The sequence below is a fragment of the Schistocerca piceifrons genome, chromosome 2 (genome assembly GCF_021461385.2).
Source record: "Schistocerca piceifrons isolate TAMUIC-IGC-003096 chromosome 2, iqSchPice1.1, whole genome shotgun sequence".
Lineage (NCBI taxonomy): Eukaryota > Metazoa > Arthropoda > Insecta > Orthoptera > Acrididae > Schistocerca > Schistocerca piceifrons.
In genome coordinates this window covers 656,017,453-656,161,631 of record NC_060139.1, presented here as the reverse complement: position 1 = coordinate 656,161,631, position 144,179 = coordinate 656,017,453, and the positions used below count along the sequence as shown (strand labels likewise).

The 144,179-nt window shown below is 40.6% G+C and overlaps 2 protein-coding genes and 1 non-coding gene across 5 annotated transcripts; 2 read left to right on the top strand and 1 right to left on the bottom strand.

Annotated features, from left to right (window-relative positions):
- Positions 1-20,984: 20,984 nt before the first annotated feature.
- LOC124775708 (piggyBac transposable element-derived protein 4-like) lies at positions 20,985-21,830 on the bottom strand. The gene has a single exon (XM_047250536.1). It carries the CDS (start codon positions 21,828-21,830, stop codon positions 20,985-20,987), a length of 846 nt encoding a protein of 281 aa, XP_047106492.1.
- A 10,959-nt stretch (positions 21,831-32,789) lies between these two features.
- On the top strand, positions 32,790-142,918 carry LOC124777909 (transcription initiation protein SPT3 homolog). 3 transcript variants are annotated; one of them, XM_047253462.1, is made up of 6 exons: positions 32,790-32,912; positions 40,598-40,816; positions 76,175-76,388; positions 116,777-116,922; positions 133,452-133,606; positions 142,600-142,918. In XM_047253462.1, the coding sequence occupies exons 1-6, from the start codon at positions 32,858-32,860 to the stop codon at positions 142,732-142,734; spliced, it is 924 nt and encodes a 307-aa protein (XP_047109418.1). In that variant the 5' UTR covers positions 32,790-32,857; the 3' UTR covers positions 142,735-142,918. The 3 variants fall into 3 exon arrangements, with proteins under 3 accessions (XP_047109418.1, XP_047109417.1, XP_047109419.1); XM_047253461.1 differs by lacking the exon at positions 32,790-32,912 and adding an exon at positions 33,648-33,780; XM_047253463.1 differs by lacking the exon at positions 32,790-32,912 and adding an exon at positions 35,568-35,697.
- Trnas-cga lies at positions 93,112-93,186 on the top strand. Its single transcript has one exon. It is a non-coding gene; the product is annotated as a tRNA-Ser (tRNA).
- Positions 142,919-144,179: the final 1,261 nt, after the last annotated feature.

The window sequence follows — 144,179 nt, the reverse complement described above, 5'->3', positions numbered from 1 at the left end:
CTTATTTACAATGAACACATTACTGCACTGAAATGGTGCAGAAGTTAGACTGTACTTACACACACACACACACACACACACACACACACACACACACACACACAAACACACACACGCATGCATGCACACACACACACACACACACACACACACACATATATATATATATATATATATATATATATATATATATATATATATATACAATGAACACATTACTGCACTGAAATTGTGCAGAAGTTATATTGTAATAAATTACTTTTTCTAAAATTTTTGAGAATGCTGGCAACATTGAAATTGGACGGAAATTTGATGCTATTTCATTAGCTCCCTTCTTAAACAGTGGCTTAACTTCAGCATATTTCAACCATTCAGGAAATATTCCACTGATAAACGACTGGTTACACAGATAGCTTAATATGTTACTTAGCTCAGAATCTCATTCTTTAATTTACAATGTTGATATTTCATCATACCCACTAGATGTTTTTGATTTTAAAGATTTTATGATGGACATTATTTCTGCTGGGATAGTGAGGTTCAAATTCATATCATGGAAGTTACTTGCAATGTCTGGTCTGAGGTATTCCATAGCAGCATCTACCGAACCTGACAACCCCATTTTTTTAGTAACAGTTATAAAATGTTTGTTAAAAAGTTCTGCAACACTATACACGTCTGTCACCAATGTATCACTTACTCTTAATGCTGTTTGTTCCTCTTCATGTCGGGTTCTACTGGTCTCTTCCTTCACTATATGACATATTGTCTTTATTTTGTCATCTTATATGACTATCTAGTTCTTGTAATATATTTGCTTTGATGTCCGTATTACAGTCTTTAATAGTTAACAGTACTTCTTGTAATGTGCTATAGCATCAACATCGTAACTGTTTCGGATTGACAGATACAGTTTTCTTTTTGTTTTACAAGGTACCCCTATTCCTTGAGTAATCCATGGCTTCTTTGTACGCTTTGCTCTTACCTTCGTAAGTTTTTGGGGGTAAACAGTGTTCGAATAAGGTAAGCACTTTATTAGCAAAAGTGTTATATTTTTCATTCATGCCATGAGCACTGTAAACATCAGTCCAGTGAATGTCTCTGAGGAGTGTCCAAAAATAATCAATTTTTAGCTTATTGATTACCCTCTTGAGCTCAGATTTAACAGATTTTATATCCTGTTCAGTATTAACATTTAACAGAAGGTACTGCATGTCATGGTCTGAGAGGCCATTGACTATTGGTTTTATAATATAATTTTGTTCATTGGACTTTTCTATTAAGATATTATCAATGGCTGTTTGTGAGCAACTGGCTACCCTAGTGGGGAACTTTACAGTGGGAGTTAAGTTGATAACTCAATTAAGTTCTTATTCGGAGAGTCTTTAAGGAAATCTACATTGAAATCACCAACAACCACTATTTCTTTGTTTTTGGTTGTTAAATGGGCCAGTACAGCTTCAAGGTGGTTTATGAACAGATTAAAGTTACCTGCAGGTGCTCGATATACACTTAATATTATGTAGGATTTTTGTGAAATTCTACTTCTGTTGCACGTGCTTCCATATGCTGTTAGAGGCAAAATTTATGAATATCTATGTTCTTAAATTTATGACAGTTCCTGATGAATGTGGCAACTCCTACTTTCTCCATTTCTGATCTACAAAAGTGAGATGCTAACCTAAACCCTGTAACATTTAAAAGTTCTATACCAGTGGCCACATGATGTTCAGAGAGGAAGATTATGACAGCTGGTTTTGAAGACTCTAATTCATCTATGCGGGTAGTTAATTCATTAGTTTTATTTCTCAGTCCTCGAATATTTTGATGCAATAAAGATAGCTGACATTTCACATTGACTGAGTTAAAATTGGGTACAGTTAAAATATCAGCTGACTGTTGAAAATTATTAACCAATAGCTGTTTATGCTGATGTAATAAGCTAGAATGTTTTTTTGGTTTCTTTCTCAAACTGGAGGTTTTCTCAGTTCTAACCTCTCTTAAAATTTGGTTTCTTTCTGTCCTCCCTACCATAAAAAGATCGTTTCTGAACCCTATAACCACTGGTATTTTACCAGTCGTGACAGTTCCTCCCCCCTTTAACTTTCCTGCTATTTTCCCAGCCAGTTTACCCTTCCCCTTCCTGTTGAGGTGAAGGCCATGCCTAGTATAATCCCTCCTATTGAGAGAATCAACAGGAACCACACCAATGTGTGACCCTGCATCTGACATAAGCAGCCATTCTAACTCCAAATTAACTCTCTTGACAGAAGAGTTCAAATGAGGTCGGTCATGGCGCCCAAGAACAGATACAAACTCAACACTAGTATGCTTCGATGCTGATGCAATCTTTGCCAGGTCACACTCAATACTGTACCCAGGATCTCTGTCAATACTGTTACCTGCCTCACCCATTATAACCACGGTGTCTTCCTTAGTGAAATCTTTGCAAAGTGATCCTAAAACCTCCATCACCTGCTCCAGACCAGCACTAGGTTTAAAAAAATTTGTGACCTGGTATTCTGCTCCTAGTTCATCCTGCAAAAGTTGGCCAACACCTCTCCCATGGGAACTACCTAACAACAACATTTTCTTTCTCTTTACTGATTTCCCTACATTCTTACTTTTCAGTTTGGTGCTGAAAGTTTGTTTTGCCCTGTCTACACCTGCAACTGCTTGAGGCTCACCAGTTTCTAACTGAAGCAGCAGGTCAAATCTGTTTTCCACATTCATCATGATACTGTCAGATAAAGTTCTAGGCCTGTTCCACCTACTGCCTGTTGCCACTTCCCACCTGTCTTTACCCTTCTCCCTCCTTGACCTGTCAAGATCTTCCCTGGCCTTGTCTAACTCAGCCTGAAGGGCGGCAATTTTCCCCTCCTGTTCTAGTATCTTCCTATCTCCACTACAAATCCTACAAAACTGCTGATCAATCTCATTTACTTCCCCTATTCCCAAGCAAATGTAGTCACCCACATGGAAAGAACTACAGTACCCATCGCACCAAAGCCCCGACCTCACAATTCTACAGTCAGGGAAGCACTTTTCACTCATGATAAACGTAATAGTCTATTAAGGATAAGTCAGTTAAATTACAGATAAAAACGAAAATATGGTTCCACAAATTTGGCCTATACGCAACTGTGTGTAAACAAAAACAACAGTGCAAAGTTTCTGAAACAACAACTTTACGCTACTTTCCGGAAGTGCTACTTAAATAATGAATAGGTACGCTAAGTTAAATTGCTGGAGAGAGCAAAGAATAACTAAACGAAATTCTATAGATTTGCTGCAGCAAAACGTAAGCAGAAAATACGACTGAATGATCTTCTGGCGTTTTCTACTATATTACGTAAAGAAAAATGAAACCTTTAATGGTACACTTTTAAAGGCACACTAATACACCTATTTACCACGTAATAGGTACCAAACTATATGTTTTATAATCTAAAATGACTTATCTTTACGAGAACACCAAAAGTCGCGCTAGTCGCCTGGCTGCAGGGGCATTACTAAATATGTTTGATGTATATGAAAGTACTTCACATAATGTGAACATTGTAATACTTTGATGATCTGCCCAGTGAGGCAGTTGACTTTGTTTACTTTTTTTATATGAGATATGCTGTATTCTATGCATTTGGCTACCTTATTTCTATATTGTTATGTTTATATAATAATTTATGTTTGAGCAGCAACAGATAACAGACACAGTAATTCTGTACCTTGCTTTAGTAATTTTGATGTATATGTCTTAGATATGTCACAGGTTTCAATATTATATGTTTACTAATTATTTATGATTCATTTATCGTGTATTTACATCCAAGTGGTGTATATGGACCTGTATATAAGGGTCAACCACATAGTTGTCGGTGCTGTTTCAATTACTTATAAAACACAACCAATATGATGTACCGGGTGACCAAAAAGTCAGTATAAATTTGAAAACCGAATAAATCATGGAATAATGTAGATAGAGAGGTACAAATTAACACGTATGCTTGGAATGACATGGGTTTTATTAGAACCAAAAAAATACAAAAGTTCAAAAATGTCCGACAGATGGCGCTTCATCTGATCAGATTACCAATAATTAACATAACAAAGTAAGACAAAGCAAAGATGATGTTCTTTGTAGAAAATGCTCAAGATGTCCATCATCATTCGTCAAGAATAGCTGTAGTCGAGGAATAATGTTGTGAACAGCTCAGTAAAGCATGACCAGAGTTATGGTGAGGCATTGGCGTCGGATGTTGTCTTTCAGCATCCTTAGAGATGTCGGTCGATCAGGTAACCCCAAAGCCAATTATCGCATGGCCTGAGGTCTGGGGACCTGCGAGGCCAAGCATGACGAAAGCGGTGGTTGAGCACACGATCATTACCATACGACACACGCAAGAGTCTTTCACGCATCCAGCAATATGGAGTGGAGCGCCATCCTGCATAGACATCGTACATTCCAGCAGGTGTTAATCAACTAGGCTGGGGATGATGCGATTCTGTAACATATCAGTGTACCTCTCACCCGTCATGGTAGCTGTCCAGCGCCATCTGTTAGACATTTTGTGAATGTTGTTTTCCTTTTTTGGTTCTAATAAAACCCCATGTCATTCCAAGCATATGTGTCAATTTTTACCTCTACATTATTCCATGGTTTATTAAGTTTTTAAAGTTTATACTGACTTTTTGATCACACAGTATTATATAAGTGAACTCTTACATATAATGTTTGAATTATTGTTAAGGTGGGAAAGTGGCGTTGGAGGTGTCTTGACAAATGAAAAATGGTAAGATTAGTCATTGGTCTGACATTTAATCCCAAACAGCAGTCTGTGTACTGTATAGTTTAAAATTCAGTGACGAGCAGTCTGCGAACTGCAGATATCAAGACTATTTACATTTATCTAAAGTACAGAGATTAGTACATTTACAATTAAGGAATATTGTACTAGTTTGAAACTCTAAGTTGCATATTAGCTCATACAGTTAAGAAATAACTTGTTTTTTTAATCAAACCTAGTAATTATTCATACAATAAGTAAAATTCTTGTTCCTCCAGTTTATTGTAAAATGAGGACTGTTACGTAGATCTGTCAGAAAAGGATTGTTCAACCTCCAGTTGCACAAATCCTTTTGTGGGTGTTGATACGTAACAGCCCATTAACACCATTTAAAACGAACATTTCATAGTCTAATTCACAATCGCGCATGTAAACAAAATATGTAACTCGCCTAGAAAAACTTACAACAAAAATAACTGTTTAATTTATTTCAGTTCAAGGTGTAGAAGATCTGTAAATGAAGGGAATAATTTCCATGAAGAGAGTCTCTAATAATTAATAAAAAATATAAATTCATTATTGTAATTTCTTATATGAGAGTTTATTCTCGAAAGAAATAACAGAGATGTACTAATATCATAGTGTTGTTACTGTACTGAGCAGACATGCGTTTATATATGTATCTTCAGTTTTTGTATAAATTTTAATTGTTAATTAATCAAATATTCATTTTAAACAATGCCGAGGATTGTTCAGGATGTTTTAGAACATATATATAGGGGTAGCCATATTGGTATAGGGGAGTCAGTACATTGTGTGATTTTAGACAGAAAGAATGTAGCTTATTGTGATAAAGATTTGTAAAGATGTTTTTAATTAATTAGAGATTACAATAAATCTTCAGTGGAAACAAAAAACAGGACTAATTATTTAAAAAATAAATTTGTAGTTTTTTTTACTGTAACTGTCTCCAGGAGTTATGCTGCGACAGATTACCAGATACAATGAGTAAAACTAACCCCTAAGAATGTTATATTTTGGAGTAACAACAGTAACAGGAAGCTACTGCAGATGAAGATGTTGAATTTGATGATGAACAAGAGGAAGAAATGGAAGATGAAAAGTAGTGGGACATTGTTCTGCTATTTTTGGCTGTACATGATGTAATTAAAGCAGCTGGTGAATTTGACATTTCAGCTTTTTTAATCTGCAGTTATTTTATGACTTTTGTATCAATTTATACACTCATCTTGTAATACAAATAAATATTTCTCTAAGAAGCTGTCTTTCTCATGGGCCTTGTGGTTTGAAATAACCTTTATTAATCTACATGTGAAATGTTTAGTACATTTTAATTAAATATTCTCTATTAACAGATGAAGTGTTTTAAGGCCATTAGTGGAAATGAAACAGTTATGCAATAGGTTGAAAGAATAGAAAGTAAGATCCTGTGGAACAGCTGCAACTTTTGCATGTAACCTACAGATGTATATAGTCCAGTGAATTCTTAAAGTGATACAGCTTATATGCTTTGTATAGATACTCTTTAGCTTCAGAAAATAGTTTAACATATTTCTCCAAAATTCAGGTAAAAAATATAATTATTTGAGAAAGATGCACCTAGGGAAATGGATTATAAATGAATCTTGTACATCAGTTGAAAATTTGTACTACCTTCCATGAGTTTCAAGAAAAACTAGACAAACTGTTGGTAAAGCAATACAGAGAGAGGTTAGCAACATGGACTGTAACAGATCTACCATTGCTCAGGCGTCTTTGCCAGAATGGTTTCTACCAAATCTTCCTCTTTTGTGAAACACAAGGTTTGTGGCATTCAGTTAAAATTGAAAGTATCAGTGATTCTTTGGACAAGTCCTAATTGATTGGTTGTGAAGTATCATCTATGCTAGCTTAATTGAGAGGTCTGCGATACAGGTTTGTTTGTAATTGTGAAACTTTGATACACATAGCAGTTTGTTGTTTAGACCACAATTTTTGCTTGTCTGTTTCCTAACTTTGTGCAAAAGATTAAGAGATTCATTATCCTTTCTGCTACCACAATTATGGTTCTTATGTTTGAATTCTCAGAACTTGCTTCAGAAACTGACTAAAAATGTTACTGTGGTTAAGATTCTCACTGTACTTAAATTTCTTTTGGTTGCAGAAGCTGTAGCACTTCCAATAATCAAACTTCACCTTGTTGTAGGCTGATTATATTATCATACTTACAGGTTTTGGACCCTGAACTTCCCATAAAAATGTGCAAATTATCACAACATTGGAACAGCTGGAAGAATAGGGCCTAGTAAGACAATGCCACACTTGTGTTCAATATTAGAAATTTTGCCTCTTATTCATATAATCATGCAGTGTATTAGTTACTATTGTTCTTTCTTAAGGAAATGTGAAAGTTAGGCGTTTACTCTCTTCAAATTTTCTGGAAAAGCTTCATACATAACATTTATTTTTATGGGTAAAAGTAATGAACGTTGTTAAGGAACTGTTCCCGTAAGTTTGAGATTTGTGAATGAAATTATAGTTGTCAGACAGAAAGATTTGGAAGATGCATAGAGTTTAAGAAGTCTTGAAAAGCAGGTCTAAGTGAACATAAAAAAAGTATGAGTGTATACTTAGACTAAATTACTCTGTGATAGATTGCAGTGGCAGCAGCAGGGGGATGGAGTGAACATTGTTGCCATTGTGCAGGCAGCCATGTATCACAAGAAGTGCATCTAATAAACAAAACATAGCAATTACCTCCAGAGGCGTAAAAGGAAATATCTGTGAGTGGGGAGGGGAGAGAGAACAGAAAGGGTTCATTCAGGATTGTCATGAAAGCAAATTGTTTTAAAAAGTCAACTTCCTTACACTAATAATTTTTGGGAAGGTTACTTAATAATTCTAAAATTGTCAACTATGGGCTTTCATGTGTGAAGTGGCAGAGAACATTATTATATGAAATGTGCCTGCAGTCAGCAATGACAACTAGCTGCAATGAGGCACTTGTTTTGTGGGGTGCGTCATTGACTCAGCTACTCTTCGTTCTTCCTTTGGTAGCCAGCAGTTACTTTGCCAACCAAGTCGACAGACATAGGAAGTGAATACATTGTTGCTGCCTAAGATTTCAATGCCTTGTCAACTTACTCAGGATTGAGAGACAAGAAACATAGCAGGTGAGTGAAATTTTGGTGTTAAAGTGCCATCTATTGGGTAAGATGTCACTGACTTACAGCCCAGCCTTTCATTTAGTATTGCACATAAGTGGAATTAATAAGGTCTAAGTGGGTAAGATTATTTTTTCCACTGAGCAGTAATCATAAAACAGTCATCTGACACAGTCACGCAGTAAAGATAGAACTGTGTTTAGCATGTGCTTTATCCGGCTTTTTCACTGCAGAATAAAAGTTGGACACAAAGGTCTAAGTTTTCATATAGGGCCATAATCGTAGTTGTAGTCTTGAGAGGTAGTGGTGGTACAATGAAGAAAAGCCTGTAAAAATCTGAACTTTTGTACAGTATGATCATTAACATAAAAAGAAAGATATTGAGAATCATCACAGTGCAGTGAGTGACTTTGCTTGCGATTGAATGTACAACAAATATAAATCTTGTCATGCTTCCCATAAAAATGTGCAAATAATCACAACATTGGAACAGCTGGAAGAATAGGGCCTAGTAAGGTAATGTCACATTTGTGTTCACTATTAGAAATTTTGCCTCTTATTCGTATAATTTTGCTGTCTATTTGTTGCTGCGGTTCTTTCTTATGGAAGTGTGAAAGTTCGGTGTTTACTCTTTTTAAATTTTCTGAAAAAGCTTCATACATAACATTTATTTTTATGGGTTCAAGTAATGAACGTTGTTAAGGAACTGTTCCCATAAGTTTTGAGATTTGCGAATGAAATTATAGTTGTCAGACAGAAAGATGTGGAAGATGAATACAGTTTAAGAAGACTTGAAAACCAGGTCTAAGTGAACATAAAAAAGCATGAGTGAGTGTATACTTAGGCTAAATTACTTTGTGATAGATTGCAGTGGCAGCAGCAGGGGGATGGGGTGAACATTGTTGCCATTGTGCAGGCACCCACATATCACAGGATGTGCATGTAATGAACAAAACAAAGCACAGAAATTACCTCCATAGGATTAAAAGGAAATACCTGCATGTGGGGAGGGGAGAGAGAACAGAAAGGGTTTACACAGCACTGTCATGAAAGCAAATTGTTTTAAAAAGTCAACTTCCTTACACACCATTAATTTTTGGGTAGGTTACTTAATAATTTTAAAATTTTCAATTATGAATGCAAAGTGTGATTGCTAGTCTGAGAGTGCATAAATTGTGTGTGTGTTTTTCCCCCCAAAATGCATACCTCATCCATCTCTTAAAAGTACTTCCAAAGCTTCTGTAGTGACTGGAGATTGCTTTGATTTGGCTGTACCTATTCATAATAAAGTATCAGTGATTCTTTGGACAAGCCCTAATTGATTGGTTGTGAAGTATCATCTATGCTAGCTTAATTGAGAGGTCTGTGATACAGGTTTGTTTGTAATTGTGAAACTTTGATATGCATAGCAGTTAGTTGTTTGGACCACAATTTTTGCTTGTCTGTTTCCTAACTACAGCTTTACTGTGTGGTTAAATGATGATGGCGTCCTCTTGGGTAAAATATTCCGGAGGTAAAATAGACCCCCATTCGGATTTCCGGGCAGGGACTACTCAAGAGGACGTCGTTATCAGGAGAAAGAAAACTGGCGTTCTACGGATCAGAGGGTGGAATGTCAGATCCCTTACTCGAGCAGGTAGGTTAGAAAATTTAAAAAGGGAAATGGGTAGTTTAAAATTAGATATAGTGGGAATTAGTGAAGTTTGGTGGCAGGAGGAACAAGGCTTTTGGTCAGGTGAATACAGGGTTATAAATACAAAATAAAATAGGGGCAGTGCAGGAGTAGGTTTAATAATGAATAAAAAAATAGGAGTGCCGGTAAGCTACTACAAACAGCATGGTGAACGCATTATTGTGGCCAAGATAGACACAAAGCCCACACCTACTACAGTAGTGCAAGTTTATATGCCAACTAGCTCTGCAGATGATAAATAAATTGATGAAATGTATGATGAGATAAAAGAAATTATTCAGGTAGTGAAGGGAGACAAAAATTTAATAGTTATGGGTGACTGGAATTCGATAGTAGGAAAAGGGAGAGAAGGAAACATAGCAGGTGAATATGGATTGGGGAACAGAAATGAAAGAGGAAGCCATCTGGTAGAATTTTGCACAGAGCATAACTTAATCATAGCTAACACTTATTTCAAGAATCATAAAGGAAGGTTGTACACCTGGAAGAATCCTGGAAATACTAGAAGATATCAGATAGATTATATAATGGTAAGACAGAGATTTAGGAACCAGGTATTAAATTGTAAGACATATCCAGGGGCAGATGTGGACTCTGACCACAATCTATTGGATATGAACTGTAGGTTAAAAATGAAGAAACTGCAGAAAGATAGGAATTTAAGGAGATGGGACCTGGACAAACCAGAGGTTGTACAGAGCTTCAGGGAGAGCATAACGGAACAATTGTCACAAATGGGGGAAAGAAATACGGTAGAAGAAGTATGGGTAGCTCTGAGGGATGAAGTAGTGAAGGGAGCAGAGGATCAAGTAGGTAAAAGGACGAGGGCTAGTAGAAATCCTTGGGTGACAGAAGAAATACTGAATTTAATTGATGAAAGGAGAAAATATAAAAATGCAGTAAATGAAGCAGGCAAAAAGGAATACAAACGTCTCAAAAATGAGATCAACAGGAAGTGCAAAATGGCTAAGCAGGAATGGCTAGAGGACAAATGTAAGGATGTAGAGGCTTATATCGCTAGGGGTAGGATAGATACTGCCTACAGGAAAATTAAAGAGACCTTTGGAGAAAAGAGAACCACTAGTATTAATATCAAGACCTCAGATGGAAACCCAGTTCTAAGCAAAGAAGGGAAAGCAGAAAGGTGGAAGGAGTATATAGAGGGTCTATACAACCGCGACGTACTAGCGGACAATATTCTGGAAATGGAAGAGAATGTAGATGTAGACGAAACTGGAGATACAATACTGCGTGAAGAGTTTGACAGAGCACTGAAAGACCTGAGTCGAGACAAGGCCCCAGGAGTAGACAACATTCCATTAGAACTACTGACGGCCTTGGGAGAGCCAGTCCTGACAAAACTCTACCATCTGGTGAGCAAGATGTACGAGACAGGCGAAATACCCTCAGACTTCAAGAAGAATATAATAATTCCAATCCCAAAGAAAGCAGGAGTTGACAGATGTGAAAATTACCGAACTATCAGATTAATAATCCACAACTGCAAAATAATAACGCGAATTCTTTATAGACGAATGGAAAAACTAATAGAAGCCGACGTCGGGGAAGATCAGTTTGGATTCCGTAGAAATATTGGAACACGTAAGGCAATACTGACCTTACGACTTATCTTAGAAGAAAGATTAAGGAAAGGCAAACCTACGTTTCTAGCATTTGTAGACTTAGAGAAAGCTTTTGACAATGTTGACTGGAATACTCTCTTTCAAATTCTAAAGGTGGCAGGGGTAAAATACAGCGAGCGAAAGGGTATTTACAATTTGTACAGAAACCAGATGGCAGTTATAAGAGTCGAGGGATATGAGAGAGAAGCAGCGGTTCTGAAGGGAGTGGTGCTACAGAAGAATGCTGAAGATTAGATGGGTAGATCACATAACTAATGAGGAGGTATTGAATACAATTGGGGAGAAGAGGAGTTTGTGGCACAACTTGACAAGAAGAAGGGACCGGTTGGTAGGACAGGTTCTGAGGCATCAGGGGATCACAAATTTAGCATTGGAGGGCAGCGTGGAGGGTAAAAATCGTAGAGGGAGACCAAGGGATGAATACACTAAGCAGATTCAGAAGGATGTAGGTTGCAATAAGTACTGGGAGATGAAGAAGCTTGCACAGGATAGAGTAGCATGGAGAGCTGCATCAAACCAGTCTCAGGACTGAAGACCACAAAACAACAACATTCATGATATCCAAAATACATCACAGATCGTCATCAGTTTACTTAGCCAAGATCAGGCAGGACCCATTGTCAAGCATTATTTCATTTTTTTTGATTATTATTGGCCTTAGGGTCTCACACCTGCTTTTATCTGTAGGGATCTAAAAGTTCGGTTTCCTTGTGATTCCACTTCGGACTTAACATCACAGTAGAAATGATGGCAATAGTCACCAGGTCACCAAATCTTTGAAGAGATATAGGTTTATGGGATGTTGTGAATTATCATGCTGCATTCTGCATAGCAGCTTAGTGCGATAGTCCCTTGTCACTGTCTCACATCACACTAGCAATACTCCACAACATAGAGTTGGAGAATCCTGTTTCGAATAGTATCCAAAACGAAACTTCCTGGGAGATTAAACCTGTGTGCTGGACTGAGACTTGAACTTAAGACCTTTGCCATTTGTGAAAAAGTGCTGTACCGACTAAGCTACCCAAGCATGTCTCATGAGCCGTCCTTACAACTTTAATTCTGCTAGTACCCCATCTTCCAGGTTCCAAAGGTCACAGAAGGTTTGTGAAACTTATATACTATCATACACCCACGAGATTTAAGATGCAATCTGACACTCATTAGAGTTGCAGTCCAGGCGCACTTGTAAGACAGTGAGTCAGTTGTGCATGTTATGGCATATTAGGCTTAATACATTCTATTGTAATGTTCTGATAGGTTCCATATACAGATTCACATAGATTCATCACACAATATATAGGAACTGAAATACATTTACCCCTAGCCTCTTTTCCCAAATATGGGATGCCCTCATAAAAGTAATACGTCTTCGCTTCAGATAATGTAATTATCTGTCGTCCATATTTGTCCAACTTGCTTGGCAGATTCGTATTAATGGGCATCTGCCTCAGAAGCTGAGTATCTCGTCAGTGGTTAGAAGTGCAGAGGAAGTGTACTGTTCTTGACTATGCTTGACAAACATTCGCCATAAATCACAGAATGCAGCAAACTTGTCTGCCGTTCTAGTTTCCAATCTTGTATTTTGGTCATCAAATCTCAGATTACTGATCAAAAAGTCGAATACGGTTTCTTGCCATAAGTCATCGGAAAAATTTGGACCCATATACTACAGACCATGCATCAGTACAATGTTTTTAAAGATCCGCTCAAAAAAAGTATATCAAATAATGCTTTTATTTCGTTTTGGTTGGTATCTCAAATACACCATTGCGGCAGTATGAATTTTACCCTTGAAATCAGCAATTTTTTGGATTGTGTACAACAGCTCAAATAATTTCAGGGGATACATTTCGTTTGTTCCCTCGCCTATTGCACCTATTACTTTTATCACTATATTCTTTACTGGCACTCTTGACCCATTTTTATGAAGGGGGTGTGTGTTCCAACAATACCCATTTTTCCTACATAATATTTTCCTTACTTGGCTACCACCTTCATCTCATGAATCAACCTCAAATGGTGTTACATCGAATTCGTCATCCTCCTTGTCATCTGTGATATTACAGTCTTCAGGCTCACTCACTTCTTTGTGTGAGTCACTGAAATACACATTTTCAGCCTCTTGACGCTGAAATTCCCTTATTATTTCTTCTGGAGTTCTTAATATTTTGTCAGATTTCATTTTCTATGTTTCAAAAAAAGGTACCAACTATTTTGTAAACAAAAAATTTAATGTAAATAACAAGGCAGGGTGATTTTTTACCCTGACAGATAAATTTGACAATTTACCTAATACTGGATGATGGAGAATGAAACCAGAGAGATTATAAGCTCCTCAACATGAACAACAAAACTACCTGGAAAGGTAAACAATGTCTGCCTCCTGGCAATCTATAGGACAAGCCTCCTGACAGACATAGGATAAAATATTATATGGACTGAGGTAATTTTCTACCCTTCCTTGTCATTCTAGGGTTAACACACTTACTTGCATTTTCGGTCCCCATCACCACATACCTGTCACTGTCTGCTACTTCTTCTATGCCAATAATGAGGTGCTTTGCTCCACTAGTAGTTTAATTATATGTGGAAGTGAATAAAAGTAGTGCACAGGGAGCTACTGGTATCTTCATATCCAGACTTTGTCCTTGCACCACCCTTGGTACACTTCTGCGAGTCAGGTGCCGGTTGGGTGTCTCCATTATCACATACATTGATGAAAGGTGCTCCAGCATGCCCACAAAGTCCACATGTGCTGGAGGTCATTGAAACCTGTGCCAGTCCCAAGACGTTGGAGTTCTCTCAGCCAGTATCCGCCAATAGGAAGAAAGGAAAAAATCCAGAAAGGGCAGTAGTAGAGTTTGGAAGCTAGAAGATTGGGGATCACATCCCATTTCAGAACAAATATACCATTCCTAGTATCCACCAATAGGATGCAATGAAAAAATCCAGGAGGGGGATCTGCAGAATTTGGAAAGCATGTTGTTGCTTGATCGAATCCCAAACAGACCCAAAAATTTCCACCAAATATGCTTCCCTAGTATTCGCCAATAGGACGATAGGCAAAAAATCCAGGAAGTGGGAGAGTAGGGTTTGGAAAAGGGTAGTTGCAGGATCGAATCCCAAACAGCCCCACACAAAAGGATATTGATTTCACGAGTCAATCAGTTTGACAGAGTAGGCAGGGGAGTATTCGAATAACTCAGGCCTCAGTTGAAGCAGCTCGTGTTCAACAACAGAATATCGAAGTGGCACAATACATTATGGGGAGGTACCCCAGTTGAGCTATTTATCGCCAATTTTTTCGTTCATATAATCACAATTATCCTTGAAGAAATCTAATGGCAACATAAAATACCTCATATAATTCCTAAGACATAATCATACTCATATCATCTTATAATAAATCCTAATGCTTCACTATCACAACATAATTAAATCTCACATAATTTCAATACTATAAATGCAACAAAACAATGCTCACTTGATAATTGCAATGTAAACAACATTCTAAACCCCATTAGTCAATACTGTTTTCATTCAGTCAGGACAAGAGGCGATATTACTACACTAACTCTTTTCCTTAGAAGGTTTTCACAGGATTTCAAAGTCTGACTTCTTACACAGTTATTCTTTTCTACTAGTCAACAAATATCATAAAACATACATAGAACAAGCAAATATAGCTGCTACAGGCAACAAATATTTTCGTTTGCCTCTGTGTTCCCAATACAATATTTATTCTGTCCTCTCCCATTATTCATTAATTCTCATTCCATGACAGCAGAAATCATGAAACTAAATCTCCCTCTCTTCATGGTTTCATCTGTAACAAATTGAATTTTGCAAATATTTCATTATAATCACAATTTTGCAACACAATCGAAATGTAACCAAAATTTATGACAAAATGAAGTGGTAAATCCATATAAAGATCAGTTACACTGCACAAGGTTCTTCACTTGGGGTAACGATAGTTAAGAAAGCACAATTAAATGGAAGTGTTAAAAAATTACTCAACCATCCACTCACAGTTAAGTTTTCATATATTGTTACCATTGCTAAAGTAAATCTGAGCCAGTGACTAGCCTATGTATGGCAACAGTAAATAACACTCTCATGTAAACACCTAAAACCCACAAAAGAATTAAAAATGCAACTATGTACAAAACTTCATTAATTTACTGTTTAGTAACATTGATGTTAACTATTGGCTTCCCTTCTTGTTACCCTATTCTGCAGTGTTTCTCATCCAACAGAACAAGAAAGCAACAATAAAGCAAGAAATATTGAAAATGCAAGTATTTGTAAAAATGTCCAGAAATTCACTTCAAGTGTAATTTTCTTACGTCCTACAATTAATAATTATGAATAATTGACATTGCATGTTATCTAATTACATTGATTCTACCATTTTTCTGTTAATGACAGTTTAATTAATGATCAGTCACCTTAATGAAATGTTATTTCTCGAGTCAGTTACTGCAGGCAAGCTATAGCAGGTCAGTTAATAATACAATTCAGAAATCTGAATAAAATGGTACATAATTAGAAAATATGTTAATTAAAATTAAATGCAAGACAGAACTGACTCATCACACAATAGACAAAATCAGCAATAATTATTGCAGATCATAATATTGTATAAATTTTGCATTAACCAACTCAAAAGTTCTGAAATATTTCTAGTACTTTATTTTCACAAAATGCATGACACAGCTATAATCCTCCCAACAGCCACATTCTCTCACAAATAATATTTCTACTAGTGACTTCTACCACAATACTCCCTCACAAATCACAGATATCAGTTAACTCTGACATATCCTAATATTTCTACTTGACCATTCTTTCGGAAAGATACTTCTCTTAATTACATCAGCTCTAAGATGTTCTCATAAATCCTTAAAAACAGTATACCACAAAGTATCATTACTATTAGTAATTCCTGCATATGGTCAGCATAAAGCAAAGCGCATTATCACTACATGTAATAACATTCATACAGTCATGTTTGCATAAAGGTACTAATAATGTACAACATTAGTTTTAATTACACACATTGTACTTTGCACTCCCAAATCATAGTGAATTTAACAGAAAGCATGAAATGGAACCTAACTTACAGCTCGCTACTGACTACGGGCTTACACAGCACCAACAGATAGAAACATCAAGTGCAGTAGTACCAGTAAAATGGAAATTAATTGACTTCTAACTACATGCTAATCAAGTACTAAAAATAAACTTGCAAGTATCCTAACTGCAACCTGATCAGATTAACAACAACAAAAACTTCCAGTAGAACTTTGACAAAACTTCCTATACCAGCTATTTCACACGATAGTTAGTAGTACCTCAACACAAGGTTCAGTATACCACATCATATGTCCTAGAATAACTTATTCTAGACTGTAGTTAACACATCTCCCAGTATATATCATAAGGATAGCAAACAGTAAAATCATTTTGGAACAAGATTCACAAAGAGAAATAAAAACACTAAATATTCTGAACATGATCTTAATTCTACCACAGAATCACTGGAACAATAAAATGAGAGATTTCCAACTTAGTCCTCAGTACTTAAATTACACTGTATCTTCTAATGCAATATAGTCATGAGCATCAAATAGTGATCAAGTTATATAAGTCCAACATAAGTTGCAAATATAAATGTTATCAGTATCCAGAGTTCCCATACAAACGAAAAACACGATAAAAAATGCACTTCTGTGCATCATTAATGACCTTCTGTTACATTTCATCCACCAGGCGCTCTCCTTGGCACATCTCTTAGTACAATTTGTGGAATCTTTCCTGCAATAATGGACATTCTTCTGCTTCTACATTTTACTGTTAATTTTCCTTTGTGTCTGCTTTTATATCTGGACTGCATGTCTTGGGACAAGCAAACACGTTTCTGCATTTACAAAACACTATTATTCCTTCACTTAAAGCACATGATACCTCAAAACCAATGAATTTTGCGCCTGTAGCCGAAGTCAGTGACATCATCAACTGTAGAGAAGTGGTGAATGCAGGTCACAGGAATATATTACCTGTTAAATACTCCATACTGAAGATTAATGGTTTTCCATTGTGCACAATGTCAGCCAAATTACATGTCTTGGACATGACAATTGGTCTATAAGATCAGAATATATTTTTTCGCCACTAGCCTCCACAGACGGGTCAGACATATTTTAACATTTCAACATGCATTTGAGAACAGCTATGAAGCCAAAATCGGAATCATATCAGATAAATGAACAATTAACAATGAAGAGTGGAAATTTCTTTTTAAAAATGTCATTCATTATATTTGGTGCATTCCTATTTTCCACACAAGTCAGAGTAATTTGTTCATTTTCTAAAACTTTATCTGCCTTTTCATATAATTGCTTCACCTCAGATTTGACAATTATGTGATGAACTTTATTTCCACACTGCTTGTTCTACCACTTTTTTTTGCTAACCAAAAGTTAGTGAGTTTCTGAATTAACTTCTGCAAGTTGAATGCTGATTATATTGACAGTTTTCATATCGTCTTCTGCCTGCAAAATTTGATTCTTCATTTCACTACTTAACTATTTACTATTTAATTCTCAAATTTTTTTCAAATGATCTTTAGAAGTGGCATTCCATACGACTCTTCTTTGTCTGTAATTATCTACCAATTCAAGAGTGCTTTCTTCAGAGTCAACAGATAATGCTGCACATAAATTTCCACACAGCATAACCTCAATACACTAGATATGAACTGCAGCTGTCTGTTGTCTGCTAAAGGGCGCAAAACGTGTATGTATAGTTGCACTGTTGGAAATTTATGCACATCAGCAAAGTTGAACACAAAAGGGACATAATGGGGATGCACATTAAAGGTGCAACTACACGATGCCTCTTTCTGTTCAACTTTACACATATGCATAAATTTGCAACAGTGCAAGTATACATACATGTTTGAGCATGAGTAATTTCCTGGAAATGGAGGCCGTGCGTTAAGATCATTGCTTCCCGCCTTCAGTGGGAATGATTCTGCTTTTTGGCAGATGACAGGCAGGTGGGGCCCATGTGTGTTTCATTGTGCAGTGTGTTGAGGTTATGTTGTCAAGCAATTTATGTGCAATAATGTCTTTTGATTCCAAAGGATGTCTCATAAAATTTATGAATGATTACAAACAAATCCCATTTGAATAAATATTTGAGATGTGATGCTTGAACGTCAAGTATTAGATGACAAGTCTCTGATCACATTAATGTAAGGAATAAATGTCTTAAGTTTCGAAGTAGGAAAAGGGAAGAATAAGGCCAACATTTTAGAAAAATTAGTATGAAAAGTGTAATTAAATATTCATGTCATTATGACTTATAGTACAACAACTGTGGAGCTGGACTCCTGAAGAAGAGAAATGATGGGATATGTGTAGCTACTTAACAAACTACTAGAAACAGCAAAGAAGGGCACTGATGATTTCAAAAATAACGAATATGGAAACACAACCTTCTCTCTAGTGGATTTTGGCGTCTATGAAATTTCCAAATTTTTCGATTGCGAGGGTGTTAATCTACAAATAGTTTTTCATGATGACAGATGTGTAAATAGCTTTATTATAAAATCAAATGCAAATGATGCTTACAAAGGTAATTAAACTTCACATGACGACTAATACTATCCCTTAAGTATTTCACAGTTTCAGTATTGGTCACTAAAATGTTTTGGTTTGAAATACGAAATAAGTAGTTCAGTTGGTTGAAAAATCTCGCTATTACTTCCTGAAATTTGCGAACAAAATGTTGTCTTCACTTTGTATTTCTCATACTTCTGTTATTTACATACTTCTTTACCTACTGTCGCTTTTGCATTTTCTTTCCTGTCATCTTGTCAACACAATAAATGCAGCACAAGACGAAAAGTAAAGAATGGGATCCATAGCAGAATGCTTGTGCAGTGATGCAATGTGTAGAAACGATAACGCCCATGTCTACATGCAACCTTTCCACAAATGTTTGTGCATACCCTTTACTTTCCTTGTGGCTGTGATTGTGCCGAAGGAAAGAGGCATCATGTGGAAATGTTTGTGCATACCCTTTAATTTCCTTGTGGCTGTGATTGTGCCCAAGGAAAGAGGCATCATGTGGACATATCTTAAGAGATCCATGCCTCTGGAAACCCAGCATCGCAACCAAACAGACCAATTTCAGGTGAACGCTAGTTTTACTCTTAGCAGCGACTCCTTTGTCTCTGACATGTGAAGTCACGGTAGCGACCTCACTTAACTGTGACTGTGTTATAGAAGGTTAATTAATTTTTGTTTTTAAAGCTTTTACTACTTTTTCATGAAATAGTCATTATATTTTTACAACACAGCTGTTAGTAAAAGAGGAACAGGACTCAATAATCGTAAAATAAATGCAATCACCAAACATAAAAGATCATTAATGGAATGACATAAGCTACAATGTTTTCATGAAGAAATACACGCAAAACTGCTGGCAATTGCAGCTTATACCATTCAGAATTGGAACACTGTATTTCACTCATAAGAAGCTCATATTTCGTATTTTTTTTTTTTTTTGCTGTTGTTATAACTGGCACATTCTGTGACACACAACAATTTTGCAAGAAGTCTAAAGATTTGCTCATTGTTGTATTTCTTTTGACTTACTAATACACAGAAAGTGTGGTTCAAATATTCCAATTTGTGTGGCTCTGGCGTAGGAACAGCAGAGGAATTCATCTCTCTTGGACCAGAAAACAATTTTATCGTTTTATGTCACTTTATTGTCACTCCTTTGAGTTAGACTGTTGTATAAAGCAGGTGCAAGTGCAAGGATGTTGTAAAGTAGCGGAATAGATTGAGTCTTGAAGAAAACTTCAATTCTCAGGTAACTGAACTTTACGATATCACATTGTGATGTGTACACAGCATAGTGTGTCTTAATAAGCACATGCTGTGCCGTTATTAAGAGACAAAATTGACGGAATTATGGTACTCTGAGCACAGTTTATGATGAGTTATATGAAACTTCTAAGGAATATACTTTTTATTCAGATATATACTCAATGAATATGAACAATAGTAAAACCCACAGCTATAAAATTCTTGCAGTAAAACCTATTTGTTTCAGTTAATTGAAAAGACCCAGGAAACATGTTAGTACTAAAATCAATTCTGTAATTAAGGATTTATTTAGTTCTGTAAATTATATTTTGCTGTAAAAGTACATTATCTATAATTAAGCAATGTTGACGATATTATTTCGATCTGTTTGTTATTCTGGAGTGTTTGCAATAACTTATTAATCTAAATTCGGTAACTCACCCCCGAAAAGTATACCACATTTAATTAAAACCATCAAAAATATTACAGTATGTTAATCCTTTCAGGTACATAAGAAAACTAAAGTGCTAATGATTAAAATTATTGTATCTCTGTGGTAACTGCAGGTTTTATAAACAAAGTATGTTATTATTTCAAACACTTTTATTTGTACTGCTCAAAAAAAAGCTGGGACATATTTGTCCCTGTGGTCCTTAAAGGACAGTTACAGAACACATTACACTTAATTTATCGAAAAATTACAGAGGCTGTGTATATGTTGTCTATTTGACGTGAAATTCTGCAAAACAGTTTCTGCTTGAAGTAAAGCATAAATACACCGTTCACAAATGTTGCAAGTGCGATTTTCAACACTATTTGAAGCACAATGAACTCATCTCTTCCTTAAGTCTGATTTTATCATTCTTTGGATTGCAACTGGTCTGTGACCTTCTTGATGTTTTCAGTACTGTTGATAAATTCTTTTGCCGACTTGAATAATTTCCAATTAGATTTCTCACAATGCATTGTCTGAACTCTAGGGATGATAGTGTTGATTTTAATCCTGATTCTTCTGCCAATTCTGAATATATTACATACGCATTGTTTACACCAATGTCAAGAAGATCAAAGAAAATTCTCATATAATACTTAATCTTTGCCTTCCTGTCGATCTCATAAGTCACTTTCTTCTGGTCCGTAAGGTCCACCCCTCCCATCCACTTGTACTTTCTTATCATAAGGGCACACTGAACATTGATCTTTTCAGAAGAACCAGACTGACGCCTCTTCACTGTCGTACATGGTATTGGGGAAATAAAATTAGTCATTAGAAAAACTGGTTTGTTATCCATCCATTTGATGATTGTCAGACCATTGCTACTGAGACTGTATGAATCACCTCTTTTCATTTCCTTGTCTGGAGGGAATGTCATTGGGATGTTTTTACGATTGGTGTGCACTGTTCCACATGATCTGATATTTTGTAAACCAAGGTAATACTGCAAAGCTGGAGAGTTAAAAAAGTTATCTATGTAAATTTCACATCCCAGTCCAGATAGTGATTTTGTCAGTTGCAGAACTACTGACTCACCAAGCCCTACTTCAGGACCTGAGTTTTTTTTTGCCAGTGTATAAATCACACTCAGATAGGTAGCCAGTTTCCGAATCACATCTGCACCACATTTTGAAACCCCATTTGACTGGCTTATTTTTGACATACTGTCGCACAATATTATGCTCTTTGAATCTGATCATATGCTCATCTACATATTGAACCATAGTAGCACTAAAAGATTCCTGGAAGGTTTTGTTCAAATGGGTAATTACAGGTCTCACTTTGTATGTGTGGTCTTCCTTTATTGAATGATCTACATTTTTAGAAAAATGTAAGTACTTTCGATTCTCTTCAAACCATTGTAGTGGCATAATCTGAGCTATATAAGGAACATCTAAATCAGGTTCAGTTGCCCAGTAGCTTCAAAATGTAGGCAAAATATAGTACCACATTACCAGCTTCATACCAAAAAATGCCTTGATTTCATCTTCATTTGTGCTGAATGCGTTGCCTGATTGTTTTGCTTACCGAATACTTTCAGGAATTAATATATCATGCACCAAATCTTTTAGGTCAATAGTGGAAGAAAAAATTTTAGATGGCTGTGGCATTTCACGATTTTCACTGACACTAAACAAAACCACTTTCCCAAATTCATGACTCATGTTATCACTGAACTGTCTTGGTTGGTAAGTTCTGGACCATTTAAATTCTTGTAAATCTGGAAGGGAATTAGGTACCTCAGCATTTGGTTCTGATGTTTAGTCTGTATGCCTTCTTTTGCTAGGTGGGCTACGTATTTCTTTTTCAGGATTTTCTATAATAGCATGTTCTCTTTCATCTTCCATATCTCCTTCAAGAAAAATTTTATCATCTTCATCCAGTAATAGATTATCTTCGTCATCACTACTGCAAGCCTCCAAAATCTGCATAACACTTTCATCAGTGATGAAAAATTCTCTTTTTCTGGAGCATATGACCTAAAAGCAGATTTGAAATTATACCAGTACAAGCTCGTTTTTTTACATAATAGTAACGATTTCATGACATTCAAAAACAAGTACACAAATTACCATTGTGGTACATTGGGACAACTATGTCCCAAAGAATGATAATAAAGATTTCCACTGATGAAACACAGTTATTTTCTAAATGAATGATCTAAAGTAAAACAGAAACTTACTTTAATATACTTTCAAGCTTTGACAGTAAGGCAGAGAATACAATACGCACACAATAAGTGAATAAATTTGTCTGTCTGCTCGAAGTGAGAACCACCAACAATAACCGATGACTAATGGTAGTTATAGTAATTGTTGCCACCAAAGATGTACGATATTAAAGAAAACAAATATCTCTGCTTCAAGTAGAGCATCTGCAGCACATCAACTGTGATTACAGTCCAATTAGTAAGGTGGTTTATATGTGGGACAAATGTGTCCCACGTATGTGAAACGGCTAAGTGATGTAAATAGCTATATTCCGACTGTTAGAATCTATACTAACCTCGGCGAGAACAGCTGAAGAGAGGAGGTTTTCGTTATGATTTTGTGGCAGTCATTTTTATAAGTGGAATCTTTGGGTTTTACTACTCAGTTGTGTGTGATGTAATCTTGTCATGCCATATAATTGTTATAAAACAGATTTGTATGTTTTGGCTCCCTCATTCAATAGAAGAAAACTAACTGTGATCTAAACTGCCCGAAATCCAGGAGCTAATTTTCAGGTGGAGCATACTGCAGTGAAGAGATATGCCACATCTATCAACATTGACAACAAAATCTGACTATTTTGAGTTGGAATCCTAAAAAATTAAACAGTTACATTACAACATAGCGGAGGAGCTGGAATCTATTGAAATGCTGAGGGTCAACAAGGACAGAACATGATGCGAAACTGGATAATGAATTTGTAAGGAAAGAAGTTTGCTGCTCACTTTATCAAAATTCGTTTCAAGGGAAACCAGTGTCCCACTTGACCAAAATTTAAAATGGAAATGCGGAATGGGAAGAAGAGCAGCAGTTATGGAATTGGAACTTTGAATTAGATGAGTACAAACTACTACTTTATTTCTTTTGGGTACTATGCAAACAGATTGCATGTGATGAACCATTTGGGGAAAATTAGAAATAGATTTGGCCCTGTTTTCTTTAGAAGGATGTACAAACTTCACTTTAGCAATTCGTTCTATATGTTTCCATATGACATTTGTCAGTAAAGGCCTGTATGTCCATATGTAAAAATTAAGGCCCCCTAGAATCAAGGAGAATCTAGGGGCCTTAACTTTTAATTATGGTCATACAGACCATTGCCGACAGACGTCATGTGGAGTCAGCTTTTACTGAGTGAGTTGCTAGTGTGACGCTTGTATGTCCTTCTGAAGAAGACAGGTTTTAATCTGTCGCAACCATGGTCAAGGTTATTTGAAAACCATCATTTACTGTAATTGGGTGGCTGCCTTTTATTCCTGCTGTTCTATAGCCATTGCTGTAGTGCAACCTTGTTCAAAATATTGAACTGAAAAGTTATTCACTATCAGGGTTTAATCAGTTATTTTAAGAATTTATAGAATGGCTTAAGGCACAAGTGGGTAACAACGTAAAGGGAAGAGTAACAAAAGAGATAGAAAATGTGATCGACTGCACCATAAATTGTCAGTAACGAATAAACAACTGAGTTAAATAGTGAAACGAAGAATCAAATTTTTCAGGCAGGAGACGATATGAAAACTACCAATATAAGCAGCATTCAACTTGCGGAAGTTAATTCAGGAACACATGAACTTTTAGTTATCAAAAAATAAGTGGTAGAGCAAGCAAGTGATCAGGTGAATCTAGACTTTGAGAATGAACTAATTGATGGAATTACTGCAAAAAATACTTATATACCCAACACAGTTAGTGATGACAATGTATTTAACTCATGTGATGACGGTGTAGAACTCGACGGTTTAAGTTCTGTAGATGACAATGATGACAAGATTATATGTTTTCTAGTATTAAAAGAGATTAATTAACCAAAGATCTGGAACAGGTGATATTTAAAAGTTCAGGACTGGAGAGTTTTGCATCTTTAAGTGATGCTCAGCTTGTGGAAATTAAGTCTGAAGTTCATCAGTTAATTGTCAAATCTGAGCTGAAGCAGTCGTATGAACAGGCAGATCCAGTTTTTGAAAATGAACAAATCACTGTGACTTGTGTGGAAAATAGGCATGCACCACACATAATTAACTGCATTTTTAAAAAGACATTCCCATTGTTCATTGTTAATTTTTAATTTATCTTACACAATTCTGATTTTGGCTTCATAGCTGTTCTCAAATGCATCAAGTATTAAATAAATATTATTGTAAGGAATAAGATAGAGTAAGTTTCAAAGTAGGAAAACAGGATAGAGTAAGCCCGAAATTTATGAAAGGTGTATGTGAAAGCTGTGGATGCATATTTATGCTATGGCAACTTAATAGCACAAAAAGAGAAGATCCTGGCATCTGAACAAAAGAAATGTTACAGGTGTGTGTAATGCCCCATTAGACAATGAGAAACAAAAATGAATCACATTCATGATGTAAAAAATACAAAATGGGAAATAAAGCCTCCATTCTAATGGATTCTGGTGTCTACGAAATTCCCACATTTCTCGAGTCCAAGGATGTTAATCTGTATGTAATCTTTCATTATTCAATTTGTGTAAACAATTTTTTTGTAAAATAAAATTGCAAATGATGCATTGAAAGTTAATTAAGCTTCATATAACGACTAAGAACCCTCCTTAAGTATTTCTCAGTTTCAGAAATAAGCATTGTAATGCTTTGTTTTGAAGTGGAAAATAAACAGTTCAAACTGATAAACAAGTCAGCAGTTTCTAGCTAACGAAATGTTATTGCCAGCCTTATCACTGTAGTTCCCCAAGCAAAAAACCTAAAATCTTGCTGTAACCTTCTGAAATCTACAAAAAAAAGTCCCTTAGTATTTCTCATAACTCTCTAATTTAGATACATCTTTACTTACATTCGCTTTCGCGTTTTCTTTTTCTGTCGCCTTCTCATCGCAATAAACATGGCACAAGCTCAATCAAATAGGGGAATCCATAGCAAACAGTGTGTGTAATAGGGCAGCGAACATGTGTTCTTTCCATAAATTTTTGAAATGCATTTTATTCCTGTGCATCTGCGATTGTGCATGAGGTATGGGGCATCGTGTGCAGATACCTTTATATGTGCAACCCCCTCAGCCACTCTCCTTATATGCATGTTAGCGTTTCTACACGCCGATGCTAGAAACGCTACTTCTTACTTACGTGACTTTCAAGATGGTGGTAAGTGAAACACGGGAGTTGCACAGCGTTTAGCAGAAGAGCATACAGTGACGTTAACGAAAAAAAAAAAACCGCAAATGTTGGGTTGGGAAATGGTCATCTCATAGGAACTGTTTGGGAAAATCCAAAATGCTAATTACGGAGTTATCTGTCGAGGACGTCGTTTCGTTCGAAAATGAATGAATGAATAAAATCGATTTAGAAATCTTTTTGATCCATATTTCTCTTTGTATGCAGAAGTCTAATAAATGTAAGCAAAATGACGAGCCAGTTCGCACTAAATTACAAGTAATATTAAAATAACTGTTACTGGCCCTATTGTCAATCAGGTTTTGCATTCCGAAGTGCACTGTACAATACAATGAAGATGTACCAGAGAGTAAAATTTTTGTCTCAACAGTTCAGCTCTGTTTTCATTTTCAGTGTTAGACAAGATCATAGATGTTGTAATTGTACGTTTGTTTCACTGGTATGGTACTTATCTTTATAACCAAACTCTGTACTGTTGTGCATAACAGTAATTATTCAATGATAGGCCCATTATGAACACTTATATTTACACAGGAATACTGTGAAGGTAAAAAATTCTAAATATCTAAAGCCACAAACGAATTTCTGTTTTACCATAATATTTGCATTCAATGCGAAGAATGTGTGAAGTCTGATTTGTAAACACCTTAAACACATTTCTGTTGTAATCATCATGAGCCAGAAATGGATTTTCAGAAGCATTTCCAAATTATGTGCGCTGTGCTATTTTTTAAAAGTGGATTTTTTACACATACCAATATTTAATAGTTTACAATAAAATGGACTGCAATACGCTTGCAAATTGAAGTAAAAGTGTACTGTGGGTAGAACCAAATTGATTTGTAACTGGAATTTATTTGTATGTTGTCAGGCATTTGTAATGTCTGATAATGAAGTAGACTGAAACCTTCAGACACTGGAACAGTGACAAAATGCTTTTCTTGTCAAGTGTGCATCAAATAATGTAGTAGAGTTGTTTGTTTAAATGTGTGTTTGTGACATGCTTATTTATTGTTAATTAGCTCTGTGGGTTGTGTGTGAAACAGTTTTGGAAGCGTAAGTGCTCAATATGGTTTCACTGATTCACCCCTGTACAAATAAGCCATTTGAACCATTAAAAGTCAAGTACAAGATCTGAAGAATACCTATAAATTGTGAAGGAAAAGGTAATGAGGGAGATATTACTAATGCACAAAAATTTGCACTGGTCCAGCAACTATACTTAACCTTAAACAAACGAGTCGTCATGCGATCCCGATGTCACATCAAGTTAAATCGCAAATATTATTATCACCTGGGGGGGGGGGGGTGATGTGGTGGATGTGTAGTGGCTGTGGATCAAGGTGTAGAAGTGCACAAATTGTACAGTGATTGCATTGTTCATTCCTTGTTTTGTATAATGTTCTGTTACTGATTCTTCACACTGATGTACTATCAGATTGCATTGTATGAGCAGGCTATGCAATAAATAGTGCCTTAATTTCTCATGCGCCACAGCATATTCATTGGACATAGCGTAAACGATCTGCTGCTTCAATTCACCTACTAGAAAGGCTACACACCTCTAAAAAATTGCAAACCAATCCCTGAAACTAGTTTCCATAATTTCTAAAAATAAACTTATTTTGTTGAGACACCTTTATGAGACTTGAATATATATATTATTGAATTCGGTGCTGTCTGGGTTCAGCTTTTTGCCTTGTAATACAGTAAGTACTCTCACTTTCAGTGTTGATGAGGGAGTATTAGGAAAAATAGTATAAATTGTTCACTAAGTTTCCGAGTTAATGCCTTCCAACACTTTAATTTCTTTCGTATCCACTGGACAGTCCACATGACTGCAGGACTTTACACATTTATAAACAACGTAACTTTGTGGCTAATGTATGTTACAATAAAGACAAAGATAACCTCACATTCTCTCTATTTGACATGAATGTTATTGTTTTGAACTTCCTGTTCTCCTCTAGTTTTGTGAACTGAACGATCACGAAAGTCGATAGACAGTTCTTTGCCCCTTAGATACAGCGTGTGACGTCAAAATGACGTCATGTGTACACAAAGTCTTGTGAATTGTAGGTTACCATGTTTAGCCACAGTCTAATATATCAGTTGTAACACTCTGTCTCGTTTTTATCACCCCAAGACGCAGCAGCACCCGAAGTGACCAGCAAGCGACATTTCTGAATACGATATCAGATGAATACGAACACATCTCATAGGGGGGGGGGGGGAGGGGGCGCAGTAAGCAATGCACAGAAAGGAAAGTAATGCGTGTTCTCGGTTGTGCGTATGATGTCAGAGTAGAAGTAACCGCACCAAATAGAGCACTAGTTCGCATTGTGTGCAATAGTTTTTCCTTTATTCCATGGAATACTTTGATTTAGTTCTTCCCTTGGAAGTATACAGTCAATAGTGAAACGAGTTCAGGAGTGTTGCGATTTTTGCTGTAATTGCATAGAGTTTTCTTTCGGAACTTAAATAGTTAGAAAACAATGGAGAGTTGGATCAACATTGCGTTAACCAGCTTTGTGGTTTATCCTGTAAAGTAACTACCTACTGTGTGAATGATGGATTTAATGAAAGCAGATGTAAGTATCAAACCTGTAAATATAAGAAGTTTAATCTTAATTCATGTACATAATTTTACTGTTTATAGACTGAGGATCATTAAAATTAATGAAACTCAAGTTTTTCTAATTACATTTTTGTAATGTGTTTATCTGACATGTTCCACACCCAAGAGGACCCCTCTTTTGTGGGTCTATGGAATGAATAAATAATCTAATCTAATCTGATCCACTCGGTGCAGAATTTACATGTGAGTGTGAAAATTTATTTTTACATTGGCAGGTTCTGTTGTTAAGGCCTGTTTTTCCTACAACTGGAACGCATAGGGAACTGGCATAATGTATCACAATTTCCCGTGTAATGAAACATCACAAGAACTATGACTGTCCAAATGTCATAGGAAAGACACGATTATGCTCTCACCATATCGCGTAAGCAGAGTACATGAGGGATTTACAGTCTGAATTGGTCAGTTTGCCGCCAAAAAAAGTACACAACTCAGACCCAGTTCCATTGTGCGATTTGCCGTGTAGCAGTGCGATTTTCAATGTGTCACCTGCAACAGAAGGCGGAAGCAAACGGAATAAGAAACGAGAACTACATAAAGGATCTCTTGAGACTCTGGAAAAGCTGTCACCAAATAAGAAACACCTTAATAAGGGCATGTTTATGGGTGCCAGTCTTTCTTCTGGCACAGATTTAGTTGCTTTGATTAATGCTATAGCGGTGATAGAAAGAAGGAATGCTGGTCTTACAAACAAGTATGTAACTTAAAGCATGTAATAAGGATATATGGAGTCAGCTATGAAGAACACAACTACTTCTGGATGAGGAAGAAATTACAAGGTGGTTCTTGTGTCTAATAAAATTCCTCGTGTGTTGCGAAAATATTTTCACCCAATCAAATTGAAAGTTTATTAAATGACTGAAAAAGAGTTCGAGGGAGCAATTAAGACATTTGTAAAGCATTAGTCTGCATGCTATATTGCGGAAATGTGATATTTTCTGAGGATAAAAATCGAGTATCCCCTATTGGCAGTGTCGACGTTGAGGACCTCGATAAGCCGCCCTTTTAGTTGCAGTCCTTGCATTTTGAAAGATGTTTTGATTATGAGGGAAATGTAGGATAAAAATTTCACCGACAGAGAAAGTGTGTGTTTTCGCTAGGGGACTAACTTTTAGAACTCCACAGTAATGTTTTAGTTGTTATAGTGTGTGGACTGTTTGCAAAGTGGGAACAACCTGTTCGTTTTGATTTTGATATTCGCGTGACAGCTGACCTCTTGAATGAAATTTTTGTCACCTTAGCCAGTAATTCATATAAGCTTGTAGTCTGTGTTGCAGACATCAGTATAATATACAAGCTTTGCGTGATGCATGTAATGTTGTTTCCCTTTTCCTAGCGACATACGGAAACGTGGATGAGTGTTCGTTGATGCCCCACATTTGCTGATGCTCTTACGGTATCATTTGCTGGACGAAGGCATTATTATAGAAAATAAGGCAGTGACGAAATTCGTGTTCGAGGGGCTTTTGACTTTAGACTGTGGCGAGATGAAAGTGTGTCCAAAGTTAACACAGCAGCACATCACCTTTAAGGGCAGAGAGTAACAGAGGGTGCGTTTAGCAGCTGAGTTGCTGTCTTACACAACTTCTCAGGTCGTTCTGTATTTAATGCCAGGAGGAGACACTAGTGAGTTCATACAACGGTCGATGGTACTTTAGATGTCCTCAATTCAAGGACCTTCGAAAGAAGGAAACCTCTGGTGTGTGGCTTTGGAACTCATTTCGATGTAAGTGAAGAATGTCTGCACAAGTTCTGCAAATACTGAATTCTGAGAGCATGCGCATTCGTCATCAAGACAATTGTTACCTTTTCTGAAGGGATTCGTGAAATGTATTCAATCATTTATAGGTATATACAGTGACTTAGGAGAATACAGTATCAAGTATATATTCATTACCAGGCTGAATCAGTACCATCTGAAAACTTCTTTTCTCTTGTAAGGGGTCTGGGACATTTTCATGACTATCCAACTCTAGTAGATGTAAAAACTAGAATGACACAATCATCGTTAAGTGCCAATACTTTGGATATTCCTCTATCTAATGCTTCTTTTGTAGAACCTGATGAAGAAGGAACATTTGTGACTGCAACAGTGTTCAGCGACATTCTTTCTAATATGTCTGAAGCACTATCAGCGCTTGAGGGACAGAAAAAAACTGAGGGGATAAAACTGACTGCAGAAATTTGTGAGAGTTCCTCAGCATCTGTGGGTTCGCACTGTAGTACAGAGGCATTTCAAGACTTTATTGGATATTTAGGTCATTGGTGCTGGCAGCACAACAGAACACTGGGCACACCTTTTGAAGAGCTAATGTGAGAGAAACCCATCAGCTGGCTGTGCATGATTCCTAGCAGGAAGTTTAGTTGTGTATTCAGAAACACGTTTCGAGACAATGAGCCAGTTCAAGCTGTCTTTTGCTCAGTTTCATGGCAATGACTGTTTGTCTAGAGGAAAGTAAGTTGCATGCAACACTTGGTGTCCGGGTCCCCAATTAGAATTTACACTAGAACTCGCACCTTTATTAATTTTCGCCATCGAAAAAAAGGGAGAAAATGGCATGTTTCATCGCAATAATAATTTCAGTACATAGTCTAACTGTTTTGTAAATAACAGTTGTGTATATAGGTATGTACAATTTTGACTGAACCGTTGTGAATAGAGGGTATTGTGTGTGATAATGTGTTTGAAAATATCTCACGAATTTGGTCACAGCTTACAAGACTGACGTAACGAATGTTAATACTAATTTACAGCACTGCTTAATAACTTCACTGCAGAGGATAAATGGTAGTAACAGTGTTTTTTATTTATGTGGTCGTAATGAGCAGCAATTATGCTCTTAAGTAAATTTATTTCAACGTATTATATTAATAGTTTCTCATTAAATTTTGGGGCAACGTTTCAGATTTCAAGTGTGTGTCAGTGTGATTGTAATCTGATATTTTAACTATGCGTAAGGAATAAGCTCATCAGTTTTAACTGTAATGTTTTAGCAGCAGAAAAGCAGTTTAGACATCTAAATTCCGGTATTCTGGCACTAAGAACATTTTCGCCAAGAACCTCGCATAAACGTGCTGCTTGTGATTGCCTGTTTCCATGCTGACACCACAGTGTCAGCCAATAGCAGAGCAGAGCGTTTACTGCGCAGCTTTATTATTTATATCTTTGACTGGCATTTATATTGATTTGTAAAATAGTTTTTACAATAAGGAGGGTACATAGTGCTGTAAAAATTGACAATAACTGAAAGATTACAACATGTTTGTGATTATTTAGTTTCCTATGAGCCATGGGAGATACGAAATTACAGGACAGTTTACTTACGATTCTCTTGCAACATACAGACAATTTACTAAGAAAAAGTTGCTAGTAAACACCAGAAGACCTAACCTTTTACAGAAAGACGTCCTGTGTCTATCCAAATCAATGAATATGCAACGTAGTAAACCTAAATTGAATGTAATACCTACATTATATAATGTATCAAGTAATGAGTCGCCATAACTGTAGCTTAAGAGAAAACCTCACAGACGTGATAATAAATCGTCAATAGCCATAAAACCGTTTCGCAACACAGGAGAAACCAGTTCCGCAATTGTTGCTAAATCTGAACCAGAAACGGCAAGACTGTTCAACACATTCGCTTTTGAAGCAAATAATTACATTTACAGAAATATTCGCGCATTAGCAAGTCGAGCGATGTGTAAGAAAGGACTTCATTGGATAATTTTAAGTATCAAAGAAAGTGCCTGTGATAATAACAACAGAATTTTCACGGAAATAAGCTGCACATTTTGAAATATTCGATAGTATTTCTCCATGAATTATTTGTAGCTTATGTCATTGACTCAGAGTGATTCGGCTGTTTTAAATGTATTTCACGATAATTCATGTCTCTTGGTAACTTACTAACACAGGGAACGCATTAATATGACAACCATTTCGTTCATTCAGTAGAGAATAATGAAAACCAAACATTATCCCTATGACCGCAGTGACTGTCTGGTTCCTGAACACTTGGAGCGCTGGTGTAACTCCAGCTGTCGAACGGTAAAAATCTCGCACCAGAGGGTGTAGTGAGGTGAGTCGTGACTGTGGTTTAGCTCTCGAGCTGTTTATAGATATAAATAGGATGTTTGGGATGTTTTGTAGTCTCTGGTCGATTGCGTTGTAGCGCGGTGAATTTGTTTATTAGTTAACGAAGATGAATGGTTCGTTGTCGAAGTTATGTGACGGCGAAGATCAGTCGTATATACAAGGTTGGTAGTGCGAATTTTATTGGAAGTTGCTGTATTGTCTTCTATATTCTACAACTATGTAGACTGATGAAAACTCTTGGCTCTCGACAGTGTTTGGAAATGACAGAGAAAGGATTCTGAGTGTTTGATCTGTCAGCTGTGACGACTTTTGAGAAACTGTTTTCTTTTTATTATTAACGACAAGTTATTGTATATTTTTTTATTCCAGAAAATATGTGCCGTTGATTTGGTCATGTAGAAATGAAATATTAGGTCTCATTGCTGTGGGCTGAAATAAAACAAATGCTGAGTTAAATCGGAAATTGTGCTGTATATACACTGTGTACATATATAACGCCTTATAAAGAAAGTTAGGGAACAGATTTAATAACGCTTGGACATCAATTTTTGTGAAAACATCGTTACTTGGTTAAATTTTATAGGATTTCGTGAAGTAAAGTCAACACACGCGTAGATGTAATCCATTGAAAATTGTACTGAACTGCTTTTGTTCTTTTTGAGCTTACCAAACTATTCTCTAACCCATTAACAGGAATACGTTGGAATCTGAAATGGGTTGTGATAGCTCGGCCCTCCCCTTAGAATTCTGGTTGTGATTATAGTGTGGTCTGTATTGTAGCCAGAGATTTCTTTTAAGTAGGAAGGTGGTAGTTATTTCTGTTCAAGAATTCGACGGTGGTTTCGAGGGAGTCATTAAGGAGAAACATCGTTACTATTCTCCACATTTCTCCATGACAAAGATAGACGTAGGATAATGTTGATAATTTTTTTCTTCCAATGTGGGATCCTTCCCCCACCCCCCATCACCCTTGGAATATTTGTTGTCATGACAGACTGATCCCTCGCGTAATCAGAGGTCTAGCTAAAAGTAAGTGATTTCTTTGAGTTAACAAAGTGAAATAAATTTTGTAGAAACACTTTGATCTGTAGTGAACCTTCACGTCATCTTTATCGCACTTTTCATTATAAAAACAAAATTCAGAAACCGCATATAGCAAAAAAGTTAAATCCCAAGTAATTTAATGAATTTTGTGTGTGCGCGTTTACAGTGCTTGAGTTCTGTGCTTGCCAGGGGTGTTTTTGAAATTTAGACTTCCTAAAACTTCATTTTAACACTTTTCTGGGCATTTTAAAAGTGTGAATTCAACATTTGTTTTACATAGGCCTAGCTTCTAGTGCGTCAAAAGTTCTGTCGTGTCCGTACCATATCTCAAAACCTGCGGTTCTCGTCAAAGTTACCAGTACGGTGTACAGGCTCAAATCAAGTCTTGCTTATCTGACAAAAACTACAAAAAATGGAATGAGGTTTCACTATGTAACTTCGACTACAGGCTTCATAAGTGAACAAATTTAATGTGAAGCTATTGTTGTTATTCCTGTCTGCTTAAAGAGGTGCATACAAGATGTATTTGTGTAACCCCACACACAATTATAATACCTCTTCCCCCCTCTCCCTCCCAAGAAATTCATGTTTCTTATGTTTACATGTGGCCGAAGAGAGGAGTTGTCGCAGAACATGATTCCATAAGACAACAGTGAATGAAAATATTCAAAATGTGTTAGTTACCTCTTTTCTATAACCCTAAAGTTGATATTATTCTTATGGTAAATGTAGGCAAACTATATGGTATTTTGGTGAACAGGAATATTTGATAAGAGTAATCATCTTTGTTTACTAACATAATGTTAATGGCTGCTGTGACACCGCGTTTTGGTGCTTGTATTCACCATTTTCTTGTTGATAAAGGCATCAAATTTGAAAGGAAAAAGACCTACTTGTAGTGACAAATTGGTCTGTAGCCCACCCCAAAGTCTAGTGTAAGTTGGAGGGTGACAGTTTGGTTGTGAGTTGGTGAAGCCAATGAATGTGAAACTAAAAAATCTGGTTGTGGTGACAGACCGATCTGTAGCTTAACCCATTTGGAAAAAATTGCCACTAATATTACATTGTAGTCACCATGTTGTTTACAACATTTGTCATGCTTCCTAAGTCACTGGTCAAAGTCGGTGACTCATGTTGAATGTTGCTCTTTATCCAGTTTTTCAATTTAAAATTTTAATCACTATACAGACCTAAGAACTTTGAACATCTGAGGCAGTACAATAGTGGATGAGCAATTATTTTTCAAAGTTTCAAGAGTAGCAAATTTGTACAAAACCAGTCAGTAATTTCTGCAAAGTGTCATTAACTATTTTCTCTGACACTTCTTTACTCGGTGCCATCTGCAAGCAGGACTAATTCTGTGTCTTGATTTCAATAAAATGGCAGGTTATTAACTTAAAAGTGAGAACAGCAGTGGGGCAATGCCAAATCGTGCAGGAATTCTGTTGTACTTTCTCCTCATCCAAATGGTGTAGCAGTTCTCTTTCTATTACTTGAACAGTCTAGGATAATTTTCTGCCTTTCTGTTTCTTAAATAAAAATAAAACAATGCATGTGCTGAATTATGTATTCCATAAAACTTAAGTTCTCTAATAGAGTATTACGGCTGACAGTCAAACGCCTTTGATAGTCGCAGAAGATCCCAACTGTTGATAGTGCTTCATTTAAAGATTTTGTTATGGGCTCAGTTACTATATAAGTAGCTGGCTCAGTGGAGAGGGCATTTTGGAATCCAAACTGTGATTGGCCAACCACCCCATATATACATATTTTTGAAAATGATGTATGGAGTGAACTGGGTGGTAATAAATGACATCGTGTAGTCACCCTTCTTGTAGAGATGCCTAACAATGGCATATTTCAGCCAGTCTGGATAAACACGCGTACTTAATTATGATTTACGTAAGTGACTAAGAATATGTTGTAGTGTATGCCATGTTTTTTAGTGTTCATTCCATGTGAACTTAGAATGAGGCCTCATCTTTATTTTAAGTAAGGGTGTGAGATTAATATTTGTTTCACTAAATTCCATGTACTGGTTTGCTGTTTCTTATTAACTATTTACACCAATTTAAAAAAAAAAATTAATTATTAAAAATTCTACTGCACATGAACTGTCTTTTACAATGCTCCTGTTCTCTTTAACAGCAAGGATATCATCTACAGCTTCTTTCACTGTCTGTTTCTTAACAGTATTTTATTTTATTGTCTGATCTGTCAATTTCAGACAAGATGTACATGTTCTGGGATTCTTTTAAAAATTTTCGGTATTACGGGAGTGTCAGATTCCACCCGTCTGCTTTGACCCATGGTGTCATCAATATGGTGGAAATGGCTATTCTAAGCATTCCAATATGGCGCCTATGGTGTCACTACATACACACGGCAACAAGCACAAAAATACGTATAAATAAGACAGTAACATCTCCTTCCAAATATACAATCAAACTAACGGGACAACCATGGGAAATTTGGTGTTTTAGGGAGGGAACAAGCTGAACATAATAGTAAAAAAATAAAAAATCCCAAAGCACACAAAATGAAAAAAAATACAGAATCTACAGAAATTGGACACTTCCATTGAACTATATAGGTCAACCGCAGCTGACAGTACAAAAACAAACGCCTGCAGCAAAAACTATGATTATTGGAATCACATTTCCCTTGACCACAGCTGATGATACCAAAGCACCAATACCTACATATAAAACTATGAAAATTGCAATCAGTGATTTCCATTGACCTATATAGGTCAACCATAACTATTGACATGAAAAAACCACCCCCTACATCTATGAAAACCAAAACCACAATACCTGAAAAATTTAAAAGTCAAACATCCCTATGTAAATTAAAAAAACATTCAGTACACAGTAAATACAGAAAACATTACAATTTGAGAAAAATAGACCCAAAAAAACAATTGCTTACCACCAACAAATGTCGGCACTGCAAAGTATTATCCAACATCCATTTACCACAAAGTTTACCTTGTATTAAAATATGACAAAATTAAGGGTACTACTATCTTGAGCAAATTGGATAGGGAAATTTGTCACTGATGCCATGTTCTTCAACATGGCTAATGGCACCTCTAGATCACTTTCTCTGCTGTATTCAGTCTAGAAGTTGATCATGGGATCAGGTCCTGCTAGGACTATGGATTTTCACTCTTTGTTATAACCAGCCGTCATCTCTCAATGATATGAGAAGTAAACAGAAATGACATGTGGTTTGGATTTCACATTAAACTGTAGGTTACCTTTCCCTCGTTGGATAATGTACGTAGTTTAGGGACATGCAAGTCACCAAAATGTCATTCAATTGAAAGACTTTCACCAGGCAAATGAGCCTTACAAAGTTATTATATACCAGCTGAGGAACCCAACTTTGCCTAGATATTTGTAGCTGTGTCTGGACTTCATTGTGTGAATTTTGTTTTCTTTGTGTACAATGTATGAAGTAGTATGATTGTGGCATAAATGAAGAGCTTGTTTGCCTCACAAACACAGGAGAGTCATGTATACCTGGCCACGTGAAAAGCAACTGACAACAAGGACGACACCCGCAATGCTCAGTTCTGACTTTATGATTTGTTTATGGTCATGCCATAATGTAAGCTCACCGGGCATTGTACATGTTTAAAGTGAAATAATAAATTGTTAGGAATAAGCTTGATTTGGGGTATAAAAACTCTTGCCTGCGCCACATGCCATCAAAATTGCCACTTCTATGACATTTGATTGAAGAGAAACAACTTCAAGCCTTTGTGAGTGAAGAGTTCTGAGGAGCGAAATAATGCATGACATTATCATCCAGAGATGTGTATACCTTGCTTTAGGAAAGAGTTCACAAAGCTAGATGTTCTCGAGCTGCAGCAAGTCTCACCTCAGAATCTTCACCAGAATTGCAAGACTGTATGGTCCTCAGTATTTAACCAGTCTGATGTATTCAGAAAGACTTAGCCATTTTTTTAAATTCTTAATCAAAACAAAATTTAAAAAAACTACATGTAGGCTTATCAAAACGCAGACTCTCAAAATGAAATCGGTAAATCTGTATATCATAACCATGTAAATTTGATGTTAATTTGTATTCGTGAAGTTGAGATTGCTGCACATAATTCTGTCACTGGTGTAAACTTATGAAAATATGTTTGTCACTGAGGACAGAAAAAACTTGCTACTGTATTTGTTCTTTGGTGTACTGTGAAACGCAACAGTGCTATCTGTTGGGTCTTTGGTGTACTACGCCGTGATTATTTAAATGTGAGAACTACTAACCTGAGCAGACATTTTAAATAAAGCTTTAATTTAGAACTTTTTTGTTCTGTTTTGTAAAGCCTACGTGTTACCACAAGCTACACTCAAGTTACCTGTGAAAACCCCATAGTAGTTGTGGAGATCAGTGAGTTCAGAGACACACAACATTTTTACAGTTTTATTATTAGTATTTATTATTATTCAAGAAATTTACAGCAAAATCACCGCACATTAATAATCCCTTCTTTTTCAGTGACAGCACAATAAACCATCGAAGTTTCATGTTACCATTTGTCAGTGTAGACATGCATACAATTGCTACATTCCCAATACTAACTCACAAACACACCCATAATCACTTGTATTAAGATTTTCTATCCCTGAGGTTGCAAGGCATTCAAAGAGAGAAATGACATTAATTTCTTTCCTACTGCTAAGATCAAGCGAACAAATTAACAAATCATTTACTTTATTTTAATGCACTCTCTTATACAAATTAATCCTGCAAGATAAATTCAGAAAACCAGAACTATACAATGGACAAGTCTCAGTATTTTGGTACACATTATGTTTGAATATCACATACTGTTTAGTAGTGATAGAAAACAGCAGTAAGCCTTCTTCGGGTCAACCGAAGCGTTCGATGTTTTTGGTTTAGTTTGCATGTGTGGAGTGTTTTTAGGTGGCGTATTGTTGCGGTCGGTGGTTTTCTCTGGTGGTGTGTTTATGGGTAGCGTGTTACGTGGCGTATGGGGTTCATTTGCGTGATAGCATTGCACGTGTGTGGTATCGGGACTGTGTTTTCAGCGGAATATTTTTCAGTGAGTTAACGATTTTAGTTTTGTTATATCGAAGTTATTGTAGGTTTTTTTTCTGTTTGTCGTGTGTGACTTTTGATAAAACGCTGTTTTTTATGTCTTTGGTACATATGGATATGACTGACAGGGTCAACAGTTTTCAGTTGTCGGCGATGATGGGGGACAGTGCGTTGTCTCTTAATAAAATTTCTTCAACTATTCGGATTTTTGGATGAAGCCGTGAAGTGTTCAGTATGTCGTGAAGAAATGAGGCTTACTTAAAGTTCCGGCGTCTCGGACCAGGGATGGCTGTATGTGGAGATGTCGTAAGGATAACAGATCAAAGGAAGTGACTTACCATACAAAAGCGCTGGCAAGTCGATAGAAACACAAACACACACATACATACACACAAAATTCTAGCGTTCGCAACCAATGGTTGCTTCGTCAGGAAAGAGGGAAAGACGAAAGGATGTGGGTTTTTAAGGGAGAGGGTAAGGAGTCATTCCAATCCCGGGAGCGGAAAGACTTACCTTAGGGGGAAAAAAAGACAGGTATACACACGCACACGCGCGCACACGCGCACACACATAGACACAAGCAGACATTTGCCTTTACAAATGTGTGTGTGTGTGCGAGTGTATACCTGTCCTTTTTCCCCCTAAGGTAAGTCTTTCTGCTCCCGGGATTGGAATGACTCTTTACCCTCTCCCTTAAAAACCCACATCCTTTCGTCTTTCCCTCTCCTTCCCTCTTTCCTGACGAAGCAACCATTGGTTGTGAAAGCTAGAATTTTGTGTGTATGTATGTGTGTGTTTGTGTTTCTATCGACCTGCCAGCGCTTTCGTATGGTAAGTCACATCATCTTTGTTTTTAAATATATTTTTCCCGCGTGGAATGTTTCCCTATTATAGATCAAAGGAAGTATTAGATTCCAATTTTGTTGGTTTGTTGTTTTTTTTGATGTAGTGATGATTGTGGACGTGGTTGTAGTTTTGGGTTTTATGATTTTGTATCAGTAGTTTCTGTTAACCTATATAGGTCAAGGGAAGTGTTAGATTCCAATGTGTGGTTGTGGCTGTGGGTTTTCCAGTATTTGGAGTTGCTGTTAGGCTATATAGGTCAAGGGAAATGTTAGATTCCAATTTGTGGGATCGGGAGCTGCTGTTGAGCTATAGGTCAAGGGAGGGTCAGATTCCAGAGGATATTGTGTTTAGTGGAATTTGGGGAGTTTTGTGTCGTCGGTTTTTTCGTCATTTTGTGTGGTTTGGTATGGTGGTGTGTGTCTAAATTTGTTTATATTTACTTTGTCCCCACCCCAAAACCCTTAATTTCCCACGCTTGTCCAGTTAGTTTCATTAGGTTTTGTTTTGTGGAACGTGAGTGTGTGTTGGTTTGTCAATGTATTTTCGTGTTTGTGGTCATGTTTACGTGATGACGTCATAGGCGCCATATTGGAGTCGTCGAGTATGGTTGTTTCCGCCATATTTGTGATGTCATGGGTCAAGCAGACGGGTGGAATTGGACGCTTCTGTATTTCCCCTTCTTCTTTAAAACAAAGCTCAACAGATTATATTTATGACACTGTGCGTGGCAGTTACACGTTTCAACCATTTTAACAATGCGGAAAGATACCTTTAATTGAAATTCACCCATTATGAATAGCAGTATTAAATCATATATTTTAAAAATAAAATGGGCATTAAAGTATTCAAGTAGTAATTGAAATTATTTATTTTGCAGCTTTACAAAAGATGATGCACGCTGATGGCGATAGTCCAAGACCTCTTGAATGCTCTGCAGCTCACATAGAAAAAGTATTGTACCAGCAAATGAAGTCCCTCTTAAATCAAGCAAATGAAGTTGCTAAAATGAGAGGAGCAAAATCAATTGAAGCAATTGATTTTCTTTTCTTAATGCGAAAGAATAGAGTGAAAGTCCGTCGATTACTTGATTATTTTGGTAAGTATATTCATATATTTATTGCAAATTGTCATTTCTCATATAATCTATGTATTAAAAAGTTAGATCGAATTGCAATATCTGCCTCCCTTTCTCTTCACAATTCGCAGGACCACCATATGTTGGATAAGAGTACAATTTTGAATGATTGTAGCAAATGCTCTCATCATTATGAAAAGAGCTGCAACCAGAAGAACCCATCTGACCCACTGCAACTGGATGGGTATGTTGCTCACCCTTGACTTTGCCAATGATAAGGTTTTCATGATTCACTGTGCACTTGGGGAGGCAGATGGGGCTGTCAGGTTGTGCCCATCAATTGATATAACAAGGTTCCAAATGACGCTGATGACCAGTGCGTCAGCGGGTAGCATTACTAGATCATCACCTGAATGTACTCTGTGGGGCCACTGGAGCCTGAGGGGCCTGTTTTTGTATTATGTGCCACACCAGTCGCACAGATACCACTAGTGCTTATTGTTGACAGCAGAGGATTCAAGAAGGCATGCATGTGTGGGTTTTAGGATCTGGATGTGTGACAAGCATCAAAAGCAGCCACTAACTCATTGTCCTCTTCCGAAATATTTATTGAGTGAGGAAAGTGCTGGTCAAATTTACAAACATGTCATGCCATACTCAAGGTTCCTGAATGAGTATTCAGTAAGTTTTTACACAATTTGCATTGAGACACCTACTGATTTATTTGAAGCTGCCTCATACACAACTTTTCCCTGCTGGACTTGTGCTCGTATTTCATGACTTAGTATATATTTTCCAATTCTTAGTTTCTTCTCTGTGTCCTTCAAGTTTGGTTTCTTCATTTTTCTGCTCTTACCATTATGATAAATGAGCTGCAGAGAAAATTGTTACACAGACATATAGCTGACTAGTCACGTAAATTAACAGTGCAACCTGTTGTCAGGTGCAGCAGGCTGAACAGGTCCCATGAAGCTTGTCAGACTAGCAGGAACCTAGATCTCATGAAGCTTGCCAGACTAGCAGAAACCCAAGTTGGCCTGCTTTAACCACTGTGCTTCAGTACATATATACTTGTGTGTCTCCATTGCAGCAGGTTGAGCTGCTTTAGTGGTTGAGGCAGAGATAGGAGCAGGCAGGCTGGAAAGAAAATTTGTACACCTGATTTCAACAGGACAAAGCTTGTTATCATAATGCAGCAACCTCCCATGCACGCATTGCAGCTTTGGACACTCTGCCATGGGCAGCTGCTTCACACAGTCTCTGCCCGATCGATAGTGTGTGGGGTGCCATTAAGCATTTCATCGGGACTCCACTTCCACCCTCTGATACATGAGAAATGTGCATCCAGGTGCAAGCAGCATGGGATCCAGTATCATAGGACTACATCCAAGACCTGTAGAACTCCATGCTGTGATGTCTGGACACTTGTATTCACAGCCACAGGGCCTCGGACACCATAGTAACATTTACATTTTGTGGCCATGTAGCGCAATAAATGTTAATCTTTCAGAGGTGAAAGTGTAATCATTCTGTACGAGTGATACTATCTACCTGCTTGCATCACAATCTTCCTTGTCCTTCTGAGTTCAGCTCTTATTCTGACGATCAGTGTACTTTGATCCTATGGGTTGGAATGTCACACAGTGCAGTTTTCACATTGGGTCAATTCGACAAAGTGGTGTTCCTCTTTTGGATGTTGAGCATCTGTTCATATACCTATTCCATGGACATTCTACCTCCAATTATAGCAGAAACAATGAAGTTTCAATCTTGGCGAGGATCACAAGCTGCCATCAAATTCTTAGCATCAAACATCTGTTGTGTAAGGTCTCAGTGCTGACTGCCATGAGCCCTCATTACAGCAGAGCCAGACATGAAAAAATACAATTTTGGGGAAAGGAACCATTTTCAGTGGGATTTGGTGTACTTCTTCATTCAGGGATCCTCCCACAATGATACAAGATTTAAAAAATCTTGAATTCTTGGTGTTCCGCAGCTTGAAGATATTCATTAAAGGACTTCTTCCATGCAGCATGAACTCTGCTACAAATGTTTGTGTCAAAATTGGTTTTTGGGTTTATAACTCATCATAGAAATCCTTGGGTAACAGAAGAAATATTGAATTCAATTGATGAAAGGAGAAAATATAAAAATGCAGTAAATGAAGCAGGCAAAAAGGAATACAAACGTCTCAAAAATGAGATTGACAGGAAGTGCAAAATGGCTAAACAGGGATGGCTAGAGGACAAATGTAAGGATGTAGAGGCTTGTCTCACTAGGGGTAAGATAGATACTGCCTACAGGAAAATTAAAGAGACCTTTGGAGAGAAGAGAACCACTTGTATGAATATCAAGAGCTCAGATGGCAACCCAGTTCTAAGCAAAGAAGGGAAGGCAGAAAGGTGGAAGGAGTATATAGAGGGTTTATACAAGGGCGATGTACTTGAGGACAATATTATGGAAATGGAAGAGGATGTAGATGAAGATGAAATGGGAGATATGATACTGCGTGAAGAGTTTGACAGAGCACTGAAAGACCTGAGTCGAAACAAGGCCCCGGGAGTAGACAACATTCCATTAGAACTACTGATGGCCTTGGGAGAGCCAGTCATGACAAAACTCTACCATCTGGTGAGCAAGATGTATGAGACAGGCGAAATACCCACAGACTTCAAGAAGAATATAATAATTCCAATCCCAAAGAAAGCAGGTGTTGACAGATGTGAAAATTACCGAACTATCAGTTTAATAAGCCACAGCTGCAAAATACTAATGCGAATTCTTTACAGACGAATGGAAAAACAGGTAGAAGCGGACCTCGGGGAAGATCAGTTTGGATTCCGTAGAAATGGTGGAACACGTGAGGCAATACTAACCTTACGACTTATCTTAGAAGAAAGATTAAGAAAAGGCAAACATATGTTTCTAGCATTTGTAGACTTAGAGAAAGCTTTTGACAACGTTAACTGGAATACTCTCTTTCAAATTCTGAAGGTGGCAGGGGTAAAATACAGGGAGCGAAAGGCTATTTACAATTTGTACAGAAAACAGATGGCAGTTATAAGAGTTGAGGGGCATGAAAGGGAAGCAGTGGTTGGGAAAGGAGTGAGACAGGGTTGTAGCCTCTCCCCGATGTTATTCAATCTGTATATTGAGCAAGCAGTAAAGGAAACAAAAGGAAAAATTCGGAGTAGGTATTAAAATCCATGGAGACGAAATAAAAACTTTGAGGTGCGCCGATGACATTGTAATTCTGTCAGAGACAGCAAAGGACTTGGAAGAGCAGTTGAACGGAATGGACAGTGTCTTGAAAGGAGGATATAAGATGAACATCAACAAAAACAAAACGAGGATAATGGAATGTAGTCAAATTAAATCGGGTGATGCTGAGGGAATTAGATTAGGAAATGAGACACTTAAAGTAGTAAAGGAGTTTTGCTATTTAGGGAGTAAAATAACTGATGATGGTCGAAGTAGAGAGGATATAAAATGTAGACTGGCAATGGCAAGGAAATCGTTTCTGAAGAAGAGAAATTTGTTAACATCGAGTATAGATTTAAGTGTCAGGAAGTCGTTTCTGAAAGTATTTGTTTGGAGTGTAGGCATGTATGGAAGTGAAACATGGACGATAACCAGTTTGGACAAGAAGAGAATAGAAGCTTTCGAAATGTGGTGCTACAGAAGAATGCTGAAGATAAGGTGGGTAGATCACGTAACTAATGAGGAGGTATTGAATAGGATTGGGGAGAAGAGAAGTTTGTGGCACAACTTGACTAGAAGAAGGGATCGGTTGGTAGGACATGTTTTGAGGCATCAAGGGATCACAAATTTAGCATTGGAGGGCAGCGTGGAGGGTAAAAATCGTAGAAGGAGACCAAGAGATGAATACACTAAGCATACTCAGAAGGATGTAGGTTGCAGTAGGTACTGGGAGATGAAGAACCTTGCACAGGATAGAGTAGCATGGAGAGCTGCATCAAACCACTCTCAGGACTGAAGACAACAACAACAACAACAACAACAACAACAACAACTCATCATCAGTGGCATTTTATGTACCTCTTTAGCACTGACATGCATGTCAGTTAATACAACAGGCTATGGAATCCGTTCTTTCACGTAGTATACGGGTTGTCTTGTATGTTGCTGCTTTCAGATGTTAGGCAGTGACAATTCTTGATTTCTTTTGACATAACTGTCATGTAGTGTAAACATGGAACTGGCAAATAAACATTTGTAATGCAGCTAATGTTGTATAGAAAATGTCCTTTAAGAGAGAGAGGATTTGTCACCATAATACAATGAAAATAAATATCTCAGAATATACATATACATAGAATATGTAAGTAAGCTTTTATGAGGATATAACTGGTAGTCAGCCATAGCCTTGATGAAGGAACCATCCTGGCATTTGCATGAAACTGTTTAGGAAAAATTATTGAAAACTTAAATCAGGATGAGAGGAAAGAGCAAACTCCATCCTCCCAGATATGATGTCATTGTCTTATCAACTGCACTGTCTCATTCAGTTTGTCTGTATTGGACAGTGTTCTTTTGATTTACACATACTTTTCTCCAGATAACTTATCATATGAAACCAAGTTTTGTATTTCATCATCACATACACTAAGGATTTTGTATTTCATTGTTGCATACACTAAGGCCGCCCACTGGTGACTCGTGAACCATGAACATGGTGCTATGCCCGTTGCACTAGCTTATATCTATTTGGAAAACTGCCTCTAGTCCCTTAAACATGCAACTATGTCTTCTGTAATAATCATGTCCTCGCCTCAATCTGTCTGAAGAAACTGAGTCAGTATCCCATCATACTGAATGAGGTGTTGAACTTGCTGTATATCTCAGCACATAATTTTCTTGTCAAGTGCGACATTGTGATCATATATTGTAAAGTGTAGGGTGTTGCTCTGTCATTATCAACCACTACTCTGAGTCCTCTAAGTAATCTTTAATTGTGTAGTGTGCATTACTTGTGAAGAATGTATAAGCAACCTTTTTGAGGATATGTGTTTATCTCCTTGGGCAGTTTATTATTCAATTTCATTCCCTGATAGAAAATGCTGTGTTGAATTTGTTATTTTTTTATATGGTGTTTCATCAGTGACTAATGTTATCAGCAAAAATAACTTTTTCTCTTTGTCTTATCCTACTGGAAAAGTCACAGGTGAACAGACAGAATTTGGCCCAATACACTACCCAGATGGATGCCTGTGTTTGTGTGTTTCTTATCTGACAACTGTTTTACTAAAATATTATCATCAGCAGGCATGTCAACTATCTCTACCTTTTGTGCTCTGTTTCCCAGGTAAGACTGAAACCACTAATTTGCTGTTCCTCTTACACCTAGTGCTTGCTGGTTCAGTAATATTTTATAGTCAACAATGTCAGAAGTCCTGGACATGTCTAAAAATATGCCTGTATCATCATCATTGTTATCAGGAATTTAAAGTACCACTCTGTTAACTTTATGGCCAGATTTGCTTCACCCACTTTGGAAACCAAACTGTGCCTCATTAAAAACATTACACTTGAAACTTCCTGGCAGATTAAAACTGTGTGCCAGACCTCGACTCGAACTCGAGGTACTGGCAGAAGTAATGCTGTGAGGACAGGGCGTGAGTCGTGCTTGGGTAGCTCAGTTGGCAGAGCACTTGCCCGCAAAAGGCAAAGGTCGTGAGTTCGAGTCTCGGTCCGGCACACAGTTTTAATGTCAGGAAGTTTCATATAAGCACGCACTCAGCTGCAGAGTGAAAATCTCATTCAAGATTACACTTACTCGCGTAACTCTTAGCATGTCTTTCATGGGTCATCCAGTTATTTTTTTAGAGTGCAGATAATAGTGAAACTTGCCTGTAGTTTTAAATACTGCCTGCATGACCTTTTTTTTTTTTACTGAGGGTATAACTTGTGCGTGCTTTTAGAATTCTGAAAAAATATCTGAACTATATGAGCCATTTACTATGTTTGTTAATGGGCTTGTGTACATGCCTTCAGATCAGTGTCTGATTCTCATCTATACCTGCTGACTTCTTATTTTGTAATTTCTTCTTGACTTCAGGCCCTGTTGTGGGAAACATCATCACTGTGCCAGTTGTTTTGTAATTCATCATGAGTGCTGCATGTTTTTAGGTAGATTTTGTTGCAACTTCTCTAAACTACCAGGCATTTATGAAATTTTCAAATTTCTGAGGATTTTCCATTACTCTACACCAATCTTTGATTTGCATGTTGTTATACTTGTCTGTCTTTTTCCAGTTTCATGTTTTATGACACTCCATACTACTTGGCTTTTATTTTCTGCATTACATATTATTTTGTAACTGAATGATTTTTTTGCAACAAGCAGTACCCTCCTGTAGGCTACACTTTCTAAATCAGTGATAGTAATTTAGGAACTGTGGATTCATTTAACACTTTTATAAATAACTGACAAATTTGTCTGGGAGGTCCTCCCAATGCCTGCAGTTGTCCATCTATTTTCCTTAGCTGCTACTGACGAAGTGGCAACTTTTGAGAATGTTTTTTGAAAAATTAATTTAAACAATTTGCAGAATTTAGACAACTTGGTGTCTACATTCTTTTCCATTTACAGTTCCTTAAAGTTGTCAGTGGCCTAGAGAAGTCAAGCATTTTGCATTCTGATAAGATCTTTTTTGTAGGCCTGCAGTTTCTCCAGGTTTTACCAAGCCTGCTTTTAGCTTTAATATTTGATAGTAATGACAAGAAAGGCCAAGTTCTTTTATAAATACTTTACAGTTTTCCCTGCCGATGTCTGTAAAATTACGTGATCTAAGATTGATGCTGAATTTTTTGATGCCCTAGTGGCTGTATTTTCAATTTGTGCCATGCCACAAGTGTTCAGAATATTTTTGAAGTTATTACTAATTTCAGTCTCAACACTTTCATATCTCCATCTATTATTATGTTCATTTTCGAGACTGAGGCTCTTTCCTGGACTACAGTTAATTCAGTTAAGAAAGTGCCCACATTACCAATAGGTGAGTCCTACTCTCACAGAATGAGCTTTCAGTTAGTGGCTGTTAATTCAAAATGTTTATATACACGAATTGTGATCAGATCATCCCTAACTTTAAAATGTGTGCCACCTCTGATATAAATACATGATCCCATGCCCTTTAAGGCAGTTCGACAGTAGCAACTTTCACATTCATAGGATAACAGCACTATATACTGTATTTCATTAGATTAGATTAATTATTCATTCCATAGACCCACAAAAGAGAGGATGCTCCTGGGTGTGGAACATGTCAGATAAACACATTACAAAAATGAAATTAGAAAAACTTGAGTTTCATTAATTTTAATGATCCTCAATCAATAAACAGTAAAATTATGTACATGAATTACAGTTAAACTTCTAATATTTACAGGTTTAATACTTACATCTGCTTTCATTAAATTCATCATTCGCACCGTAGCTAGTTACTTGGCTATTACAACCAAGTATTGTCAAAAATTAAAGTATAATAAATTTTCATTAAAATGGTCTACTGCACTTGTTGACAAATTCATGGATGGAATAAGAGTTGTCCACCAAAAATTCTTTTAAATTATGTTTAAATTGTGTATTGTCTGTACACCAGTCCTCTATAATGCATACCACTGTGTTCAGACTGTAATTCAGCTTGAAGCTGGTGTCCTTTATTTTTAAGAGACTGCCCATTTTGACAAAGATAAGGTAATTCTGATCAAGTTTCTGTAGTGAACATTCTGTCTTTTGTATAAAAGTTGAAAAAATCCCAAAATTGCCTCACACACATTCTAGATAGCCAATTGTCATGATTCTCTCTTTTGTTTTTTTTAAAAACCCTGGTCCTGTGACAACAGGCTTTTGGCCACATGTGGCCCCACACCCACCTGCTTTACTCTGTCCACCAACATCCCTTTTGCAGTCCCGTTGAGTTGAGGACCATGTCTAATGCGAGCCCATCTCCCAACATTCCCCAGTGGTACCAGTGCAATGTGCACTTTGTCAGCAGCCTCCAGCTCTGCACTGGCTCACTGTTCAGCACTACAGAGACAAGGCTGATCGTGCCACCAGAACAGATAAAACATACTCACTTTGGTGCTACCGATTAGCGGTCCCTATCCGAGCTGTTCCCTGCCCCACTCACTATCACTATTTGACCATATTCTGTGAAATCCTTACACAAAGGTCCAAAATCCTCACTCACCTGATCCAGGCCAGCATTTGGCTTGAAAATGTTGGTTACCTGATACTCTTCCTCTAGCTTCTCCTTTGAGGTCCTATACCTCTACCATGACTGCAACCCAGTGACAGTAATCTCACATTAGTGTTATTTACAGGTGTTGTGTAGTGATGGACAAGTATATTGAGTAGGTTCAGTGGACGACGGAATACTACTGTGGGAGAGGTGGGAAGGATTTTGGACAGGACATTTCTCATTTCAGGGCATGACGAGAAGCAGTCGAAACCCTGGTGGAGAATGTAATTCAGTTGTTCTAGTCCTGGGTGGTATCGAGTTACAAGGGTAATGCTCCTCTGTAGCCGGACAGTGGAACTTCGGGAGGTGGAGGGAGACTGAAAGGATAAGGAACAGGAGATTTGTTTTTGAACAAGGTTGGAAGGATATTTACGGTGTGTGAAGGCTTCAGTGAGACCCTCAGTATATTTCAAGAGGAACCACTCATCACTATAGACGCAATAGCCGCAAGTGGCTAGGCTGTATGGAAGGGACTTCTTGGTATGGAATGGGTGGCAGCTGTTGAAGTGGAGGTATTGCTGGTGGTTAGTAGGTTTGATATGGACAGAGGTACTGATGTAGCCATCTTTGAGGTGGAGGTTAACATCTAGGAAGGTGGCTTGTTAGGTTGAGTAGGACCAGATGTAGCAAATGGGGGAGAAGTTGTTGACGTTGTGGAGGAATGTGGATATGTTGTTCTCACCCTCAATCCACACTGCAAAGATGTCATCAATGAATCTGAACCAGTTTAGGGGCATATGATTCTGGGTGTTTAGGAAGGATTCATCTGGATGGCTCATGAATAGGTTGGTGCCATGTGGGTGCCTATAGCTGTACCCTGGATTTGTTTGTAGCTAATGCCTTCAAAGGAGAAGTAATCATGGCTGAGGATATAGTTGGTCGTGGCGACTAGGAAGGATGTTGTTGGTTTGGAATTCGTCAGGCACTGGGAAAGTTAGTGTTCAGTAACGGTAAGGCTATGGACATTAGGGATGTTACTGTAAAGGGAGATGGCATCAGTAGTGACGAGCAGGGCACCGTGTGGTAAAGGGACAGGAATGGTGGAGAGGCGGTGGAGGAAATGGTTGATATCCTTTATACAGGAGGATAGGTTCTGTGTAATGGTTGAACGTGTTGGTTTATGGGAACAGAGATTCTCTTGGTGGGGAAGTTACAGAATAAAAGTGAGGAAAATGTTAAAATCTCGCAAAATGTGAGCAAAAATGCATGTAATTGGCATACAGGATCAAAAACCACAATCCTCTCCAATACTTTGTATAAAATCCGTCTAAGTGAAGGAAATTAAAAGTTGAATACAAAGTTTGTGTGATAATTTGTGGTAATGAACTTCATCAGTTCGTAATAAAATCACAAATGTGTAACAGCAAGGAAAAACTCATCAAAAAATTGAATTGTAATTGAGCTGTCTTCCGACATGGTATGACTACAAATTATACCAACTTCCAGGATGGTGGTGTAACTAGGAAGCAACTTCTGTTAATCAATAGAACGAAAAACCAGTACAAGTTGCAAATATCTTATTTTTCACTCAATGACTAGTTGTGGGCCAAGACCCATTTTCAAACCAACACAACAAAGTCGAAAATGGCATTTCTGAAGATGTTGAAAAATGTGTAATGTACATTACAGTGCATACAGGTATCATTTTTCGATATCTTCAGAAATGCCATTTTTGACTTTGTTGTGTTGATTTGAAAGTGAGTCTGGGCCTGAAACTAGTCATCAAATTAAAAATAAAATATTTGCAACTTGGACTGGCTTTTTCGTTCGACAAATTATATGTTCAGAACATGTTTTTTTTAGAGACCATCCTTTGTGCTCACCCAGAAAACTGATGAACATGTCGAATTAAACCAAAAACATCGCAGCAGCTAAGTGGTTAAACCATAAGCATAAATGCGCACATCTGTTTAGTGCCATAGTTTGTAACCATTGCTGTTATTGTTTAATGCTTTTCTTATGAGCCACACTTCACGTGCTCACCACTGTTAGAGTAACATTTTAGGCTTGATGAAAGAGACAGAGATGTGAAAAAATGAATTTACTCCCCCAGTTGATGTTAAAAGTTTATTAGAAGTCAGGTGCTACAGTTTAGTTTCATGGCCTCTACCACTGCTGCCGATCTTTATGATCTACAGTGTATGGTGTGAGTGGTGCAAGGTATCTACACGAGTAGTGTATCTAGTTGTTGCATCTGTATCATGTCAGATTTGAACAAGAAAGTGTTTAAAATTTGCTATCGCAAAACCCTTGTTCTGTTTCCGTGTGACATCTCCATCGTAGCACATTATCTGAACAAAAAGTATGTTTTCAGAACTTCAAAAAAATGCTCTCAACCCTGCCTGCACTCCCACAGCTGAAGGCCACACTCTCTCTCCTCACTTCCAGTAGGTGAGCTCATTTTACATGTGTTAATGTGGTGTGATGGCTGCGCTGGCTGTTGGGTAACTTAACAAGTCACCAGGCGATAAGAGTAAACTAGCCAGAAATGGGTGACATTTGCTTGGTTATGACCAACTATATTCTTGGAGACACAGTGTCTGAATTTAAAAGGTTGATGATTGAGGTTGTTGCTGAATACAAGTACATCAGAAATACATGCAAAAAGATGAGACTGAGTTGTAAGTAGCACAAGAGAAGGTGTTGGGTGAGGCCGATTTGTCTCGTAATGGCTGGTAAAGAGCACTTTGCATCGACTATCTTGTTTTGCATTACCACTGCAACCTAGCAATAGTTGTATCATAAATGCGAGGTGAAGCTAAATGTTGCAACTTGTGTTGGTTTGTGGATTACATCAGCGTTTCCTCCCTCACATCTCCCCTCTCCACAATGGCCTAAAATATCCCCTAAATTCTGCCACCATCTGTGGTGTGAACCATCTGTCTTTTGAGCCACTTATATCTTGATTGGTCACATCAAATGTCAGTAGGAAGAAAATGGGATGAAGTCAAGTGAGATGTTGAGTAAACTTAGAATCAAAGTAAACCTTACTAGGAAGAAATGTAAAATTTTTAGCACTGATCTTGATTTTTCACAGGGGCTATGAATTTATGGTGCAGAATCATGGAAAACGTAAAATTGGAGAATGTAAAATCGAAGTTCCACTGTATAGCCTACCTACACAAAGGCAGCAGTTGCTGCACATTTCCTACTTCTACACCGTCTTGAGGCTTCACTCCCATCAATTCTGGCAACAGGAACCTATTACTGGCACACACAATGAATCTGTTTGACTGCATCCTCCTCCTGCTAGCCTTGCTACAACTGTTGGTTCCCAACCAACCCTCTCAACACTGTCATGCTTCATCCTCACTCTCTCTCGCCTAGCTTCATCCATGTGATCCAGAAGGGTACAGATCTTCCTTTCCTGCTCCTCTGTTATCTATTCCTGCTGCATATTTTGCAGTTACAGGAGGGGGCCTCAGGAACCTCCCCGAAGTCCTCCCCACTGCATTCCCCCATGGCAGCTTCCACAGTTTCCACTCATGCTAAAATAAAATGTCCATATCAAAGGGAAAAAAGTAATTTGTTAAATTAAAATATTTTGAGAAATGTTAGGTTTATTTCACTATGAAGGAAGGTAAACTCCAATGATACACTCCTGGAAATGGAAAAAAGAACACATTGACACCGGTGTGTCAGACCCACCATACTTGCTCCGGACACTGCGAGAGGGCTGTACAAGCAATGATCACACGCACGGCACAGCGGACACACCAGGAACCGCGGTGTTGGCCGTCGAATGGCGCTAGCTGCGCAGCATTTGTGCACCGCCACCGTCAGTGTCAGCCAGTTTGCCGTGGCATACGGAGCTCCATCGCAGTCTTTAACACTGGTAGCATGCCGCGACAGCGTGGACGTGAACCGTATGTGCAGTTGACGGACTTTGAGCGAGGGCGTATAGTGGGCATGCGGGAGGCCGGGTGGACGTACCGCCGAATTGCTCAACACGTGGGGCGTGAGGTCTCCACAGTACATCGATGTTGTCGCCAGTGGCCGGCGGAAGGTGCACGTGCCCGTCGACCTGGGACCGGACCGCAGCGACGCACGGATGCACGCCAAGACCGTAGGATCCTACGCAGTGCCGTAGGGGACCGCACCGCCACTTCCCAGCAAATTAGGGACACTGTTGCTCCTGGGGTATCGGCGAGGACCATTCGCAACCGTCTCCATGAAGCTGGGCTACGGTCCCGCACACCGTTAGGCCGTCTTCCGCTCACGCCCCAACATCGTGCAGCCCGCCTCCAGTGGTATCGCGACAGGCGTGAATGGAGGGACGAATGGAGACGTGTCGTCTTCAGCGATGAGAGTCGCTTCTGCCTTGGTGCCAATGATGGTCGTATGCGTGTTTGGCGCCGTGCAGGTGAGCGCCACAATCAGGACTGCATACGACCGAGGCACTCAGGGCCAACACCCGGCATCATGGTGTGGGGAGCGATCTCCTACACTGGCCGTACCCCACTGGTGATCGTCGAGGGGACACTGAATAGTGCACGGTACATCCAAACCGTCATCGAACCCGTCGTTCTACCATTCCTAGACCGGCAAGGGAACTCGCTGTTCCAACAGGACAATGCACGTCCGCATGTATCCCGTGCCACCCAACGTGCTCTAGAAGGTGTAAGTCAACTACCCTGGCCAGCAAGATCTCCGGATCTGTCCCCCATTGAGCATGTTTGGGACTGGATGAAGCGTCGTCTCACGCGGTCTGCACGTCCAGCACGAACGCTGGTCCAACTGAGGCGCCAGGTGGAAATGGCATGGCAAGCCGTTCCACAGGACTACATCCAGCATCTCTACGATCGTCTCCATGGGAGAATAGCAGCCTGCATTGCTGCGAAAGGTGGATATACACTGTACTAGTGCCGACATTGTGCATGCTCTGTTGCCTGTGTCTATGTGCCTGTGGTTCTGTCAGTGTGATCATGTGATGTATCTGACCCCAGGAATGTGTCAATAAAGTTTCCCCTTCCTGGTACAATGAATTCACGGTGTTCTTATTTCAATTTCCAGGTGTGTATGTTGAGTCTGCTACAAGTGGAACGCCATTACTGTCAATTGTATGAACATAAACACTATTGATTTGTGCAAATCCACATTCAGATGTCCTTGAAATCTGAGACACATGATTACACCAGACGTCATTAAAGAGACAAAGTGATTCAGCCCACCATAATTTTGTCTCTCTCTCTCTCTCTCTCTCTCTCTCTCTCTCTCTCTCTCTCTCTTTACAGTTTCAGTGTTTGAAAGCAGATGTTGTGCTGCAGGGCTTCATTGTCAATACAGTGTGTTTCATCAGTATTTTCATTAAATGATGTTCTGACTACCTGGCATTGGCGCCAAAACTGTGACTGAAACCTGAAACAAATACTACTAATGCATATAACAATATTGTAATGACACTTGTTAAATCTACATCATTGCACAGCAGGCCACTTTACACAGTATGCCACAAGTATATAGTATCTATCAAACATGTAGCTTGTCAGTATGGGATTAAGAAATTGCAAAAGCAGCCTAACGCAGAACATTTCTGTCAAATGAAATACAGTTATTAAAGCTCCAAATTCTACCAGTGGAACAGCAATTACTGATAGCAAATGGTCTTTAACTTCACTACGGATCCCACACTGATGAGCAATACTCAAGTATAGGTCAAACGAGTGTTTTGTAAGTCACCTCCTTTGTTGATGGACTACATTTTCTAAGGACTCTCCCAATGAATCTCAACCTGGTACCCGCCTTACCAACAATTAATTTTATATGATCATTCCACTTCAAATCGTTCCGCACGCATACTCCCAGATATTTTACAGAAGTAACTGCTACCAGTGTTTGTTCTGCTATCATATAATCATACAATAAAGGATCCTTCTTTCTATGTTGATTCACAATAATGCCACTGTTTTATTACTTGCTTGAAGTGAAGGTTGTTGTAAAAGTGAGTGTGTTGTAGCATAACCTCAGGCCTAGGTCAGCTTCAGACTGACCAGTTGTGAGATCACTAAACTGACAAATGTGGTACAACAAGAAGCTCTTTTTTAGAATGAGTGTAATGACAGATTGATCTGTAGCCCAGCTTGAGGTCTAGCTTTACTTGAAAGGTGGTAATTTATTTTACTGGAGACAGCAAATGTGACATGACAAGAAACAATTTGTTGTAACAATGTTTGTAGCGAAAGCCTGATTTCACATATATTATAACAGAGACATTTTCTCCCCTATTCTGTGGTAATATAAAATGAGATGCCCTTCTTTGAACTCTTCTGGTGTCCTCTGTCAGTCCTTTGTGTTAAGGATACTGTGCAGTGCAGCTGTGCTCCTGAAGAGATTGGACAAGCATAGTGCAGGCAGTCTCTGTAGTAGGTCTGTTTGTATCTGCAGAAGTGTACTGCCAACAAAATGCAGTCTTTGACTTGCCTTCCCCACATCATCTTCTGTGTGGTGGTTCTAGTATAAATTGTTTGTAATTGTAATCAGCCTTCCTGTGAACATGCTGTGCATTTTATCTTCATGTTGTTAGGATTTGACACTTGCTTTCTCGCTTTGTTATGAAACACCTTTTCCCACTGCTCTTTCATTGGCTACTTAACCAGTTGGCGATACGTTACTTTACATTCGTGTCATACCTCATAGTGAGTGCTTCTGATATTGTTCATACTGATCCAGCTTCTTGTCCCTTCCGTGTCCCTTTAGCAGTTTAATACATTATTTTAATCCAAACTTTTAGCCTTTCCTTCAAACTGCTGAGAACAGCACTTTATAAGAATGTGTAGATGATGATTAATGTGTAATCAACTGATAAAATTAAAGATTTTTCTTAATTGCACACAAACATAGAAATGAAACACAACAATGAAATAACTAATCCTGAAACCATTGTGACCAATTTAAAAAAAGAAAATGTACAGGTGTAGCCAAAGAATTGGTTAAAAAAAACCAAAAACAAAATGTCAACCAGTAGACCAGAAAATTTGCGCATACACGGAGTAAGTATCCATTGGTACAGGCAGTAAAGATGATGTAAAAGCTCTCAGAGGATTAAAAAATTATTATATAGTTGGCATTGACAATATTCCAACAGCAACTGTCATCAAGAAATGCGGACATACTATTTATGAACCACTGCCTCACCTCTGTGACTTTTCTTTCCTGGAGGTACGTTACAGAGTCTCTGAAAAATCTAAAAAATAATTCATGTTTCCAAAAAGGAGACAAGGAGACCTGAGTAATTATTGGTCTACCACAGTGTCATCCTATTTAACATAGTTTTAGACAAATACTTGGGGCATTAAAAAATGATTGGCAGTAAAATTTTTTTTATGTTCATGGGAACCATGTGCTGAACAAATGAACACAGATTATGTTGCAGGTATATCGTACTAGTGTCAATGCAGTTTTGCCCTCATTGTGGCAGTTTCAATATTTGCAGGGTATTCCAGTGCCACTTATGGACAGCTGCATGAAGTTTGTTATTGGTAGTGAACTTCTTACCCTGCATGACCTCTTTCATTGCATTGAATAGGGTGTAATAGCTAGGAACCAGATCCAGTGAATGTGAAGAATGTGGCAGCACAGTAAACTCTAGTTCATGCAAGGTGGCAGTGGTCTGGTGACTGACATATGGTTGGTCATTGTAATTTTTGAGTAGAACCCTATGGCCCCATTTTCCGTGGTGGCGTTGTTCAATGCATTGGCAGGGCTGGAACAGTGATGTGCAGTACTGGTCACTGTTGAGGATTGTGTTGGGAGGGAGCCACTCCACCAGCATCTTGTGGATGTCTAAAGCAGTCACTCCTTCCCTCCAGAGAAATCGCATTGCCCGTCATTGCCCAAGTTTGTCTGCTTATACATTGTCTTATCGATGTCCACCAGCATATTTGCAAGGTGGAACAAGGGCTGCTTCAGTATGCCACCTGTGGTAAGCAACACCACCACCTGGTGGCAGTAGACAGTAGTATAGTCTATCTTTATGTATATGTCTACATCCACAGCAGACTGAAAGATTTATAGGTGGAGAGACGGTCAGTATTGAATGAACTAAATAAAACTTCACAAACAGGCGTAATCGAATGCATTAATGCTGTTGTACGAGGTGCATCCAGAAAGTAAGTTCTGCTTGCCTCCAGAGGTGGCATGAGTAGTCAGATAGAAATGTGTATGCAGGAGTAAAGAGTAAGTATGTGGGTATAATTCAGTGTAGTTTGTCTTGTGACAGCAGTGTGGTTACCACAGAGTGCTAGGATAAAGTGGCTGTTCTGATATTGTCTCCCGCCAACTGCAAGGTTTGTTCTGTTATCTGAGTTTTGCGTTCTCAGAAGCAATCTCCAGCAGAAATCAGTCGCCAGTTGCACCACATATGTGGACATCACATAATGAGCAACAATATGGTCAGATGATGGTGCAGACAATTTGCTGAAGGGTGAACCGATATTCATGACATCGACTGTTGTAGTCGATTGTCCCTGGTGACATGAGAATTGATGGAAAGTGTACGGCAAGCAGTTTTGCAGAACCAACACTTCACAATTTCAGAACTGTCATGTCAATTCGCCCAGATGTCTCGCTCGCTGTTGCACGAAATTCTCCCCCAGTGGCTTGGTTTTCACAGAGTGTGTGCAAGATGGGTGCCAAGGCAACTGATGGATGAACACAAATCAAATGTCTGGGTGCAACATTGACATTCCTACAGTGGTACGCAGAGAAAGACGAGTTTCTTGACCATGGTCAGTGAGGAAGAAACGTAGATGTCACATGCCACGCTAGAAAAAAGAAAAAAAACAACAATCAGTGTACTAGCGGAACAGTGGTTCACCTGTTATGACTAATCTCGAGCAGTTAATCTCTGTCAGAATAATCATTTGTGCTATCCTCTGGCATCAATGTGGGTCCTCCTGAACGAATTTTTACCACAGTGGGAGACCCTAAATGCTGATCAGTACTGTCGGACATTGAAAAATCTGATGAGGGCGATCCATAAGGAGAGAAGTGGGATGTTAATAAGAGGCATTATGCTTGTGCATGACAATGTGTTGATTCAGTTTGGGTGCGAGATCTTAGACCATTCCCTCTACAGCCCCAACCCGCCCAAGTGACTTTCGTCTCTTCCATCTCGTGAAGCATTTTCTGGCAGGAAAAAGTTTCCACAATTACAGTGAGGTGCGGACTGAAGTGACATAATGGCTTCATATGTTGGCAGACTTCTACGACATGGGTGTAAAATTGACGAGTCGTTACAATGAACTCGTCTGCAATGGTGGTGACTACATTTAGAAGCAGCCAGTGAATCTATGTAAATATTCCAATAAATATTACTTACTTAGTAATGTTTTTGTTATCTTTATGAGAACTTACTTTCTGGTTGCACCTCGTAAATCATTTGGATACAAAACAAACCACTGCTGGCATATTAATAGATCTAGGTTTTTGACACAGTGGCTCATAATATATTGCTGATAAAAATTGAATAGTATGGTTTCAGAGGACTTAAAAAAGATATTTATCAGTGCCTGTTAGTAGCTAAAGGTCTGGATTTAATTATAATTTCATTTAAGAAAAAAAGGATTGCATCTGTCCTAAGAAATTACTTACAGAATGTCAGTCTGATGTACACAGGCAAGGAACTCAATTTAGTTACTGTGAATCAATGTAGAAGTTAAAAAGCTGAGCAATTTCTGACCCAAAAAGCTGAGCAAGGTGTGACCCAGGACAAAGTGCTGGGACGTCTGATATTCTTCCTGTATGTAGATGCTCACAGAACTTCGTCAAAGGTAGCGACACAGCAGCAGTATAGAATGCTGTGAAGTTTACTATTGAACGACTCTGAAACTGGACTGCAAACTATATAGTAACAATCACGATTACAAATACTGTTTCTGTGAATTTTCACCACATACAACACACACATCCCTCTCAACCACTTGTAACAGTAAATGAGTAACCTATAAAAACTAACACTGAATTTTGATTCCTGGTCCTGTTACAAAATGATCTGCAATGGAATGAACATACTTAATTCCATTTTATTTTATTGCAAGTTCCATTTATCCTGATTGCATTAGAGTCGCTAGAATAATATTTACGGACATGATTTTTTCACAAAATTTACATTAACAGATACAGTAGGATACAATATGGTGTATGCTTGCTAGTACTCGCACAACTAATGATACATCACAATGCATGACATTTAGTAATGTATTTAATACAGCAAGGCATCAGAATTAATATTTACACATGCACTATATGAGACACTCATCTTAGTAATATCTGAACACTTGAAAATCAATATGTTACCTCTGACAATAAAAAAATAACTTACATTTATGCCCACTAAGTGGGACATCTCAGTTATTCAGTAACAATATACATGTCCACATTCTGTTATGATAAAAATGAATTCTTCAACAAGTATTCTTTCAAATTTGAATTGCTCTAGAATTTAGGCCTTTCAAGAGGAAGACTTTGGTATCTCGAAGTTGCTGTTGTGGCCATTAGCTCAAAGATGCAACTTTTCATGTTACACTATCCTGTCTGAGCCTCTTCATCACCGAATAACTAATAGGACCTATATGCATCTGAGCATACTTACTGTATTTGTTTCTTTGTAACGCTCCACCCTTCCTCCCAATAATCGATGGTTCCTTGCTGTCTCAGAATGTGTCGTATCCTATCAATCAAACCTTTCTATTAGTCAGGTTCTGCCATAAATTTCTTTTTCCCTCAGTTCGACTGAGAATACTTTCTCAGTTATTTGATCCATTTGTCATCTTCAGCATTCTTCTGTAGCACCACATTCAAAAAGACCCTCTGCGGGTCCGGGGGTTAGAATAGGCCCGAGGTATTCGTGCCTGTCGTGAGAGGTGACTAAAAGGAATCTCACATGTTTCAGCCTTTATGTGATGGTCCCCTGTTGGGTTTGACCTCCATCTTTCCAAATTTTCCTGAAGAGTGAGCCAGTTGCGAAAGGGTACTTTACTTGGTGCACCGTGTTCATCATGCACTGAGACCCTTGCATCCTTTGTCAATGTAGATCTGCACTTCCGCTCATTTTCCAGCTGTTGGGTGAGGTCACCCTCCTGGGTGCGTTTCCCTCCATCCACTGTGCGTTACCGTTTTCTGTGCTGACAACAATAATGGACCTGTTTGCTTGGTTGCACCTGATATCCAGCACGGTAGCCGGTCCATTGTGGTGGGGCTGCCATGTACCCGTTGGTTGTAGCCCCCTGACCACACAAGGATTGCTCTACTGATGCCTGCGCTGTTAACTTCCCACATATGCCAAGGCGTAGATGCCCATCACCCTGGGGCATTGGGACTCCTGGCAATGGCTATCCTGCCAGGTGGCCTTTGCTGCGGCTGGGTGGCGCCCGTGGGGAGAGCTCGTGGTCAGAGTGGGTGGCATCATGGTGGGTGACACGCTATGAAGTGTACAAAGTCATCACTTGCTGGTGATCATGCACCAGCAGTCTAAGCATTCAGAGTCTCGGAGCAACACAAGGTAGTACAACCCTAAATCATTCCCCTCCCTGACCACACCATGGGAGGAACGCCAGGCTAAGGATGGCAGTGAACCTTACTTGCCCCAGTACCTCGTATGTATGAGGGCTGATGGGGACTCTTTTGTTTCAATGAAGTCTCCATTTTTTTTTTGTTGAGCATTTAGAAGACAAGTTTGGGGAGGTGGAGGGCTTGTCCAAAATGCAACCAGGGTCAGTCTGGATAAGAACAGCATTCTCTGCCCAGTCACAGGCATTACTCGCTTGTGACACGGTGGGGATGTTTCCGTTACCATCACGCCGCATAAGAGCTTAAATATGGTCCAGGGTGTTATATTCCACAGGGATCTGCTTTTGCAGTCTGACGAAAAGCCGTGTGAACTTAGAGCACCGAGGTGTTCATTTTTTCTGGCGTGTCCATAGGGGCCTGAGGGATAACCAGGTTGCCACCAATGCCTTCATCTTAGCCTTTGACGGTGACACATTAGAAGATCAAGGTGATGGTCTACCGCTGTGATGTCAAGCCATATATCCCTCTCCCAAAGTCGTACTTTAAGTGCTGGAAGGTCGGCCATATGTCGTCCTGCTGTACTTCCAGTGTCACATGTCGAGATTGTGAATGTCTTTCGCATCCCAATACTCCATGTGCCCCGCCTCCCATCTGGGTCAGCTGCGGAGAGCATCATTCCCCTTGCTCGCCAGACTGCAGGATTTTACAGCGAGAAAGGAAAAGTTGTGGCTGTCAGAATACAGACAATGCAGGAAATAACTGTCTGCAATGTATACCTTCCTCCAGATCATGCAGTACCCCTGAACACATTGACTGCATTGATTGCTCAACTCCCTAAACCTTTCCAACTTTTGGGAGATTTTAATGCTCATAACCCCCTTTTGGGGTGGCACCTTGCTTATAGGCAGAGGTGTCGAAACTTTACTGTCTGTTCGACCACAGCCTCTTAAATACTGGGGCCGCCACACATTTCAGTGTGGCTCATGGTAGTTACTCAGCCATTGATTTATCACTTCACAGCCCAGGACTTCTCCCATCAATCCACTAGAGAGCACATAATAACCTGTGTGCTAGTGACCATTTCCCCATCTTCCTGTCACTCCCCTGGCATCATGCCCACGGATGCCTATGCAGGTAAGGCTGTCACCGTTGTATCTTCCCCACGTGGTGCCATCAGTGTTGTGTTTGAGCAGGTAATTACTGCAGAAAAATATGATCCCTCATTTTTTGGAGTGCCCCCCCCCCCCCCCCCCCCCCCCTCCCCGGCGAAAGTCGGTACCTTGGTGGTTGCCGGAAGTCGCTGAGGCAATTAAAGAGCGTCTGCGAGCTCTGCAGCAACATAAGCGGCACCCTTCCCTAGAGCACCTAATAGCCTAATAGCCCACGGCTTCCAGTTTTCGGCCACAAATTTGTTTTTTATGCACTTCTGTCGATGTTGTACCATTCATCCGGAACCAGAACTTTACCTTAATGATGATCCACTCACTGTAGTGGAGACATATCGATTCTTAGGACTGGTTTTCGACGCTCAATTGACTTGGCTTCCTCACCTTCATCAGATTAAGCGGAAGTGCCGGGAGCACCTCAATGACCTCCGCTGCCTGAGCAACACCAACTGGGGTGCAGATCGATCTACACTGCTGCAGCTCTACAGAGGCCATGTTCAATACCGCCTTTAATATAGAAGTGTCGTTTATGGTTTTGGCAGCGCCATAAGTGATGCGTTTACTCAACCCAGTGCACAGACGTGGCATTTGACTAGCGACATGAGCTTTTAGGATGAGTCCAGTGACCAGTGTCCTGGTAGAGGCTGGTTTCCCTCCTTTGAAGATTAGGCGTGCACAACTGTTTGCCAGTTACATTGTACATGTTCGTAGTTCTCCTGCGCATCTGAATTACCGTGTACACCTAGGCCACAGCCTCGCCTGGACCTAACACTTGATCCTAAGGACTCTGTTAACCCCGTGGCTTTCTGCTGCCACTTCTTGTTGATTCTTGACAGGTACTGAGGCCATGAAGTGGTTTACACCGATGGCTCAATGGCTGATGGTCACATCGGCTTCACGTATGTCCATGGAGGACATATTGAACAATATTCCTTGCCCGATAGCTACAGTGTTTTCACTGCAGGGCTGGTGGCTATATCTTGCGCTCTTGAGCACATCCATTCATGCCCTGGGGAGTCGTTTCTTCTGTGTACTGAGTCCTTGAGTAGCCTACAAGCTATTGACCAGTGCTACTCTCGTCATCCTTTGGTAGCGACCATCCGGGAGTCCATCTATGCGCTGGAATGGTCCAGTCGTTCAATGGTGTTTGTGTGGACCCCAGGTCATGTCGAATCTCAAGCAACGAACTTGCCGACAGGCTGGCCAAACAGGCTACGTGGAAACCGCTTATGGAGATCAGCTTCTCTGAACCTCACCTGCGTTCTGTCTCGCGACGCATGGTTTTTTCGGCTTTGGGAAACGGAATGGCACAGAACAGTACACACAACCACCCCCCCCCCCCCCCCTCCCCCGCCCGGGGGGTTCACAACTCTTTTGTGGATACGTGCGTAGCGAGCACGGGACCCCGAGCTAGTGTGGTTTTCCTTCCTTTCCGGGCTGCATACCTTCCCTTTCCGCATCCTTCCCCATCCCCCATCTTGGCCCCCCCCCACCTCTGGCTCTTTCCTGTAACAAATTCTTTGCTTTCTCCGCTTGCAAGTCTTCGTCCTTCCTCTGTCCTTCTCTTTCCCTTACCTCTTCTCTTTGCCCTTTTCTCCGCTGCGGCATTTGAGACCTCTCTTCTTTCCTTTCCTTTTCTCTTTTTTCCTCCCTGTGCGTGTCTGAAGGCTGACCCACGCATTTCCATGCGTAGCCGGTGACGGGGTAATGTGGAATTCCCCGCCCCAGGTAGGGCACGTACGTACCCCCTGGTAACGGCCAGGCCCAGGGAGGGGTGATTACCCGAGCTGATACCTTCCGAAAGTGCCGATTGGTCCCTCTGTCCGTTTGTCGGGAGGTGTGACCTGAGGTGTGAACAATCACCTAAGGCGGGAGTGCCCTCAGAGAGGGCCCCCACAAGGAAGGAGCGCGCCATCTGAGACGCCGGTAATCATGGGGGATACTTTCGCAATGGTTTCCTCATCTTCTACTATGTCAGCTCACAAGAGTAAGTTCAATGAGTCTCAGCCACAGACAGTCCTTCTTTCATTGCCACAGTTCCTTGTTGTTTCTTGGTCTGACGAAGGTCACGACTTCTCCACGGTCAACCCTTTCATTATTCAGAAAGGTGTCGACGCAATTGCAGGTCCTGTAAAGTCTTGTTCCAGATTACGAAATGGCACCTTGTTGTTAGAAACAGTCAGTGCCCTCCAGGCACAAAAATTGCTGCGTACTTCACTGCTACACACCTTCCCTGTCCGGGTGGAACTGCGCCGTACTTTAAATTCATCACGTGGGGTCGTTTATACTCGCTGCCTCGACGGATTGTCCGACGAGGAAATTCAACACTACCTGTCTGACCAGGGCATAACGGCGGTTCATAGAGTCATGAAAAGGCTTGACACGAACATCATTCCAACCCGTACTGTCTTCTTGACATTTGACAAAGTTCAACTCCTATCGAAAATCAAAGCAGGCTAAGAGATAATTTCCGTTCGCCCTTACATCCCAAACCCTACGCGTTGCTATCAGTGTCGGTGGTTCAATCACACCAGCCAGTCCTGTTCCAATCCAGCCAAATGTGTTACGTGTGGCAAGGATGCCCATGAGGGTGCTTGTCCACCTCCATCCCCTCGTTGCATCAACTGTATGGGTGACCACACTGCTTCCTCTCGAGATTGCCCCTTTTTAAAGACGGAAAGCTCATTCAGGAAATCAGAGTGAAGGAAAAGGTGTCGACCTTTGCTGCTCGAAAATTATTTGCCAGTTGACAGCCCACCGTGCCTCAGACAGGAAAATACAGCACTGTCCTTGCCTCTCCTCGGCCAACAAAGGAGGCGGCCACGCAGACTAGTGACCTTACCTTCAGTGCCACGGTTGTCAGATCGGCCAGCGCAAAGATCGCCCGTTCAACCTCCCCACTTTCCCCTGCCCACTCTATGGCTCACCCTTCATCGGGTTCTGCTAAATCTCGAGCCCAAAAGTCAGACACCAAGACTTCGAAAAAAAGAGCATACTCGTGAAGATTTTTTACGTACCCCAACTTCACAACCATCGGTTCCTCCTTCATCTAAACATCATGTTTCCAAGAAGGCTAGTAAGAAACCCAGTTCATCTCCTTCTCTGCCAAGGCGTGTCTCATCTACAGCACACTGTTCTCTTGGGGCTTTCGAGGTCAGCTGCCACTTTTTCTTCGCGAATTTATGGCAGAGTGCACATTTAGAGTGCGGGTGAACACTACCCTCTCCCGTACTTTCTCCCAAGAAAACGGGGTACCCCAGGGCTCCGTGCTAAGTGTTGTACTGTTTGCCATTGCCATAAATCCAATTATGGATTGTCTCCTTCCTGATGTCTCAGGCTCCCACTTTGTGGATGATTTTGCGATCTACTACAGCTCTCAACGGACCAGCCTTCTTGAACGACGTCTTCAAGGATGTCTCTATCGCCTCCACTCTTGGAGCATCGAAACAGACTTCCGTTTTTCTCCCAGTAAGACCTTTTGTGTTAATTTTTGGCGACGTAAGGAGTTTCTTCCACCCTCCTTACATCTAGGTCCTGTCAACCTTCCGTTTTCAGACGTCACTAAATTCTTGGGTCTTATGTTCGACAGAAAACTGTGCTGGTCCTCCCACGTTTCCTATCTTTCGGTTCGCTGTCTGCGATCCCTCAACACCCTCCATGTTCTGAATGGTACCTCCTGGGGAGCGGACCGAGTGGTCCTTCTCCGCCTCTATCGCGCCTTAGTGCACTCGAAATTGGACTATGGAAGCATAGTCTACTCCTCCGCTCGGCCGTCTATTCTTCGGCGTCTCGACTCTATCCACCACCGTGGATTACTTTTAGTCTCTGGCACTTTTTACACCAGCCCTGTGGAAAGCCTTTATGCTGAGGCTGCTGAACCTCCGCTGTCCGATCGGCGAGCAGTCCTTCTGAGTCGTTATGCTAGCCATCTATCTTCCATGCCTGCTAATCCAGCCCATGACATTTTTTCGACGCCTCCTTGGATGTAGGGTATGCAGGCCACCCTTCCTCCCTACTACGACCGGGAGTCCACTTTCGTCAACTGCTGCATTCTCTTTCCTTCCGCTTTTCCTAAAACCTTCTTGACAACTTGGGGTACAGCACCGCCTTGGCTCTGTTCCCGAATCTGCTTGCTCCGTGACCTTTGTCAATTTCCCAAGGATGGTACCCCTTCACTTGTTTATCATTGGGAATTTGCTGCTCTATGTGCGCAAATGAAGGAAGCCACATTTATTTACACTGATGGCTCGAAAACATCGTTAGGTGTAGGGAGTGCCTATATTGTTGGCGACACCCCGAATCGATTTCGGCTTCCCAACCTGTGTTCGGTGTATACTGCGGAGCTTTACGCTGTTCTCCAGGCTGTCCAACACATCCGCCGCCATCAGCGGATACAGTATGTTATCTTTTCAGATTCTCTCAGCTCTCTACTCAGTCTCCAAGCTCTATACCCTGTCCACCCTCTGGTCCACCGGATTCAGGACTGTCTGCACTTGCTCCACCTGGGGGGCGTCTCGGTGGCGTCCCTCTGGCTCCCAGGACACGTTGGTATCTGTGGAAATGAGGCGGCGGATATAGCGGCCAAGGCTGCAGTCTCTCTTCTTCGGCCAGCTATTTGATTGATTCCCTTCGCTGATCTACGGAGTGTTTTATGTCGTCGTGTTGCTCTTTTATGGCACGCACATTGGTCGACACTCCCCAATAATAAATTGCGGGACGTGAAAGCTCTTCCCTGTGCTTGGACCTCTTCCTCCCGAACGCATCATCAGGAGGAGGTAATTTTAACTAGACTTCGGATAGGGCATCTTTTAAGCGGCGATCCTCCTCCACTCTGCCCCCACTGCTCTCAGCTGTGGATGGTAAGACACCTTTTAATTGAGTGCCCCTATTTTACTCCGTTACGCGCCCCTCTATAGCTGTCGCCTGATATATTCGTCCATTTTAGCAGATGACACGCGCTCGGCCGATCGCGTTCTCGAGTTTATTAGTGCCAGTGATATGACGTCAGTCATTTGAACCTTTTTTTGGGGACAACCAACCCCTTTCCGTAGTGGATTTTTAAGCTTTCCTTCTGCTTTTAGTTTCTCCAATTTTTTGAGTTTCGTTCCCATTGCTGCTGGTTTCCATTTTCGTTTTTTACTGTTTCCTCAGTCACGGACCGGGCGCCAATGACCATAGCAGTTTTGCGCCCTAAAACCAAAACAAAAAAAAGTACACACAACAAACTGCATGTCATTAGGGAGATTGAATGTGTGGAAGCCTTCCTTGCAGGCCTCTCACAGGGAATCAGTTGTCCTTTGCTGGCTCCACATTGGCCATATGTGGCTAACAAATGGTTGCCTTCTTCGTTGCGAGGACCCACCCCGGTGTCGCTGTGACTCACAAATGACAGTCGTCCGTTTCTTGCTGGACAGCCCACTTTCAGCCGCTCTGCGGTGAACTTTTGACTTTCTCGTTTGTTTTATTCTCACCCTTGTGCCATTGTTTTATTCGGAACAAGGGACCAATGACCAAGCAGTTTGGTCCCTTCCCCCCCTCTTTTAAACCAACCAACATTCAAAAAGCTTGTATTCTTTTCTTACCTAAACTGTCTGTTGTGCATGGTTTCCCTTCCGTCCAGGCATCTCTTTCAGAAAAGACTTGCTAGCACTTAAATTTGTATTAGAAGTTAACAAATTTCTCTTCTTCAGAAATGCTTTTCTTCCCATTTCCAGTCTACAGTTTACAACATATCTACTTCAGTGATCGTTACTTATTTTACTGCTCAAATAGAGAAACACATCTACTGCTGTTAGTATCTCTTGATTTAATTTGAGTGTATTCCATTACTCTTATTTTGACTTTGTTGATATTCATCCTATATACTCTTTTTCAAGACATTGTCCATTCTGTTCAGCTTCTCTCCCAAGTCCATTGCTCTCTCTGCAGAGTTGCGTTGTCATCAGCAAACCTTTTTATTTCATGTCCGTGAAATTTAAACCCTCCACCAAGTTTTGTGTTCCTTTCCTTGACCGCTTGCTTAGTGTACATGTTGAATCACATTGGGGGTTGGCTACAACGCTGTCTCACTCCCTTCTCAACCACAGCTTCCCTTCTATGCCCTTAGATTCTTATAACTGCAGTCCATTTTTTGTACAGGTTGTAAATAGCATTTTGCTCCCTGTATTTTACTCCTGCTACCTTCAGAATTTCAAAGAGTGTAAGAGGTGCTGCCCATAATAACTAAGACTTTCATTGTACAAGTTAGAAAACTATATTTACATCATAATGTCCTCTGTCACCTCCCAAGTAGTCACCTTGGGCATGTGTGCAACAATTCCAGCATTTTTCCCATGTTTGAAAGTACTCCTGGAAGTCCACAGGGTGAAAGAGTGTTCAGGACCCATTGCAATTCCACTTGGATGTCTTCAGTTGAGACAAAAAGACACCCTTTCAAACCAGTTTACACCTTCAGCGATCTGGTAGAAGTTTCACAGTGCTAGGTTGGGCAGGAGGGAGAATGGGTGCCATTGCCATGTTGTTTTTGACCAGGAATTCATTCGCAACGTGCTAGGTGTGCATGGGTGCATTGTCATGGTGCACCAACCAGTCTTTCTTTTTTGACAGCTCTGATTGTTTGCTCTTAACATTTTTCCTCAGTCACCTCAAAACCTCACAGAAAAGCTGCCCATTGACAGCGCGACCATGAGGAACAAACTCCTTGTGCACTAATCCCCAAACTTCGAAAAAATTATCAGCATTGGCTTCATGTCACTGTGAACTTTTTGACCGTTTTGCGGCCTTGGAGAAGATGTTTTCCATTGTGGTGGTTGCTGCCTCATTTCATAACTGTAGACCCAAGCTTCATCATCTTTTATTACTCCGGATACAAATTTTTGAGTCTTGAATTCTTTGTTGCAGCTCAGTGCATGTCTGAATCTGAGGTTTTGTTGATCAGTGCTGTGAAGGTGAAGGACAAACTTTGCTGCAATTTCTCACATTCAGTTCATTGGCTAGAATTTGTTAAATGTATAGTATGGCAGCCCAAGTGCATTATAAACATCATGAATTGTCTGCCTTCAGTCTTTGTGAATTAGATCGTGCACTTTCGTGGTCATTTCCAGTGCTGTGCATGTCTATGCTGGACCAGAATGTTTGTTTGCCTTTCATAGATTCTCAGCCTTTCTTGAACCAGTGAAATGTTCTTGCTTGATTCAGTACACTCACCAAATACCTCTGTCAGCATGTGGAGGGTTTCAGCTGCCGTTTCCTTCAACTTGAAACGGAATTTGATGCCAATCTGTTACTATTTCACATTATCCATTTCACAATTTGCAGAAGCACTGAAGCACATCCTGACATACACCACTAAAACTCTCAACTGCGTGAACCAAAGATGATGCAACTCTGTGCCGCAGTAGCTAAGATGTGTACCTCGAGACGACATCTAACAGTGGAATGTCATACTGCTACTGGTTTTACTGCTACAATGAAATTCTCGGATTTTGTGGGTAGCACCTCATATTTCAATCAACATTGTCAAAAGCTTTCTCAGAGTTAACAAATGCTTTAAATGTAGGTTTGAGTTTCTTTGACCTATCTTCTAAGACAAGTCATAGGGTGAGTAATGCATTGCATGTTTAGACATTTCTCTGGAACTCAAACTGATATTCCTCGAGGACGGCTTCTACCAAGTTTTCTATTCTTCTATAAATAATTTGTCAGCGTTTTGCAACTGGGACTTGGTAAGTTGATAGGTTGGTAGTATTCACACCCGTCAGTACCTGCTCTCTTTAGAATTTGAATTATCACTTTCTTCTTGAAGTTGGAGGGTATTTTGCGTCTCTCATAAATCTTAGTTTTTGTCATGGCTGGTTCTCCCAAAGATATCAGTAATTCTGATGGAATGTTGTCTACAGCAGGAGCCGTGTTCCTACTTAGGTTTTACCGTGATCTGTCAAATTCTTCTTGTAGTACCATATCTGCCATCTCATTTGTGTGCATGTTCTGTTTGCTTTCTACAACATTGCCTTCAAATTCATTTCTCTTGTACAACCCCTCTATACAGGGTGTTACAAAAACGTACGGGCAAACTTTCAGGAAACATTCATCACACACAAAGAAATAAAATATGTTATGTGGGCATGTGTCCGGAAACGCTTACTTTCCATGTTAGAGCTCATTTTATTACTTCTCTTCAAATCACATTAATCATGGAATGGAAACACACAGCAACAGAACGTACCAGCGTGACTTCAAACACTTTGTTACAGGAAATGTTCAAAATGTCCTCCGTTAGCAAGGATACATGCATCCACCCTCCGTCGCATGGAATCCCTGATGCAGCCCTGGAGAATGGTGTATTGTATCACAGCCGTCCACAATACGAGCCGAAGAGTCTCTACATTTGGTACCGGGGTTGCGTAGACAAGAGCTTTCAAATGCCCCCATAAATGAAAGTCAAGAGGGTTGAGGTCAGGAGAGCGTGGAGGCCATGGAATTGGTCCGCCTCTACCAATCCATCGGTCACCGAATCTGTTGTTGAAAAGCATACGAACACTTCGACTGAAATGTGCAGGAGCTCCATCGTGCGTCAAGCACATGTTGTGTCGTACTTGTAAAGGCACATGTTCTAGCAGCACAGGTAGAGTATCCCGTACGAAATCATAATGTGCTCCATTGAGCGTAGGTGGAAGAACATGGGACCCAATCAAGACATCACCAACAATGCCTGCCCAAACGTTCACAGAAAATCTGTGTTGATGACGCGATTGCAGAATTGCCTGCGGATTCTCGTCAGCCCACACTTGTTGATTGTGAAAATTTACAATTTGATCGCATTGGAATGAAGCCTCATCCGTAAAGAGAACATTTGCACTGAAATGAGGATTGACACGTTGTTGGATGAACCATTTGCAGAAGTGTACCCTTGGAGGCCAGTCAGCTGCTGATAGTGCCTGCACACGCTGTACATGGTACGGAAACAACTGGTTCTCCCGTAGCACTCTCCATACAGCGACGTGGTCAACGTTACCTCGTACAGCAGCAACTTCTCTGACGCTGACATTAGGATTATCGTCAACTGCACGAAGAATTGCCTCATCCATTGCAGGTGTCCTCGTCGTTCTACGTCTTCCCCAGTCACGAGTCATAGGCTGGAATGTTCCGTGCTCCCTAAGACGCCAATCAATTTCTTCGAACGTCTTCCTGTCGGGACACCTTCGTTCTGGAAATCTGTCTCGATACAAACGTACCGCGCCACGGCTATTGCCCCGTGCTAATCCATACATCAAATGAGCATCTGCCAACTCCGCATTTTTAAACATTACACTGACTGGAAAACCACGTTTGTGATGAACACTAACCTGTTGATGCTACGTACCAATGTGCTTGATGCTAGTACTGTAGAGCAATGAGTCGCATGTCAACACAAGCACCGAAGTCAACATTACCTTCCTCCAATTGGGCCAACTGGCGGTGAATCGAGGAAGTACAGTACATACTGACGAAACTAAAATGAGCTCTAACATGGAAATTAAGCGTTTCCGGACACATGTCCACATAACATCTTTTCTTTATTTGTGTGTGAGGAATGGTTCCTGAAAGTTTGGCCGTACCTTTTTGTAACACCCTGTATACTTATTCTACCTTTCTTCACTTCTTTGCTCTTGATATTTGCACTGCGGCTTCTGTTTTCTCCAGAGGCCTCTTTAATTTTCCTGTTAGCCATACCTATCTTTCCTTTAGTTATATATGCGTATATAGCCTTGCATTTTTCCTCTAACCTCTCATGCTTAGCCATTTTGCTCTTTGTCAATCTCATTTTTTAGATGTCTATATTACCCTTTGTCTGCTTCGTTTGCTGCATTTTTCTAATTTCTTTTTTCATCAATTTTATTTAATATATCCTCTGATACCCAAGAATTTTTATTAGATTTTTGTACACCTATTTGATTCTCAGCTACCTTCACTATTTCACCTCTCAAGGCTATCCATTTGTCTTCTACCATATTTCTTTCTCCTGTTTCAATTAACTGTTGCTTAATGCTTCCTCTGAAACTGCCAACAGCCTCTGGTTAATTTCGTACAATGTAGCGGTTTCTTCAGTTTTAATCTACAACTTATAACCAAAGAATTGTGCTCATAGTTCACGTCTGCTCCTGGAAGAGTCTTACAGTCTAAAATCTGGTTCCAGAATCTGCCTTACAATTGTATAATCAATCTGAAGGTTTCCACTTTCTCCAGGTATCTTCCATGTATACAACCTTCTTTCAGTATTCTTAAACCAAACGTTAGCAATGACTGTGCCAAATTCTACCAGGTGGCTTCCCCCCAATCCATATCCTCTTACTATTATTACTTCTCGTCCTTTTCCTGTTATCGAATTCTGGTCCCTTACCACAATTGAATTTTCCTCTCCCATAACTAGCTGAATAATTTCTTTTATCTCACTATACATTCTTTCACTGTCCTCATCTTGTGCACTAGGTGGCACAAACTTGCACTCTGCTGTGGTGTTGGCTTCATGTCTATCTAATTATGCTGTTCATAGCAGTTTAATCACATTACTATTTTGTTATTCATTATTAGACCTACTCCTATGTTACTTCTGTTCTATTTTGTATTTAAAACCTATACTCACCTGACAAGAAGTCGTGTTCCTCCTGCCACCAAACTTCACTGATTTCGACAATATCTATCTTCAATCTATCCATTTCCCTTTTTAAAGTTTCTAACCTACCTGCCTAATAAAGGAGTCTAACATTCCCCCTCCAACCCGTAGAATGACAGTTTCCTTTTTTCCTGATGAAGATATCCTCCTGAGTAGTCGTCCCCTGGAGATCCAAATGGAGGATTATTTTACCTCCAAATTATTTTATTCAATAGGATGCCATCATTTAACCATACAGTACAGCTGCATGCCTCAGGAAGAATAACAGTTACAAAAAAAGTTTCCCTTACTTGTTGCTGTTCATAGTACCAGCATAGCAAGTCCATATTGACTGATGTTACAAGGCTAGATCAGGGAATCACCCAGACTGTTGCCCCTGCAGCTACTGAAAATGCTGCTACCCCTCTTCAGAAACATGTTTGTCTGGCCTCTCCATAGATAGCCTTACATTGTGGTTGCACCTACAGTAAGACTATCTGTATTGTTAGGGCATGCAAGCCACCTCATGTCAGCAGGGTCCATAGTTTGTCGAGGGTGGGGGTGGGGGGGGGGGGTTGCTGTGTGTCTCTAGTTACAGTGTTGAAAACTTTCATGCTTTTGCTATTGACTCCTTTCTGCACAAGGGTGAAGTTTGTCTGGTTGTTATGTAAGGTTATTTTGACCTCGTATTGTGTTCATAATATTGGTTTCGAAAAGAGAGCAGTTTTTAGTAATGAAAACTATAAGGGAGAAGATATGCTGAGACATCATTGTAACAGCCTGTAGCTTCCAGAACAAGTTTTGACAAGAGTGTCTGGGGAACACTCATAATGCATGTTATTCTCTTCTTTCTTTTCTGTAGTATACCTGTCCCCCATTTGTCAGTTGTTGCCTAAAGCTCCATTTGAAAATTTCAACAATGTCTGCTTACTTACCTTTATGTAGACCCTGTCATCCGAATTTCTTACCTTTTTGCAGTATCTTTAGTTTTAATCTGTTGTTAATAATCAGTAAATTAGGGACAGAGTCCACATCTGCACCTGGAAATTTTTTGCAGTTTAAATCTGATTCTGAAACCTGTGTCATACCATTATGTATTATATCTGAAACCTTCCAATGCTTCCAGGTGCCTTTACAAATAGAACTTCCTTTCATGCTTCTTAAACCAAGTTTTAGTCATGATTAAATAAAAGTTGAGTTAGAAGGAAAGGTACGTAATTTGGGTGGTCATAGTATTAGTGATTATGAACAAAAAAATAGGCATAAACCCCATTCCATACGGTTTCTGAGATAGAACGCATTTAATGTACATTGTTATGTATTTTCTTTATTAATCTGTGCCATTGTTTACAACATACCACAGTGTTGTAGAGGAAATTGAGAGGAACAACTTTATACAGGGCACTCAGGGTCTATCAAGCTGGGGAAACTACCTCATATTGGCCTACAAAAAACTTTCTAAGCTACAGCGCATGCCCGTAACACAAGACTTCCATTATAATTGTGCTCTCTACATGCAGACTGTTAACCCTAGAGAAAAAATGAATAGGACCTTTCACGTAGCAAATTTAATGTAGTTTAATTTTGTGCTGCAACAAGTTTCCACTGGAGCTATTAAAGGAAAACCTACAAAATCAAAGAATGGAAACTCCAGATAGGAAGCCATGTATCTCTTCCTACATTGTTGAAAAACCTGCAAAAGTTGTGTTAAATGTTTTCTATCTCTGAAAAGCCATTCAGAATAGAACATTTGACAACAGAAAGTGTTTTTTTTTTTTGTTCAGAATCACCGATACTATCACACATCAAAGCATGTACCTTTCCTTCTGACTCACTGTGCTCTGTGCAAAATTCTACAAGGTGACTTCCCCTTTCATTCCTTTTCCCAAGTCCATGTTTTCCTACAATCTCTTCGCAGGTGCAGATGTAGTAGACATTTAAACTTGTACTAATGTGGTAGATGTTGGCTTTGTATCTGTCTTAGCTACTGTAGTATTATCACTATACTGTACATAAGAACTTACTCACTTTCCTATTCCGCTATTTATTATTAGGCATTCTTTTTCCGCTTTCTTTTTTTCTTCTCTCTCTCTCTCTCTCTCTCTCTCGCCCCCCCCCCTCTCTCTCCCCTGCTCCTTTTTTTTTTTTTTTTTTTTTTTTTTTTTTTAGTAACCCAGTGCTTGTCTGCTCAAAAGTACTGCTCTTCCTGTCACACTTCACTATTTCACACCATATCAAACTAGCCATTTCTCTTTCTAAATTCTCAAACCCTCCTACAGGACTCTAACTTTCTGCACTAAGGTGCCAGTTCTGTTTCTCCTAGAAATCTGAATGGTTTCTTCTTGTTGTGGATACCCTTTCACTCCCTATATATTATCTCTGCTACTCTAGAATTTTGAAGAATCTATTTTATCTTTGGAGTATTTCACACAAGAGAATCCCATAATCCTAAGTCATACAGATATGCTGCTTATCCTCAGGAAATATAACTGCTTTAGTTTCCCGTGTTTTCAACTGTTCACAGCACCAGCATAGCTATCATTCCAGCTGTTGCCTTGAAACAGCTGTGAAGGTTGCTGCCCCCTCTTCAGCAACCATAAGAGGGTAATTCCAAAAGTAAGGTCTCCTAGTTTTTTATAAGTATATAGACCTATTTATTTCTACAATGGTTTACATCAGTTTACAGCTTGAACATTTAGCTATTCTTCACCATTTCTGTTGATGCATTTTTGTAGACGCTGTGGCAGTTTTTGTATGTCCATGTCATACCAGCTTGCTGCCATGCTATTCAGAAATTTATGGACCTCTTCTTTCACCTTGTCATCAGAGCTGAATCGCTGGCACCACAATTAACGCTGACAGGTACTGTGAGACTCTGAGAAAAGTCAAACAGGCAATTCAGAACTGGAGAAGAGGAATGTTGAGCCAAGGCATACACATTCTCCATGACAACTCTCGTCCGCACATCGCTCAGCAAACCGTTGCTCTCCTGCAGCAGTTTCAGTGGAACATAATCACCCACCCTATAGTCCTGACTTGGCGCCCAGTGACTACCAGCTGTTCCCTAGGTTAAAAGAACATTTGGTCGGAAAGCGATTCAGCTTCGATGATGAGGTGAAAGAAGAGGACCATTACTTTCTGAATAGCATGGCGACAAACTGTTATGACATGGGCATACAAAAGCTACCACAGCGTCTACAAAAATGGATCGACAGAAATGGTGATTGTGTTGAAAAATAACTTAATGTTCAAGCTATAAACTGATGATGTAAGCCCTTGTAGAAATAAACAGGTCTATATACTTGCAAAAAAAAATAGGAGACCTTACTTTTGGGATTACCCTCTTATATTAGTCAAACATCTCCACAAATATCCCTCTGGTGTGGTTCCACCTGTGGTAAAACTGGCTACCTTTATCAAAGGTCCCCGGTTTGTAGGGTGAGGATGCATATTTGATGTTGTTTACATTATTGTCACACGTATGAAACACACAACTAAAGAAAAGTTCAATGCTGTAACATTTATCGAGAAAGATGCCACAAGAATTATAATTAATTAATTAATTATAATTACTTTCAAAAGTGTAGAACAGAGGAGGACAGGAACAATTTTGGATAACAATTCAGTAAACTATTGAAGAAATAAAGTAGTGAAATATTTACGTTGTCAGGAGACATTCAAGACATAGCACCAATGAAAGGTTTTGTCTCCCACCGTTTGCTTCTCCCCTGTTTTATCTAAGTTGTAGACGCCTATGCTAATGTGACTGTGAAATTATGATTTATGTTTTATAATGTTGTATTTACAGCTGTGAAGGATGCTAGAAGCATATTTAATGCAGAAGCCCTCAAAGCTGACCAACCTATTCAGAAATCGTGCACTCTGCAAAAGTGTTTAAAAGTATTGAGAAAGATTGATATTACTGGAGAACTGACAGACAGAAGGATTAAATTGTTTGATGAAGTCAAAAACAGGAGAAGACTTCGTGCTGAACTTGTGTCTCGGTTATTAAATGAGAAGAGGTAGGACATGAAATGTTTCTATGCTTAATGGTAGGAGTATTATCTGCCAAGGGCCACTTGTGCACGCAAAAAGGTGCTACTTTTGTTTGTTTATTTAATCTGTATGATCTACCTTGTATTGGATTTATTACATACAGTTGAAATAAAATGTTACTGTAGATGCTGTATTCAGCTACCACAACTTTCACCAAATACTGTACATATATTCCATAACTGACACATAGAAGTAAATAAGAATGGTTATATTAATTTCCTTGAACTGTGTTTGATCAACCAAGAATGCCAATGAGAGATTAATGTACAGTATTGTTTGCAGATCTTGTCATATTCATAAAAGAAAGATAAGTCACATATTCTGTTATGCGGCTTAGTGTATAAATGCCAGACTGCTAATCAAAAGGTTATGAGATTTAATTTTTGACCATGGTCATCAGTTGTCCTACAAGCTCTTACCAAACAGTTCCTCGAAATCTGAGTGTTACTGTACTTATTCATTTTACCTTTCCACTATGTTTTGGTTTTTAATTACCATTCCAGACTCACTATCATTGTTCATTATAGATCTATGCATCTGCTAATGCTACCCAGGTCGCGTGTCTACTAATTTCAAGAACTAAGGACAGGTTTCCCTCGAAAATGACACATTTTAAGTTGGGGCGTGAATGCTTATCATCTCAGCTATTTGTGCCCTAGAGCTCCAATAGACAGACAGACAAAATAAAGGAAAAAATATTTATGTGAAAATCCCCATGTTACATAAGCTTTGTATGAATGATGAAAGATCGGGGAAGTACAGGACATCGCCAAGTATATTAGTGTTGCAATTAAAAAAAAAATACTGATTCTTGATGTGCACTTGTATTACTAAAGTGGTATTCGGAAGATAAGTTCATGTAGGACACAAAATGGAAACTGCTAGGAAAATAAAAAATGTTTCACTTGCAATAGTTAGCTAAAACTTCCAGCTACTTGTCTACATAGTCATTGCTCAGACTTAGACATTTGTTGTAGCGTTGTACCAACTTTCCGTTACTGTCATCATAGAAGGCAGCTGGCAGTGCTTTCCACCAATTCTCTACACTGGGCTGCAGCTCATTGTTTGTGCCAAAATGTTGTCTTCATAACCAGTGGTTCATGTGAGAAGAAATGAAAATTGAAGGGAGCCAATTATGGGCTGAAAATGCTGCAGGATCATCTTCACTGCCCCTGCAGGGTGTTGCTAAGAACTGTCTTGAAGAAGGAAAGTCATGAAGTTATGTTATATGAGCTGCGTAGCTTCACGTGATATTTCTCACCAGACCCTCGTACTTGGTGGGAGACAAGATTTTGTAGGCATTTTTGCATGCTCATGTGTGCTTAGAACTGAAGAGTGATGTGATGTGATTGATGGACATACTAGAGACGCCGGCCAACAGGTCTTGTGCAAAGCTTCATTGGATTTTCACAGCCGTTTCCATTACATGACCAATTGGAACTTACTTTCCAAATGGCCCTTGTATTTTGATTTGCTGTGCTAGTCACATGCCATCATTATATAAGCAAATGGAAAGCATCTGTTTGAAAACTGGCACTTGAAATTTCGTAACCTGTCTTTAAAAACTAAATATTGAGAATTTTCCAGTGTGGTGTTCTTCTCATTCTTCTTGCATAAGCCCTAAGCACCGTGGTCATAGACTTTATTGAAGGGTTTAAAGTTGTGCAGTTATTTTTATGAGACCTGTCTTAGCGTACCTACATTTGTCACTGGACTGAGGATTTGTTTGAAAGCACATCAAAATAAAAAAAAAGGTTCATAAAATCAGCATCTGTTTTTCAGAGAACAGATTAACTCTTTAATGGAACAGAACATAATGGATACAATTTCAGACACAAAAAACAGAACTTCATTGTCCCAAGATGGTTGACAGCTACTGAAGTCAAACATTTTAAATTCTTAGGACTAAGGAAAGCTGAAAAACATTCGTGGTGGTATCAAATTCATGATCTGTAACAGAAATTATGTGCTGCTTTCTTCACTATTTGTATAATCTCCATTGTGTGCGGCATTGAAAGGCAAAAGTCTGTTTACTTTCGTTACTTTCATTGTATCATCTCCTGTGGTATCACATTTTGAGCGACTCTGTGCTCTCACCAAAAATATTTTTAGGTCAGTAAAGGTGGACTGGGCAAATCTTCTGTGTTTGTTCAGAGACTTTGTGTAGGCCCTCATTCAGGTGTCTATGAATCTAAATCAATCATGTGGTTTGTCAAACTGACAGTATTGACTCATCCAAAAGAAACTGCAAAATTCATACATTGAACACTAGAAAGAAAAAGATTTGTACATGGATAACACTTCCTTTGTATCATACAGAAGTATGTGCACTGTTCAGCAGGTTTAATTTTCAATAGGCTCTCGGAAATGCCAAGTCAGTTTGCTAATGGCACCCATATTCTACTTTATGCAAGAGTTCCTTGCAGTAGCTGAGAACTTTTCTCTGTAATGCAATATTTATTTGTATACTTACTCACATTTTTTTGTGTTTTACTAATTGTTTGGTTTCTTTTGTTCATAAATTTTCTAATCGCCATTTTGTAAACTATATACTGACTTGTTCCATAACTGAGCAGCTGTAGCTTTCATGGCCCCTCAGAACCTCTTAAATAAATATTGATGAAGGGAGTGTGAATATCATCGTAGATACTGCCAACAGGATGATGTGATGTTCGGGGACACAAATACAGTTCTTTTAAGATTAATGTACAACCACTTTCATTAAATGTTAATTTCTTGACGTACACTATGCAATCAAAAGTACTTGGACACCTGGCTGAAAATGACTTAAAAGTTCGTGGTGCCCTCCATCGGTAATACTGGAATCCAGTATGGTGTTGGCTCACCCTTAGCCTTGATGAAAGCTTTCACTCTCGCAGGCATACATTCAGTCAGGTGCTGGAAGGTTTCTTGGGCAATGCCAGCCCATTCTTCATGGAGTGCTGCTCTGAGGAGAGGTATTCATGTCAGTCGGTGAAGCCGGGCAAAAAGTCGGCATTCCAGAACATCCCAAAGGTGTTCTATTGAATTCGGGTCAGGACTCTGCATAGGCCAGTCCATTATAGGGATGTTGTTGTCGTGTAACCACTCCGCCACAGGCTGTGCATTGTGAACAGGTGCTCGATCGTGTTGAAAGATGCAATCGCCCTCCCCGAATTGCTGTTAAGCAGTGGGGAGCAAGAAGGTGCTTGAAACATCAATGTAGTCCTGTGCTGTGATACTGCCACGCAAAACAGCAAGGGGTTCAAGCCCCATCCATTAAAAACATGACCACACCGTAACACCACTGCCTCCGAATGTTACTGTTGGCACTACACACGCTGACAGATGGCGTTCACCGGGCATTCGCCTTACCCACACCCTGCCATCGGATCGCCACATTATGTACCATGATTCGTCACTCCACACGTTTTTCCACTGTTCAATCGTCCAATGTCTATGCTCCTTACACCAAGCAAGGCTTTGTTTGGCATTTACCGGCGTAATGTGTGGCTTATGAGCAGCTGCTTTACTGTGAAATCCAAGTTTTTCTCATCTCCTGCCAAACTGTCATAGTACTTGCAGTGGATCCTGGTGCATTTTGGAATTCCTGTGTGACGGTCTGGATAGATGTCTGCCTATTACACATTATGATCCTCTTCAACTGTCGGTGGTCTCTGTCAACAGACGGGCCGGCCTGTACACTTTTGTGCTGTACGTGTCCCCTCATGTTTCCACTTCACTATCACATAGGAAGTAACCCCCTGCGGGTCCGGGGTAAGAATAGGCCCGAGGTATTCCTGCCTGTCGTAAGAGGCGACTAAATGGAGTTTCAACCGTTTCGGCCTTCCATGTGATGGTCCCCCTTGGGGTTTGACCTCCATTTTTCAAAATTCTACAGAAGTACGAGCCTTTTGGGGAAGGACGCCTTAGGTGGTGTACCACTGGTCCTCAGTGCACTAAGACCTTGGCACTCAGCATTGTACCGGCGTTGTAACCATACCCACTATTCCTCAAATTGGGCCTAAACGCCTGATGGGTTGTACAAGTTACGCCCATAGTGCGTCCCCATCTGCACCTACGATCATGATGGACTTTTCATGGCACCAGAAATCCAGCACGGTAGCCAGCCCGTTGTGGTGGGGTTGTCATGTACCCTCTAGGTTGTAGCCCCCTGACAACACAGGGATCGTACTGCCGATACCTGAGCTGCACCCTCCCCACGTCGGCCAAGGAGTAGATGCCCGTCTCCTTGGGGCATCAGGACTCCCGGCAACGGTCATCCTGCCAGGTGGCCCTTGCTGAGGCTGGGTGGCGCCCGTGGGGAGAGCCCCTGGTCGGAGTTGGTGGTATCGGGGCGGACGTTTCGCAGATGAAACGTCAACACGTATCAGGTCGCTCTGCGGCCGAGTCTTTCAAAAGGAAAGGTACTGTCTCTAGTTCTGGTTCTCCTGCCCTTTCCCCCTTGGCCACTCCCTGGGAGGAGGGACAGGCCCGCCGGCTTGGGGCGAAGTACTTCCCCCGCTATTTGGTCTGTTCTTGAACCGATGGGGGGACGTTCGCCACCTCCAAGCCCATGTACTTTGTTCAGCACATTGAGGACATCTTCGGGGAAATCGAGGCTCTCAGTAAGATGCATTCGGGGTCCGTTCTTATAAAGACCACCTCCGCCACACAGTCGGCGGCGCTCCAGGTATGCGACTGCCTAGAGGACATCCCAGTGTCCATTGTCCCGCATCTGGCACTAAATAGGACGCAGGGGGTTATTTTTCATCGGGATCTCTTGCTGCAATCTGATGAGGAGCTCAGGGCCAACCTGGAGCGCCGAGCGTGCATTTCGTCCGGCGAGTCCAGCGCGGCCCCAAAGATCGTCGCATCGACACTGGGGCCTTTATCCTCGCCTTCGAGGGGGACGTTCTGACGTTCTCCCGGAGAAGGTAAAGGTGATGTGCTACCGGTGCGACGTGCGACCTTACATCCCGCCTCCTATGCGCTGTTTTCGGTGTTTGCGCTTTGGGCACATGTCATCACGGTGTGAGGCTGAGCCCCTTTGTGGCGATTGTGGACGTTCTCCTCGTGAGGAACATACATGCACCCCACCACCTCGGTGCGTTAATTGTCCTGGCATCCACTCGCCTAGATCCTCCGACTGCCCCGCATGTCAGAAGGAGAAGAAGATACAAGAACTCAAAACTTTTGATCGTCTCTTATTCTGAGGCCAGGAAGAAGTATGACCGCCTCCATCCCGTGCCGTTGACCACTTCGTTTGCCTCAGTTGTGTCCACTCCTTCCGCGGTATCCTCACCCCTATCCTGTCCCCCCCTCCGCCTCCTCCCCCCATCCGGGGTCTCTGCCTCTGCCTCCCAAATCCCTCCCTTCCAAATCCTCCTCCCCCGTGGCCCCCGCCCCCTCTGCCCCAGGGACCACCCTTCCTCCTCCTCCTCCCCCCTCTTCTGTCGTATGGGGTGGCCTGCGCCGGCTGTCGGGCATTACGGGCCACTCTTCAGTACCTGGCCTGACCTCAGGTAATGAGGTCCTCATTGATCCTGTGGCTGTCTCCAACGCCTTCGGCCGGTTTTTCACGGAGGTTTCAAGCTCCGCCCATTACCACCCTGCCTTCCTTCCCAGGAAAGAGGCAGAAGAGGCTCGGCGGCCTTCCTTCCACTCGCTGAATCTGGAAACTTATCATGCCACCTTTACTATGCGGGAACTCGAACGTGCGCTTGCACTGTCCCGGTCCTCTGCTCCGGGGCCAGATGCCATTCACGTTCAGATGCTGGCACACCTTTCTCCGGCGGGCAAAAGCTTCCTTCTTCATACCTACAATCGCGTCTGGACCGAAGGTCAGGTCCCCATGCGTTGGCGTGACGCCGTCGTTGTTCCTATACCCAAACCCGGGAAGGATAGACACCTTCTTACTAGTTACCGCCCCATTTCTCTTACAAGCTGTGTCTGTAAGGTGATGGAGCGCATGGTTCATGATCGGTTAGTTTGGATTCTTGAATCTCGACGGCTACTTACCAATGTCCAATGCGGCTTTCGTCACCGCCGCTCCGCTGTTGACCACCTTGTGACCTTGTCGACATTCATCATGAACAACTTTTTGCGAAGGCGCCAAACGGTAGCCGTGTTCTTCGATTTGGAGAAGGCTTATGATACCTGTTGGAGAGGAGGTATCCTCCGCACTATGCACAGGTGGGGCCTACGCAGTCGCCTGCCCCTTTTTATTGATTCCTTTTTAATGGATCGAAAGTTTAGGGTACGTGTGGGTTCCGTATTGTCCGACGTCTTCCACCAGGAGGACAGAGTGCCTCAGGGCTCCGTCTTGAGCGTAGCCCTTTTTGCCATCGCGATCAATCCAATTATGGATTGCATTCCACCTGATGTCTCAGGCTCTCTCTTTGTCGATGACTTCGCGATCTACTGCAGTGCCCAGAGAACATGCCTCCTGGAGAGCTGCCTTCAGTGTTGTCTAGACAGTCTATACTCATGGAGTGTGGCAAATGGCTTCCGGTTCTCTGAAGAGAAGACGGTTTGTATCAACTTTTGGCGATATAAAGCGTTCCTTCCGCCATCCTTACATCTCAGTCCCGTTGTTCTCCCATTCGTGGAAACAACTAAGTTTCTAGGGCTCACGTTGGACAGGAAACTGTGTTGGTCTCCGCATGTCTTATTTGGCGGCCCGTTGTACACATTCCCTTAATGTCCTCAGAGTTCTTAGTGGTTCATCTTGGGGAGTGGATCGCACTGTCCTGCTTCGCTTGTATCGGTCCATAGTCCGATCGAAGCTGGATTATGGGAGCTTCGTCTACTCGTCTACTCGTCTGCTCGGCCATCCCTCTTACGCCGTCTCAACTCCATCCACCATCGGGGGTTACGTCTTGTGACCGGAGCCTTCTACACTAGTCCTGTCGAGAGTCTTTATGCTGAAGCTGCCGAATTACCATTGACCTACCGGCGCGACGTACTGCTGTGTCGGTATACCTGCCGGCTGTTGTCTATGCCCGACCACCCCTCTTACCAGTCCTTCTTCGCCGAATGATGGCTCCCCTACTCATTTCAGTGCTGGTCATGGTACCTTTTCTGCCATTGATCTTTCTCTTTCTTCTCCCTCTCTCCTCCCTTCATTACACTGGTCGCCACACGACGACCTTTGTGATAGTGACCATTTCCCGTTGATTATCACGCTCCCTTCCCGCTCCCCGATGGACAGGTTACCTCGTTGGTCTTTCCACCGCGCCGATTGGCCTCTATATACTGCACAGGTCGAGTTTTCTCCCTCTTTGTTGGGTTGTATTGATGACGTCCTACGTGACGTGTCTGACGCGATTGTTCGCGCTGCTAACCTTGCTGTCCCGCGCTCCTCTGGACAATTTCGTCGTCGGCAAGTCCCGTGGTGGAGTACGGCCATTGCCATTGCCATCCGTGATCGCCGTCGAGCTTTGCAACACTTTAAGAGGCACCCATCTGTAGCCAGCCTTTCTACCTTTAAGCGCCTTCGCGCTAAAGCCCGTTATTTAATCAAACAGAGCAAGCGGATATGTTGGGAACGATTCGTTTCTTCCCTTGGTTCCACTGTCCCTCTGTCACGGGTATGGGCTACACTTCGCTCTCTCCAAGGTTGCCATCGGCAGTCCACCCTCCCAGGCCTTCACCTCCCAGATGGCATTTGTACGGACCCATTAGTTCTCGCAGAACATCTTGCGACCCATTTTGCAGTGGCATCAGCGTCGGCCTCCTATCCAGCTGCTTTCCTTCATCAAAAACAGCAGGCTGAAGCTGTCACCTTATGTTTCACCACTTGTGAGTCAGAATCTTACAACGAACCTTTCACTGAATGGGAATTTCTTTCTGCTCTATCTTCTTCTCATGATACGGCCCCTGGCCCAGATTCCATTCATAACCAGCTGCTTCAACATCTCAGTGCTCCACAACGGCACCATCTTCTTCGGGTGTTTAACTGTATCTGGCTCCAGGGTGACTTCCCTTCTCAGTGGAGGGATAGCATTGTGGTTCCTGTCCTTAAGCCTGGTCAGAACCCCCTATCTGTTGACAGCTATCGGCCAATTAGTTTGACCAATGTTGGTTGTAAGTTACTTGAACGGCTGGTAGCCCGTCGGCTCACTTGGGTCCTCGAATCTCGGGATCTATTGTCCCCTTACCAGTGTGGCTTTCGAGAGGGACGATCTCCAATCGATCATTTGCTTCGCTTGGAATCCGCAGTTCGGCAGGCTTTTTCCCAGCGCCGCCATTTGGTTGCAGTGTTTTTTGACCTTCGCAAGGCCTATGACACGGCCTGGCGCCATCACATCTTACTAACCCTTCATCAGTGGGGTCTTCGGGGCCCCCTCCCGATTTTTATCCGCCAGTTCCTGATCCATCGGTCATTCAGAGTTCGAGTTGGTACTGCTTTTAGTTCTCCACGGACCCAGGAGACGGGCATCCCACAGGGTTCTGTCTTGAGTGTCCTTCTTTTCCTCATTGCTATCGATGGACTTGTGGCCTCTGTCGGTCCCTTGGTTGCCCCTGCCCTGTATGTGGATGATTTCTGCATTTGGGTTAGTTCCTCCTCGATGCCATCTGCAGAACGGCAGCTCCAGGTGGCTATACGGCGTGCCTCTGCATGGACCCTCTCACACGGGTTTCAATTCTCTCCTTTAAAATCGCGGGTGGTCCACTTCTGTCGCCGTACTACGGTCCACCCTGATCCAGAGCTCTATCTCGCTGCACAAAGATTGCCTGTGGTTCCACAGTTTCGTTTCCTAGGTCTTCTTTTCGACAACAAGCTCACTTGGCTGCCCCATATCAGACTCCTGAAGGTAGGTTGTTTCCGTAAACTCAATGTCCTTTGCTTCCTTGCCCACTCCTCCTGGGGTGCGGACCGTTCCCTCCTCCTCCGTCTTTATCGTGCTCTAGTTCTGTCACGTTTGGACTATGGTTGTCAAGTTTATGGTTCAGCTGCTCCTTCCACGCTGCACGTGCTGGATCCAGTCCACCATCGTGGTATCCGTTTGGCCACCGGTGCCTTCCCTACTAGCCCTGTTGATAGTCTCCTGGTTGAAGCTGGGATCCCCCCCTTTCTGCTCGGCGGTCCCAGCTTCTGGTGTCTTATGCCCTTACTATCCGTTCTTCTCCCGCTCATCCTTCCTATTCTATCCTATTCCCAGACCATGGACGTCGCCCGCCTGACTCCCGCCCTCGGGCGGGTTTACCGGTTGGGCTGCGCCTTGCGTCTCTTAACCGTGATTTTCGGCTTCCTTCTTTGTCCTGTCTTCCTCGCTCCCTCCCCTCCACCCCTCCTTGGTTAGTTCCTCGGCCTCGAATTTGGATGGATCTCCGCCGCGGTCCGAAAGATTCCATCCCCCCGGTGGTGTTCCGTTCCTTTTCCGCCAAATTTTATGGGAGTTTCGGGATGCTGTTGTTTTTTACACTGATGGCTCTAAATCTGCTGATCATGTTGGGTATGCCTTCACGTCCTTTGTTGGAACGGAAAATCATCTACTGCCACCCTCATGTGGGGTGTTTACTGCGGAATTGATGGCAATTTCCCGGGCCCTTACCTTTATTAAACAATCTCAACACAACCGCGTTTTGTTATGTACGGACTCGATGAGTGGCCTTCTTGCTATTGACCGGTGTTTTTCGCGCCATCCCTTGGTCTCTGCCATCCATGACCATCTCGCTGATCTTCACCGTGCTGCTTGTTCCATTGACTTCCTATGGGTCCCGGGCCATGTGGGTATCCCGGGTAATGAGCTCGCTGATCGTTTGGCTGGGGGAGCAGTTACTTACCCCCCGTTTTCTGTAACCCCTCCTGCAGCGGATTTACGGCTTCACATCAAATCTTACTTTGCACAGTCATGGGCCAATTCTTGGGAGGCTACTCCACTGTCTAATAAACTTCGTGCCATTAAGGTGAATCCAGGCCCATGGCGTTCTTCCTTTAGCCTCTCCCGCAAGGACTCGACCACACTGTGTCGTCTCCGCATTGGCCATACCAGGCTGACCCATGGCTTCCTTTTGCGTGATGAGCCACCCCCGCTATGTGGTTGTGGAGCCTTCCAGTCAGTGGCCCACATTTTGGTTGAATGCCCCCTTCTTTTGGCTCTGCGTGCTAAGTACAGACTCCCCCACACTTTACCTTTGATGTTGGCTGACGATTCCCGGATGGTCTCTCTGGTTCTAGGTTTCCTCCGGGAGAGTGGTTTTTATTCTCAGTTTTAAAGTTTTTAATCTCCCTCTGGTGTTGGGGCAGGGCGGTGAGTGTTTGGGTGTCTCCCACTGTAGGCAGTGTTCAGAGATTCCCGATTCACCTCCCTGACCGGAATCCTCTTTTCTTTCCCTTTTACTGTTTTTACCCCTTCTTTTTAAGGCTTGGTTAGTTTTTCTATTCCCATACGTACTTTCTGCATTATAGCAGTTGTACCTTTTAAGTCACAGGTGGTCTTGCCTATGCTGCTTCAGCATAGTGTTGGGTTCGTTCTCTTGCCTACTTCCCTCATTTGTTTTTACTAATGACAACGTGACTGCCCTTTTACGTTTTCCCTTTATCCGTTTTATTTTTCTGACTATACTGAGATGTCCCGTTAGCAGAATGGAGTCTATTTGAAACAAGGGACTGATGACCTTGCTGTTTTGTCCCTTTAACCTCAAACAACCAACCAACCAACCAACCTTCTTCGCCGATTCTTTCGACAGTCAGTACGGGTTGTATGTGTCTGCCCTGCTACCCCCCGGAGTCCGCTTCCGTCTCCTGCTTCGACAATTGGATTTTGCCCTCCCTACCACCTTCAGAGAGGGTGAGAGCCCGACACCACCTTGGCTCCAGGCTCCGGTTCATATTTATTTCGACCTCAGCTCACTCCCTAAGGAGGGTACTCCGGCTGCAGTGTATTGCTCACGGTTTGTCAAACTTCGTGCTCGACTTGCCTGTCACACCTTTATTTACACCGATGGCTCCAAAACTGACAATGGTGTCGGCTGTGCCTTTGTCGTCGGGGCCGCCACCTTTAAATACCGGCTCCTCGACCAATGTTCCAGCTTTACGGCCGAGCTTTTTGCTCTCCATCAGGCCGTTCAGTATGCCCGCTGCCACCACCATTCATCGTATGTACTCTGCTCTGACTCACTCAGTGGTCTTCAGAGCCTTGGAGCTCCCTATCCGGTCGATCCCTTGGTTTAACGGATACAGCAGTCCCTCCATTCTTTCGCTGATAATGGTTCTCCTGTCAGCTTTCTGTGGGTTCCCGGACATGTAGGAGTGCCTGGGAATGAGGCTGCGGATGCTGCAGCCAAGGCTGCAGTCCTCCTGCCTCGGCCAGCCTCCCATTGTGTCCCGTCACCTGACGTTCGTGGGGATGTTTGTAAGAGGCTTGTGTCGTTGTGGTGGGATGCTTGGTCATCCCTCCAAGGAAACAAGCTCCGGGCAGTACAACCGCTCCCAACTGCTTGGACAATCTCCTCCCGACCGTCTCGGCGAGAGGAGGTCCTTCTGACCAGGTTGCGGATCGGGCATTGCCGGTTTAGCCACCGCTACCTGCTCTCCGGTGACCCAGCCCCGCAGTGCCCTTGTGGTCAGGCATTAACAGTGCGCCATGTTTTATTGTCGTGTCCCCGCTTTAGTCAATCTCGTGTTGTCCTGTCCCTGCCATCTACTTTACCGGATATTTTAGCTGATGACACTCGAGCAGCTGCTCATGTTCTGCGTTTTATAACTTTGACTGGCTTGTCCGAAGACATCTAACTTTTTTACTTATTTTATCTGCATCTTTGTCAAGCCTTTCTGGTGTCACCCCCCTCCCCTTGAGTTTTACTAGATTCCATGTGCTCTACTAACTGTGACTGGGCGCTAATGACCTCAGTAGTTGAGCACCCTTAAACCCCACCAAAAAAAAAAACATAGGAAGTAGTGGACCTAGGGATGTTTAGGAGTGTGGAAATCTCGCGTACAGACATAGGATTCAAATGACACCCAATCACTTGACCACATTTGAAGTCCGTGAGATCCAAGGAGCATCCCATTCTGCTCTCCCACGATGTCTGATGACTACCAAGTTCACTGATAACGAGTACCTGGCAGTAGGTGGTAGCACAATGCACCTAATCCGAAAAAAAGTATGTTTTTGTGGGTGTTGGATACTTTTGATCACATAGCGTATGAGATGTGTGAAGTATACTGTGATAACACTATCACAGTAACATAGCCAAAAATAAGAATAAAATCAATAGCCTCAGCATTAGAAGCAGACAGGGCAAAATAAATGTGCAAAACTTGAAAAAAAATCACACGAATAAAATAAAGTGCTCTGGATGACTTTCATGAAGGAAGGAAAAAAAAAGGGACACTATTTAGTTGCAATATTATGAAAAGGAAACTTGCTACTCACCATATAGCGGAGATACTGAGTTGCAGATAGGCACAAGGAAAGACTGTCACAAATAAGCTTTGGGCCAGAAAGGCCTTCATCAAAAAAAGCGCGCGCGTACACACACACACACACACACACACACACACACACACACACACACACACACACACTGCGTATGTGCACACAAACTCAACTCGCACACGCGATTGTGGTATCTGGCAACTGAAGTCACATTGTGAGCAGCAGCACCAGTGCATGATGGGAGTGGCGACTGGGTGGGGATGAGGAGGAGGCTGGAGTGGGAAGGGGGAGGTATAGTGAAGTGGTGCTTGGGAGTGTGCAGGGAGAAGGTGGAGAAAGGTTAGGACAGCTATGTGCAGTCAGGTGGCTAGACAGAGGGCAGGAGAGAGTTGGGGGGGGGGGGGGCGAGTAGTGGAAAAGGGGAGAAGTAAAAAGACGGTTCGATGGTGGAATGTGGGCTGTGTAGTGCTGGAATGGGAGCAGGGAAGGGGCTGGAAGGGTGACGACCATGGCTAACGAAGGTTGAGGCCAGGAGGGTTACAGAACGTAGGATATATTGCAGGGAAAGTTCGCACCTGTGCAACTCAGTTAAGCTGGTGTTGGTGAGAAGGATCCATATGGCTCAGGCTGTGAAGCAGTCATTGAGATGAGGAATATCATGTTCGGCAGCATGTTCAGCAAGAGGGTGGTCCACTTGTTTCTTGGCCACAGTTTGTTGGTGGCCATTCATGCAGACAGACAGCTTGTTAGTTATGCCCACATAGAATGCTGCATAGTGGTTGCAGCTTAGCTGGTAGATCACATGACTGGTTTCACAGGTAGTTCTGCCTTGAGTATGGGGTTGGGAGCAGGGGATGTGTAGGGATGGAAGAATATATTCTGTAGTTCGGTGGACAACAGATTACCACTGTGGGAAGGGTCGGAAGGATAGTGGGCAGGTCATTTCTCATTTCAGGGCATGAGGATAGTTAGTCTAAACCGTGGTGGAGAATGTAATTCAGTTACTTCATTCTTTGGTGGTACTGATTTATGAGGGGAATGCTTCTCTGTGGCTGAATGGTAAGACTTTGGGAGCTGGTTGGAGACTGGAAAGATAAGGCACGGGAGATTTGTTTTTGTAAAAGGTTGGAAGGATAATTATGATCTGTGAAGGCTTCAGTGAGACCCGCAGTATATTTCGAGAGGGACCACTCGTGACTGCAGAGGTGACATTCACAGATGGCTAGGGACGTGTTGGTATGGAATGGGTGGCAGCTGTTGAAGTGGAGGGATTGATGGTGGTTATATGGATGGAGGTACTGATGGAGCCATCTTTTAGGTGGAGGTCAGCATCTAGGGCATTGGCTTGTTGGGTTAAGGAGGACCAGATGAAGCAAATGTGGGAGAAGCTGTTGAGGCTCTGGAGGAATGCGGATAGTGTGTACTCACCCTCAATCCAGATTGCAAAGATGTCATTAGTGAATCTGAACCAGGTTAGGGGTTTATAATTCTGGATGTTTAGGAAGGATTCCTGAAGATGGCACATGAATAGGTTGGCAGAGGATGGTGCCTTGCGGGTCAGGATGTAGTCGGTCACAGCGACTATAAAGGAGATTGTTGGTTTGGAATCCATCAGGCGTTTGAAAAGGTAGCGTTCAATAACAGTAAGGCCATGGGCGTAGGGGATGTTAGTGTAAAGCGTGGTGGCGTCAATAGTGTCCAGCAGGGCACTGTGTGCCAAAGGAACAGGAACTATGGAGAGTTGGTGAAGGAAATGGTTGGTATTTTTTAATATAGGAGGATAGGTTCTGCCAACAGCCTTGCCACAGTGGTAGCACCTGTTCCCGTCAGATCACCGAAGTTAAGCACTGTCGGGCTGGGCTAGCAGTTGGATGGGTGACTATCCGGTTTGCTGAGTGCTCTCGGCAAGTGGGGTGTACTCGGCCATTGTGAGGCGAACTGAGGAGATAACTTGATTGAGAAGTAGTGGCTACGGTCTTGGAAACTGAAATACGGCTGGAAGAGTGATGTGGTGACCACATGTCCCTCCATAGCCGCATCCAGTGATGCCTGTGGACTGAGGATGACACAGTGGACGGTTGGTACCGTTGGGCCTTCATGGTGTGTTCAGGAGGGGGGGGGGGAGGAGAGAGAGAGAGAGAGAGAGAGAGAGAGAGAGAGAGAGAGAGAGATATGGGGGGGGGGGGGGGGGGGGAGGGGATAGGTTATGGGTAACAGGTTGAAGGTGTTGGTCTGAAAGAGCAGAGATACCCTCAGTGAGGGCACAGTAACCGGCAACAATAGGGCATCATGGGTGGTTGGGTGTATGGACTTTATGAAGTGAAGTGTGCAGAAGGTAGGAGTGTGGGAAGTGGTAGAAGTGAGCAGAGAGATGGACTCTGAGGAGAGGTTCTGGGATGGGTCTAAGGATTTGAGGAGTGCTGGATTCCTGGAATGGAGTCATTGTGGCGAGGTTCACAGGTGGATGCATCTGACGGCTGACAGTCCTTCTGCCAGGTAATCCTTGCGATTTAAAACTACAGGGTTGGAGCCTTCATCCACAGGTAGGATTACAAGGTTGGGATCAATTTTTAGATGGTGGACTGCAGTTCTGTCTGCAGATGTAAGGTTAGATTGCGCGTTGAGGGATTTGGGGAATGATGGTGAGGCAAGGTTCGATGTTAAGAAATTCTGGAAAGTTAACAGGAGGTGGTTTGGGGGTGGATCAGGGTTGGATGGAGGAGTGAACTGAGTCAGGCCCACTATCCTTCCCACCCCTCCCACAGTGGTATTCCACCATTCACCAAACATATACAATATACTTGTCCATCCGTACACAACCTGAGCTCCCAACCCCTTACTTACAGTTCATATCCATGTAATAGACCTGGTTGCGAGACCTGTTCCGTACATCCATCACCACCACCTGTTCTAGTCTGGCCACAAACATCACATATCCCATCAAAGGGGATACCCTGTGAAACCAGTCATGTGAGCTGCAGGCTAAGCTGCAACCACTGTGCTGCATTCTTTGTGGGCGTGGCAACCAACAAGCTGTCTGTCTGCGTGAATGACCACCAACAAACTCTGGTTAAGAAACAAGTGGACCACTCTGTTGCCGAACACGCTGCCAAACATGATATCCTTCATGTCAATGACTGCTACACAGCCTGTGCTGTATGGATCCTTCCCACCAACTCAGCTATTTTGAATTGTGCAGGTGAGAACTTTCCCTGCAATACATCCTACTTTCCCGTAACCCTCCTGGCCTTGACCTTTGTTAGTCATTGTCCTTACCCATCCAGCCCCTTCCCTGTTCCCATTCCAGCACTACACAGCCCTCATTTCACCATCACACCGTCTTTTTACTTCTCTCCTTTTCCACTACTTCCCCCCCCCCCCCCCCCCCCCCCCCCCCCCCACGTCTCCTCTGCCCTCCGTCTAACCTCCCAAGTGGACATAGCTGTCCTACCCTCTCTCCACCTCGTCCCTGCACATTCCCCAGCAGCACTTCTGTCCCCCACCTCTATCCTAGTATCCCTCCCTCCTCCCCGCTCTAGCCTCCTCCTTACCCCTATCCAGTCACCACTCCCATCATGCACCGATGTTGCTGCTCACAGTGTGGCTTCAGTTGCCAGAGACTGCTGTCGCACGCGAGTTGCATTTGCATTTGTGCGTGCGCGTGTGTGCACGGCGCGCGCGCGCGTATTTTTGATGAAGACCTTTCTGGCCAAAAGCTGACTCATGACAGTCTCTTTGTTGTGCCTATCTGCGACAGCATCCCCACTATATGGTGTGTAGCAACTTTCCTTTTCATAATATTGTTGCATTCCATCCTGGATTTTCTGTGGTTTGATACTATTTAGTTCTTATCACAAGTGCAAGCTAGTCTGTTTAGTACGAATGGGTAAATAAATAGGTTTTTAGATATTAGCTTTAGAGTTGAAAATTCCTGGCAGATTAAAACTGTGTGCCCGACTGAGACTCGAACTCGGGACCTTTGCCTTTCGCGGGCAATTGCTCTACCAACTGAGCTACCGAAGCTTCGATAGCTCAGTTGGTAGAGCAATTGCCCGCGAAAGGCAAAGGTCCCGAGTTCGAGTCTCAGTCGGGCACACAGTTTTAATCTGCCAGGAATTTTCATATCAGCGCACACTCCGCTGCAGAGTGAAAATCTCATTCTGGAAACATCCCCCAGGCTGTGGCTAAGCCATGTCTCCGCAATATCCTTTCTTTCAGGAGTGCTAGTTCTGCAAGTTTCGCAGGAGAGCTTCTGTAAAGTTAGGAAGGTAGGAGACGAGGTACTGGCAGAAGTAAAGCTGTGAGTACCGGGCGTGAGTCGTGCTTCGGTAGCTCAGTTGGTAGAGCAATTGCCCACGAAAGGCAAAGGTCCCGAGTTCGAGTCTCGGTCGGGCACACAGTTTTAATCTGCCAGGAATTTTCATATCAGCGCACACTCCGCTGCAGAGTGAAAATCTCATTCTAGCTTTAGAGTTATTTTTGAAATTCGTGTACAGGTTAAATCGGGAGGGGAGGTACATGGTGTGGATGAGTGGTAGTACTGGCGATTCTGAGCAAAAAACTTTGAATATATGCATTTTTCTTAACCGTATCCTACAAACAGCTGTTTGAAAATCATAGGAGTCACTCATGTCCTACTTCACCAGCACCCACATGTGAATACAACCAAAGTGACATTAGGGTGTGTAGTTTTGTCTTTACTGGCCATTTCAGCATGCACCTTACTTGTACATGATGGGGTGACGAGTCCTACAAGTGTATATGTTGTTTATCTGACGCTTCATATAGCAGTTCTTGCACCAGAGTACGTGTACAGTCAGAACAGTACGGGTCAGTGTAGTGGAAATGCCACAGGTCTTCAGGCATGCAGAGTATGGTGCATGATCTTTGTCTACGTGTTCTGCAATGGGAATTCCAGTGCTGTTGTTCGTGAATGCGCACAAAGATTTCCTAATTGCAGAGTTCCGTGTAACATGGTATTTAACAGGGTGCACGACAGATTGCGTGAACTTAGGGTGCTTCCAGTGGACATGTTTTATGTGAACACTCCATCCAATGTCATCATAGTGAAGATGAGAGAATGCAGCCTAGCTACCTACTCAAAAAGAATTACTGCATAGCTTGTTATTACACAAACACAAGTGATGCACACATTATATGAGCAGGATCTGCATCTGTATCGTCGGCAGCTTTACATGCAAATTTTGTACAGAGATGATGCCAAACAAAAGGAATTCTTTCAGTGGATCATTGCCAATGAACACTGTATTCCATGTATTCTTTTCACTGATGAATTGACATTTACTCATAATGACATCAGTAACACATGCATCTCTCATGTGTGGGCAGATGAAAACCTGCATGCTACAGTGGAAACAAATTTTCAATGATATTTCTCTGTGAACGTGTGTTGCGGTGTTGTTGACGAACAACTCATGGGTCCAATTATGTTAGCTAACCATCTTAATGTAATGTGGTAACTTGAAATGTGTTACCAGAATATCTGGAGTACATTTCTTTGGCAACATTGTGTCGTATGTACTTTCAGCACGACAAACCTCTTGCACCTTTCGTATTGCCCATGATACAGTACCTCACTGAAACATATCCTAGGCATTGGAATGGTTGCCGTGGGGTCATTTCTTGGCCACTGAGGTTACTTGATCTTACGCCATTAGATTGCTGTTTGTGGGATTGGCTTAAGAGCAAAGTCTGCAAGTGCAGAGTGGGCACAGAGGAGGAACTTGTCATGGAATTTTACATGATGAGCTCAAGTAAACGACGATATGAGTGAGCTCAGTTCAGCAACACAGCAGCTGTCTAAAACAGCTACAAAATGTACTGCAGTTGACTGTGGACATTTTGAACATCTTTTGTGAGGAAATTTACACAAAAAACATTACATCAGCCATTTGCTATTACCAGCATTTCTCCTTTTCCCCCCTGTTCATTTTCGTTTCCTGTGGAAGTGTAGAGAACATGTCATATATATACATATCTTGTCCTTTATTTGTGCCTGTCTGCAATATGATTGAGTCTTCTTTATGGTAAGTAGCAGTCCATCTTTTCCTACGTTGTACATATGTCCAAATGACTTTTTTGTTCAGAATCACTAACACTATAAACCCTCAAAGCCTATGCCTTTCCTTCTGGCTCACCCTGTGTACGTAAGCAAAGTATCGGATGCTTGTGTGTGCAGCATATGTGCCTATGAAATCTGTTCTCTTTAAATGTGGCAAGAAACATTTTCACTATTTACACAGAATGTTATTTTCATTTAAATCAGTCTTATGTTTAACATGCACAGATTTTAGGTACTCATAAATAATCAAATGTTTGTAACGCGATATTTCTGCAATTTTGTTTCTCCCAATTTTGGTGTTAGTTTATGATAGCTTATTTTTTTAAGTACACTACATTTCTTATTTTTGTCATATTGTATTTCAGCGTTACATTTGAAATGAAAACATGCCGCTCAAATACACAATATATATTCACATCACACATCATATTTATTTACATTGTAAAAAAAATAATTTTTGTTAAACCTAAATCTAATCAGTCAAAGAAAAAATAACTTTGCAACAATAAACTGTTGAAAGTTTTTCAAAAGAAAACATTGTCACACGCTCTAACTTCAAAGATCTCTTCTGAGACATTATGCTGAACACTTCACTATTGTGTGAAAACAGCAGTGCAGACCAAAATTTGGTTTCAGCAAAACACCAGAAATTTGACAGAGTCCAGGCATGGAAAGTTGCTTTTCCACTAAATTATAATTATGAAGGGAATTTGTTTGCTTCAGAACATTCTGCAGGACTGAGACTTACCATTCAAGATAAATGTAACACACACTTCGCCATGTCTGCATTAAAAAGACTTTATTAATGTCCTGTGGTTGAAACAAGAACATAGAGCTTTGAACACAGATTTTCATGGATCTATGGTCATAAGAGTTGTTAGCCCAATTTGAAGGTGCAGCCCAGTGTGTTCCAGCATTTTTAACCCCTAATGCAAACAGATTGATGTCATAAGTTTAACATGTGTATCTGTCTGTGACATCATCACTCCCATACAAATGGTCCAATTGTAATGCAGCTGCTTAAGTTTCATCAGCTAAATTACGTGAAAATATTTTCCACCAGCACACTATTTTCATATACCCTATGTAATACATAAGAGCTACATCATATATGTAGTACCAGACTGTAGAGCTAAAAAAGATGTTAAGTCTGTAAGAACATAGTGTTTATATTTTACGGTTGACCAACAGTGATGATTTTTGTCTTGTGAAGTCTGTTTTGGCACCTAAAAGCAGAGAAAGGGAGATTGTGACTCATCTGCAAAAAATAACATTGCTCTCACATAGTTTTTGTAGTTCTGTTTGAGGAGTAAAATTTAGTACTAAATCAAATGATTTTGCCGTAGTGATTTAGGCATACTATTGCAAGAGAATGCCATGGCAGCTCACTTTCCTCTTTGATTTAGAATTATTGCCACTGCTTATTGCTTAGGTTACCTAAATTAGCTAAATATATACTAGACTATAGTAAGTGAATATAGTGTGAATTAAAAAAAGAAAAATGTAAGTCTCATAAGTGAAAAAGAACTCATCGAAATTTTGTTTTGTCCTGGAAAGTATTTGTGGGAATAAAAAAAATATGTATTGACTCTTTAAGTTTAATATAAGTAATAATATTTTGATCAAAGTATCATCAGAAAATGTTAATGTATAAAGTTTAAATACAAGTAAGCTATCTAGGCAGTGTAGGCAAATATCAAAACAACTATATCAAATCACTGAGTCTAATTCATAATTAATTTAGTGCAAAAAATTTGTAATATAGACACAACCATCAATGATGCCTGCCATCACGTTTGCCATTCGGGTCACTGCACTTGGTCACACCCCGCGTGCTGCATACTGTGCACTGTGTGACAAAAGTTCACAGTCTAATGAAGCCTGAGTTAGTGCTTTATTGTCAGACACAATTATGGACACCGGCATCTTAAGATACATTAATGCATGTAACTATGTTCATATGTAATTATGTAAAAATATAATATAAAATAAATAGATAACACTCTCCTTTAACAATGTTAGGCCAGTTAAATACAGATTGGTGTTCATATTTTATATATAATACGAAATTATAATTCTATTGGCTGTTGTGAAATGTGTAGGGCTAGAAGAGACATGCCAAACAGAAGTGGCTGACAATAATGAAAGTATGCTCTTCTGGAGAGGATAATTACTGTTAACTACTACTTTTTTTAGTTGTCCCCTGGCATGATGCCACTTTCAAAATATTACTAAGTACATTAAACTTAAAGGGACAATACATGTTCCTTTTACTTTTTCGAGTTTTTTGTGTTGAGGTTTAAGTTTTATCTTCACCTCTACTTGAAGTATTCACACCACTCTCCAAATCTTGCTACTTTAATCACGACAAATTCATTGTCCCACATCATCTTCTCTTTTAACTTGGAATGTAGGTAATCATTTTATGTGGTGACGTCATATTTCCCAAAATTTTTACCCAACAAAACACACCAAAAACAGCACTGTTAGGGGTATCTTTAATGTGGTTCATGTCACATCGGACAACATGACATAACTTTATGCAAACATGTTTCTGGTGCCAAAACAGAACACTGAGAATATTTATTTCAATGTTATTTTTGTAATATTGTTTTTACTATTCTATGAATGATGTTTGTGGTGGCAATAATCAGTTGCATGGATGGGGCCTAGATTAGGTTGAAAGGTGATCATACCATGTTGTACTACTAAAGTACTGTCGGTATTTGGTATTTCACATTTACACAAGTGTACTATGAAACTATGTTCTTTAATTGATGCATCAGATTGATATCTTTCAAAAGGGCATCTCTTTGTAAGTAGAGCCATTAATTCTTTACATGGGAAATAAACTGTCATTTTAGCTGATATGCAATTCTCAGCTTTGAGAATCCAGTTTCAGCATTCGGTAACTATCAGTTACCAATGACATTAAACTGCCACCCTCAGGTCTTTGATATTTTTGCACGGAACGGGGAAAATACCAAATTCCAAGACGTTTTGTAACACATTCCAGTTTTGTGTTGTGTTACTAAAAAAATGCAGATTTTGCATTAATTTTAGCTTTAGCATTTACGTGAAAATTTCCTGTCCTTGCATATTAATACTGAAGAAATATTGAAACATAAGTCATGTACTAACACTATTTTTATATAAATAATATTTTTTATTTCTCTTTGGTTACTCAACATTGAGTGCCCGTACATACATCTGCCTTGTTTTAATAGATCAGTCTCCTTCATTTTGACTGTACTGATTTGTTCATCAAGTTTGTAGATTGCCTTCTTACTAACAGTGATGTAGCACAAATCTGCCTTTATTTTTTGTTGTCTCTGATTACTCCATTCCACTTGATCTGTGTGTTCAATTGCAGAATGACATTCACATATGATCATTATTTTTCCATTAGTATGGTAATAATTTTTTGACAGAGATACAGGTTCTTCCCATGAACAAACTAAGTCTATTGAAAGATATTTTCTACATCATAATAAAAATTTTCATACTTTCCTCTGTATTGGTTAATATATCTCCATTGTGCTGAGCTACCATGGGATCTTAGCTATTATATTTGCTGATTGTTCATCTAATGCATTTTGCCATCTACATAACAAAAATATTAAGATTTTCTGTAATTATGAACTGTTCACCCTGTGGAGATAAATATGAGGAAAAGATGAATCGCAGATAGCCGTGATTATAGGACTGCTATACACTTCAGCTTTTGGGCAAAAGGCCTCCTTCTGAAGTAGAAAATACTCACACATTCCTGAGTTTCACACACATGACCAATGTCTGTGGCTGCTGCATGCAGACTGTGAACTGCAACAGTGCCTGATGGGAGAAACAATCTGTGGGTGGTGGGGAGGGGGAAGCTAATAAAACAACTGCCTCAGTATTCTTGTGTGAAGTGTAAAAATAAACCATTCAAATGTTATTACTATCGATCTGCTCTCTAGCCCTAGCAGATGCTGCTCAGGGCAAAGTGGTGGTTAATCAACTTTCCAGTGGAAAGTTCCTGATACGGATGCACCCAAGATTGAGTAGTGAATGAAAGGATAGCACAAAAAATGGGTGCTCAGCAAGGCTAACTGGGGTGTATAGTCAGTTTTTTGTGTTTGTACATCATGACAGTGCCATGATATGTGTGGGTTATATTACAACCATGATCCACCAAGCTATAGATGCCATACATTTCAATATCTTCTGTCCACTTACAGAAGACTCTGTCCTCTGATGAAATAGTACAGGTTGAAATTCTGTCAACAGTTGATAATCTCACAACTTGGCAAGGACCAAGTCTCACTGTACTGTTAAGTAGAGCTAACAGAGATTGGGGCATAAATTCCTGAACACCATAAAAAATTTCACTAAATCCTTAATATGAGAACCATATGCAACTCTCTGGGTGTGATGTTAGCTGCCCAGATATTTGTGTTATGCAAAATGGTAGTCTCCAAATGAACCTGACACACACCATGTGTACAGTGATGAAAAAATTTTACTAATACTTTGGATCCAATGTTCCAACATCACAGTGTGATCACCAAGAAGAACTATCAGGACTTATGGTCCAGTAGTGAGTAATCAGTGACTGCAGCTTCTCCACGTGTGACGTAAATTAGGTGTTATCCACCAGGAATGGCATGGCATGGCAGGGCATGGCATGGCATGGCATGGCATGGCATGGCATCAAGGTGAGGATAATGGGTGTCATAACAAGTTGATACACCTCATGAGGACAGCATAAAAAAAATCTTTCTCATCCAGTTCATCAATAGTTTAGAGGGAGGATGGCAGATGTGTGCTGGAATGCCCTCCTAATATCCCCCCTGAAACAAGAAAAGGACTCTGCTTGCTTGGGTAATTGTTCTAGTGTTTTCTTCACTAGATGCATAGGAAAGGCCTTACTACAGAAGTTAAACAGTCTTCTCTGGGTTCAAGAACTCAAACAGCTCCTTAGAAGTTGTTGCTTAATGAAGTACCACTTCACTGATAACATTATGCTGATAGAGGCAGCTGTACAGCAGATTTTTCTATACAGGGTAAAATTTTCCAAACTGCTTCAGTAGGGCTTCTCCCGGTGTGTCCCCAACTTTTTATGACTGTTCTTATCACATTTCTACTTCATGTTTCTAGTCACAGAAGTCCTAACATAAAAGTTTGAACAGGCGATCTCTGTCCTTCTGGAGGCTATCCAGAGCTTTATCACCTTTGCTATCACCATTAACACCATAATGTCCATGATTAGGAAATCAGTTAAAGCTTTTCCATTTGTGGATGAGTGTACTCCTTCTCCCATTCTGCAATGGCAACATCAAAAATTTTTTTCACCAGAGTAATTTGTGTGTTGGTTTCAGCCAGTCATGGTGCATTTGAAACTCTCTATCACTTGTCATGAGGGACATCATTTTGAAATGAATGATGCAACAAAGTTTTTCGGCCTTGTTTTGGACACCCCAGTGTCTTGGATACGGAAAGTGAGAAATTTGAAAGCTGGATGCAAGGCAGCAAATGTCCTGAACTGTCTGAACCAGTTTTTTCAGAGTCTGCTGTAATTTTATAAAGCCTTTCTGTGGTCTCTATGTGTTTATGGGTATCAGACACATTGATCAACAAAACCTACATATATAAAGATTATAACTACTCATCTATGACTAGATTATGCTGGCTGCAGGTGCCCACAGTACCACACTTTGCCCAGGCTGGTGGTGACATCTGTTCAACTCCTCGCGTTGTGACAAGCCTATAAATTCTTATCTTGTCCTCAGTCACTGGCATTCTACCTGATTCCTCAACACAGTGTGCAGTTTGGTCTTGTAAACCACCTGCACACCATGTAGTCATTTGGGAAGATCATATTTTGCTGGGTACCAATGTATGTAAGAATTCAAGGTATATGTAACGTCCCTCATGATGAGCAAGATCATGTGCCATTGAGTGAAATGTCTAGAAATGAGTAAAACATGTTCTAGTTAATGAAACCAGCTCTCCTACCACGACATAACTCCTTCCAACCACCGACGCAGAATGAAAACTTGCTCTCAAAAAGCCACATGGTTTCCTCCTCCAGAAATAGGACCCAGTATCGTGCAGTTCATGTGGAATATGTTTACAGGGTGGCAATTATTGAACTATATATAAAGTTAGTAACTAACTATGGCATGCACGCACTTACTGAACATGTAAACATCACAACAGATATTCAGACTTGGGTTATGACATGTTCGATATGCCTGCCATCATTGGCGATGGTGTAGCGCAGATGACTAGCTAAATTCTGCATAACCTGCTGAAGTGTCGGAACATTGATGCTGATGCTGTCGATGACCTCCTGAATGGCTGTTTTCAGCTCAGCAATGGTTTTGGGATCGCTGCTGCACACCTTGTCTTTAATTTAGCCCCACAAAAAGAAGTTGCTTGTGTTCAGATCTGGAGGGTCACTTTAGATAATGGGGATGAAATCATCTTCCAAAATCTTCACATAGCATTCGGTAGTCAATGTGCCATAAAGGAATATTTCATCAATTATTCTGTGCCTGGACATTCCACACCATTGAGGGTGAATAGACTTCTTGATCGCGAAATGCAAGTTCAGTCCCCCAAATGCACCAATTTTGCGTATTGACTAACCCATCCAAATGAAAGTGGGCTTCATCACTAAACCAAACCATATTCACATCAAAGTCCTGCTTGTTAATTCTGTGGACTATACGAGGGGCGTTTGAAAAGTCCATGCAAAGTCAGAGAGACGGCACCACCAGCGCATATCGAGGTCATTTTTAGTTAGTAGCATCTTTGGAAAGAATGCACACAAAGTTTCAGCCATATTGGTCTATTTCTTTGTGTTTGGCATTTGTGTGAATCAAGGAAGTTGAGTGATTGGAAAAATGGACAAAAAATAATTTCGTTTGGTGATCAAACATTACTTTATGAAAGGCAAAACACCTCAGGAGACTAAAGAGAAGCTTGATAAACATTACGGTGACTCTGCAATTTCGATTAGAACAGTTTATAAGTGGTTTCAAAATTTTTGAAGTGGCCATATGGGCACAAGTGATGCTGAACATTCTGGATGCCCTGTGGAAGTTACGACTCCAGAAATCACTGATAAAATCCATGATATGGTGATGGATGACAGAAGAGTTAAGGTGCGTGAGATTGCTAGTGCTGTGGGCATCTCGAATGAACAAGTACATAACATTTTGCGTGAACATTTAAACACGAGAAAGCTATCCGCAAGATGGGTTCCACGATTGCTCACCCATGACCAAAAACGGAATCGTGTGAAGTGTTTTAAGGATGGTTTGCAGCTGTCCATGAAGAAACCGCAGGACTTTAAGTGTCATTTCGTCACGGTGGATGAAACAATGGATACATTACTATACTCCTGAGACCAAACAACAGTCTAAACAATGGCTTACCAAGGGAGAATCTGCACCAAAAAAAAGGAGACCATTCCTTTGGCCAGAAAGGTTCTGGCGACTGTCTTTCGGGGTTCACAAGGCATAATCCTCATTGACTATCTGGAAAAGGGTAAAACTATTGCAGGTGAATATTGTTCATCGTTATTGAACTGTTTGAAAACAGAGCTGCAAGAAAAACTCAGACGATTGGATTGCAAAAAAAGTCCTTTTCCATCACGACAATGTACCAACACACACCTTAGCAGTTGTGGTAGCAAAATTAATGGAAATAGGTTTGCAACTCGTTTCACCCCCCCCCCCCCCTCCTCCAATTCTCCAGACTTTGCACCCTTGGACTACTATTTGTTCCCCAATTTGAAGAAATGGCTGGTGGACAAAGATTTTATTCAAACGAGGAGGTGATTACAGCAGCTAATAGTTATTTTGCAGACTTGGACAATTCTTATTATTCGGAAGGTATTAGAAAATTAGAACAGCGTTGGACAAAGTGTGTAAGTCTAAAAGGAGACTATGTCTAAAAATAAAAAAGGTTTACTCCAAATGCGTAAGTAGTTTTTATTTTTGCACGGACTTTTCAAATGCCCCTCATAGTGTTGGCGAAACACAACTGCCGTTCCATGGCCATGGGGCTTAGTGGCTGATGTGTTTGAATTTTGTATAGGAAGAGGGTTTTTAACAATTTGTCGCAGTGTCTCCTGGTTGATTCCCACCTGTTGTGCAGTTTGTGTGATTGATTTCCTGTGGCTGGTTTGAAACGCACACAATGCTTGTCTTCTCCATGTTTTCAGGCATTTTCAGCCTTTTTGGATGAGTGACATTGCCAACACTGTAATTCTGAACACTACCCGTTCTGTCAAACTTGCGAATCAAATTCTTGATTCTTAGCATACTTGGACCGTTTGTCTTCCACTTGGACTCAGTCACAAACTTTCTTTGAGCCGCAGTTGGGCTGTTATTGCTCTCATAGTAAGCCTTCACAAGCGCTATAAGCTCAGGCATGCTGTACTGTGATATTTTCACATGCAAATGCCCGACAACAACAAGGCGCGTGCGCATGTTCATACTAATTCCCTTCACACCTCAGTCAACAATGCAGTTTGAATGTCCTAACGCAAACCGTTCAGAAATTATGACAATTTTATTTCATATAGGTCAATAATTGTCACCCTGTATGTGCATGTTACATTTTGGGCAAGTGCACCCAGTTTGCACCAGAGGAGTAATTCATAGTTCAGCTAGTGAGTGGTGCATTATTTTAGGTTTTTACAACATTTTTTTAGATCATGGATTTTTGCTACTTTACAGTAATTTTTCTAAGATGACTGTACCATATCTAAGACTAAGCACTAATTAGTGTGTCATCAGCTGCTGTGCACCTGAACAACAAAAAATTTACTCGCCCTTATAAATTGTGAATTGTTGTTGTTGTTGTTAATAATAATAATAATAATAATAATAATAATAGTAGTAGTAGTTTGGTGACTTCACCATTTCTTCTTCTCTAAAGCTAACCTTTTTGTACACTTATACCTCCTATCATTTTTCACATCATAAACCACAGTTTTTCAGTTACAACTCATAATTCACACTTTATGCTGTCAGCAATTGGTGCATAAGTTCCTCAGTTGCAGTGAGTCACTTTGAAGAGGTTCATTTACATCTGAACTCTGCAAGCTGCTTGACGGTGTGTGGCCGAAGGTAGTTCTAGTACCACTGTCATCTTCCCACTTTCCTGTTCCGTTTGTGGATGATGCAACTGTCGGTAAGCCTCCTCATGAACTCTGATTTCTCTGATTTTCTTGTTGTGGTCATTCCAAGAGGTGTGTGTGGGAGGAATGCATATGTTACCCAAGTCTTCATGAAATTACGCTCATGGACTTCCAATGGTAAACCTCTCTGAGATGTACATTGCCTCTTTTGTAACATTTTCTTCTGGATTTCATAAATCTGATATATTTGCTACTTTTTAGCACATACGTGGAGAATCTGTAGCGAATGTTTTGTCCATACTTCAAAATGAAAGAGATCACAATTCCTCGGTTGATATAAAATCTAATCACAGATTTGCCAGTAGGGGAAATTAAAAATCCAGTTACCACTGTAATGGGTTGATTGTGTGGGTATTGACACAAATTTTCCCCATAAAATAAATTTTGCATGGGATTATGGACCTACTAAAGTTACAGAAACTTGGATGATAGGGTCAGAGTAATTTTGATATCCACCAAGCATATTGTTAAAAGAAGTTCCCAGAATGGAGTGGAACAACAAAGGGAAAAGAGCCACTTCGTTCAAACGCCTTCATGACCACACTGGCATGGTGGAAAACCGTTTTTTCTCGGTGTGGTCAAGTGGCACCACTTCAGTGGGCAACCTGAGAGCCTGGAAGTAACTCCTGCCCCACTCCATAAGCAGCAGTAGGGGAGGCTAGTGCAGCCTCGCCCATAAAGTTGGTTCCAGGGACTATATTTTACTGGTGGAGGCACGTCACCTACGCAAGCTCTTCAAGAAAATTGGTGCAGAAATTTGCTGCCATTTTAACTAGCTGCCTGTTCTGGTCTCCATCACCTTGAAGTCAGATGTGCATAGCATAATCACTATAGGGATCTGGACACACTGTGAGAGAATGGCAGTGGATACTACACTAAAACTATATTTGCATGCCGACGCTGCAGTGGTATGAGTTGCCACACTTGCTGACCTTTGCATTTGAATGTCATTCGCTCTCATGGTCAAACCGTGTCCCCTTGCTTTCTCACAGAACTGTTTCCCACACTTTTTGCCAACTAGATCTTCTTAGGGGTTGGGTGAAAGCTTTTGTTTTCTTCTTATATAAGCTCATAATCACATGGAGGACATGCAGTTACTATGGCAGTGTAGTGGCAGATGTCCAACAGAGAGGGACATCCCTGTAATGGTAGCGACTGTAGCAGTTGGCTGATACACAGTAATTTAATTTCCTTTCTTTCCCCCGCCACATGCTTCTGCAAAGAAATGAACTATATCCATGTATTTTACTGTGTAGACTAGTGTTTAACATCTTACTTTTAGTTTTTCTGTTGCATGACTCTTAGTGCATATCCCTGTGTGAGAATGCTTTCACCATCAAAAATGCCACATCACTTGACAATGTTTAAATCTTGTGTTAGTACACAGTGTGTCATTTAGATCAGTGCTTTAGATTTTGCATATTTATTTCCTGCAGTAGCTTTTGTGTAAGCAGAGTTTCTAGTAAAAAGTAACTGTTAGTACATCCATTGTCAGTAGAGAAATTTATTTCTGTTTTAAGAACTTGTCGCTGTTTGGTCTCAGCTATAGTGAAAACCCTACAGGGCAGATTTTAGTGTTTCTTTATTCATCTTATCTTTTGCATACATTCCAACCCACCATCAGGTAATTTTCTTTTTTGTGGGGGGTGTATTAGTAGCTTCTAACCTATTCTTGACTGCTTTGCTTGTATTTTTTGAGCTCTTTGTTTTTTACACGGTACGATATGGCTAGGTGCTGTGTTTGTTGTTAGTGGAAACAAGAATAGGCTGCCATCTGAAAACGGCTGGAATCTGTGTTGGCCACAGTCAGCAGGCTTCTGGCTACTGTTCAAAGGTGTGGTAACTTCGGGACACCACTGACCAGACATGTGACACCTTTGGTACGTAAGTAATCTCCTGGTGACCAGGTTGTCACTGAGTCTTCTGATACACAGCATCTGACCAGTCTATTCTTACTCAATAGTGAGTTGTGGACAGTGGTTGACTCAAATGTCACGGGGCTCGAGGCAAAAGAGGAAACAGGCTCTGTGGCCAGCTCCTAGTGCCTCAGCAATAGGTATGAGATAGCATAATACTTCTGAGCCAGCATGGGATGCCTCCCTTTTGGGCCACCAGCTGATTAGTTGCCCAATCCTTACAAGTACAGAGGGCAAGTAAGCTACTCATTGGGAGCTCCAATGTTATGTGGGTAATGGAACCCCTCGAAGAAATAGTGTGCAGGGTGGGAAAGAATGCCAGTGTGGACTTGGTATGTTTGCCAGGAAACCTCATTGATGTGGTGGAGGCTCTGCTGACAGTTATCGAGTGCACTGGCTGTAAATAGTGGCACATGTTGGCAAGAATGATGCCTACTGCTTGGGTTCTGAGGCCATCCTCAGCTCCTTTTGGCACATGGCTGATTTTGTGAAGGCAACTAGCATTGCACGTGGGGTGCAGACTAAGCTGACTATTTGTGTATCACCGTATGCAGGATTGATCGAGGCCTTCTGATTTGGAGCAGAGTGGAAGGTCTCAACCTGAGCCTTGGATGACTCAGTGTTGGTACCAGATGCGAATTTCTCAACTTCTGTAATTGGGTGAAGAATTGTAGGGTTTCCCTTAATATGTCAGGGGTGTGTTACACTCAGAAAATGGTTGCCGGGATAGCATAGTACGTGGGGTACACATGGGAGCTTTATAGGTTAGAGAAACCTCCCTTGGGACCAGAGACGAATTGCCTGCCAAAATCATAGTTACATCAGCCACAATGTTCTCAGAGAGTGGTCATCTTTGTGGATTTGATGTAGAAAAGGTTAATATAAGTAAACTGCAGGAGCACCCAAGGAAAGGTCCCAGAATTAGGCTCATTGAAGGCTATAATGCCCAGATAGTTTTAGGAACAGAAATTTGGTTGAAACCAGAAGTGAATAGCAACGAAATCCTAAGTTCCGATGGGCATGTTTGTCAGAAGGATAGGCTAATTGCCAATGGTGTGGCATATTTATTTCATTAAAGGACTTGATAATGAGGAGCTCATTTGACATTAAGTACTGAGAAATGTCACTGTGTGCCAGAGGTAGTCAATTATTTAGGGCATGTGACCAGTAAGTACGCTTTAAGGACTAATCCTAGATTAGTGCAGTCAGTGCAAGAGTTTTCTGTTCCAGTAACAACCAAAGAATTAGAACCTTTTCTGGGTCTCACAAATTATTATAGAAAGTTCTTGAAGGGGTTTGCAGATATTGCAAGTCTGCTTACGCAATTATTGAAGAAGGGTGTTAAGTTTGTGTGACTGAAGGAATATCAGGGAGTATTTGTTGAAATTAAAAAGGGGGTTAAAGTCGCATCCTGTGTTGGTGTTTCTAGACTTTCAGAAGGAGTTTATATAATCATGTGATGCATCAAATCATGCCCACTGCTGGGTTTTGAACCAAGAGGTCGATGGTTATGAACATACTACTGCCTTTGCATCAAGACAGTTGAATGCAGCAGAGAGGAATAATTGTATGGCTGAGGGAGAAATGTTTAGCTTGGTGTATGGGGTAACATACTTCCAGTGTTACCTATACGGAAGAAAGTTAAAGGTAGTGACAGACTGTGCTGCTTTGAAGTGGTTACCAGGTTTTTAAGGGCCCATTGAGCCAACTGACAACATTGGCATTAAAACTCAGTGAATTTGAGTTTAAAATAATCCACAAACCAGGAAAGAAGCATGGAAATGTGGATGAGTTAAGCAGGAAAGTAGCAGTAGTACAAGCATTAGGTCAGGACCTTGGGGAATGGCAAGCAGCACAGAACATTGACAAAGAGTGCAGACAGTATGGTAAGCAACAGAGGCTTAGCATGCATGATGGAATACTGTGGGAAGTGCTGACCAAGTTGAAGCAAGAAATACTATGTGAAATGCATGATCATGTTATATCGGGCTATGGGGGACACAAGGCAATGAGTCGTAGGATGACAGAAAATTACTGACAAAAGGAAGAATGATGTTGATAAGTACTTCAGAAAATGAGTGGCAGGCAGCTTTATATCAACAGAAGGTACTGTTACAGTGATTGCCAGAAGCAACTGAAATGTTTATTTTCATTGGGGCGTACGTGTAAGGCCCATTCAAATGAACATCAGCAGATGGTCATTTTTTCATGACCATAATAGATCATTTTTCTCATTACATCAAGATGGTGCTGATGCCGGACCAACAAGCTGTCACAGTCTCACTGGCCTTGGTTAATAGTCGGATATTGAAGTTTGAGGTGCCGGAGACAATAATTATGGAGCGAGGGATGAGCTTCATGTCAGACCTGATAAGAGTTGTCGCTTCTTAAAAGTAAAAAAAAAAAGTTGAGAACTTCATCAACAAGCTCACAGAAGGATGGAAGTGTTCATCGGAGAACTGGAAAGATGCTTAATCGTTATGTGAATGCAGACTGGAACACGTATGTATCCTTCATAGTGAGTACATACATCTCCAAAGCACACAACTAGGACAGGGCTGTTGCCATTCGGTGGATTATATGGAAAGAAAATGCTGTTGCTATTTGGCATATTTAGCAAGAAAGAAGACAGGAACGGGGAGTTCGTCTGAAAATTTGCAGGAATTGTAAGAGAAATGTGGAGAAAGGTCCAGCAAGCAGTTGCTAAGTCACTGGAGAAGCAGAAAGGGGCAAGAAACGAGTGGGGACATCACCTCCATGTGAAGTAGGCCAGTTGATGATGTTGTTAAGCCCATATGCTCTGAAGGGAAAAATGAAGTTTGAAAATGGTACCAGGGCCTGTATGAGGTACACTCTAAGGGGAAAAAACGCGCCATGAAGAAATTATCCTGATGAGACAGAAATTGGCAGATGTGACTTACATGCACAGGCCAACAAAAGATTGCAATTTCAGAAAAAGTTGATGATTTATTCAAGAAAAAGGGCTTCACAAATAGAGCAGTTCAGTAGTTCGTTGGTCCACCTCTGATCCTGATGCATGCAGTTATTCAGCTTGGCATTGATTGATAGTTATTGGCTGTCCTCCTGAGGGATATTGTGCCAATTTTTACCCAATTGGCACATCAGATCGAGAAAATTGAGATGGTTGGAGGGCCCAGCCAGTAATGCTCCAAATGTTCTCAATTTGGGAGACCTTACTGGGCAAGATAGTGTTAGGCAAGCATTAACATAAGCAGTAGAAAGTGTTGCTGTGTGTGTGGGCGGACATTGTCTTGAGGGAATGTAAGTCCAGGATGGCTTGCTGTGAAAAGCAACAAAACAGGGCGTAGAGTATTATCAACATACTGCTGTACTGTGAGTGTAGTGAATGACTACCAAAGGGCCCCTGCTCTGAAAAGAAATGGCTCCCCAATCACATCTGGCTTTCGGGCCATATGGTGAACAACAGGTGGATTGGTATCCCACTGTTGTCCAGGGTGTCTTTAGTCTGGAATCTCACTGATTGGAAACAAATTGCCTTAAGTGATGAGTCCCACTTCGAACTGAGCAAAGACATGTCTGGAGATGCCCAGGACATCGGTGGGATAACAACCTGACTGTTGCCCGCCATAAGGGCTGACAAACAGTTGTGATGGTCTGGTATGCTATTTCTTTTCATAGCCAGTTCCACTTTGCCATCCATGGCTTCTGAAAATAATTCAGGAAATTCTTTAAGCAAGCTAGCTACACTGTCTTTTGGCTCAAAAGCAGACACTGCAAGTACATTGTCTTGGATGCTAAATCCAAACAAATCAAAGGCATCTAAACTGAATGTGTTCTCACTGCCTTTTGATGTCAAAACAGTAAAATTCACTGTCCTAGTGTGGGATTTGTAAGTGGCAGGCAAAGTACACTGCCCGAGCACTGGGAATTTCCTGTTCTTTGTAAGCAGTGAGGTGCTTGCTAGATTTAGAAGGGCGTGGTGAGCTTAACTGTTCGTACGTGGCAAGATTAAGCAAAGTTACTGAGGCAACTGTGTCTAACTGAAAATTCATATGGTGGTCATCAATTCATAATGAGACAAATAGTTTGTTAGAATGTCATTGCACAGCACTAGGGTGAGGAGGCGGGGGGAGTGGTCAAAGTTGGCATTTTTGTGCCGTTGCAAACTAACTGCTTGGACCTTTCCTCTTTTTCCACATGTGTATCATGTTGCATTACATGATTGGCGTTCCTGTATTTTATGGTGAGCAAAACATCTTGGGCAAGACTTCACTAAATTCACAGGCCTGTTTACATGTCTGCGTGGTTGTCCATGCGGCTGTGTACGTGCTTGCTGTTGTGGCTGGTTGGGTCAGTTACGAATAAGAGGCGACTTGACCCAACATATCAGGGCCTGGTCAGACTTATTGGCCACTACAGCACATGAAGATGCTGTAAGATTCGCAATACTTGAGGAAGTGATGGATCAGTCCTTTAAGATCTGTTCCCATATTCTGCTCTCTGGGACACCGAATGTTATTGCATCGGATATCATTAAATCACTGTAAAAGTTGCCACAACTGCATTGAAATTTACACTTCCTAGTAATGCCCGTTAATTCTGTGTACCTCTCGCGGTACGTCTGTTCTGGCTTTTTCTGCTAGCAAAAGAACTAATGTCAGACTGCAGCTACTTGGACTTGGTGGTCGTAGTATTGAGTTACTGCAGTGATTACTTGATCAGAGATGAGTTTGTCGGGAGATGCGGTTGGGAATAGTTTTCATATTAATCTGAACACTGGGACCCCCACAATCCTGAGGAACTATTGTAACTTGATAGTACTTTGAACATGGTTAACTTGACAGTATGCTTGGGACTGAGTCAGGTATTCAGTCCATTCCTCCTGTGTTTCTTTAAATTGCAGGAACGTTGGTACACTGGTCGGCGGCACTTGTTGGGCCGATTGGTCGGTCGGTTGTGATTGTGTGACTGACGCAATTTGTGCAGCCAGTAATTGTACCGTTGTCAGTAAGGTAGCAGTTTGTTGGTTCTAAAACTGAAAAACTTGGGTCAGATCGATCACATTGGCTGTCTGCAGCTGAGGTGTAGGGGCAGGGGGTGACGGAGCAGGGAATTCGTGGTTTACACAAATACTTTGTATCAAAATCTATGATTGCCCCTGAATTATCCTCGTTCACCACTGTAGTGTCTTATACCGTAAGACAGCAGGGAAGAAGACACACATGTGAATTAATATGGTTCTTTATTTACTCGAACTGGAACACTTACGTAACTTGAATAGAATCCATGTTGTGGTACAAGCTCTTCAGTAATAGTCCTCTTGCAGACTGATGTCAATATTCACAGCTAGTGAAGTACAATTCTGGTTGTGGTAAACCAGCCCCACTATAATCAATAATCTAGTTGCTATGTACTGTTGTAGCTTGTGACGAACTAAACCCGCTCTACAAGTACACTGACAGGTTCCTACCAGATGGTTGAGTGAGTGAGTGCGTGTGGCCGTCCGTTCAGCAGCACTGGCCTAAATACACGCTGCCGAAAGGACGTTGAAAGTGAGTTGCTTGTGGGTATGTCTCTAGCCCCTCTCATGATAGCCGCACTTGATCCAGTGCCTACTAATTGATCTTTGCTTCACCTTTGCCGACTGATGTGTTGGTGACAGCTTATGCCAGCTTATATAGTTTAAGGCGTTAACCTTGTTTAGATAAGGTTACATGTTTGTGTCGGAGTAGGATTTATAGTGCATTAAGATGTGCTGTTCGGAGACAGCAGGCTTCTGTGGGTAGGGAAGTGATATTGATCCCTGTCCTCATGTTGCGAGAAAAGAAGAATGCTAGGGTTGGAGTGGGGGCACTACAAGAGCATCACGTGGACGATGAAGTTTTCCTTTCCAGGCAACCAGATGTGATATTATCCAGGCGCAAAGCATTACATTTAGGTTTTGATGTGTGGGAATTATGGAACAAAATTAGGAGGCTGGAGGAGATGTTCTCAGGGGTATAGAAGTTAATGGATAGTTGTGGAAGTCTGAGAGAGGTCTCAAAGGAGAACTAGAAGTAGCTTGGGACATGTGCAAGATTAGAGGAGCAGGTGCAGGAGATGACTGGACTGGTTCCACAACATCTCAGGAAGTGAAAAGGGGGTAGATACATGCTGAGGGTAGAATACTGAAGACAATCTTTGGGGCAGTAGATGCAAATTGAACGCTACAGCAGAGGCCACAAGGGGGATAGTGGAGGCAAATAAAGTACCTATCGAGTGGCATTCCATGCAGATTGTGTATTTGGAGAGTGGCTTGCTAAAAAACACGCATGCTTCGACAGCTTACTAAGGAAGTAGTGGATTATGCCAGGGTCTCGGCTAGCACTCTGAAACAGGATCTGGAAGTGGTACAAACACTGGTGGAGGTACTAGATTTAAGAATAACAATGACAAGACTATTGCAATCACTAGGGGATACTATATGGGATGCAGCAGTGGAGTTAACAAACTTGCAGGAAGCCTCTATCATATGCTACATTCACAGGTAAGTTCAACCTTTCTGCCATCTGAACAGTATCTAGAGGGATTGAGTAAGGTGTGAGGAGAATTGCTCCAAGAATTATAGGTAGTAGCAGAGCCAAGCAAACAGAACTTGCTATTGTACAACCGTTGTGCTATGGTGGGTGTAACAACAGGTAATGTGCAGTTGTACATATCAGTAAAGGCACCAGTAGCAAGCGTGCATTGTTTAGGTGTTACATAGTGTGCGCTTATCTGGTGAAGATAGCAGCAGTTGGAAAATTTGTGCAAGTGAGAGTGGAAGGGGTGGTACTATTGGCTGAAGATGGTTATCGACACATGGTGATGACAGAGTATGCGATTCAGCTGTCAGAGTGAGGTAGCCACAGTATGCCAGGCTTGTGAGATTTCGATGCATGGGAGCACATGCATCATGTGATGTTTCAGAGGTAAAACAGAGGGACGTCCCTGCCAAAAGTATTTCCTGGGAGCAGGTTTACATTGGATATACTCGGTGTACAATGACATAGTAGTCGTTGCTAGTTGCTATGTGGGAAAGACGATTAGAATTGTGAGGTAGTGGACTGTTACTAAACGGGGCAGATTGCAGTAGTACAGGGCCCACATATCATTTACCAGCTACTGCAACAGAAATTACTCTCCCGAGTGAGACACAGCTACAGCTGTATTAAGCAGACGAACCTCTAGAGATGTTGTCCAAACAAAACCATACCTTTCTTAACAACACCTGGGAACTGAGACGAACTGTTCATTGAGTCACATGGTAGCAGCGCAGGAGGGGCGCATCACTGCAGAGCAAATGTTGCAGCATGTGGAACAGTATTGGGACAGTGGTTAACAGGTAAGAGTGACCTTGAGCATCACAATTCGTATTGCTATGGTGACTCCAATTTACAGTGCCTATCTCTGATGTATTTGAAACAACAAGCCATGGAAAAACTCACTCCAGGGGTAGTTAAAGTTCCCGTAGACTGGATCCCCCAAGTGAGGAATGAAAGATAGATTTATGAAGCTGCAGATCAATAGCAATTGTGTAGTAGTTAGGAGTAGCCATTTTAGTAGTATGTACTTGTTTTACAGATAAGGGTAAAAGTAATTACAGTAGAGAATTGGGCGGAGCAAGACCCGAGGGACTGGGTCTTCTCTATGGAGGGGGCAGTGTAGTGCCGCTACGCCGTCTGTGGGTAAAAGTTGTAAGTCCATAGCCAGGGTAATAGGTAGTGAGATAGCGGCCATGGAGCATTGCGTTAGCTGCTGCGAGTTGGTAGCTGCCAGTGTTGCGACACCGTCACTATAACAGATATGCAAGTAGACTGTGAGGTGAGGACAGCTGAGTGCAACAATAAGTTGCACTGCTTAGTGGTAAGCAGGATGACATTAACACACCAGGGAAAGTCTCTTATTGTGGACCATGTAACGATGTGCGCCAGAGGAATATAAGTAATTGTGGCTTTGGAGGCAGGCATCACTTCTTGTTACTAGAGACTAGCAGCACCACTACAGCACCAGAGCTATGCCAGTCAGTGAGACAACTGGACACTGCCAGCAACAGCCATGGGTTTGAGACCGGGCTGTGCCTGCCGCTAGCACTAAATGTTTGTGGGACATGGTGCCACAGCCCCACTGACCTTCTGTGCGTGCAAGCTGCTGCCAATGCTGAGTTCCTAATAAGACTTGGCACCTCAGTGCCAGCCACTGTCTGACTCCTACCGGAGGGCAGAGAGTCGTATCCTGTGCACAGCTGCACTGACGTGCGGAGCACAGGGCCACCAGGGCTCCTTGCTACTGAGGGAAGAAACACTTCACTGATGATGTCAACAGCTGTTGCTTCTAAAGCCTGCCAGGCTACCGTGGCTCGCCATTAGCATTGCAGGGCACCAGCTCAGCTTTCAGAGCAGAAGCTGCTGCCTATACATCAGTGAGAGGCGTGTTTGCCTCTCTTTCGTTCTGTTCCCCCAATCCATATCATCCTTCTATTTTTCCTTCTCTTCTTTTTCCTATTATTGAATTCCAGTCTCCATCACAATTAAATTTTTCTCTCCCTTAATTATCTGGATAATTTCTTTTATCTTGTCATAAAGTGTTTCAATCTTTTCATCATCTGTGGGGCTAGTTGACATATAAATATGCACTACTGTGGTTGGCGTTGGCTTTGTATCTGTCTTGGCTATGATAATGAATTCACTACGCCGTTCATAGTAGCTTACTCGCATTCTTGTTTTCTTATTCAGTATCAGATAAACGCCTGAGTTACCTATACTTGATTTTGTTTTGTATCCCTGTGCTCACATGACCAGAAGTCCCGTTCCTCCTGCCACCATACTTTACTAACTCCCACTAGGTCTAACTTCAACTTACCATTTCCCTTTCTAAATTTCCTTCCTGATCAAGAGATATAACATTCCACCCTACAATCCGTAGACTGGCAGTGTTGTTTTTCCTGACAAAGACATTCTCCTGAGTAGTCCCCACCTAGATATCCAAATGGTTGATTATTTTCCCTCTTAAATATTTTACCCAAGATGAGACCATCATCATTTAGCCATACTGTAGAGCTGCATGACCTCAGGAAATAAAACAGCTGTATTTCCCCTTGCTTTCGACCGTTTGCAGTGCCAGTACCAGCACAGCAAGGCCATGTTGGCTGTTGTTATAAGGCCAGATCAGTCAATCATCCAAAATGTTGGCCTCCTTCAGGCACCACACATTTGTCTGGTCATCCAGCAGATATCCTTCTGTAGTGATTGCACCTATGGTATACTTATCGCTATCATTCAGGCACACTGCCAATGGTTCATGGGGAAGGTACATTTTCTTAACATTCTTAATATAATAATTGCCCTACAACACTTCCTTAGGATACCCCCAAAATTACCATAACTTGCTTACTTTGCCATATGAGAATTACTTGACGAGTTCAGTCTGAAAGATAGTAAAGAATCCAGTCACAAATCTGGTCTAATACATGGTATAAACTTTTCTTTTGTTCACTAAGGAACAATGCAGGACTGTATGGAATGCCTACTGAAAGTGAAGGGACATGGAAATTTCTTTGAAGCTGTGTGTTGATTTGCTGTTGGTAAATGTAGTTGCATTTCTCTTGTGGATAGAAGACATGTGTACTTTAAAACAGGAACTCCTTACACTGCACTCTCAAATTTGAGAACTAAAGTTTTGAACCCTAGGGATGACATGTGTTTCAGTAGTTTATTGACCAAATATTGCTTCTTGACTGGAGCCAGAATTGCCAAGAGTGCTTTATCAGATATTTCGGCATCTGTGTAAAGTAAATTACAAAAACATTTTATGATTTTAATGCATGTGATGATTTCTGATGTTGTCAGTACTGAAAATAAATTTAGTTCCTATGGTGAGGCCATTGCTCAAGGTTTAGAGACATCACTGCATGTTTGTATTTTATGAATGTTATTGTACTTTGAAGCTTTGGAGCAAGGAGGTGCCACAGAAATCCAAGGGAATTATATACCGAACCTACTTTGTCACCATATTGGCATACGGAAGTGAGACATGGGTAATGCACAAAAGCGACAAAAGTAGAATACAGGCTAGTGAAATGAAGTTCCAGAGGAGCAGGTTGAGTGTAACAAGACGAGACAGATTGCGAAATGTGTATGTGAGGGAAAGACTAAAGGAGGAACCAGTACAGGACAGGATAGAAAAATCAAGACTGCAGTGGTATGGACACATGAAGAGAATGGATGAGGGAAGAATTCCAAAGAGGATGTTTGATCTGCAACTGGAGGGGAAGAGGCCCAGAGGAAGACCAAGAGATAGATGGGTGAAGGGAGTGAAGGAATGTGTGACGAGAAGAGGAGAGAACTGGACGAAGGTGGAAGAGGGGGAATGGTGGAAAGACAGAACACGATGGAGAGGCTTGTGTTCCCGACAGACCCAGCCAGTGGCTGGAAACTGTCCAAGATGATGATGATTGTACTACTATCAGAAACATGGGTGATGTGTGTTCCTACTACAAGACAAATCTGTTTTATAATTTTTTTATTGTTTTGTTGTGAATTCATTGTGCGGTATGAGCTCTGATCTGTTCTTCATAGAAGGCTTTCTTGTATCCCATTTTCTCATGGAAGATGCATTCCAAACAGTTGACTTAAAGTACCATTAAAGGATTTCTAATTTTAGTGACAGATTTTGAATTATTCACAACAACAACAACAATAATAATAATAATAATAATAATAATAATAATAATAATAATAATAATAATAATAATTTTTAAAGTTCTTTCAAATAAAAAACCTTTTTCTTGCAGATACTTAGAATATGCAGCTGCTCGTACAGTGTCCTTCACATTTGCACCAAAGAAGAGTGGTTTTAGGCTTAATATGTGGCTTCTTTCAAAGGGTGAAAAACTTCCAAGATTGCCAAAGGAAAAGTCGCTTGGGTGTCAAATACTCTGTAAGTTTTGACAAACATGTTTTCTTTTTTATATCATGTTACGATATTTGAAGCACATGCAAAGCTGTGATGGAATAGCTACCATTACTGGAACTAAGCACTCTCTCTGCTTATAAACCAACTGTTCATTGTGGTGGAGTGCTGTGTGGAGTTAACAGGTACTTGAACATTTACCTCTGTATCTAATGAGTGGTGGTCCAACTAAAAACATTGTTACGTAGCTGTTAACATTTTTAAGCATTACTTGTACTTTTCTGGTGCAGAGAACAAGACAACTAATTTCCACTTTCTGGTTTCTACTACCAATGTATATACTAATCTTCATGTGCTGTATAAACTTTGTTTTTTTTCTGTTTTTAATAAGACTACCCAGATTTTTTGAAGTCAAAAGGATGAACCAACATAGCAATGAAACTGTGTATAGTGGGGGTTGGTGCAGGGGGGCTTCATACTTACATAATATTAAAGGTATGGGGCCATTGGTTGTTACATCAATTAATGGATAAAACTGTAAACGTGAGCTGACACCGATCTTTTTCTAAGTGCCAAGTACCTAAAACATCATTTCACTATGACATTTACATTTCTCTTGCCTATATTTATATTGTTCATTTCATCTTAAGCCTGTTTGTGCGTATTTCACCGTTGTGACCTACTCTTTTGTCGTATTAGTTTAGGTATAGACAAAGAAAATAGCATCTTTCACATTTCCATGTCAGTGACATTACACTTTCTTAATTAGAATCAAAGGTTAGTCTTTGTGGTGTCACCGCCAGACACCACACTCGCTAGGTGGTAGCCTTTAAATCGGCTGCAGTCCGGTAGTATACGTCGGACCCGCGTGTCACCACTGTCAGTGATTGCAGACCGAGCGCCGCCACACGGCAGGTCTAGAGAGACTTTCTAGCACTCGCCCCAGTTGTACAGCCGACTTTGCTAGTGATGGTTCACTGACAAATTACGCTCTCATTTGCCGAGACGATAGTTGGCATAGCCTTCAGCTAAGTCATTTGCTACAACCTAGCAAGGCGCCATTATCAATTGCTATTTATCTTGTGATGCATGTACTGTCAGACGGATGTTCATCAATTATGGATTAAAGTTAAGTATTCCAACAGATACGTACTATTTTTGCTAGTCTCATATCCCTGACCTGTTCCAGACCTCACGCCATTGTGCGTGAGCTTAAACGCGTGCCTTTCGGCTACCTCCTTGTGGCTTGGGTGTCTTGCCAAGTCACAACAGTCTTTGAACCAGACATTCATAATGTAAAAATCTTTATGGACTTTGCACCAATTTTCTACTGATAACATTTCTGATACAGAGTCATCTGTAAACAATTTCAGATAGCTTTTAACATTGCCAAGAAGAAGAAGAAGAAGAAGAAGAAGAAGAAGTAAAAGACTCATTAAATTTTTATGGAGTACACCAGTTGCTACTTTCACTTCTGATAATGTTGCCTCACTTAATTCTACAAATTGTATTGAGTCTGTAAGGGACTCCCACAGTCTCTGGCTGCCTCAGCAGCCAAAGACAACAGTGGTGTGTGTGTGTGTGTGTGTGTGTGTGTGTGTGTGTCCACCTCTGGCCCTTTATGCAAGCAGTTGTTTGGCTTGGCATTAATTGATAGAGTTGTTTGATGTCAAGCTGAGCCAAATTCTGTCCAATTGGCATGTTAGATTGTCAAACTTCTGAACTGGTTGTAGACCCTGCCCATAATTCTACATACGTTTTAAATTGTGGAGAAATTCAGTGACTGTGCTGGCCAAGGTAGGATTTGGCAAGCATGAAGATGAGCTGTAGAAACTTTTGCCATTTGTGGTTGGGGATGATCTTGCTAAAGTGTAAGCCCAGGATGGCTTACCATGAAGGGCAACAAAACTGGTCATAGAATATTGTTGATGTATCACTGTGTTGAGTGTGTCAATGAATGACAACCAAAGGGGTCCTGCCATGAAAAGAAATAGCATCCCAGACCATCACTCTCGGTTTTCAGGCTATATGGTGGGCAACTGGTCAGGTTGGTATCGCACCGCTGTCCGGAGTGTCTCCAGACAGGTTCTCACCAGTCATCGGGGCTCAGTTCAAAGCAGGACTTATCAGTGAGGACAATTCTGCTCCAGTCAATGAGATTCCAGGCTGGATGTGCCTAACACCACTGCAAATGGGCTTGTTGTTGTACAGAGGTCAGTAGTACTCAGCAGAATGGGCATCTTTAGCTGACCCCCATTCTGTGAATTGCCTGTTAGTAGTCCTTGTGGTTATTGAAACACTAATTGCACGTTGGACTTATAACAATTATAAATCTGGGGCTCTGAGTGCCTCTATGATGATTGCTTGGTGTTCATGTTCGGTTGCCTCTCTAGGTCAACCGCTTCCTTCTTGACACTGTGTTCAGCCCTGGTTCACCCATTCCTGCCAACATTGTCGAATAGTGACATCACTCCTATTCAGATGTCGAGCAATTCGCTGATTACTCCAACTGGCTTCCTTGAGCCCAAGTACATATTCTCTGTAAAATTGAGAGTCTGTATATACTGCTCGCGTGCCTATCTCCGAGGTATGATTACTGTCCAGTTGAATATACGTGATGAAATTTGCAAATACTTTACCCATGATTACTATCCTTGCCAGGTGCACAGCGTAACTGTGCTACAGCATCACACATTCATCCATCGGCTACCACACTTTACAATTTTTTTTTTTTTTTTTTTTTGTTGACACCTGTATGAATATTATTTTGTGACCAATTTGCAGATCATCATTGCCGTGTATTCTTTCCTTTTTAGCGTCAGTGTAGTCAAGATTTATTTCTACAGAAGACTAATTTTGTCTCCAAAAAGCCACCTTATAACATACCAAAACATTTTCTTGTGCCCCAGACTTATTCAGTGTGCATGCCAAAATTTTTTGAAGTTTTCACCCAGCAACCACAAAACCGAAGAGGCCAGTTCTGGGCCAATGTGCCAATAGGAATTTAAACACGGCTTATTGCTGATGTAGCAGAAGACAAGGCCCCAGGCAGGCATTGTCAAAAAATCTCAGAGCTAGTTAAACCAAATAGCAAATGCTGTGATACATCATAGCAGGCCAGTTTGATGTAATGTAACACCAAGCACCAGATTGCCAGTGCAATAGTCAAATGCAGAAAGACCTGAGCTCAGCAAACCAGAATAATTATCGAGCCAACGCATCAAGGCAAAAAACACTGACGAGTCCGATAAACCGGGACAAATTCAGTCATCTACCTGGAGCTGTCGTGTCATACATGTAGGCTCTGCTTCTTAAATAACGGAGCTTTCGGAGATCAGACACACTGTCATGTCATCATTTTGTCCGTATCCCCATTACCAGAGAGAATGGTGGTCTATAAAGTTTCAGTGAAATCACAAAAAGCCAATTGATGATGACCTGCCTACTACATGCTTGCTGACTTTGATACCAAGACCCAGCCAACATCGCAGCATACATGGACATTACAGATGAGGAGAAGACTGGTTTGCTGGCAGCGCCCCCACTGAATGAGGATGATTTTTAGATGATCTGAATGCTGTCATTCCCACACTGTCCAGGTGTGTCATGTTCTGTAAACATCTGCTGCCAACTTGGTCTTCCCAGGGAGGGAGGCCAGGCCCCATCCTTCATGACGACTGTCACCCTGAATCACGCAGTCAGCTCTGCTCACCAAAGTCCACGATGGTCTGTCTGTGACAGTACTGAGTTGTAGAACTGACCTGAATTGCAGAACATCTGTAATGAGCAACAGCCTCCTATCCCTACTTGTGCCTTCAAGACAACACACTGGCTGCAGTTCACTGATCTGCAGTACCAGTGTCATAACTCACTGACGAGGCACATCAGCAGTTTTCTGCAGTGCGCCTGGTGCCTGCGTGCTGCATGACACTAAAAGCCTGATAAATTTATTATCAGGATGGATCCACAAGAGTAATTTGTCATTGCAGATACCATCGTGTTACTAGCATCCGAAGGAATAGCACCCAACCATTCTACACCACTGCTCAGGATACTGACATGCAGTGGCATGGGCTAGCCTAGGTTGCTACAATTTTGCATCAGGAAGTGATCATCAGATACTCTGACACCACTGTGTCTGGTGGCAACAGTAACTGTCATCTCAACGATTCGATAATAACACATCAGCATCAGTGTCTTTTCACAGTACTGGCACAAATGTGGTTTGGTGAATCAGTTTTTTCCTTTATTGATTGACCTTTTGTTTTGTATGTGTACCTTGTTTGGCCATGGTAGGATGTAGGGATCTTCATCGTAACTTTCAAGTTGCCCTCGTCAGGCCCCAGGAGCCTGCAGATTTATCGCAGTTTAAAGGGAATCGTAAGCAAATGTATTTAATGCAGGTATGAGTTGTCAGGCACTAAGGCTGTGCCAGCTGCATGTAGCAATTTTAGACAGTTTGGGTATTTGGCACAAGATTGTTTTGAGTTCAGTTGGGCAATGAGACAGTGAAAGGACTACTAGATAATAATTTTTTGCGTGTGTTTAGTGAAGTTTGTGTATTTGTGTTTGTTGGTGCTGTTGTCATTCTTGTTGTAAATGGCAGTTGTAGGTCATTCAAAATGCCAGACACATGTTCTGCTGCTATTACAGGTGAGGTAGTTGCCTCTTTGCCAGAGTAAGTATAGGCATTGTTACATGTGAATTTCAAGCAGCAGTAGGGAGAGTTACGCATGCAGGTTGTAGCTTTACAGGTTGTTCTGCAACAGTTGCAAAAACGAGTCAGATGAAGTTGAGATTACCCTCAGCTCCTCTCAATGCAACTAGCTTAATAACATCTTTCTCCAGCAAAATGACTGAAGGTGTAACTATGTTAATTAACAATGATACTGATACTGCTGCAATGAGTGATCAGACAAGACTTCTGTCTGTATGGCTAATTTGCGATTGTCAGGTGAAGCAAAAGCATATGTTTTGTCACAAAGTTCTTAGTAAGGCAGAGATGTTTCAACAGTTGGCTGACCGTTTATGTTAGCTTTATCATAAGCAAAATAGCATAAGTTTCTTCCAAGAAAAATTGAGTATTTTTAACAGAAGTGCAATGAATCAGTAGAGGCCTTTTCAGGTTGGGTCTGGAAGATCACTGAGCAGACGTACAAACTGATGCAAATTGCAGTAACCAATAGTCTTACTGTGGGGAGTTGAAAATAGAGGTTTAGATGTTTTTCTGCATGGTATCCTCACTGAGATGTCATGTGGAGTGAGGGTGGAGAATTCTGGTGACATGGCCACAGTTCTCAACGTTGCTATGTGATTACAAGTGACAGACATTGCCCCCAAGCGGATGTACTAACCATTGTGCTCATATATTAAGGATAATTGCAGAATGTGGTGCCACACAACGTGGCACTACACAAGACTGGCACTAACAGCATCGGCACATACGGAACACACTCAACACAGATCTGTAAGTCCATGGTAGTGGTGATAAGTTCTAATCGTTCCCAAAATTTATCCACATTGTCTAGGTCCTTTCTATTGTCAACGTTGCAGGGTGCGTGAACATTAATTAGGGTGTAATATTTATTCTTGTGTTCAACCTAAGAAACATTAGTCTATTGCTAATAGTTTTTACAGATTTTACAAATTTAACTGAGGATTTTTCGACCATAAAGGCCATACCAAGCATGTTTGCCCCTTTACCAATTTTTCTGTCCGTTCCACTTTTGAAAATTCTGAAGCCATTGTAGTCAGTGATTTGATTATCAGGAAATCTGGTCTCTTGTACTGCTAGGATTTGGATTTTCAGCTTCTTTAATTCTTCTGTTAATGTGCATAATTTTCCGGTTTGTATTAGTGTCCGTATGTTTACTGTTCCAATGTAATCTTCATTTTTGGGAAGTTTTCCAGAGTGCTCCGATCCACTCACAAGTCGTGTAGGTCCGGTCTCCCAGAATCCGATAGACCGGTTGCCACCTTTCTGCTAGGTGGGTGGATTTCACCACCTGGGGTACTTTTGTTATTACATACACGAACCATGATTTTACTTGTAATTGTATTTTGGTCTGACATGTGCCAGTTGGTAGGATCAAGGTTGTGGAGCCTTGAAACACAAATCAGCCGCCACTAACATGTGGAACAGACGCTGTCGGGAAACCGCCACTGACATGTGGAACCGTCATGCCCTAGTTTGCTAGTTTTGGTCCACCCCGGGTATTTTATTTCCCCAGTACCCACCATATCTGGTGAGCATTCCCCTATCCGCCACCTGGGGAGGCGCCTGGTAGGAGACTAGCAACTCCCCCAGGATTATTATTATTATTATTATTATTATTATTATTATTATTATTATTATTATTATCTTCTTTCCTTTCTCAGACCTTAGGTCTGGTTAAAAATGGAAAGTGACGCGGACCTTGATCAAGCGTGACTTCCTTTTAACTGTACGGTATGTTACATTGCGTTTAGGAACTTTCGGGTAGTTCAACAAGTATTATTATTATTATTTCTGCCAGAATTCATGTCTTCATGTGGCTATTTTCAATCTTCTTCTCTCTTTTGCTGCTCTCTTCATTTCCATGTAGCTTCCCCTTCTCTTAATGTCATCCACAATTTTGTACCATCTCCTTCCTTTCATTCTTCTCCCACACATTCATCCTTCCTGTGCATTCATCATCAAACAGTCCTGTCACAAAATGTGACCAAGCCAATTCTTCTGTCTTTTCCTTATAATTTCCAGCAGTCTAAACTTCCTGTTCCATTGTTTAGTGGCAAATCAATGCAGCTTGCCTCATCAGACCGGTGTATCTTTTTTTTTTTTTTTAATTAATGTTCATACCATGTTCTTCACAGGTGTTATTCAGGTCTTTTAAAATTTCTATATTAAAAAGAAAACACATTTGCCATAAATTACAGAATATCACACACCCAGTGACCTTTTTTTTCCCCCTGCAATTTTTTTCCTGCAATATTGGAAGTTTTTTACTTCCTGCTAGTAAGATCATACGTTGTCTTATTTATCACTTCACAAAAATGAGGCTGTGACTTGGTAATGGTATTAATTCTTCTGTGCCTACCAACAATTCAGTGATACATATTTCTTCCAACAGTGGGCAAATTGGCAGAGACCTTGGTTGCCAGAAGTCTGCATTTTGACTGTAGCAAGAATCAACATGTGTGACTATGTCCTGTGCAAAATTAAGTGCAGCATAGTTGTGGAGCGGAAACACCCCTTTGGACAGCTTCATCTTGATGGCCTTCCATAACCTCACCAGGAGATTACTCCTGTGACGGTTTGCTCCTTAGTACCTGTTTACTTCTTCCTTAAAGAACATTGAATTGAATTGAATTGAATTTTATTTGATCCTGTAAGATTACATCGTGTACAGTAAATGTACGTGTAATATAGGACATGTCAAAGTATTAAAATTCTTTATCAATTATTTTTCTACACCTTTAGCTTACATTTTTACATCACTGATAATGAGTAACAATATATACAAATTTAATGGCATAAGTATTCTGCAACACTGTAAAACTCTTTTTCAATGAGATAGTCTTTAAGTTTCTTTGTAAATTCATTGTGAAGTACACTATCTTGCAGGGTTTTGGGCAGACTTCTTAGTAGTCTGATACTAGAGTACTGGGGTCCTTTTTCTAGCATTGCCAGTCGGTGGGGTATGCTCCGTACTTCATTCTTCTTTCTTGTATTGTGGGTGTGTACACTAGCATTTGTAATCCAGTCCTCACTACCTTTTGTGACGTACATTATTGTTTTGTATATATATAATGATGAAAAAGTTAAGATACCTAAATTCTTGAAACAGTTTCTGCATGTTTCAGAGGTCTTTCTTCTTAAAATGGTCCTAATTGCTTTTTTTTGTAATGTGAACAGAAACGAATGGGAAAATTCATGTGTGGTTAGATGCGCCCTATAGTGCATATTGGTACTAGACTTACAAACAGCAAGTTTTCTTGGTGTTGAGTGCTAAAAGGAAATGTGCAATTCTAGCTTTCTCTGTGGCCACTTCATTATGTCATGACAACAACATAAAATAAGAAAACAATCATTACTGGTGAAAAACTGAATGATAATGGGAGAAAAGGGGATGATCGATACCTTTCAACTTATTTTAGAAGTCTAGTTTTGAAATTAATTGATAGTGAGTGAGTATATTATAGATTCATGCTACACTTTGTGCAACAGAAATTAACGAAGTAACACACTGTGATGAGAAAAGCAGTTACTTTTTCTGATAAGTTATTGGTTATTCTAAGATTCCATGCCACTGGTAAATCAATGTCTATTGAAAAACTATACTTTTGGTATGAAAACATCTGCACTGCCAGCACCACTTCTCTTCTAGGCCTCAATGACATTTTTCTCTTCTGTACAGATCTTTAATTTTCTTTTTAATTTCCTCTGCTGTTTTCTGTGATCTATGCTCTTTTAATATACAACGTATTTCATTTGATGCTGTGTCATATTTATTCCTTTTGTGATAGTTTTTAGTTCAGATGTAAAAAAAAGCATGGATTCAGTTCATATTGTTCAATTGAAACACTTTTTTTTCCAAAAATTACCACATATTACCATCTTTCATCTCAAAATCACTTTGACAGTATGCTGTTCAAGCTGCGAAGTGCACAGCTGCAGTTATTACTCGAAGAAACGCTTGGCTTCTATTGGAAGCATTCGTGTAACATCATGTGCATTTTCATGCACAGATAGACTTGTTTGGTCCTGTGCAACAGCAGGATGGGTGTAACAAGTTCAGCCACTCTGCAGGATGACAGGGACTCTTGTCGTATGTTAAAAAGGGTCATGTAAATGAGCATTACAAGCATAATCTGTTAGCATCACACAACGGCAGCCCTCAATAACATCCCCCATCACATTGCACTTTGATGGTTGGGTTTTCACCTGTTTTGGCATAATTGAATCCATGTGTTTTCACACCTTCCTGTGCTGCTTTGTCTCAGGTCCGTAGTGATATAAATACACGTTTATGGTGGTTAGGCAGTTGAGGAAGTTATCTAGATTGATCTGGCACAATTACAACTGCTGCCTCAAATCAGTGGGCATTACAAATGGGTGTGAGTATTCATGGAACCCAGTGAGTGGCAACTTCTTTCATGTTCAAAGTGTCTTTTGAGACATTGAAAATCCACGATTGATTTTTTACTTTTTCCACTATTGCCTTATTTGTGATTCACCAGTCTTCTGGCACCAGGGCCTCCACTCCTCTTGCAATTTCTGGTTGTCCCGACAGATAGGTGGTCTGCCATTTGTTGTTCATTGTTTAGCCTTGTTTGACTAAAGTAGAAACATCTGTCATCTAACTACTGTGTCATATAGGAGAAAATTGTTATTTCTACCAATTGACACAGTTTGTTGCACCCTTGTTCCTCTTCAAATCCAGGAAAAAATTATTGCTTGATACTTCACTTTATCAGTGGGTTGCACCATTGGCCCTTCTAGTGGCATACTACTGTGCTGTGATGTGGGACTTCAATGTGCACCTGGGATGCAGAGGTACCTGCACACAAACAAAAAAAAAATGAAACTATTGTTTTTTGAAATGATGATCAAAACTTTGACTACTCTCTTAGAATCTACTGAGTGTCTAATCGTTAGTGGCTTAGTTACCATGCTATATACATCAGCCATTTTTGCAACCACATTATAATTTGAATCTGGCATTTAGCTACAATTTTCTTTTCAGAAATAATTGCTGAATATAAATTCAGAATTTTATCCTCCATTTTAGTATCTTGTATGTCAGTCATTGAAGAGTAAATAATTGGTTTCAAGTTTACTGATACTATTAAATACCAAAGATTCCAGGGCTCCATGGGTAGACTGGTTAACAGTCTTCTGCTTCCATTAGTGCTGAATGCTGGAATACTACTTCAGTCTGATATTATTCATTACTGCTGAGCAACATTACCTGCGAAAAGCATTTTTAAAATCCTTAATGAAAATTATTTACTTGTGATGAAATCGGAACTGATCTAGCTTTTCAGACATATTATAATGCTTTGCTCTAAGATGCAATAACTTTTTTGTATCATAGAGATATATTGTATAGATCTATACATCTTATGTCATCTGCCTCTAAAAGGCACTATTGAGACATGATATTATTGTTGTTTTAAAACTTCTCATTTGTTATTGTTAAAAAAACTTTTTCCTGTTTCTTCTGCCTTTTCCCATTTCTGTTATGGGATCTCCATTGTTACCAGGTTTTGTAGTTGGAGTCACGTATGATGGCGGTCGTGTATAGGCTTGTTCTGCGCACGTACATCATGTGTTGCCTGACAGCCAGTGAGCATTCAGCAGTGTTCAGAGTGCTCTGCTGTAAATGTAGTATGCAATGCGAGAAGTACACGTGATTGTAGTGAGTTACTCAGTGAATTTTTATTCGTTTTGTTGCAAGTTGTCTTAGCTAATGGTGTTGGTGAGCAACAAAGACCACACAAGCAAATGAGAGAGAATTTGCGGGATAAATGCCTTCATCAAGCGCAGAGCAGACGTGTGAGCTCGGTGCAACAGTCAGTTGGAACTGAGAACAGTGCACTCCCCATCCTTGTCTTAACATGCATGGACCACCATTGTTCGAACTATACCAATTTTAGTTATAATTGGTGGCCGGATGTCCTTCCTGATGCCAACTCTCTTCCCGGGACAGAATTTGTGTACCCCCATGTGTCTGGAATAATGTCACATTTAAGTGTGAGAATTATTTAATTGGATAGATAAAAAATCTACTCACCAGGCAGTGGCAGAACACACACATAAGACTGTTGTGATTGGCAAGTTTTTGGAGCCTGTGGCTTGTTCTTAAGGCAGAAGGGTTGATGGGGAAGGAAGAAGGGTGAAGGGAAAGTAATGGAGTAGTTTAGGATAAGGGTAGCTTTTGGAAAAGTTACCCAGAACTGCAGGTCAGGGGAGACTTACCGTATGGGATGAGAAGGAAAGGCTGATTATTAGGGACTGCATCGGACGAGATTTGAAAACCTGGTAGCTTAAAGGTGGAATACAGGGTAATGTACAAGATACATACATTGATGACATCTTTACCATATGGACTCAGGGTGAGGCTGACCTAAAATTTCTGGAATCTCTGAATACCTTCTCCCAATTAAATTTCACATGGTCCTATCCCGAATCCCATGCCACTTTCCTTGATGTTGATATTGTCCTCACCGAAGGCTAGCTACACACTTCTGTCCACATTAAACTTACCAACAAACAACAGTACTTACATTTCGACAGTTGCCATCCTTTCCATGTCAAACGTTCCCTCCCATACAGCCTTGCCTTCAGAGGCAAACATATTCATTCAGATACAGACTCTTTACTGCAATACACCACCACACTCACTTCAGCCTTCACTGCACGTAATTACCCCATCAGCCTAGTTAAAAAGCAGATTTCCCGGGCCATCACATCCAAACCTGGTACTGCTGATCCCTTCACAAAACAGCTTCGGAGCACACCACTGGTGACTCACTATTATCCTAGTCTGAAATGTGTCAATCAGCTATTTCGACAGGGCTATGACTTCCTAAAATCTTGCCTGAAATGAGACCCATTCTGTTTGAAATTTCGTCCACCACACCTAGAATAGGTTTCTATCACCCTCCCAATCTCTGCAGTATTCCTGTCAGACCCTATGCTCCTTCTGCACCCATCTCCCTACCCTATGGCTCCTACCCCTGTGACCGACCCCGGTGCAAGACGTGCCCTATACGTCCTCCTACTACCACCTATAATAGCCCTGTAACTGGCAAAACATATACTATCAAAGCGACAGCCACCTGCAAAATGACACGTCATATATCAGCTATTATGTAAACACTGTTCAGCATTCTACATCAGCAGTCTACATCGGCATGACTACCACCAAATCATCATTAGGATGAATGGGCATAGGTGGAGGGTGTCAATTAGGATTAATGGGCATAGGCGGAGGGTGTATACTGGCAACTCGTGATATCCTGTTGCAGAGCATGCTTTACAACATGACATTCATGACCTCGACACCTGTTTTGCCACGTGTGCCCACTCCGTTTTAGTGTTCTACGTCTTTCATTATCTTTCTCGTCTGTTTTTCACTGCCCCCTCCCACCTCTGTTATGTACAATGCATGTAGCTTTTCACTCATATTAACTATTGCATGATGTTCTAGTAGTAATCTCTTGTCTTGCATATTACCCTGACTGCCACCTATCTCATCCGATGCAGTCCCCAACAATCAGTCTTTCCTTCAAATCCCGTATGGAAAGTCTCCCCTGACCTGCGATTCTGAGTGACTTCCCCGAAATCTACCTTTTTTCTAGACCTCTCCAGTCCTTTTTCTTCACCTTTCTTCCTTCCCCTTCGACCCTTCTGCCTGAAGGAGGAGCCACTGGCTCTGAAAGCTTGCTAGTCATAACAGTCTTTTATGTGTGTTTTCTGCCGCCTCTTGGTGAGTAGATTTTTTATCTGTCCAGTTAAATAATTTTATCAATAATGGATTGTGTTCACGTGTAAGAATATTTTCCTAAATGTTTCCATAGCACGTCCCTGACTTGAAACAAGGGGACAGCCAGATATTTACCTAATTGGATGTGCCAAACTGCCTAAAAACCACCTCCATGGTGGCCACATCAGTCCTCTTTGCTTATCCAAAAGGCGCATTCTATCCAGGGCAGACTCACCTCCCTGTATGCCAGAAGCCATGTGTCAGTGTGCTCAGCTGTCCTGGTAGGTGTTTCAGCTGTATGTGTCATATTTGGATGAAAAATACATACTGGGCTCATTGTATGTCGCTGATTGCAGTTGTGGTTGTGGAGGAAATTCCAACTTTTCAAATTATAAAGAAATAGGATTTATGAACTAAATGTCCTTTGTGGAGTGCAACTAAAGCACTGCATGTGTGGTATTGTGAGGTGGGACTACCGTATGTTCAGTCTGGCAGTTCCCACTGCTGTTGTCATGTAGAAGGAACTAACCATAGTATGCTAGTGCGTATTTACACATCCCAGATCATTCTAGCTTGATGCTGTTAAATATTCTTCAGGTATGTTAGAAAGTATAGTAGGGATATGTTTATGATTGTACAGTTAGTACATTTATTGTTCTAGTTGCAGGTTTTCACATTAATACTATAAACTTTTGTTTTTCAGCCAGCGGGCATCACAACAATACCATTCATACAATAGACATTTTACAAAACTATCTGACACAATTAACAGTGCATATACACTCCTCAAACTCATTAACAATATGTTCTTTGGGGAAGTATCTCTGATCAAACAATTTGCCACCAATGCCATACGCTCATTATTATTATTATTATTATCTTCTTTTCTTTCTCAGACCTTAGGTCTGTTATTGTTATTGCAATTATTATTATTATTATTATTATTATTATTAGATGTTAACAATGAGAATAACTTTGATGGCGAATCTTTTTATGGAGCCACATAATTGAAAGTGGAAATGAACAAGTTTTTTCTACAAGTGAGTATGAATTGTCATCACCTGAAAGAGATAAAGAAAGAGTTGACAGAAGTCACTCTAGAGACATATAAGAAAATGAATGCATATGCAAAAAAGTTAAAAAATAATAGAAAGTATTTGTCGGTGACTGCAAGGAAGTTTAATTCTGCAACAAATGTAGTTAATAAAGTTGTAAGAGTTTGCAAAATCCATCCAAAATAGAAAACATTTGAAAATGTCTGCTTGTGTGTGTGTGTGTGTGTGTGTGTGTGTGTGTGTGTGTGTGTGTGTGCGCGCGAGTGTATACCTGTCCTTTTTTCCCCCAAGGTAAGTCTTTCCGCTCCCGGGATTGGAATGACTCCTTACCATCTCCCTTAAAACCCACATCCTTTCATCTTTCCCTCTCCTTCCCTCTTTCCTGACGAAGCAACCATTGGTTGCGGAAGCTTGAATTTTGTGTGTATGTTTGTGTGTCTATCGACCTGCCAGCACTTTCGTTTGGTAAGTCACATCATCTTTGTTTTTAGATATATTTTTCCCACGTGGAATGTTTCCCTCTATTACAAACATTTGAAAAATTTAGATAGTATAAGGGTCATGGTCTGATTGGCCATGATTACAAAAAAACTTTGATTATTTTTTCTGTCAAAAAAACGTGATTGTAAATGAACAAAATTTCTTTCTAAGGAAGAAATAAACATAAAAGATATAATGGATTCTGCCACAGCATTTGTAAACTAGGTCAGTGCCTTAACTGCAGACGAAGGATATAGTGGAAACAGTATTTTCGGTGCAGACCTATGACAATTTGAATATGAACTGGCAAATGGTCAAATTTTATCAAACATGGGTGAAATGCACCTGTATGCTGTAGCAGAATCTATTTTATCTGTAACACATTCTTACAGTGTCCCAACTTCGTATGTCATTATTGATACAAAGATGTACTACTTTTTTTTTTCTTTTTTTCCACCCCCCAAGCACAAAATGGACAAATTGAACCAAGGGCGAGGCAGCAAATAACGCAGAAAACTCTTTTTAACATAGTTGTTGAACTGGCACCTCTGGCAAACTTACCAAGAACCATATTATTCATTGGTCAAAATGTTTTCATTCCAGGTTTAAAATACACCATCGTAGTGTTGCTTGACACTTGGATTGGGCAAATCAGTGGAGTTACATTTAAGGAATGTGAAATTCAGAAATCCTTAAATGGAAAACATATTCACCAGAGATCATGAACCACTAAATACATCCAGCTGTTAGATGTGTACTTTTTTAGACAATATAAACTTGTTGTTCACAGGCTGGAAGATTGCATTAGAAATAAATTTGTTCTGGAGACATCATAAGATGCATTACAATGAAACTACATTTAGTTGTTTATCACAAGATGTCTTCTCTAGTTGTCTTGGACTTGATCATTTATGCCTGACAGACGTGTGGATATTGGACAGAGGAAACCATGATGAATTTTAATGTCATACTAGAATCAGTGTTATGAATAGGAAATAGTGATTTTGGTATAAAACATAGTGAAGTCAATGCTGTTATTAATTGTTTGCAGTGTTCTCAAAAGTTATGCCCAAAACATTTTGTAATAAGACATATGAGCACTGTCATATGATGCAGCAAAGAAATGCCATTTTACAGTAGAAACGTCAAGTCTGTATTTGTCGAAAAATTGTATCTTATACTGATTGTGAATGAACATAACCTTTGTCCGTATAATTATGCATGTATCTATGTACGTACATACGTTAAAGGATGAAAATACATGTGTTCATTAGTGTTTAAACAGGCTTTCCCATTACATACTGAAAGTATATTGTGGAGTTTATTTTTGTTAGGGAATAACACTGCCATTCACATGCAAAACAGACATATGGCTCATGAATGAATGATCTTATTGCCCGAAAATGAGGCATTTCCTTAACAGCAAGTGTTCACCACTTCATTTACAGACTCAAAATGAGCCTGGTATGAGTTTCACCTGAACACAACTCGTACCGTTGAAACACCTACTTTGTGAATATTTTGTGCAATCAGCCTTTAAAGAAAAAAGAAAATGAAAAAACTGTAATTTCATATGAAGCTTTTTGTTGGACGATTGTTTAAAATTTCTTAAAGGCCAAACTCAATAACAAAGTGTCTCAAACAACAATGTTCAACTTCGGTAATAAATAGAGCCTACAGAGAATTTTGTTTATTATAGGTTTGACCAGAGCTCAAATGTAGACGCAACGAATTGCCCAAAAAAAATGTGACAGAGGAAATGTAAAATCCTTGTACAACATCGTAACAGGAGATGAAACATGACTGTATTCACACAATCCATACACTAAGCAGTTGTTTGCTGTTTACAGTTTCCAGTATGAACCGAAATCAACAAAATGGCTTGTTCATGAACCACTTCCAAGAAAATGGTTTCTTGTTTCTTTGGTTACAGTTGATGAATTGCAATCATTGCTTAGAGAACTGAAAAAAGTTAATACAGAATGACATGCAATAATTTGTTTGCTACCAGCCATCGATAAATAAGGAATAACAGCTGAAAACATTGCATCATTCATCATCATCATCATGATGCCAACTGTCAAATGGCACACCATGCAATTGTTTATTTGATTGAGAAAAATTTGAATTTATGTTTTATTCTTGTTGTTTATTACCTGATAGTGTCTGTTTTTCCCCCCATATGTCAAATAAAAATACATGAACATCGATTCTCATCACTTCAAGAAGCTGTTGAATTCTCCCAAAACCATGTTTTTGAGCCACAAACATCAGAATTTAAAAAGTAGTTTCAAGAATTCACACATGTGTAAAAATGTGTAAATTTTGAAAGTGGATATTTTGAGATACGATAAAGGATTTGTACCTAAAAAAAAAATTTCTCCCTCGTGTTGTATAAAGTGAATCTGAGAATGAATCATCCATGCAAATAGAGTAGGTACTGAGCAGCAGACTAGCCTCCTCTTCCCTCTCCACATAGAAATATCTCAATTTAACATTTTACAGTAAAATTTTCTCTGGTTAATTCTAACACATGACTTTTGATTTACAGGTTATTTGGCTCGAGAAACTGTGTCACAAATAATGGACCTTACCTTTCTAGCTAGAGAAGATATGACAATTACACGTGATCCAGTTAACAAAAATTATCCAGCACTGTTTGGACCAAATCTGCCTCAATTTCCTATGGAAGGAGTAGAGAAGATTGTAAGTGTTTCACCTTAAGTGTAAATTCTACTTCTTGGTGCTTTTCCTAACCACTGCCTCAACAAACATTATGTCCTTAAAATATGACAGATCAAAGCTTACACAATCCACAGACAAATGGGATAAAAGGTTTATCTCCCTTATGGTAACTGAAGACTTTGGGAACAGAAAGGGTATTTGACCACAAATCTAAAACAAATAATCACAGAATCAAGTGAATGACGTGATCACAAGACAGTATCTATGAGAAAAAATGAAAAAGGAAAAGGAAACATTCCTTTTGTACAGATATATGAGGGATGTTTCATAAATAATGCACCCTAATTTTTTTTTGCTTATACATTTGTATGTTTGTATATTTCAGTCTCTCTGTACAGTCTTCCAATATAGCCTCCCTGCTTCTCTCTAACTGAATCCGAATGTCTTGGAAGATCTGTTATTCCATCCAAGACACTACTACTGTCCAGCTGTTGAATGCCTTGGATAACAGTGGTATAGAGCTCTTCCAGAGAAATATGACAACATCCATGCCAAGGTTTTCTTCAACTTCATGGACAAATTGAAGTCTTGTGGACTCATGTCTGGGCTGTAGGGAGGATGTGGCAAAACTTCTCATCTGTTTTTGTGCAGTCTTTTGGGCTACAACATTGCCGATATGTGGATGAGCACTGTCATTGGGAATGAGTGGCTCAGCTTTAAGCAACTGAGGACAGGTTTCGTTGTGCATTTTTTCTGAACAGGTTTTGCATGAAGTTACAATAATGCATTGCTGTGAGACTTGATCCTCATGGGACACTGTCATGGAGATTCCTTGGTGATCATAAGCAAAAATCACCATTTAGTTGAGCTTTTGAGCACATGGAATTTTTTTTGATCTGGAGAATCTGAAGCTCTCCACTCACTGGACTGTGATTTCAACTCTGTTTCAGTCTCTAGTCCATGTTTCATCAGTAGTGACATTTCAACACACGAATCCTTGACCTTCACAGTTGAAGCATTGTCTGAGCAAGGTTACAATGTCAAGGCATTACTGTTTCTCTCCAGCAGTAAAACAGTGTGGGACCCATCTCACAGAATTGTTTCTTATTTTCAAAACATTTGTCAAAGTACAGAAGCCTGATGTTGGAGGAATTCCTGTGGCATCAGAGTGTTACTCACTAGTCACACTGTGATCTTCTTCAAGAGCATCTGCCACAAGTTTCACACTTCTCTCATCTGTTGACATTTTTGGCCTTCTGGGTCTTATTACCTACTCGTATGTTCATACGACCACTGCAAAAATGATTAACCCAAAGTGAAACTGCACTATGGCCCACTGTAAACTCATCACAAACTTCACTTGATGGGCTGTGGATTTCTGTCGGGTTTTTACCATGTAAAGGTTACATGTTGATGTACAACCTCTGCTCTTGAACAGTCACAGTACCCAAAGCTCCTGCACGGTCCATTTCTACCTGTTAGAGTACACAGTGAAAAAACAAAAACACATGCTTCTTCCTCAAGCTCCCTACTACATCTGGTATAATTTTCAGTGTTGTTGCATCAAAAAATCCACAGTAATACCAACCTGAGCATTATTGTATGAAATGTTGCTCATATTTAAAGTGAAGCAGTCTTCAGTTCAAAGACTGTTTTAAATATCACAGTGCTTTACTAGGCATGGTCCTGTTGGAGGCAGTATGTCATTGCCTTCCTCTGACTTTTCCTGCCAGTTATAGGAGAACCTACAGTTTAATGTGGTTTCCAGTGCAGCTTGGCATTTTTCATACCAGCAAATATTCATGGAGGTGGAAGAAGTGATAAGTGACAGATAAAAATCCTATGCTTAATCAGGGATTGAACCAGAGATCTCCTGATTTGTAATGAGGCATTTTACCATTGAGCCACACAAGAAACAAACAAAAAAATTGCTATTTACACTTATTTAGTAGTTGCCTTTGTTCCCAGTTGATGCATAAATTGATTTCTCTTAGACTGCTGTTCACTTGGGAGTGTCTATCCCTGAGAGGTACTTCAAAAAATTTGTTTTTGTGTCTCTGAATAATTTTCAATATATTCACTATACCAGTTGCTGTGGCTGTTAAAGTTACTACTGTTGCAAAAATGTCATAACATTATGTAATGTAAACAGTATTTGAAATATGTAAATACTAAATACACTCTGATACAAATAACTTTCAATAAATAAAATCAAATACCACTCTTTAAGCAAATATAAAGTCTACACTCCCCCTCCCCATCTTATTCCAGTATTCTGTTGAAAGTACAATACTGTGTACAGCCATGGAGAGCGTAAACATAAATTCACCATTTCCTGTAAAAAAAAAAAAAAAAAATAGTACTGATGTCACAGTTTCTGTGTATCTCATCTCATCAGCCCTGCAAATGGCTGTTCAGTTCTTTTTTATGTAAGGCATAGTAACAATGACTTTACAATATTATGACAAAATAGCATCCTTTCTCTCTCTATTGGTTTCTAAATTCCAAGTTGAAACACTTAGTTACACGATTTTTTCTTGAACATGTCTGCATGGAATAGCATTAATGGCTTCACTCTTATTGTTTTTAATCCTGAATTTCTCAGATGGATGGCATCCATCACAATGTTATTACATTTTTGCACCAGTATTAATTTTAATATCAACAGGAATTGGTACACTGTATATATTGAAAAGTACAGAGCAGTTACAGATGATTGGTGTTCCTTGCTCAGCCACAAACAGCAACACAGTAACAGGGGAATCGTTAGTATGAGTTTAGTAAGACATATAGTGGAGTGAATATTAAGTAAATCAAATCTGCATGTGAGAAGAGACACGTAAGGCACACAAAGATGGCAAAGGACTGCAACAGCCATGATTCCAGTTCGAACAGTAACAATGAAATGCAGACAGTCAACAGGTCATAGGTGAGAACTATGAGGAGAGGAAGAGGGAGATAATACCCAAAGGTGGATGTTGTTTTGTTCAGTGTCCTCAACCAAGCTCCCTAGTTCTGGATCGGTAGAAGTCATTGGACTATGCCCTGCTGATGTTTTGTGTCTGCCAGCTGACAATATTGCCAGGCTATAACAATACACTACATGAATGTACCACAGCTGTTACGAAGTGACTGTTATGTCAAGTCAACAAGTAAGCTTGGATTGTCCTCACCTCCTGCCTCCCCGCACCCACCATCTCTCCTCGTGGCTGCCCACGTATTGGGCTGGGAGTCGGGGGGAGCTTGCTTCCTCCACTCCTTGCACTCCCCTGAGAATTCATGTAGAATGTTGTAAACAAACTATACTTTTGATAGAAGTGAGCGAGAAAGGGACTATTAAAAAATAAGACGACCAGTGAGAAAAACTAATTGAGATAAAAGTACATGATGGGAGTCGTGCTTTAAATAATGAAACAAATACCTATGTGTCTTCTGTTTTGTTTTTGGGCATGCTTAGAAACAGTTTATTCAAAGCTGATACTGAAGACAGTGTTACTGACAATGGATATAAATTGATGCAACTGAAGGCATAGGGGACTCACAAAAACATGAAAACTGGAAAAGAAAAATAAAATTAAAAAAACTTGCAAAAGGAAATGAGGAAACACTTGAAAACATCCAACCTTGGAATAGGTAACAGAAAATGTGGAAAAGGCGGCAAAAGAGCAAATTGATGGTAAAAGAAATTGGGGAATCAGGAAGAAATAACTAGAAATGAGAAGGGAGTAGGCTGTAGAGGAAAGGACAGAAAGTACTAGTAAAAGATACTGGAGACATAGTTTGTGTTGGAGAAATAGTTTCTTCTTGTAAAAACTTGCACTGACAACATCTCCAAGGAAGACACATGATTCTCAACATTTATAGTTGTAATTAATACTGGTCTTTATACTGGTTGCTGGTGAGGAGGAAATTTAGTTATTAGTATTTTATTAATGATCTCATTCATAAGCAGCCATATCACAGTCGCTCAAGAAAGTTATAATTAAGCTTTACTTGTTTAATCAGAATCGGACGATGACTCTCCTTGTCTGCAGTCTCGATGATTCGAAGCGATCTGCAATCCTGTGTAAATAAAATGTCTCGGTTTTCTTGCGTTGCGTACTCAGTTGGAAAACCTCAGATCAAGCGGAAATTTTGCTTTGATAGAGTTTAATTATCCGATGAAATAATGGCGCTCTTGGATCTAATAATTGCAGGTTCGTTTCCAATTCATCGGAAGTTCCCTTCTGTTTACCAACGAAACGACGCCTCCACGCAAATTTCCAATTAGAGAATACATATATAATACACACCTTTGATGTAAATGCTAAATATATATTTTCTTGAGTAGCATACAATATATTTTCGATCTCTTTCTTCCAGTAATCTCAATAGCAAAATTACAATTATTCACTGTGGCTATTCGGCACGGAGAAGATCCTAGAAGTCCTCTCAATACATACCAGAGATAATATTACAAAGAGTAATTATGCGCTCCTGGAATAGTAATAGTACTGTACTACTTTTCTCAATGATTTTGCGAGTATATAGATGGTCAAGTAGGAAATGTAACTCACTCATAGAATTTTGCAGGGAGAATTATTAGAATATAAAGAGAGATTACACATTCAACATATAATATTTCTCTAATTGTGTGGCTTTCTGATTAATATTAAGTACTTTTTGCATATATAATTCACCCTGTTGTGAACTACTATTGTCTGCACATGTCTATTTTAAAAACAACTGTGAAGTAGAGATGCACATATACAGACAAAAAAATATTAAGCAGCCAGAAGACCCGGTTAGGTATCGGTGTAACTACACACACACACACACACACACACACACACACACACACACACACACACACACACACACAGAGTGGCTAATGTAACTGATTAGAGATATAATTCTTTGTCACAGTTAGGTCAACCACCAGTGTGTGTTAATACAGTTCATGTTAGTATTGTCACCAGACCTGTTAATGTATGTAAAATGTGTAAACAGTGTTAAAAGTTGAGTGATCACTGTGGAAGTTATTGTTGTGTTATCTTGATGAGATGCATCATCAACACTTGACAGACTTCGAAAGGGGCCTCATCAGCTGGCTGGCCAAATCGTGCAGTATCTGAAATTTTAGGACATTTGGAGGTGACAGTAGCCTAATGTAGGAGCACTTGGGAACATAAGGGCAGGCATAATTGTCATCAAAGTTCCAGTCAACCACATCTGACCACAGCAAGGGATGTCTCGTACACAAAGTACGTCATAATCCCTTCGTACCTGCATCTGCTGTCTTGGAACAAGTAGTGGACTCCATGCAACATTGTATGTCATTGTCACTATTGTTTAGGGACTAGCAGTACCTGGGTTAAGGAATTATCATCCCATATTTAGGCTACTGTTAACACCATAATACAAATGGCTGTGCATGGTGTGGTGCTATGACCGGGAAGCATGGGCTACTGTTAAATGGTGTTGCATTGTGTTCAGTGATGAATGCAGTGCTGCACTACCCTGGATTACCGTTGCCAGCGAGTATCATGGAAACCTTGTTTTGGAGAATCACAGCAGTGTTACTTCTGGTATCATGTGACATCAGGTCGCAGCTGGTAGTAATTGAGGGAACTCTGACGGAACAGTGTTAAGTCATTGACATCCTACTTCCTCATGTGGTACTTCTATACGAGAGGCAATACTCATCCTCATAAGGTGTATGTGTCTATGAACTGTCTGTGTGATACTGAGTTACTCACATTATGAGTAAGATCCCCAGATTATTCCACAATATTCCCAATTCTGACTGTATGTTGAGATGGTCAATTTAACAAAGCAGCTCAGGCACTAGGGTAGGTCTAAAAATAGTACATTACTAAAATGTTGAACAGCAATCAACTGTGGATGGCGAAGTACATTGAAAAATAACAAGATAATTATTCTTACTGAACATAGAATAGGTCATACGTCTTCTTCAGAATAAGGTTTTAAAACCTTTGAAACAATGTTCAAGGTTTAATAAACTCGTATTATGCAACTGGTTTGCTGTTACTTCTAATGTACTGAAAAGCTCTTGCATGGCCAGTTGCTGAATTGCAGCCATGTTCAAAACCTTGAGATTTTTTTCTGGGTGATTAAATAAACGACAAATTACAGTACAGGATAAATTAGTGAACTTTTTAATGTTCCTTAATAAGAAGCAATAAGTAAAGCCAATAGCAGCTGTCATACTCCTGTTCAGTCGTTGGTATAGCTTATTGTATACCATTTTGTTGTGAATTCTCGAATTCTATCGATTGCCATGAATTTCTTTCTTTCACCAATTCAGTTATGTGCTACAGGAAAGGCTAGAAGCATAAAGGAGATCGGCGAACTAAATTGATAATGAAACAGTAATGATGTTTTCATTAAGAACCAAAACATGATAATGAGTGCCCACAATGAAACAGTGTGTTGCCTGATGGCATTGCAGGTACATGACATGGTTAGTAAAGTATGTAAGTGGAGCAGATACAAATAGAAAATTGTTCTAGTGATGATACATGCTGCAGGTGCAGAAATCCAAGTCCTTTTAATGGACTTCAAAGGACATATTCTTATGGTCTGGCACCTGGGAACAGAGTTCTCAGAAATCAGTGAAGCTGGTTGATACTACTGTCCTAAGTGTCTATTGAAAATGGTTGAAGGGCAGTGAAACCGTGAACAATCGAACAAGGTGTTGCAGATCCCATGACATGAGAGAAGCAAAACAAGATGGATGGCAATCTGTGGCAGATTGACAACATAGTACATTCCTGGTGCAGACACAAGTGTTTTGATGGACACCATTCAGCACACAGCGATGAACATGGGGCTGCGCAGCAGATAATCCATGGCCACGGGATCATTGAAATTTGACCACCCTTGCAGATAAAACTCATTTCTTGTTACTCAAGGTTGATGATGGTGTCCGAATAGGCTATTGTCCAGGCAAAAGACTGCTCAAAACATGGACCATGCTGTGAACAAAGGTCAGTGGGGGCATTATTATACTATGAAAGGTGTACAGCTGGTCTTCCATGGGACCTGTGTTAGTAGTCAACAATTGGTGGTAGACTTCATGAACATTATTGTGGACCATCGGCATCCCTTCATACTTGATGTCTTCCCCACTGGTGATAGCATCCTCTAGCTGTATAATGTCCATCTCGCAAGACTAAATCATGCTACAGTAGTTAGAGGAACATGCTAGCGAACTCACCTAGATATTGTGGCCACCAGATTTGCTTGATCTGAACCTTACTGAATGTATCTGGGATGCTATCGAGCACCAGCTCTATGGACACAAATGAGCAACCTGTAATTTTTGGAAATTGTGTGACATGTACATAGATATCCAGTGAAACACGCTTCCAGAAACGTACCAAGGACTTCTGGAATTCATACTGTCTGTAATCACTTCTGTATAATGTTGCAGCGGTGGACCATCAGCTAGTACACAGGCAGTCATAATGTTTTGGCTGATCAGTATATTTTGATTTTTTGTTTTTGGAAATTCTATGTTGTTCATTACTGATGCACAAAGATTTTTCTCTGGTCTGTTATGAAACAGTTAAATATCACAGATAATAACAATCTTGTGAAAAGGAAAGTTGCTACTCACCATATAGTGGGGATTTTGAGTCGCAGATAGCACAACAAAAGACTGTCACAAATAACAGCTTTCGGCCAGTAAGGCCTTCTTGAGAATTAGACGGCAAACACACACAAGAACACTCACGCAAACGCCACTCGCACACACATTACTGCTGTCTCAGGCAACTGAGGCCACACACAAATCCAATCTGCATTTGGATTGCGCTTCATTAACTTCTGTGCAGAAAGGTGTGCAGTATATTGCTGCATCCATTTTCAATAAACTACCACAAGAATTCAAAAATCTTGGCAGTAATCCATGCACTTTCAAATCAGGACTGAAGAGTTTCCTCGTGGATCACTCCTTCTATTTTGTTGAGGAGTTCCTTGAAAAATTAAACTGATTCTTATGTTATATTCTGGATTGCATTTACTTAAACTTATGGCTTGACTTTTTTCGGTTCATAAACATTTTACTTTATCTGTTGTTACTTTTTGTCATAATTTCATGTACTGACATGTTCCACGACGTTGGAGATTTGCTCCTCAATTTGGTCCTATGTAACTAGACAAGTAAATAAAAATAAAATAAAATAGAGTATAAATAAATTATTAGAACTCATCGAAAAACTGACAAGTTCAGTATCTAGTCATCAAGGCTATTACAACTAGCAGCAAGGTTGTTATGAGTGATTTTAGTTCGTAGGATGATGAAATAAATCTGTTGTGGTCATGCTTGAAGGATATAGGTTAAAACTTAAATTAGGGTAGCCAGACAGTGACTCCTTCTCCCAAATGCGTATTAATTGTAGCATTAGCTCATTTAATCTCGGACATTATGTTTGTATGACTCTCAATGGGATACACGGCACACTTTGAATTGAAAGTTGTGCGTTCTATATGCAGTTTCCCAGGAGGAATTGTCAATATTCACATGACAGGATTGATCTTCCAGAACAAAAAAGTCCATTAAACAAAGGCCCTAAAGTTTACATCATAAGAGTTATGAGCACTTGTTCATCCTCAATACTGTGAAGCAAATCTCTTCTATTGAACAAGTGCCCATAGGATTTAAGGTACACATTCTAGAACTCGTGTTTACTGGAAAATTTCTTGTTTTAGTCCATACTACCTCATCCCAGAATATGGAAAGCAAAGAGATATTTGTTTCATAGTATCAAAGATGATGATGTTAGCTCCTAAAATCTATAACCTGAACTGCTGCTGAATTGTTGCTAATAAGAGAATACTCCTGTCATGTTTTATTCATATATGTGTGCATGCGTGCATGCATTTTCACAAATTTTACGGTCCTGCAATAGTTTTCCAATATTGAGTATGAATGCAGCTTTATTCCTGTGAACTTCTTGCAGGTGTTGATATAATTAATTTTTTTTCCTTTCATGTTTTGTTTGTTTCAGTATGGCATAACACCAGTAATTCCGTCAGAGATTGAAGCGGCTTTAGCACGTTATTGGTCTCCGTGTTTCTATCCATTCAGTACATTTTCACGAAATGTGGGACCCCAAGTCCATAAAAGGCTTCTAGCATGCTGACGGAAGGAAAAAAAAAATCATACAGTTGATACTCCATCTTTTTCAGATATTGTCTTTAGGTTTCACGTGACTTACTGACATGTTGACTGACTTTGTACTGATTAGTACTTTAAAACAAGTTGAAAATGGTATGTAAGTTGTACAGTGTAACTAGGTAATTTATTTTATTTCTGCTGTTTTTGTAAGTAATTGCATTATAAATGCTTACATAGAAAAAGGTAAACTGAAGAAAAGTGATTTCAAACATTATAACTGTAAGCCTTACCTCATTTAGATGTTGACATGACAGTGAGAATTGGTACACATACTGTCGAATGTGTCGAATGTAGCCTTGTAGTAGTATTGGTGCAAGACATCACTAATCAGTTAGGGGACCAGCAGTGAATGTTAGAGATAATAACAGGTACAGTATAATGGATCTAGGACCTTTAATTGTTTGTGGAAAGTGTAGACAAAAATATTGGATATTTGCATCCCATTTCTGTTGGTAAATTGATGTATCCTTACAGTGCCATCCTTCAAAAGGATATCATAAATATTAATCTGTCAGACAGAAACAGAGTGAAAATTGAACTAAAGTCAGCAGTTGCAGCAAACAATCCACTGCAGGTACCTATATTTAAAGGAAAAAACCTGTATGGGTGTATTCCCAATTTATTGTTATATAAATATGTGATCATACATTGTATTGATACAATGCTAAAAGATAAACAAATCTACACAAAAATGCAGGGTTAATACGTAGTTACTAGCGTCAAATGATACACACGGAAGGTGACAATACTGGTCTGCAAGACTTGCATGTAGGTCACAAATATTATCGCGTCATGTGGTGATCTTGGGTAGGAGATACTCAATAAAAAGATTTATTGCTCCAGTAATGCAATGCAGGGATTGTTTATGATATAACTATCATGTCCCACAGTGCAAAACCAAAACTAGATGCAGTAAATGCTATGGTCTGCATTCAGTAGATGTTTGCATCCAAGAAGTGCCGTGTTGTGTATACTGTCACAGTGCACTCCTCACTACAGAAAAGGATAGTAGCTTCTCACTATATAGCGGAGATGCTGAGTCACAGATGGGCACAACAAAAAGACTGTTAGCAAGGAAACTTTAAGCCAGAAAGGCCTTCATCTGCTGCTATGTAGTGGGCAGCCACTGTCCTCCTCATAATATTGCCATTATCCATTCCTGGATTTTCTACTGTTTGATTTCACTACAGACAAGTCATGCCAATCTCATAAACACCAACAATAAAATGGGATGGATATGTGTGTGTGCGCGAGTGTATACCCGTCCTTTTTTTCCCCCTAAGGTAAGTCTTTCCGCTCCCGGGATTGGAATGACTCCTTACCCTCTCCCTTAAAACCCACATCCTTTCGTCTTTCCCTCTCCTTCCCTCTTTCCTGATGAGGCAACAGTTTGTTGCGAAAGCTTGAATT

Bases quoted from the DNA above. Each gene is read 5' to 3' on its own strand.
- LOC124775708 (XM_047250536.1), bottom strand. From the start codon at position 21,830: ATGTCAAAAATAAGCCAGTCAAATGGGGTTTCAAAATGTGGTGCAGAT.
- LOC124777909 (XM_047253461.1), top strand. From the start codon at position 33,690: ATGTGGGATCCTTCCCCCACCCCCCATCACCCTTGGAATATTTGTTGT. The intron at 40,817-76,174 runs GTAAGTATATTC...TTGTATTTACAG, and splicing joins TCGATTACTTGATTATTTTG to CTGTGAAGGATGCTAGAAGC. The intron at 76,389-116,776 runs GTAGGACATGAA...TTTTTCTTGCAG, and splicing joins CGGTTATTAAATGAGAAGAG to ATACTTAGAATATGCAGCTG.